At 46.7% G+C, this 142,389-nt stretch overlaps 4 protein-coding genes and 2 long non-coding RNA genes across 13 annotated transcripts in view; 4 read left to right on the plus strand and 2 right to left on the minus strand.

The window, feature by feature from the left end:
* The first annotated feature begins 4,155 nt into the window (after positions 1-4,155).
* On the plus strand, positions 4,156-5,876 carry LOC310698650. Its single transcript, XR_014521659.1, has 4 exons — positions 4,156-4,574; positions 5,221-5,276; positions 5,353-5,410; positions 5,504-5,876. It is a non-coding gene; the product is annotated as an uncharacterized lncRNA (long non-coding RNA).
* A 17,041-nt stretch (positions 5,877-22,917) lies between these two features.
* SH2D3C (SH2 domain containing 3C) lies at positions 22,918-97,930 on the plus strand. Of its 4 annotated transcripts, XM_083485779.1 has the most exons (12): positions 22,918-23,078; positions 27,957-29,199; positions 52,649-52,688; positions 83,411-83,539; positions 84,810-85,258; positions 88,519-88,643; positions 89,492-90,063; positions 92,217-92,332; positions 92,696-92,867; positions 93,528-93,639; positions 95,366-95,572; positions 96,547-97,930. In XM_083485779.1, the coding sequence occupies exons 1-12, from the start codon at positions 23,042-23,044 to the stop codon at positions 96,720-96,722; spliced, it is 3,378 nt and encodes a 1,125-aa protein (XP_083341905.1). In that variant the 5' UTR covers positions 22,918-23,041; the 3' UTR covers positions 96,723-97,930. The 4 variants fall into 4 exon arrangements, with proteins under 4 accessions (XP_083341905.1, XP_083341906.1, XP_083341907.1 ...); XM_083485780.1 differs by lacking the exons at positions 22,918-23,078; positions 27,957-29,199 and adding an exon at positions 33,022-33,479; XM_083485781.1 differs by lacking the exons at positions 22,918-23,078; positions 27,957-29,199; positions 52,649-52,688 and adding an exon at positions 68,739-68,928.
* An 8,386-nt stretch (positions 97,931-106,316) lies between these two features.
* Positions 106,317-109,983, minus strand: LOC310698688. Its single transcript, XR_014521702.1, has 2 exons — positions 109,657-109,983; positions 106,317-109,103 (listed from the first exon to the last, which is right to left on the minus strand). It is a non-coding gene; the product is annotated as an uncharacterized lncRNA (long non-coding RNA).
* A 63-nt stretch (positions 109,984-110,046) lies between these two features.
* On the plus strand, positions 110,047-116,069 carry TOR2A (torsin family 2 member A). The gene is made up of 5 exons (XM_083486014.1): positions 110,047-110,311; positions 110,914-111,179; positions 112,493-112,668; positions 114,157-114,284; positions 115,151-116,069. The coding sequence occupies exons 1-5, from the start codon at positions 110,149-110,151 to the stop codon at positions 115,393-115,395; spliced, it is 978 nt and encodes a 325-aa protein (XP_083342140.1). The 5' UTR covers positions 110,047-110,148; the 3' UTR covers positions 115,396-116,069.
* Positions 116,070-117,073: 1,004 nt separating this feature from the next.
* Positions 117,074-139,615, minus strand: TTC16 (tetratricopeptide repeat domain 16). 5 transcript variants are annotated; one of them, XM_083485859.1, is made up of 14 exons: positions 139,478-139,615; positions 137,540-137,629; positions 136,937-137,121; positions 135,851-135,941; positions 134,286-134,429; positions 130,894-130,994; positions 129,056-129,185; positions 127,176-127,390; positions 125,564-125,811; positions 124,014-124,155; positions 122,147-122,312; positions 121,574-121,716; positions 119,585-119,738; positions 117,074-118,150 (listed from the first exon to the last, which is right to left on the minus strand). In XM_083485859.1, the coding sequence occupies exons 2-14, from the start codon at positions 137,591-137,593 to the stop codon at positions 118,001-118,003; spliced, it is 1,923 nt and encodes a 640-aa protein (XP_083341985.1). In that variant the 5' UTR covers positions 137,594-137,629; positions 139,478-139,615; the 3' UTR covers positions 117,074-118,000. The 5 variants fall into 5 exon arrangements, with proteins under 5 accessions (XP_083341985.1, XP_083341984.1, XP_083341981.1 ...); XM_083485858.1 differs by lacking the exon at positions 139,478-139,615 and adding an exon at positions 139,361-139,423; XM_083485855.1 differs by lacking the exon at positions 139,478-139,615 and adding an exon at positions 139,348-139,377.
* Positions 139,594-142,389, plus strand: part of PTRH1 (peptidyl-tRNA hydrolase 1 homolog) — a 14,853-nt gene continuing 12,057 nt past the window's right edge. Inside the window, exons 1-2 of the mRNA XM_083486051.1 lie at positions 139,594-139,728; positions 140,771-140,990. Of these exons, the coding sequence (XP_083342177.1) occupies positions 139,639-139,728; positions 140,771-140,990 (310 nt within the window). The 5' untranslated portion in view covers positions 139,594-139,638. The remainder of the gene's footprint in view (positions 139,729-140,770; positions 140,991-142,389) is intronic.

Raw genomic sequence — 142,389 nt, forward strand, 5'->3', positions numbered from 1 at the left:
AGGGTGGCTGAACGTTCCACTAATGACCAGATGGGGCACACAAAATCATAACAACCCACATTTGTGAAACATTTTGGAATAGAGATCTGTACCCCTATATCCTGTAGATAAAGGAGGCATGTAGCTCCCAATTTTCTTTGCCTGGGGTGCAAATATTTGAAACTCTCTGGCCATTTTCACTCATACATAAGAGGGTGGCTGAACGTTCCACTAATGACCAGAGGGGTGTGGTGGGGCTCACAAGATAAGGCTGAATTGACTGAGAAGTTATTGAAAGCTTAGGAATCCTGACCGGCCGTTTTCACTCGTAAATAAGAGGGTGGCTGAACGTTCCACTAATGACCAGATGGGGCACGCAAAATCATAACAACCCACATTTGTGAAACATTTTGGAATAGAGATCTGTACCCCATATCCTGTAGATAAAGGAGGCATGTAGCTCCCAATTTTCTTTGCCTGGGGTGCAAATATTTGAAACTCTCTGGCCATTTTCACTCATACATAAGAGGGTGGCTGAACGTTCCACTAATGACCAGAGGGGTGTGGTGGGGCTCACAAGATAAGGCTGAATTGACTGAGAGGTTATTGAAAGCTTAGGAATCCTGACTGGCCGTTTTCACTCGTAAATAAGAGGGTGGCTGAACGTTCCACTAATGACCAGATGGGGCACGCAAAATCATAACAACCCACATTTGTGAAACATTTTGGAATAGAGATCTGTACCCCTATATCCTGTAGATAAAGGAGGCATGGAGCTACCAATTTTCTTTGCCTGGGGTGCAAATAGGGCTGTTTAATGCGGGAAACACGATCCATTAATGCTGAGACTTTATTAGAAATTTTATTTGACCAAAATTGTGTTACTGGCTTTTTGGTGAAAACTTGCATGATAGGGTAGATAGCTACTGGGTTTCTTATATTTCAGAGAGTTGGACTCGGTGACCCTAGGGTCCCTTCCAACCCTGCAAATCTGTGGCTGTATGGAAGGAAATGTGTCTGCAAGGATTGGAGTGGGTACTTAGGGGTTTCCACCATTTTGTCAGCTATTCCAGCAAACGTTTAAGCACCTACAAATTCATAATTAGTAGGAATGAGCCTTGACCATATTTTCCTGTACATAAAGGGCAGAAAACTTTGTCTGCTAATGGTAAGGCTGAAATATTTGAAACTCTCTGGCCATTTTCACTCATACATAAGAGGGTGGCTGAACGTTCCACTAATGACCAGAGGGGTGTGGTGGGGCTCACAAGATAAGGCTGAATTGACTGAGAGGTTATTGAAAGCTTAGGAATCCTGACTGGCCGTTTTCACTCGTAAATAAGAGGGTGGCTGAACGTTCCACTAATGACCAGATGGGGCACGCAAAATCATAACAACCCACATTTGTGAAACATTTTGGAATAGAGATCTGTACCCCTATATCCTGTAGATAAAGGAGGCATGTAGCTCCCAGTTTTCTTTGCCTAGGGTGCAAATATTTGAAACTCTCTGGCCATTTTCACTCATACATAAGAGGGTGGCTGAACGTTCCACTAATGACCAGAGGGGTGTGGTGGGGCTCACAAGATAAGGCTGAATTAACTGAGAGGTTATTGAAAGCTTAGGAATCCTGACTGGCCGTTTTCACTCGTTAATAAGAGGGTGGCTGAACGTTCCACTAATGACCAGATGGGGCACGCAAAATCATAACAACCCACATTTGTGAAACATTTTGGAATAGAGATCTGTACCCCATATCCTGTAGATAAAGGAGGCATGTAGCTCCCAATTTTCTTTGCCTGGGGTGCAAATAGGGCTGTTTAATGCGGGAAACACGATCCATTAACGTTGAGACTTTATTAGAAATTTAATTTGACCAAAATTGTGTTACTGGCTTTTTGGTGAAAACTTGCATGATAGGGTAGATAGCTACTGGGTTTCTTGTATTTCAGAGAGTTCCACTAATGCGAATCTGTGGCTGTATGGAAGGAAATGTGTCTGCAAGGATTGGAGTGGGTACTTAGGGGTTTCCACCATTTTGTCAGCTATTCCAGCAAACGTTTAAGCACCTACAAATTCATAATTAGTAGGAATGAGCCTTGACCATATTTTCCTGTACATAAAGGGCAGAAAACTTTGTCTGCTAATGGTAAGGCTGAAATATTTGAAACTCTCTGGCCATTTTCACTCATACATAAGAGGGTGGCTGAACGTTCCACTAATGACCAGAGGGGTGTGGTGGGGCTCACAAGATAAGGCTGAATTAACTGAGAGGTTATTGAAAGCTTAGGAATCCTGACTGGCCATTTTCACTCGTAAATAAGAGGGTGGCTGAATGTTCCACTAATGACCAGATGGGGCACGCAAAATCATAACAACCCACATTTGTGAAACATTTTGGAATAGAGATCTGTACCCCTATATCCTGTAGATAAAGGAGGCATGGAGCTCCCAGTTTTCTTTGCCTGGGGTGCAAATAGGGCTGTTTAATGCGGGAAACACGATCCATTAATGCTGAGACTTTATTAGAAATTTAATTTGACCAAAATTGTGTTACTGGCTTTTTGGTGAAAACTTGCATGATAGGGTAGATAGCTACTGGGTTTCTTATATTTCAGAGAGTTGGACTCGGTGACCCTAGGGTCCCTTCCAACCCTGCAAATCTGTGGCTGTATGGAAGGAAATGTGTCTGCAAGGATTGGAGTGGGTACTTAGGGGTTTCCACCATTTTGTCAGCTATTCCAGCAAACGTTTAAGCACCTACAAATTCATAATTAGTAGGAATGAGCCTTGACCATATTTTCCTGTACATAAAGGGCAGAAAACTTTGTCTGCTAATGGTAAGGCTGAAATATTTGAAACTCTCTGGCCATTTTCACTCATACATAAGAGGGTGGCTGAACGTTCCACTAATGACCAGAGGGGTGTGGTGGGGCTCACAAGATAAGGCTGAATTAACTGAGAGGTTATTGAAAGCTTAGGAATCCTGACTGGCCATTTTCACTCGTAAATAAGAGGGTGGCTGAATGTTCCACCAATGACCAGATGGGGCACGCAAAATCATAACAACCCACATTTGTGAAACATTTTGGAATAGAGATCTGTACCCCTATATCCTGTAGATAAAGGAGGCATGTAGCTCCCAATTTTCTTTGCCTGGGGTGCAAATAGGGCTGTTTAATGCGGGAAACACGATCCATTAACGCTGAGACTTTATTAGAAATTTAATTTGACCAAAATTGTGTTACTGGCTTTTTGGTGAAAACTTGCATGATAGGGTAGATAGCTACTGGGTTTCTTGTATTTCAGAGAGTTCCACTAATGCGAATCTGTGGCTGTATGGAAGGAAATGTGCCTGCAAGGATTGGAGTGGGTAATTAGGGGTTTTCACCATTTGGTCAGCAAATAGGGCTGTTTAACGCGGGAAACACCCACATTTGTGAAACTTTTTGGAATAGAGATCTGTACCCCTATATCCTGTAGATAAAGGAGGCATGTAGCTCCCAATTTTCTTTGCCTGGGGCGCAAACAGGTCTGTTTAATGTGGGAAACACAATCCATTAACGCTGAGACTTTATTAGAAATTTAATTTGTCCAAAATTGTATTACTGGTTTTTTGTGATAACTTGCATGATAGGGCTGATAGTTGTTGGGTCTCTGACAAATACTAAAACTTTGATTTTTGCCAGTAGGTCTGTTCCTAAGGTAATATATTAAAAAACCTGGAGTAGCAAACTTCTTCCTTTGTCTGTAACGTCTCACTTAGTTACCTTCAGCTGCAATACTTTTGTATTATCAGAGGCGGCGATAATAACTAACAAGTAATCTCTAACTGGGACGCAAGTGGCGCTGTGGGTAAACCACAGAGCCTAGGACTTGCCAATCAGAAGGTCGGTGGTTCAAATCCCCGTGACAGGGTGAGCTCCCATTGCTCGGTCCCTGCTCCTGCCAACCTAGCAGTTCGAAAGCACGTCAAAGTGCAAGTAGATAAATAGGTACCGCTCCGGTGGGAAGGTAAACGGCGTTTCAGTGCACTGCTCTGGTTCACCAGACGCGGCTTAGTCATGCTGGCCACATGACCCAGAAGCTGTACGCCAGCTCCCTCGGCCAATAAAGCGAGATGAGCACCGCAACCCCAGAGTCAGTCACGACTGGACCAAATGGTCAGGGGTCCCTTTACCTTTAATTTCTAACTGCTCTATTGTAATTATACCAGCAATACAGTTGTGTGTCTTCTGGCTAAAGGTCAACTAGGTGAGTATCTTGTTCTTGGCTGAGGAGAAAATATGTGTTGTGTTCTGCCTGCAACTCTTTGTACAAAGATACTTTCAGGTCGCAGTGAGGGGGATCATTCAAGCACCCTGAGCCCATTAGAGAAAAGGTAGGCTCCAAATGGAATCATACATCAAATATGCAAACTAAATATTCCAAAGAGCTTGTATTGAGCAATGTTGGTTATTCAATCACTTTTTCAGAAGAGCTGCAAACTTGAAAGCCTAATGCAGTCACTCTCCGTGCTTCTACCTGGAGGGACTTCTCTTGTCGGGACACCACTGCAAGGGAGGCCCTTTCCTGTGCCATCACCACACAATAAGGTACATCATTTGGTGGGACAGCCAACCTTGCTTTGTTCCAGCTCTTTTTTTTACAGACCTCACAGAGCTACCTGTGCCTGAAGCAGATTGCCTGCTCAATTGACAAGTACAGTGGTACCTCGGGTTACATATGCTTCAAGTTACAGACACTTCAGGTTACAGACTCCGCTAACCCAGAAATAGTACCTCGGGTTAAGAACTTTGCTTCAGGATGAGAACAGAAATCGTGCAGTGGCGGCGCGGCGGCCCCATTAACTAAAGTGGTGCTTCAGGTTAAGAACAGTTTCAGCTGAAGAACGGACCTCCAGAATGAATTAAGTACTTAACCCGAGGTATCACTGTAAGGCAGTGTCAGAGCTCTTGATACATCAAGTGAACATCTGCAGCATAGGATTGAGAGATACTTGCGTCTTGACTGCACTGCTTTAGGTAACCTGCTGTTTTTGCTCCTCTGTGTCTGGAGGGGAGGGCTGCTGAAGACCCTAGTCTCTTCCAGGTGCATCCCAGTGACGCAAGAAATGGAATTTTGCAAACCTTCAGGAAACTTAACGGCAAGTGAACTTCACACTCCACAATTCAGTGATCTTTTTCAGTACAATCCTTTTGTGCTGGCATCTCCATTTCCCCCCACTTGATCTCTTCACAGTTTTGTCCAAGAGCCCACCACACTCAGGTGAAGCCAGCTCCTCCTGCAGAAGTCAGGTTGGTAAGAACATTTCTCTGGAATTAGCGGGAATAGGCTGGGGACAAGCTAATGAGTCCAGATTGCTTTTCACAGACCAGCAGAAGGAACTTCCAGGCCCATGAATTCACACTTCAGAGGGACAAACAAAAAGGTGAGTTTTAAGACTGGAACCAGCCTCTCTCTCTGTTCTGCCCTGCAAATTAATGGCAGTCAAAATGACACTCTGTGACTTAAACACATCTAGGTGAATATCCCTTGCTTGGCCGGCAAGAATACTGCTAGCCCAAAAATGGAAACAAGAATAATTACCGTCGATGGAAGAATGGAGAATGAAGTTAATGGAATACGCAGAACTTGATAAATTAACAGGAAGGATCCGAGGCCTACGAGACCACAGATTCACTGAAGACTGGAGTAAATTTGTAGACTATTTGAAAAGTATTCGCAATGAACAATTAACGTTTGTAGGTTTGCAAGAGGCTCTGTGAAAATAATATTTGAAATATTGTAAAAAAGGGAATAAGAGGGAGGAGGCTTTTAATAAAAGGCAATAATAGATTAAGAAATGCGGAAGAAGGATTAAAACGGAGGATTTGCAGAGGAGCTGAGGGAACTCCAAAAAATGTATTTGTGAAAAATTGTGTTATGTGTTTTTATATCGATGTGTTGTAAAAAAAAATATTTTTTTTAAAAAAAAGAATATCCCTTGCTTGGCAAGGGATAAAACCTCGATTGTGTTCTGTCTGCAACTTCATAACTCTTAAGGGTTTTCTTTTTCCTGAGAGAACATTCAGTATTCAGAGTGTTCGCTCAGGTTTTGCTTTTCACCTTGCTGCATTGCCAAAAAAAGCAAAAGAAAAAAAAAAGCAAAAGGCGCTGGTGATTGGCACTCCTGGTTTCCAGGACGGGGTTCAAGTCCCTGCGGTGCCCTTGCTTACTTCCAATGCAACCTCTCTCTCTATCTATCTCTTTATCTATCTCTCCCCCCAAAAAAACTAAATCAAGCAAGGTGCTCCCCTGATATATCACTGGTGTGTGTCTAAGACAAGGTGGATTACATGGATTACATGGGTGCTTCTCATCCTAGCACTCCCAGGCACAGGGAACAAAATACTTACCATATATATATATATATATATATATGCAGGTTTTGGTGTCTTCGGGTGTCTTCCCGTGTAAGAGTTGGGGTGTCTAGGCGACGTTTCGACGAGGTCTCACTCGTCATCTTCAGGCTGGTGCTTTCGGCTTCTTGTTACTGGAACAGAGCAGGATCTCAGTGTTTGAGTTCCTATAAATACTGTTGAGGGGGTGTGGTGTATAGCCTCCAACGTTCTGGGCAGAGAGGAAGTTCCCAGGTTAGTGTGCCTTTTCTTCTTTTGTTCCTTAATTACTTGAGGGATATCTTGAGTGATTTCTTGAGTGATATTCTGAGTACCACTTAGGAGGGTCATTAAGTGTGGATTAGTTGCTAAAGCTTTCGTGTCTTGACCTCTTGAGCTTGTGAAGAGTTTTTCTGAGAAGATGGCTGTACTGCACTTAGTTGTGCTCTGGCTTGGCTTCGTGTATAGGGGCGAGCTGTGGTTTTGTGCCCTGTGCCAGCCAGATCTGTGTAGGGATTGCAGGGGGGTGCAGCATCCGGAGGTGCCACTATGGTTTGGCTACTGGATGGTGTCTGTAATTTATCTGTGGAGAGGGTCTGGGTTTGGGTCTGGTGTGGTTGATTGGTGATGGCGTTCTGTGTGCCTCTGGTTCTGGTGTCGGTTTTTGTGGGGAGGGCTAATTTCCAGATGTCTGGCAGGCGGGACGTGTCGTCACGCTTGTTCATGTTGTGAGGGTGTTTCTCTATCTCGATGGCTTCCATGATTATTCTCTTGTGGTGATGTTCCATGTTAAAGAGCAATTTGGAATCTGCAAAATTAATTTCGTGTCCTGTTTCTTTCATGTGTTGGAAAAGAGAGGAAGTTTTTTCTTCTTTTTTGACGGCATTCTTGTGTTCTGCGATACGTGCATTTATTCGTCTGTTTGTTTGTCCAATGTACGTGGCTGGGCAGACTTTGCAGGGTATTTCATAGACCCCTTGGTTTTCCAACTGGATTTTATCTTTGGGGTTTCTGAGGATATTGGCTATTTTTTGGTTGGTGCAAAAGGCTGTTTTGATATTGTGTTTATGGAGGATTTTGCTAATTTTATCTGTAGTGCCCTTGATATAAGGAAGGAGGGCCATGCCATTGTTTTCTTCTGTGTCTTGGTTTTTGGGGGGTGTTTCTTTTTGGATTAGCTTCGTAACCCTGTTTTGCTGGTATCCATTGGCGATTAACACATTTGAGAGATTCTGTAACTCAGTTGTCAAGTGGTCTTTGTCAGCCAGGCTTCCAACTTAAATTCCACTCTAAAACCCCAGCTACCGAAAGGATCCTGAAACGAACTGAACTATCCCTAATCAGAAACGAAATACATAAGAAAAGATACCTACTAAACCAAACCAACAAAGATCTGCTCACTCTTCACCTCAAACTCTGTAACAAAATCCACCCTGCACTCTGGGACAAATGCAAACAACTAGCCGTCTGGAGAGCTGAAACTGAGACCTCACATAAGACAGACAGACACACCAACAAACTCCACAAACTAGAGAAACGCCAGAAGCCCAGCCACCCTCCACAACAACCCATGAAACAAACAGTACATAACATATCAGACAGGATCCTCACCTCAACTGAAACCAAAGTACTCTCCAAAGGTTTCAACTTTGCAGTCGCCCCGAGACGCATCCCCACGGAAAACATCATATGCGGAGTCGAAGCTAGCCTAACCAAAATCAACCCAGATGAAGCCAATAAAATCAGACTTGAAGTCACCAACATCCTCTGCTCCAGCAAACCACCCAGAAGCAATTTACACAAAGAAGAACAGAAAGCACTCACCAACCTGAGGAAAGACAACAACATAATCATTCTCCCAGCAGACAAAGGTAATGCCACTGTTGTGATGAACACATCGGACTACCAAGCAAAACTATCAAATCTACTCCAAGACCCTACCTACCAACCTATAAAAACAGATCCCACCACCTATCTGGAAAAAACCACCAAATCCAAAATAAAAGCCTCTCCTATCAGTGAAGAAATCCAGCTAAGAATCATCCCCAGAGAAAAATCATCCAGATGCCCCAAACTCTACGGTCTCCCCAAGATACACAAAGAAGGAACACCACTCAGACCAATAGTCAGCTCCATAGGCTCACCTCTACAAAATCTCGCTAAATTTCTCGCTAAGCAACTTCAGCCCTATGCAGAATCCATCGCTTCACACGTTACTAACTCCTTCCAGTTCATAGAAACAATAAAGAAGCAAAACCTACATCCCGATGACCTACTTGTGAGCTTGGATGTTGTATCTCTCTTCACACAAGTGCCCATTAATGAAGCCTTGACAGCCATTCAAAACAAATACAATCCCCCCGAATACATCCTGGACCTGACCAACCACTGCCTAACCAACACGTACTTCATCCACAATGGACAAAGATACAAACAGATAGAAGGAGCACCTATGGGATCACCCCTCTCACCGGTCATCGCAAATTTGTACATGGAACACTTTGAAACCAATGCTTTAGACAAGTCAGAACACAAACCCAAACTTTGGCTCAGATATGTTGACGACACCTTTGTAATTTGGCCACACGGGAAAGAAAAACTAGATAGCTTCCTCACACATCTCAACAGCCTACACCCCAAAATACAATTCACTATGGAAATAGAAGCCAACAACCAACTTCCCTTCCTTGACGTCCTAATCTACAAAAAACCTGATGGCTCCCTAGGACACACTATCTACCGGAAAAAAACACACACCAACCGCTACTTACATGCACAATCACACCACCACCCTGCACAAATAAACTCCGTAGCCAAGACTCTCATCTCCAGAACCAAACGCCTGGCTGACAAAGACCACTTGACAACTGAGTTACAGAATCTCTCAAATGTGTTAATCGCCAATGGATACCAGCAAAACAGGGTTACGAAGCTAATCCAAAAAGAAACACCCCCCAAAAACCAAGACACAGAAGAAAACAATGGCATGGCCCTCCTTCCTTATATCAAGGGCACTACAGATAAAATTAGCAAAATCCTCCATAAACACAATATCAAAACAGCCTTTTGCACCAACCAAAAAATAGCCAATATCCTCAGAAACCCCAAAGATAAAATCCAGTTGGAAAACCAAGGGGTCTATGAAATACCCTGCAAAGTCTGCCCAGCCACGTACATTGGACAAACAAACAGACGAATAAATGCACGTATCGCAGAACACAAGAATGCCGTCAAAAAAGAAGAAAAAACTTCCTCTCTTTTCCAACACATGAAAGAAACAGGACACGAAATTAATTTTGCAGATTCCAAATTGCTCTTTAACATGGAACATCACCACAAGAGAATAATCATGGAAGCCATCGAGATAGAGAAACACCCTCACAACATGAACAAGCGTGACGACACGTCCCGCCTGCCAGACATCTGGAAATTAGCCCTCCCCACAAAAACCGACACCAGAACCAGAGGCACACAGAACGCCATCACCAATCAACCACACCAGACCCAAACCCAGACCCTCTCCACAGATAAATTACAGACACCATCCAGTAGCCAAACCATAGTGGCACCTCCGGATGCTGCACCCCCCTGCAATCCCTACACAGATCTGGCTGGCACAGGGCACAAAACCACAGCTCGCCCCTATACACGAAGCCAAGCCAGAGCACAACTAAGTGCAGTACAGCCATCTTCTCAGAAAAACTCTTCACAAGCTCAAGAGGTCAAGACACGAAAGCTTTAGCAACTAATCCACACTTAATGACCCTCCTAAGTGGTACTCAGAATATCACTCAAGAAATCACTCAAGATATCCCTCAAGTAATTAAGGAACAAAAGAAGAAAAGGCACACTAACCTGGGAACTTCCTCTCTGCCCAGAACGTTGGAGGCTATACACCACACCCCCTCAACAGTATTTATAGGAACTCAAACACTGAGATCCTGCTCTGTTCCAGTAACAAGAAGCCGAAAGCACCAGCCTGAAGATGACGAGTGAGACCTCGTCGAAACGTCGCCTAGACACCCCAACTCTTACACGGGAAGACACCCGAAGACACCAAAACCTGCATTCCTGTACCCGTGAAAATCTACGAAAGCAAATATCTCACCTCTACGGGGAGGAAACCTTCCAGCTGACAAGAACCTACGAGAAACTAGAAATCCGAAGAGCCACCATCTTATGTGATCTCTTGTTCCTACGCAACTGCCGAGACAACAACTTAATTCCCACATGCTTCCAACTTAAATTCCACTCTAAAACCCCAGCTACCGAAAGGATCCTGAAACGAACTGAACTATCCCTAATCAGAAACGAAATACATAAGAAAAGATACCTACTAAACCAAACCAACAAAGATCTGCTCACTCTTCACCTCAAACTCTGTAACAAAATCCACCCTGCACTCTGGGACAAATGCAAACAACTAGCCGTCTGGAGAGCTGAAACTGAGACCTCACATAAGACAGACAGACACACCAACAAACTCCACAAACTAGAGAAACGCCAGAAGCCCAGCCACCCTCCACAACAACCCATGAAACAAACAGTACATAACATATCAGACAGGATCCTCACCTCAACTGAAACCAAAGTACTCTCCAAAGGTTTCAACTTTGCAGTCGCCCCGAGACGCATCCCCACGGAAAACATCATATGCGGAGTCGAAGCTAGCCTAACCAAAATCAACCCAGATGAAGCCAATAAAATCAGACTTGAAGTCACCAACATCCTCTGCTCCAGCAAACCACCCAGAAGCAATTTACACAAAGAAGAACAGAAAGCACTCACCAACCTGAGGAAAGACAACAACATAATCATTCTCCCAGCAGACAAAGGTAATGCCACTGTTGTGATGAACACATCGGACTACCAAGCAAAACTATCAAATCTACTCCAAGACCCTACCTACCAACCTATAAAAACAGATCCCACCACCTATCTGGAAAAAACCACCAAATCCAAAATAAAAGCCTCTCCTATCAGTGAAGAAATCCAGCTAAGAATCATCCCCAGAGAAAAATCATCCAGATGCCCCAAACTCTACGGTCTCCCCAAGATACACAAAGAAGGAACACCACTCAGACCAATAGTCAGCTCCATAGGCTCACCTCTACAAAATCTCGCTAAATTTCTCGCTAAGCAACTTCAGCCCTATGCAGAATCCATCGCTTCACACGTTACTAACTCCTTCCAGTTCATAGAAACAATAAAGAAGCAAAACCTACATCCCGATGACCTACTTGTGAGCTTCGATGTTGTATCTCTCTTCACACAAGTGCCCATTAATGAAGCCTTGACAGCCATTCAAAACAAATACAATCCCCCCGAATACATCCTGGACCTGACCAACCACTGCCTAACCAACACGTACTTCATCCACAATGGACAAAGATACAAACAGATAGAAGGAGCACCTATGGGATCACCCCTCTCACCGGTCATCGCAAATTTGTACATGGAACACTTTGAAACCAATGCTTTAGACAAGTCAGAACACAAACCCAAACTTTGGCTCAGATATGTTGACGACACCTTTGTAATTTGGCCACACGGGAAAGAAAAACTAGATAGCTTCCTCACACATCTCAACAGCCTACACCCCAAAATACAATTCACTATGGAAATAGAAGCCAACAACCAACTTCCCTTCCTTGACGTCCTAATCTACAAAAAACCTGATGGCTCCCTAGGACACACTATCTACCGGAAAAAAACACACACCAACCGCTACTTACATGCACAATCACACCACCACCCTGCACAAATAAACTCCGTAGCCAAGACTCTCATCTCCAGAACCAAACGCCTGGCTGACAAAGACCACTTGACAACTGAGTTACAGAATCTCTCAAATGTGTTAATCGCCAATGGATACCAGCAAAACAGGGTTACGAAGCTAATCCAAAAAGAAACACCCCCCAAAAACCAAGACACAGAAGAAAACAATGGCATGGCCCTCCTTCCTTATATCAAGGGCACTACAGATAAAATTAGCAAAATCCTCCATAAACACAATATCAAAACAGCCTTTTGCACCAACCAAAAAATAGCCAATATCCTCAGAAACCCCAAAGATAAAATCCAGTTGGAAAACCAAGGGGTCTATGAAATACCCTGCAAAGTCTGCCCAGCCACGTACATTGGACAAACAAACAGACGAATAAATGCACGTATCGCAGAACACAAGAATGCCGTCAAAAAAGAAGAAAAAACTTCCTCTCTTTTCCAACACATGAAAGAAACAGGACACGAAATTAATTTTGCAGATTCCAAATTGCTCTTTAACATGGAACATCACCACAAGAGAATAATCATGGAAGCCATCGAGATAGAGAAACACCCTCACAACATGAACAAGCGTGACGACACGTCCCGCCTGCCAGACATCTGGAAATTAGCCCTCCCCACAAAAACCGACACCAGAACCAGAGGCACACAGAACGCCATCACCAATCAACCACACCAGACCCAAACCCAGACCCTCTCCACAGATAAATTACAGACACCATCCAGTAGCCAAACCATAGTGGCACCTCCGGATGCTGCACCCCCCTGCAATCCCTACACAGATCTGGCTGGCACAGGGCACAAAACCACAGCTCGCCCCTATACACGAAGCCAAGCCAGAGCACAACTAAGTGCAGTACAGCCATCTTCTCAGAAAAACTCTTCACAAGCTCAAGAGGTCAAGACACGAAAGCTTTAGCAACTAATCCACACTTAATGACCCTCCTAAGTGGTACTCAGAATATCACTCAAGAAATCACTCAAGATATCCCTCAAGTAATTAAGGAACAAAAGAAGAAAAGGCACACTAACCTGGGAACTTCCTCTCTGCCCAGAACGTTGGAGGCTATACACCACACCCCCTCAACAGTATTTATAGGAACTCAAACACTGAGATCCTGCTCTGTTCCAGTAACAAGAAGCCGAAAGCACCAGCCTGAAGATGACGAGTGAGACCTCGTCGAAACGTCGCCTAGACACCCCAACTCTTACACGGGAAGACACCCGAAGACACCAAAACCTGCATTCCTGTACCCGTGAAAATCTACGAAAGCAAATATCTCACCTCTACGGGGAGGAAACCTTCCAGCTGACAAGAACCTACGAGAAACTAGAAATCCGAAGAGCCACCATCTTATGTGATCTCTTGTTCCTACGCAACTGCCGAGACAACAACTTAATTCCCACATGCTTCCAACTTAAATTCCACTCTAAAACCCCAGCTACCGAAAGGATCCTGAAACGAACTGAACTATCCCTAATCAGAAACGAAATACATAAGAAAAGATACCTACTAAACCAAACCAACAAAGATCTGCTCACTCTTCACCTCAAACTCTGTAACAAAATCCACCCTGCACTCTGGGACAAATGCAAACAACTAGCCGTCTGGAGAGCTGAAACTGAGACCTCACATAAGACAGACAGACACACCAACAAACTCCACAAACTAGAGAAACGCCAGAAGCCCAGCCACCCTCCACAACAACCCATGAAACAAACAGTACATAACATATCAGACAGGATCCTCACCTCAACTGAAACCAAAGTACTCTCCAAAGGTTTCAACTTTGCAGTCGCCCCGAGACGCATCCCCACGGAAAACATCATATGCGGAGTCGAAGCTAGCCTAACCAAAATCAACCCAGATGAAGCCAATAAAATCAGACTTGAAGTCACCAACATCCTCTGCTCCAGCAAACCACCCAGAAGCAATTTACACAAAGAAGAACAGAAAGCACTCACCAACCTGAGGAAAGACAACAACATAATCATTCTCCCAGCAGACAAAGGTAATGCCACTGTTGTGATGAACACATCGGACTACCAAGCAAAACTATCAAATCTACTCCAAGACCCTACCTACCAACCTATAAAAACAGATCCCACCACCTATCTGGAAAAAACCACCAAATCCAAAATAAAAGCCTCTCCTATCAGTGAAGAAATCCAGCTAAGAATCATCCCCAGAGAAAAATCATCCAGATGCCCCAAACTCTACGGTCTCCCCAAGATACACAAAGAAGGAACACCACTCAGACCAATAGTCAGCTCCATAGGCTCACCTCTACAAAATCTCGCTAAATTTCTCGCTAAGCAACTTCAGCCCTATGCAGAATCCATCGCTTCACACGTTACTAACTCCTTCCAGTTCATAGAAACAATAAAGAAGCAAAACCTACATCCCGATGACCTACTTGTGAGCTTCGATGTTGTATCTCTCTTCACACAAGTGCCCATTAATGAAGCCTTGACAGCCATTCAAAACAAATACAATCCCCCCGAATACATCCTGGACCTGACCAACCACTGCCTAACCAACACGTACTTCATCCACAATGGACAAAGATACAAACAGATAGAAGGAGCACCTATGGGATCACCCCTCTCACCGGTCATCGCAAATTTGTACATGGAACACTTTGAAACCAATGCTTTAGACAAGTCAGAACACAAACCCAAACTTTGGCTCAGATATGTTGACGACACCTTTGTAATTTGGCCACACGGGAAAGAAAAACTAGATAGCTTCCTCACACATCTCAACAGCCTACACCCCAAAATACAATTCACTATGGAAATAGAAGCCAACAACCAACTTCCCTTCCTTGACGTCCTAATCTACAAAAAACCTGATGGCTCCCTAGGACACACTATCTACCGGAAAAAAACACACACCAACCGCTACTTACATGCACAATCACACCACCACCCTGCACAAATAAACTCCGTAGCCAAGACTCTCATCTCCAGAACCAAACGCCTGGCTGACAAAGACCACTTGACAACTGAGTTACAGAATCTCTCAAATGTGTTAATCGCCAATGGATACCAGCAAAACAGGGTTACGAAGCTAATCCAAAAAGAAACACCCCCCAAAAACCAAGACACAGAAGAAAACAATGGCATGGCCCTCCTTCCTTATATCAAGGGCACTACAGATAAAATTAGCAAAATCCTCCATAAACACAATATCAAAACAGCCTTTTGCACCAACCAAAAAATAGCCAATATCCTCAGAAACCCCAAAGATAAAATCCAGTTGGAAAACCAAGGGGTCTATGAAATACCCTGCAAAGTCTGCCCAGCCACGTACATTGGACAAACAAACAGACGAATAAATGCACGTATCGCAGAACACAAGAATGCCGTCAAAAAAGAAGAAAAAACTTCCTCTCTTTTCCAACACATGAAAGAAACAGGACACGAAATTAATTTTGCAGATTCCAAATTGCTCTTTAACATGGAACATCACCACAAGAGAATAATCATGGAAGCCATCGAGATAGAGAAACACCCTCACAACATGAACAAGCGTGACGACACGTCCCGCCTGCCAGACATCTGGAAATTAGCCCTCCCCACAAAAACCGACACCAGAACCAGAGGCACACAGAACGCCATCACCAATCAACCACACCAGACCCAAACCCAGACCCTCTCCACAGATAAATTACAGACACCATCCAGTAGCCAAACCATAGTGGCACCTCCGGATGCTGCACCCCCCTGCAATCCCTACACAGATCTGGCTGGCACAGGGCACAAAACCACAGCTCGCCCCTATACACGAAGCCAAGCCAGAGCACAACTAAGTGCAGTACAGCCATCTTCTCAGAAAAACTCTTCACAAGCTCAAGAGGTCAAGACACGAAAGCTTTAGCAACTAATCCACACTTAATGACCCTCCTAAGTGGTACTCAGAATATCACTCAAGAAATCACTCAAGATATCCCTCAAGTAATTAAGGAACAAAAGAAGAAAAGGCACACTAACCTGGGAACTTCCTCTCTGCCCAGAACGTTGGAGGCTATACACCACACCCCCTCAACAGTATTTATAGGAACTCAAACACTGAGATCCTGCTCTGTTCCAGTAACAAGAAGCCGAAAGCACCAGCCTGAAGATGACGAGTGAGACCTCGTCGAAACGTCGCCTAGACACCCCAACTCTTACACGGGAAGACACCCGAAGACACCAAAACCTGCATTCCTGTACCCGTGAAAATCTACGAAAGCAAATATATATATATATATATATATATATATATTTGCTTTCGTAGATTTTCACGGGTACAGGAATGCAGGTTTTGGTGTCTTCGGGTGTCTTCCCGTGTAAGAGTTGGGGTGTCTAGGCGACACCCCAACTCTTACACGGGAAGACACCCGAAGACACCAAAACCTGCATATATATATATATATATATATATATATATATATATATATATATAAAGACTGTCTCTTAATTTGCATTGTTTGTTTAGGAAGTAACCTAAATATACAAACAAATGGATCCTATTTAGATTATGCAGAATGTGGAAAAAGCTGGGATGAAAGAGAAATGGCATCACGTTCACTCATCAGCAGAAGAAGAGCAGCAAATATAAGATGCTCAGGTGTCCTATTTTACAGAAGACAGTTGTCAGTTTTCAGGGCTATCAGAGGCTTAAGAGGTGACCATTCTCTGTATGAAGGTGTCCTCTATTTGAATGGCTGTGCATTCCAGGTCTGGTTGATACAGAAGGAAGAGCAGGGGCACTGAAGTTGCCCATCAACAGATATCACCTTGGCAGCAGACTAAGCACAAACACACAGAGCAGTCTTCCCCACTACAGTGAGATGTACAGTGGTACCTCGGGTTACAGACGCTTCAGGTTACATACGCTTCAGGTTACAGACTCCCCTAACCCAGAAATAGTACCTCGGGTTAAGAACTTTGCTTCAGGATGAGAACAGAAATTGTGCTCCGGCAGCACGGTGGCAGCAGGAGGCCCCATTAGCTAAAGTGGTGCTTCAGGTTAAGAACGGTTTCAGGTTAAGAACGGACCTCTGGAACGAATTAAGTATGTAACCAGAGGTACCACTGTATAATATTCCCATGTAGAATTATAGGGTGAACTAACACTTCAGTCATACTCAAGGTAATATAATATATCCAGCTAAGTCAGGGGTCAGCAAACTTTTTCAGCAGGGGGCTGGTCCACTGTCCCTCAGACCTTGTGGGGGGCCAGACTATATTTTGAAAAAAACAAACAAAAAATGAATTCCTATGCCCCACAAATAACCCAGAGATGCATTTTAAATAAAAGGACACATTCTACTCATGTAAAAACACGCTCATTCCTGGACCGTCCGCAAGCCGGATTGAGAAGTCGATTGGGCCGGATCCAGCCCCTGGGCCTTAGTTTGCCTACCCATGAGTCATACATGGGGATATTACTCAAGGTAATATATATCCAGCTAAGTCTTTCAGGGAGGTTTTTTCTGGTTGCATGCTAGTACTTTGCTCAGGCTGGATATCTTCACTGCTGGCTCTTGTTGCTTCAATGGGTGGTTGATGCACAAAAGCAGTGATTGGTCTTCACCACCATAGCATTTTTGAGTCTCTGTCTCTTGCACTTGCTAGCACCACTTTCAAATCTTTTACTCTTGCTCAGGTTAGAATCTAAAAATTAAAAAAAAATCAACTGGATAAACTTGGTGGCTTTCTTGAGGGGCAGTGAGACCCTTCTGGCTGACTCTTGGGGTTTGGAGATGAAAACCCCATTGGGTTTCTCCTGGAGGGTTGGCACCTGCACATTTTTGGGCTTTCCCCCTCCCAGGACCCTTATTAAGGCACTGGTAGTGGACAGAGCGGGGGAGACTCCGTGGTCAGAGCACCAGACTAGGCTTTTAAACAAAGAATAAAGATTTTATTGACTATTTACAAGTAACAGGATTTTAAACACAAAAAGGCACTTTAAACCAAACACAGAAAGGAAAACACCACCGGGCACAAATAAAATAAGACAAAAACCACAGTTCCTCTGTCCCTGAACTGATCCCTATACTTATTTTCCCTCGGGATGAGGTTCAGTTACCAACCTGCAGCCTGGCCTCCTGCCTTCTACAGGTAGTTCTGGATCCCTCCGAGGATCCCTTCCCACTGCTGCCTTCCCTGATCCCCAAGGCCTCTCTCTGCCTGTGGGCAATCTGCAGTGCATGCTGCAGGCACCGACAGGGCTCTGTGCAGCGTGAAACATAGACTTCCTTGCCTGGGAGGAGTGAGGCCAGTGCCAGTCACATGTGCTTGCCTTGCTCTGTTCAAGACAAGGAGGAGGGAAGGAATGGAAGGGACTTGGCAGAGCTTGCTTGCCTGGTATATCTGCCCCAGCTGGCCCCCCACTCCGACTCTCCCACTGACCACTACAGACCTGACCCTTGAGGCTGTGCAGCTGGTTGTTGACTCTGGCCTGCTAGCTCTGGAGTCCTGGAGTTTGTACTCTGAATAGTGGCACCAGGGACCTAAAGGGGCAGGACTTGTCCGTCCAACTGCTGCACAGTCTCATCAGGGCTGGCCTGAAGGCAGTTGGAGCAATGGGGCCAAACTGGGCCCTGCAGGCCGCTCCTAAGGGCCCCCCTGCACCAGGGCAATCTAGATGGATTTTATTTATATCTCTAAGATTCTGCAGACTTGGGCTGTGAACTGGGGCCCCACAATTATTATTTTTTTAAGTTGGGCCCCAGAGTTCAAATTGGGCCCCACTGGCTGGCTCTGAGTCTTATAGTTGCTGGGCCTGAGTTGCCCTGCCCTTGCGTGAAGTCTTGGGTTTGCAATTTTGGGAGAGGGGAGGCTGCCTGCTGGGGGGCAGGTGGGCTAGGGAGGCCCCCTAGATTTAGAGGCCCTAGGCTTCAGCCTACTTAGCCTATACATAAATCCGGCACTGAAGAAGAAGAGAAGAGTTTGGATTTGATATCCCGCTTTATCACTATCCTAAGGAGTCTCAAAGTGGCTCACATTCTCCTTTCCCTTCCTCCCCCACAACAAACACTCTGTGAGGCGACTGGGGCTGAGAGACTTCAGAGAAGTGTGACTAGCCCAAGGTCACCCAGCAGCTGCATGTAGAGGAGCAGGGAAGCAAACCCGGTTCACCAGATTACGAGACTACTGCTCTTAACCACTACACCACACTGGCTCTCCTTATTGCTTACAGTCCTTTAAGGTGCAACCCATGCCAGTGGCTCCGGCTGCCTTGTTCCTGAGCAGTCCCTCCCCACACAAGCATCCTCTCTGCCCCCACCCACCCACCTCCACAGCTGGTCAGATCCGGGAGCATCCAGTCCAGGAAGAGAGGCCATCTCCTGCCATGATGGAGCCTGAGTCTTGAAAGCAGTCAGAATCCCCATAGGAGGGGACTTGATGGAGTTACCCTCTTGCCTCAGGGGCAGTTGTAGTTTTGCTCTGCTTCCACAGTTGGAGGCAGCAGCGCTTCTGAATACCAGTTGCTGGAGACTACAAGAGGGAAGAGAGAGGGCACTTGCACTCAAATCCTTCTTGCTGGTTTCCCACAGGCAACTGTTCAGCCACTGTGAGAACAGAATGCTGGACTAGGTGGACCACTGGCCTGATCCAACAGGTACTTCTGATGTTATTTTGAAACCTTTGAGAGCTGCTGCCAGTCAGAGTGGACAATATTGAGGTACATGCACCAGCGTTCTGGTGTTGGCATAAGGCAGTTTCCTTTATAACTCCTGCCATGCAGTTGTCCTCTCACAGTTGGAATCATCACAAAGATAAATGCTATAATCCTGTAATGTTGGGATTCCATCCATGTTTGGGTCTAGTTCCTTTTACATCTACCAGCGCTGAAGGAAAGAAGCAGAAATGCTGTCACATGGAGGACGGAGCAAGCTTGCTTTCTCCTCCAGAGGGGAGAACCCAAACCAATGGATTCAAATGACAAGAGGGGAGATTCTGACTAAACATTAGGAAGAATTTTCTGACAGTAACAGCTGTTGGGCAGTGGAATGGACTATCTCAGAAGGTGGTGGGCTCTTCCTCATTTTAGGTTTTTTTTTTGCTAGCTGTTATTCCTGCATTGTAGGGGCATAGAAAAGATGACCCTATGGATCTCTTCCAACTCAACAGTGTTGATTCTAAGTTCTCTGGCCTGGACCTTCTGTACACTGACTGGCAGCAGCTATACAGGATATCAGAATGCGGCAGCTAGACTGGTGACTGGGAGTGGCCGCCAAGACCATATAACACTGGTCCTGAAAGATATTCATTGACTCCCAGTATATTTCTGGGCACAATTCAAAGGGTTGGTGCTGTCCTTTAAAGCCCTAAATGGCCTCAGTCCAGTATACCTGGACTGAGCTCAGGCTTGCTAGAGAGGTTAAAAGCAACAAAAAAGGCTTTTATGGGTATGTTCGTAGCAAAAGGAAGAACAAAGAAACAGTGGGGTCACTCAGAGGAGAAGATGGTGAAATGCAAACAGGGGACACAGAAAGGGCTGAACTCCTCAATGCCTTCTTTGCCTCAGCCTTCTCCGATAATGCCCGACCTGAAGAATTTGGAGCAAATGATTCAGCAGAGGAAACACAGCCCAGAATAACTAAGGAGATAGTACAAGAATACTTGGCTAGTTTAGATGTATTCAAGTCTCCAGGGCCAGATGAACTGCATCCAAGAGTATTAAAAGAACTGGCAGAGGTGATCTCAGAACCACTGGCAGTCATCTTTGAGGATTCCTGGAGAACAGGTGAAGTCCCGGCAGACTGGAGGAGGGCAAATGTTGTCCCTATTTTCAAAAAGGGGGAAAGAGAGGACCCAAATAATTACCGCCCAGTCAGTCTGACATCAATACCAGGGAAGATTCTGGAGCAGATCATTAAGCAAACAGTCTGTGAGCACCTAGAAAGGAATGCTGTGATCACCAATAGTCAGCATGGATTTCTGAAAAATAAGTCATGTCAGACTAACCTGATCTCGTTTTTTGACAGAATTACAAGCCTGGTAGATGAAGGGAACGCAGTGGATGTAGCCTGCCTTGATTTCAGCAAGGCATTTGACAAGGTGCCCCATGATATTCTTGTAAAGAAGCTGGTAAAATGCGGTCTTGACTATGCTACCACTCAGTGGATTTGTAACTGGCTGACTGACCGAACCCAAAGGGTGCTCATCAATGGTTCCTCTTCATCCTGGAGAAGAGTGACTAGTGGGGTGCCACAGGGTTCTGTCTTGGGCCCGGTCTTATTCAACATCTTTATCAACGACTTGGATGATGGACTCAAGGGCATCCTGATCAAATTCGCAGATGACACCAAACTGGGAGGGGTGGCTAACACCCCAGAGGACAGGATCACACTTCAAAACGACCTTGACAGATTAGAGAACTGGGCCAAAACAAACAAGATGAATTTTAACAGGGAGAAATGTAAAGTATTGCACTTGGGCAAAAAAAAAATGAGAGGCACAAATACAAGATGGGTGACACCTGGCTTGAGAGCAGTACATGTGAAAAGGATCTAGGAGTCTTGGTTGACCACAAACTTGACATGAGCCAACAGTGTGACGCGGCAGCTAAAAAAGCCAATGCAATTCTGGGCCTCATCAATAGGAGTATAGCATCTAGATCAAGGGAAGTAATAGTGCCACTGTATTCTGCTCTGGTCAGACCTCACCTGGAGTACTGTGTCCAGTTCTGGGCACCTCAGTTCAAGAAGGACACTGACAAACTGGAACGTGTCCAGAGGAGGGCAACCAAAATGGTCAAAGGCCTGGAAACGATGCCTTATGAGGAACAGCTAAGGGAGCTGCGCATGTTTAGCCTGGAGAAGAGGAGGTTAAGGGGTGATATGATAGCCATGTTCAAATATATAAAAGGATGTCACATAGAGGAGGGAGAAAGGTTGTTTTCTGCTGCTCCAGAGAAGCGGACACGGAGCAATGGATCCAAACTACAAGAAAGAAGATTCCACCTAAACATGAGGAAGAACTTCCTGACAGTAAGAGCTGTTTGACAGTGGAATTTGCTGCCAAGGCGTGTGGTGGAGTCTCCTCCTTTGGAGGTCTTTAAGCAGAGGCTTGACAACCATATGTCAGGAGTGCTCTGATGGTGTTTCCTGCTTGGCAGGGGGTTGGACTCGATGGCCCTTGTGGTCTCTTCCAACTCTATGATTCTATGATTCTACCTGAAAGAGCGTCTCTACCCCTATCGTTCAGCCTGGACACTGAGGTCCAGCGCCGAGGGCCTTCAGGCAGTTCCTTCACTGCAAGAAGCCAAGTTACAGGGAACCAGGCAGAGGGCCTTCTTGGTAGTGGCATCGGCCCTGTGGAACGCCCTCCCATCAGATGTCAAAGAGAAAAACAACTACCAGACTTTAAGAAGACATCTGAAGGCAGCCCTATTTAGGGAAGCTTTTAATGCTTGATGCATTATTATATTATAATATTTTGTTGGAAGCCGCCCAGAGTAGCTGGGGAAGCCCAGCCAGATGGGTGGGGTATAAATAAATCATCATCATCATCATCATCATCATCATCATCATCATCAGGCAGGGTCTCTGCAACCCTGCCTGGAGATACTGAGGACTGAGTATGAGACCTTTGCATGTGAAACAAATGCTTTTGAAAGTCACAAGTGCAGGGTTTTGTTCTGTGCAGCTGAAAAAAAGGAGGTGAGGAAAAGATGCTGAATAGGCCCCTCTGTGTGTGTGTGTTTCTGTGTGTCTGTGTAGGCGGGTGTTGTGCAATGACAGAGGAAATGTGAGCAAAATAGAAAGCAAGAGAAGTAGGGGAGGGTGTGGGAAAGGAAGGGAGGCTCAGTGCGGAAGGGAAAGCTTGATGAACGTTTACAACTTTTTGCACACTTCTCCTTCTAGCAGAACCCTGCCAGAAGAAGAACCTGAAAGATGGCTGAAAGCCAGAAGAAAGGAGGAGGCTTTAAAAGTAAGTAGCCGGCAGAGCAGCACAGATTTGGACTCTGATGCTTGCTTAAATCTGAGTGCCTTGGAGGCTGAGCCTGCAAAAGACATCAGGAAAGAGGGGTTGTGCAGGAGGTGTGTAAGGGTCGCTTCTCCCCAAACCTGTGTGGTGGCTAAGTTGCCAACTTTCCCCCCACCCACCAATAGGGCTCCTGTGCTTTTGAAAACCAGTGCATAGCATGTGGAAATCAACAAGAGAAGTTTTCACCCATCCTGGAAACACTTGCTGCACCTGTTGCATTTCCACCTGTTTAAAGGCACAGGACTCCTGAAAAGCGGCTCAGAAACAAGAAAAGGCTGCATGAATGTAGGAATCTGCTTTATACGAAGCCTGGCCACTGGCCCACCTAGTTCAGCCTTGCCTACACCATGAGTGTCCTGTGTGGTACCTTCTAAATTCTGTTGCTTATGGCTCCCATCACCCCTTTGCTACTGGGGGTGATAAGGTCTGGAGTCCAGGAACATCTGGACAGCACCTGGTCTACACTGACTAGCGGAGGCTCTCCAGGTTTTCAGATGAGGCTCAGGGGCTGAACCTCGCAATTTCTGCTGACAACACAGGTGCTCTGTCACTGAGTTGCACTCATTAAGGTTCCAGTCCTCATCAAGGCTGATGTAAATATGAACAAAGGAAGGCTGCTTTATACCAAATCAAACCAGAGCCAATCTAGTAGACTAGTGTTGTCTTCCCTGACTGGCAGTGGCTGCCCAGGGTTTTAGACAGAGAAGGAGATTTATCGGCTCCACCTGAAAATGCTGGAGATTCAATCAATCAATCAATTTCCTTTATTCGACCGATAGTCAGAATTAATGCTGGAGATTGAAAGGGGGACCTTTTGCATGCAACACTTTTGCTCTGCCGCTGAGCTGCAGTCCTTCTGTGAGAGGCGAGCCCATACTGTTTTGTGGCGATTGCAAATGTAACTCGAGCGAACTCATTGTATTTGACATGAGCAGGTGTCAGCTGCTAGCTCAAGAGACCATGCACAGGGGTCTGATGCCTTCATCTAGGAAGTGGGTAGATAATATATGAGCTGTCACTTGTTTTCCTACAGTGGTCTAGATGCACCACCACACACAGCTGACAGTCTCCACATTACGTCTGGTGGGGCGGGGCGGACAATGCATCCATGTCACTGTTAGACAGCAGCATACGCTACAGCTCAGATATTATCTACCCATGCCCTGGATGAAGGCATCTCACTCCACTGGACCTCATTGAGACAAAACTCCACAGCAGATTCCTGTGTGCCTTATGCTACTTTCAGTGCCTTTTATTTATTTATTTTTGAGTGGGATCTACTTTGTGTGATCTACTTTTTGGAGTTAAAGTTTTTTGAACTCCATCAGAGCAAACAGCAGGTCTACTTTGTGTGATCTACTTTTTGGAGTTAAAGTTTTTTGAACTCCATCAGAGCAATCAGCAGATATAGTGCTGTGCAGATTTTGCAATAAACAGACAACAAATCCCTAAAGCTTCTTTGCCCAGGCAACCCACATTCTGCAACTAATAAAAGCAGACCCTCCAAGTGCTCCTATTTTCCCGGGACAGTCCTGGGTTTACAGAAGCCGTCCGAGTTTCTGATTTGACCCAGGATGTCCCGCTTTTCCTTAGGACACTCCTATTTTCATTGGAGAAATGTTGGGGTGTATGGAATAATGCAACCCCAAAACCAAATAAATAAGTAACTATACAACCTTTTATAAGACATCTGATGGCAGTCCTGTGTAGGGATTTGTGTCATATAAATGATAAAATTATTATAATGGAATAGGACACTGCTATTTTCATTGGAGAAATGTTGGAGGGCATTTAAAAGTTGGCATGTACTGTGCCGGCAAGGGCAGAATTATGTGCACTTGCACAAGGCGTAAGAGCAAAGAAGTATGTTGCAGCCCAGCCTCAGCCTTCAAAAATTGATCCACCTCCTCTCCCTTTCAGTTTTTACCAGGTTTTATTGCTCTGCTCTTTCAAGGCTGTCTTGAGGTTCTTGAGGACTAGAAACTAAATAATGGGGCTAATCAGAGCAGAAGCTTTAAAGACACTGAATTGTGGTCCCAAGGGCACCTGTTTCTGCAGAAATGCTGATCCCCTTAGCACAGATTGCACCCAGCAGCTGGTAGGAGGTGGAAGATGTTAACATGCAATTACCGAATAGCTAGCATGGAAAGAGACAGGGGTGCAGTTAATGGTTTATGGGGAAGGACGGGAGTCCCTTTTTAGAAGACAGTATGCATCTCTTCATGGCCTGCTGCACCTGGGGGGCTCCTCCTGCTCCTCCTGCTGACCCCCCTACCAAAGACCTGCCCTGAGGCACAGCAGCTGCACTCGATGCCTCTGAACATCACTGCGGAGATTGAAGGAGTCACTCCTCGTGACTATATCGGCATGTAATCAGTTGTTCTCTGCAGCTGGGCCAAGAACCACACTTTTCCTTCGCAGCTGTTTGTGTTTTGCTGTGAGAAGAGGGAGGGCAGCGACAGCAGGTGTCCCTTTGCATAGATTTCTGAGGCTGGTTGGCCTGGAAATTTCTTCCCAGCCTTCCCTGAGGGATTGTTTATGCCTGTGTCTCCACCCGACACAAACCAGTTTAACAGCCCCCCACCCCACCCGATCTCTCATCTCTTGCCAGTTTGGTCTCCCTTCTTAAGCTTCTTGACTCTGGTATCTCTCTTGCCCAGCTGAGTTCAGAGTGGAATGAAGCAAGCACTTCATGCCAGCAAGAGAATCACATTTATTTTACCATTTCTGTACAAACAACCCCAAAACACACATCCCCATAAGTAGAAAACTAGCACTGGAATGAACAGTGTGTTTAATTATTTACTTGCAGGGAGGTTTTTGAAATGTAGGGGATCAGTGGCGGAGGGACCCCCCTGTGGTGCAATTGTTCAGTGTGCCTGGCTGCTGGTTCAAGTCCACCCAGGGATGGCACTGGGCAGGATTCCTGTATTGCAAGGGGTTGAAATAGATGACCCTCGGAGTCCCTTCCAACTCTGTCATTCTATGATTCCCTTCCTGCAGTCAGAAACAACACAAGTCATTCTACCGCTTTAGGAGTCTAATTCACTAGGAGGAATGAACAGACTGTCCCTGGTAAATAGGGAGAGTTAGTATATGAAATTGTGTTGTGGTCTTGTATATCCCCAAACATTGGTTTATTGCATTTCATATCCTACCTTTCTTCCCAAGAGCTCAGAGTGGCATGTAAACTTCTCCCGCCTTTCCCCATGTTTCATTCGTTCAGCCCGGACACTGAGGTCTAGCTCTGAAGCCTTCTGGCAGTTCCCTCGCTGTGAGAAGCCAAGGTACAGGGAACCAGGCAGAGGGCCTTCTTGGTAGTGGCACCCGCCCTGTGGAATGCCCTCCCACCAGATGTCAAAGAGAAAAACAACTACCAGACTTTTAGAAGACATCTGAAGGCAGCCCTGTTTAGGGAAGCTTTTAGTGTTTAATAGGTTATTGTATTTTAGTGTTCTGTTGGAAGCCGCCCAGAGTGGCTGGGGAAACCCAGCCAGATGGGCGGGGTATAAATAATAAATTATAATTATAATCCTCACAACAACCCTGTGATGTAAGTTAGGCTGAACGATAACAAGTGGTCCAAGTTCACCCAATATTCCACGCTGCGTTAAAACAATACAAGTGTTAGTATTTTTTTCATTAAAATGTTAACAAATGTTATGGGGAGGATCCTATTGGTCTCAAGAGCAGATGTGCTGAAATCAATGGCCATGGCTATGGTAACTTAACTGATATCGGTAGGCCTACTCTGAGTGGGGCTTACTTGGATACAACTCAGAGCGGTGGGGCCCGTTTCACTGCTTGAGGCGAAACAGGAAGTGCTGTCTTGCCCAGCCACTGCTACCACCCTGTGCCCTGCTGGGCGGCACCAAATTCAGGCAAGATCGCACCCAAATCTCACCCAAAATAGGAGCCAGTGGCAGTGGTGCTTCCCTGCCAGTGATGGCGGTGGTGGGGCAGGCCACAGGAATGCCACCTGGGGGCATGGGCATAGCCAGGAGGGCAACTGCCTTCCTAAATCAAGTACAGTGGTGCCGCGCAAGACGAATGCCTCGCAAGACGGAAAACTCGCTAGACGAAAGAGTTTTCCGTTTTGGAGGTGCTTCGCAAAACGAATCTCCTATGGGCTTGCTTCGCAAGACGAAAATGTCTTGCGAGTTCCTGCAGGTTTTTTCCCCTCCCCCCCTTTTTCTAAGCCGCTAAGCCGCTTATCAGCTGATCCGATAAGCTGATAAACCGCTAAAAGCTGCTAATAGCGCTAATAGCGCTAATCTGCTAATCCGTCAATGGGCTTGCTTCGCAAGATGAAAAAACCACTAGACGAAGAGAATCACAGAACGGATTCTTTTCGTCTTGCGAGGCACCACTGTAAATAAATAAAAATACTTATTTCAGTAAAAAATAAATTGGCTCTGCCCCCCTAACATAAAGCCTGCTTCCCTAATACCCCCCTAATCCTGGCTATGCCCGTGTCTGGGAGGCTGCCTCACCCTGCCCAATGGCTGGGCCATCTCTGCCCTTTCCTTAAACCCTGGGGAGCTGCTGACAGTCAGTGTAGACAATACTGACCTAGACAAACCCCAATGCTCTGACTCAGTATAAGGCTGTTTCCTATGTCATTTGCTTCCTATGTTGCTGTGACATGGACCCTGGTCTCCCAGATTCTAATCTGGTCAAAGGTGACCTAGGGAACTTTGCATGTGGGTCATCCAAACCTCAATCCTAGTTTGATATTCTCATTGGCACTAACTAATACAGAATCTTCTGGAATGTGCCCTCTCAAAACCACCAACCGTCTCCTTGTTTTGCTTTCTCCAGAATTATTTAGGTTTAAAGGATTTGGGAGCTTGAGTAGCATTCCACGGACGTTCACCTTGCGACGTGTCTCTGTTGCTCCCAGCACTCCACAGGCCCCTGGAGGGGGGCTCCTGTCCTCAAATGGCTTCTTGGCAACCACCATTGAAAGCACGCAGGACGACTTGAATACTGTTCCCAAAAGTCCGTCCCCATATGCTCGGTCATGCGACATGTACAGCCACATGGGGACTATGCCAAGGGGCAGCTCCAGGAAGTCGAAGGCTAAGGCCAAAGACAAAGGCACACCCAAGGAGAACGATCAAGATGCAGGGTCACAAATTGGCCTGGCACCTGTTCCCCACAAAAACTCTCCTTTCGTAGCTAAGGAAGCAAAGCAGAAGCAAAAATTGCCTCCATCCAAAGCCGACCACAGTCAGGCCCACACCCAATATGTGAGGCCCACCACCATGGTCAACTCCTCAAACTCTTTTCCAGAGCACAGGCAAGCTTCTGCTGCAGGACTCCCAAAGGAAACAGTGAGGAGAAAGGAGGACTTTCTTCAAGTGCCTGGGAAGTCCTCCTCCAAGAGAACGCAGGACGACTTGAATACTGCACCCAAAAGCCCATCACCACATGCCCGCTCATGCGATATGTCCAGCCACGTGGGGACCATTCCACGAAGCAGTTCTGGAAAGTTGAGGGAAAAGGCCAAAGGCAAAGGGGCCCCTCAGGAGGCTGAGCCAACCACCACCCCAGAGCCCAGCTTGATAGCTGTGGCACCTTCTCCCAGAAATGATGCTCCTATGATAGCTGTGGACACAGAGCAGAAAGCAAAAATGCCCCCATCTGAATCCAAACACAGCCAGGCCCACTCCCAAACCATGAGGCAGGCTGTTGTGGTCAACACCTCAGACTCTCTTCCTGAGCCCAGGCAGACTCCTGAGGGACCCAAAGAGAAGACGAAAAGGAACAAGCAGGGCTCTCCCCATGCGCCCAGGAAGCTCAGCTCTGAAACTGTGCAGGACGACTCGAATACTGTGCCAAAGAGCCCGTCCCCGTATGCTTGCTCAGGTGATATGGGGACCTTGCCAAGAGCCAACTCTGGGTGGTCAAAGAGGCAGTCCAAAGAGGAATCAGTGAGGTGTGAGCAGGATTCTGTTCAGGTCCCTCGAAAAGCTGCCAATATGGAAGCTCCCAAAGAACCTATCCTGTCTGGAGGGCGAGCGCCTGGAGAGGAAGCCCTTCAAAAACACTCGGACAAGAGGTAAGGCAAGAGAAATAATCTGTGGCTGAAGAACTGCATTCAAGGAACAGCGTTGGTGTGGACGCTACAGCACTCAGGTTGTATTTCTCTTGGATACAGGCTGCCAAAGTGGCTCCTTCTAGATGCAACTGGCTTCTGTCTCTCATCAGCCCCAGCCAGCATGGCCAATAACAGGATTGTGGGAGTTATAGCCCAAAAACACCTAGGGGGCACTACCTTGGCTAGCCCTGTTGTTGGGCAAAACAGAGGCAGGTAACCTCCAAAGGCAGAAAGTGCTGTTTGAAAGCTCATCGTACACTCAGATAATAGGGAAGGGGCCTAGTTTTTGCAGATCTTTTTCCTGGCTTTTGAAGTGGGCACTGTTACAATATCAGGGTGCAGTAGATTAGATCTTAGCGTGTGTGTCCACAATGGCACACCTTCATTGCACGCTGTGTTTTTGAATGCTGTAGTTCAGTTCTTGTAGGTCTGTGGTGCATTCAGTTCACTCCTTTGCTGTTCTCAGGGACAGAATATTACTTAAGATGGGAGCTGCCATGTTTGTTGATACAGTTTTTGTCCTGTACAGTGGTACCTCTGGTTGCAAACAGGATCCGTTCCGGAGGCCCGTTCACAACATGAAAGGAACGCAACCCACAGCAGTGCGTCTGCACATGCGTGGGTTGCGATTCGGCGCTTCTGCACATGTGAGTGATGGCATTTTGCATGTCTGCGCATGCGCGAGCGGCGAAACCCGGAAGTAACCCTTTCCGGTACTTCCGGGTCGCCACGGGATGCAACCTGAAAAAACATAAAATGAAGCAAACGTAACATGAGGTATGACTGTACATGTTTAAAGCATGGGGTGGCTGTAATTTTTTCTTCTCAAAAGTGGGCACAGGTGAGGAAAGCTGAACCTCTTCCCCACCTTCCTTCCCTTCCCATCCATCACCTCAGACGTTTTCCTTTCAGGCCAGCTCTCATAGTGGAAAACTGCCTCAGGGGTCGGGAGGTGATTGGGGAGGAGACACCCAAACCTCTTTTATTATAAAAAACCCAGGGAATGGGTCCCCTGCCCATACATGCACATCTGTCACTGGTGGAGAAGCGGCACAGTGGCACCAATTTTCGGCAAGATCTCACCAAAATTGCAAGAAATCCTGAGCATTCTGAAATGTTTCAACCAATACTGGAGCCACTTCTGCACCGGTGTTGGTGCATGGGGGGTGGGGGGCCGCCGCCATGGGGGTTTCAGCTGCCTGTGGCAGCCCCCTCAATCCGTTTAATGGCTTAGCTTGCTCTGGAACTAAGTGTCATGAAACTGGAAGTAGAATATAAAACTGGGGGAAAGGTACTGATTAGGAGCCAATCACTCCAGATACCAATGGTATATATTTGAAGGAACTGTGTGAGAATTGGCTGGTATAGACAGGGCAGTCTTAAGCATATCCAGTGCCATGGTGCTCTCCTCCTGTGGAGGCTTAGGAAGTAAGCTGCACGCCTGCCAGCCATATAGTTGGCGGGGCGCAGCTGGCGGGTGTGCAGGGGAAAGGGAGGCTGCTGGCAAAGCCGCGCAGCTCCCCCACTCGCTAGGGTGCCCCAAGAGGCTGGTGCCCTGGCGCAATGAACCACTAACACCAATGGGGAAGACGGCTCTGGGTATAGATGAATATGTTCATAAACATAGAACATAGCTCAGTAGCAGAGAACATGCTTTGCTTGCAAAAGCTGTCAGGTTCAATCCCTGACGCAGGGCTGGGAGACGCCCCAGCTGAAACCCTGGATTACTGCTGGCAATCAGGGTTGACAGTGCTAAGCTGGGCAGACCAATGCTGTGACTTGGTATACTTGACTTGGTCCCTACATGATGGAAACAGAGTTAACATCAGGGTTGGCTTTTCTTTATTTCAAACTGCCCTTCATCAAAACAGATTCTGTGGTGGTGTGTAAAACAACAGAGATAATATATTTCGTAGTGTGTAGAATGTGGATTTCTTATCATTCATGCCCAGATGTCAGATTATGAGACAAATATGGACCGTGCATCCTGAAGCCAGAGTTGTGAGTGCTTCTGTAATACTTATCATGAGCCGGGAATCGCAAATGTTGTTCACTGCAGATTCAGGGGCCAAGCTTATTCTGTGTGATTTCTGGATGGTTCTTATTTTCAACATAACTGACTGTAAGAGGCAGGAGTGTGACAATGGTGTGTCCAGACTCCTTCGTGGTATGTGCTTTGTGCGTATTCATTTTGCACAAGGTTTGTGCAGAGGTCACACGATATCTGCTCCTCATCAAGCATTCTGTGCTCCATGCTTTAGTAACTTTCAGATTGGATTGTTGCAGTGCACTCTGCATGGGGCTGTTCTTGAGGACAACTCAGAAAATTCAACTGGATTAAAATGCAGTGGCTAGATCAGGGGTCCCCAAACTAAGGCCCGCGGGCCGGATAAGGCCCAAGGGACTCGTTTAACTGGCCCACGGCGACCCTCGCCACCTGCTGCCCCCGCCCTCTCTTACTGGCACTGCGCTGCGTGGCTGCCCACTTCCGGATATGAGGAGCACCAGAAATAGCTTGTGCACATGCGCAAGCGTTATTTGCGCATGCGCAGGTGTTATTTCTGGTGCACATCTGGGTTGGAGGAGGCCCATGCACCGGCCCGAGGCGCAGTAAGTTTGCTGACCTCTAGGCTAGATTATTGGCTTGAGCTGCCTTTAGAACCCATAGAACCCTGTTCTAAGACAGCAGCATTGACTACCAGTTGAGTTCCGTGCCTATCTTAAGGTGCTCCTGTTAGTGCTTAAAGCCCTAAATTACTACGGCCCCAAATACCTAAAAGACTGCCTCCTTCCCTGCAGTTTCTCCCTGGTTTTAAGATCAACAGAGGGAACCCTCTTGGTCGGTCCACCTCCCATGGAAGTCTGGGGCTAGATGGAATTCCCGGTGTGAGAGATATATCTGTCTTCTTCACAATACAGCTTCCCTTGAATACTGAACACGCAGCTCTTTACCCTGGTGTTTGGAACTGAGATGTGCATTTTCAGGGACTGCCCTGTTCCTGTAATTGTAATTATGTTTTAATTGTTTTTAATTTTGAATTTTAAGTTGTTGTAACCTTCCCTGGGACCAGCAGATAAAGGGAGGTAATAAATTTGATGAGGAGGAAGATTATGGTAATTTTTCCTGATTTGTTTGCATGAATGTTTGTATGCCTCCCCACCAATCAGTTATTATCCAGCATCTTGAGTTCATTTCCCCATCCCATTAATAACCAGAAAAAGTTTTGGTTTTTTCTGTGTTGTTTTTTTTAAAGATTGATTTATCATGGATAGGGTCGTCAGGGGATTTTGACAGAAAAAGGAGCCGGCATTGTTGGTGTTTGCTTATTTGTCCCATGTCTGGAAGGAAAGTAGTCCAGTGAATATGATCCATAGTCACTGTTTTCTGTCATCATAATGATATGCCCGTTAATTACTCCCCCATTTGCATTATGTTTCCTTTGCAGTGAAATGAATAGTGTGGAATAATGTAGTTATGACATAGTTAATTATGCAATCAATTACATAAAATTTCACCATAGTGAACAGAGAGACGAATAACGTAGTTTTTTGTTGTCAGAAGTCAAACTGCAGCAGAAACAGAAAGAATGGCATGTGCAGCAAATATGAATGGAAGTTTATGCCTTCTTGCATCCCTAGTTATGCCAGAGTGCTTTGATATATTTTAATTGCACAAGCTTAAATTTAACTGTGCAAATTGTGTGTGTGTGTGTGTGTGTGTGTGTGTGTGTAAAAAGGGTAGGAAGGGGCAGGAGATGCAGGGACCCCTGCTCACCCCCTAACAACACCCATTACTTTTTAATATGCTCCTGTCCTGCAGCAAACTATCATAACATGCCCCTTCCTAACAGCTCTCTCAGATACACATACAGAGAGACAGACAGTTTGAGGTTTGTTTTCTCAGGCGGTTCATGTTATGGAAAAGCCTCCACGCAGGCAGCAGATGCCAGAAGTGTGCTAATGAAGAGGAATTTCTCTCAGTTCTCAGGCCTCTGCTTGGCTCTGCATTCCAGGGAGGGAGGGAGGAAGGAAGGACATGGGCTTTGGGGAGGAGAGACAGAGACCAAGAGGGAGGGACTCCTGTTCACACTTCCACAAGTTCACTACCGGCAGAGCGAGAGACCGGAGCGGCTGAGAAACCTGCGCGGTCAAGACAGTGAGGGAGAAAAGCATATTTTCCTCTTGAGGTTCAACAGCACAGGACAGATGATGACAGAAGTGGGCAGGCGATATCACACCAGGTAAGCAAGACCAGCCATCCTGAGAAGGAAGAGGGAGTTGGTCAGACTTGGAATATAGGAACATGGGAAGCTGCCTTATGGACCTCTTCCACTTGTCATTGTCCACACGGACCGGCAAAATCCTTCCAGCATTTCTAGCGGAAAAGGGCCTTTCCTAGTCCTACCCAGAGATGCTGGGGATTCAAGGGGTATTGGGCATGTAAAGGATGTGGTCTGGCTGCCACCGAGCTACGTAGCACCCCCACTTAGTGACCTAGGCAACTGCGTTCCTGTTTGCCCTGCATCCAATGCGCTCCCACCGTTGGCTCAAGAAGATGTATATATACAATGTTAGTTGCAGCCCATATCTATCCTGTTTTCGTGGTTTTTTTTTTTAAATGAATTACAGCATTTTGATGCATTTCCCCACGATTCAGTTTCACTCTGAACTGGACAAAAGAACAACTTAGCTGTGTTTAAAGCCAGGGATATAACCCGAGTCAGACCACTGTCCCACCTAGCTCAGTATCGTCTTCTGTTCTACTCTGGGTTGCAACAGCTCTCTAAAGTTTCCAACAGGGGTCTCTTCTACAGAGGCCACAGACTGAACTTGCAAAGTATGTGGGCTGCTGTACCGGTGAGCTTCCGCCTGTCCCCATTTATATAGACTGCCTCCGCTTTTCATCTGTATCAGGAAGGACAATAAAGTTTTCTGGCATATTCGAGACTGATCTGTGGTGGCATAAACATTACCAGGCAAAAGTCTACTTTGTCAGAGGTGTTTGTAGAATATTAATGCCCACACTTAACTTCGCTCTCAGGGTAGAAAAGTGGCAATGGTTGAGAGAAAGAGGAGTTGCAAAGGAATTTGGTGTTGGTATACTTCTCAGTCTGAAGGTCAAAGGTCTTGGTTTGGCAAAACTGGCAGAGTGGGAACATGTCCGCCCTAAATGAAGGCACCACATTGTGCGAGAGAGTTGAAGGTTTCTCTTCCTTCCTTAATCTTGGGATATGTGTGGATAATGTTTTTCTTACAACGTTTGGATGGGACGGATGTCTAATAGCTGGATAAGGTGCAAATCTAGATTCTTGGAAAAGTGATGTGTAGATACGCATAAAGATGGGTAGATACAGCTCTACCTATTATGGAGGAATGGTTGATAAAACTATTGGACTTACTGTAGCTGAAATGGTAAAGTTAACATGTCTAATTAGATAAAAATCATTATTGACATTTATTAAGAAATTTCTTTTGGACTTTTCATATGAAAGAGAAATAGAACTTGGATCTGAAGATTGAAAAAATATTGGCTTATAAAAAATAGAATAGCTGAATGCTAATGGGTGAATACTGTATTTATCTGACAGCCAGAATTGGAAATATTTTTTTATCTTTTCCCATTTCCTTCTCTCTCTCTCTCTCTCTCTCTTTCTCTCTCTCTTTCTCTCTCTGTCTGTCTTTTCTCCCCACCCCCCTTCTCTTTGTTCCTGTTCCCTTTTATATTATATTTTTAAAGTATTTATTTTATTCTGGTGTATTATAAAAAGATACTTTGTATTGGGTATAAACTTTTGTATATCTTTTGATAAGTGTCACTGAAAATAGACCTTAAAAAGTGATGTTGTAGACATGTTGTTGGTCCTTTTGTGCGTCCCAAATTGGTCTTTGGTCGTAATCTGGGGACTCAGCTGGATTGGTAAAGAAAAAGCCATTTAAAAAACAATAACATAATTTTATTAATCTAGATTTCCAAGGCAGCCTACAAAAGAGAACCATAAAACAAATATAAAACAGATCAAAAACATCAGAAACAAAAGCAGTTATCGTAGTGATTTATATGTGTTGTATATACGATAGAATACTGTGCCACCAGATGGCACTGTGGAGTCCCATCTTTCCCTACCAGATTTCCCTGTTTATATTTACAATGTGTTTAACTGAAATGCTTCTTTCATGTGTCTAGATCAGGGGTCAGCAAACTTTTTCAGCAGGGGGCTGGTCCACCGTCCCTCAGACCTTGTGGGGGGCTGGACTATATTTGGGGGGGGGAATGAATTAATTTCTGTGCACCACAAATAACCCAGAGATGCATTTTAAATAAAAGGACACATTCTACTCATGTAAAAACACACTGATTCCTGGACCATCGGTGGGCCGGATTGAAAAGGCGATTGGGCCGCATCCAGCCCACGGGCCTTAGGTTGCCCACCCCTGGTCTAGATCCAGCCTGGGTCATGCCTAAATGTAACTGTTAAATATGTAGCATTAAGTGACTTATGTGTGGGCGGAGTCATTGTGGATCATTCACCACAGGTAGAATTCTCATGCAATCCAGATGAAATTCGCCACTTCTAAGTCCCATGAAAAGCAGTGGGACCTGAGCTAGCAGCCACTAACTTCATCCACCCACTCCAACAGGACTCCTGTCATGCAGCTAACATTTCACTGGCTCACAGCCATTTCTTTTTCCAGCGGAGACAGTTTGTACACTGGGGTCATCAAGCTGCTGAGTAATAAAGCAGTGAAAGATGGAGTGAGGTGCATTTGTGAGTCAGCTAATCTTTTGCACACCGGTTTTAGCTGCATGTTGGGCTGATGTTAATGAGCAGCGTGCACAGCCGAGCAATGTTCCCATGTAGGATTTTGCACACTAATACCAAATAGCTGAGTTTTCCTCCCAAAGATCTATTACAACCTATGGGCTGAGGAAGCTGTTAGATCTGTAGTTGTTATTGGATTCTCAGTTCATGCTGGGCCAGGTGGGAGTGGCTCTTGGTTTTTTTGTGGCCCCTTAAGGACATCCAAACTCACCCTGCTAAATAAGGTTGAGTAGCAGAGGGTATTGCCTAGTTTCTGTGGTATCCAGGAGTGCCAACTTGCCCCCCCCCCCGGTTTAGATTCTCTACTAAGTTTTTGAGGAAGTACAGACTTCCTAGAAACAGGGGCAGAAAGTCACTAAGTTAAACTAAGCTCCTGCCCTGAAGGGAGGTATACTGTTTCCTCCTTAGCCAGCTTATCTTCACACCATCATCAGATAAGATCTGTGCGAAGCAGCAGTGTCACCATAAAGTGCAATACTGTACATTTAAAATTTACATGGGGATGAATCAATAATTGTAGAGTTGGAAGGAACCACAAGGGTCTAGTTCAGGGGTCTGCAACCTTTAAGACAAAAAGAGCCACTTGGACCCGTTTCCGAAGAAAAAACAACAACTGGGAGCCGCAAAACCATTGCGACATTTAAAACAAATATATCTCCGGAGCCATGATCTGACAGCGGGCGGGAAGGTGACGTCGGGACGGTGCGTGACTAACGCATGCACCGCCCCCATGCGACGTCACAGCCAGTACAGCGCCCGCCACAGTGAGGAGTGTCAGGGCGCACAATGCGCCTCCTCCCCTCGCTAGTATCCGCCCTGGAGCCGCGGCAAAGATGTAAGGGAGCCACATGCGGCTCCGGAGCCGCGGGTTGCAGACCCCTGGTCTAGTTCAATGCTGGAATCTTTTGCCCAATGTGGGGTTCAAACCCACAACTCTGAGATTAAGGGTCTCATGCTGTACTGACTGAGCTACTCTCACTCCTATCTAAGACCTATTCATTATTACCTTAAATCCCATTGGTTTCAGTGGATCTGTGCTAAGTACAACTTTGCCCTGTATCCAATACATGCTATGTGCATTAACTTCTGTGGATCTACTCTGAATAGGGTTGACATTTGCTACAACCCTAAACCTGGAGGCAACTCATGGTATATTTCTCCCCAGTGACCCAATAACTTTGTCTTTATCTTGTCTCAGTATTAATCTTTACAACAGCCCTCTCTGTAAAGTAGGCCAGTATTGTTATGTATTTCCATATTGAATATGAAGAGCTGGCGCTTAGCTCGTGGTTTACCGTAACTGAGAACTGAACTACATGAATAATTGCAAATACAACATCTGGAACCCTGTGAAGGTAAACACAGGTATTGTACTTCAGTGTGGGGGAGGGGGAATTGCAGCAGGAAGATGGCAGAAAGGAAAAGCATTAAGCAAAAGGGTTAAGCACTCATTCTTCCCACGCCAGCAGCTCTTCTCAGTTCTAAGTCAGCTGTTCCTTGAAGGAAGGGGACTGTGGGAGTTTTGCTGCGCACACTTGTGTGTAATGAGTAGCTTTCTTTAGCTACTCAATGGTTTTTCTCCCCCCCCCCCAAAAAATTATTCATTTTATAACACAAATAAAAAACACAGACAGAAAAGACAAACAATACGCACAAATTCTTGTCATATCCTTATTTTCCTAAACATTGTTAGGTGGGCTTCCCCAAGTCCCACCTATCTGATTTGCATTTTACTTCATCTTTAGCAGTTTACATATATCATAATTTACATATATCATAATTTCTAACCATCTTTTTTATCATATTTAAAATAACTTCACATTTTATCACTTACAAATAATACTATTTTAAAATACCCTATCTTCTACTTCTAACGCTACAGCCTATATCCACTTCCAAAGCTATTCTAAGGTTTAGATATTAACATATTTTTTCAAATATTCCTTAAACTTCTTCCAGTCTTCTTCCACCATCTCTTCTCTCTGGTCTTGGAGTCTCCCGGTCAGTTCAGCAAGTTCCATATAGTCCATCAATGGCTTTTCAGCCACATCACATGAGGGAAGCTGTAGCAGGAGCAGGGCATCAGAATGTTTCTGAAGATGGTTGGTACAAAGGCGAAAGAGGGTTTTACTAAACGCTCTCAATTTAATGGAACCTCCAGGTGTCCTTCTGTTGTGCATTTGTGATGGTTTGTGCTCATCATGATAGTATTGCGCTAGATTGATCCGACTTTTGTGCTTGCACACGCAGAGGTTTGGGGGTTGATAGACTGCTTCATTTCCAATCAGTGCATGCCCTGTCATTTCCTACCAAAATCCTGTAACTTTTCATACCACAAATGTTCTAGGTTGTTGCTGTTGTTCTGTCACAAGTTTTTTGGGGGCTATGGCACAAGGGTGCCCCTCCAGATGGAAAAACCAGAAAAAACAGTCCTGGGAACTGTAGTTTGTTAAGGGTGCTGCGAGTTGTTAGGGGACCCTTCACAGAGCCACAGTTCACAGCATTCTTAACGATCTACCATTTCCAGGATTCTTTTGGTGAAGCCATGGCTGCATCATAGTGTTATGAGAGTGTTTTAAAGGCATGGTCAGGTGGAATTCAAGGCCACTTTTAATTGCCCATGCAAGGGGATAGGTGCACATCTCTATAGTTTGCAAAACTATCTGGGAAGGGCGGGATATAAATGTCAATTAATACAGTGGTGCCCCGCAAGACGAATGCCTCGCAAGACGGAAAACTCGCTAGACGAAAGAGTTTTCTGTTTTGGAGGTGCTTCGCAAAACGAATCTCCTATGGGCTTGCTTCGCAAGACGACAATGTCTTGCGAGTTCCTGCCGGGTTTTTTTCCTTTCCCCCCCTTTTTCTAAGCCGCTAAGCCGCTAATCAGCTGATCCAATCAGCAGATAAGCCGCTAATAGCGCTAATCCGCTAATCCGTCAATGGGCTTGCTTCGCAAGACGAAAAAACCGCTAGACGAAGAGAATCACAGAACGGATTCTTTTCGTCTTGCGAGGCACCACTGTAAATAAACTTCTGAGGTTAAAGGCTGAACTAGATTTGATTATGTTCCAGTACAGTGGTACCTCGGGTTACATACGCTTCAGGTTACGTACGCTTCAGGTTATAGACTCCGCTAACCCAGAGATATTACCTCAGGTTAAGAACTTTGCTTCAGGATGAGAATAAAAATCGTGCTCCGGTGGCCCAGTGGCAGCGGGAGGCCCCATTAGCTAAAGTGGTGCTTCAGGTTAAGAACTGTTTCAGGTTAGGAACAGACCTCCAGAACAAATTAAGTTCTTAACCCAAGGTACCACTGTATCTAGCCCTTATGGGCAATATCTTTTTAAGCTGGTTCTGGGGACTCTGAACCAGATCAGGGCTATCTCAGGGATATTTTTATCCACAGCAGATAGCAGGTATTTGGCAGTTGGTTCCAGTTAAAGCTCGCTGACTCACCCAGTTCCCTAGTGCCAGAGTCCCAATTCACCTCCCTCCCCAGTGCTGGTAATTTGATTTTGAAAAACCACTCACAAGAACGTTAACCTTTTCCTTTCCCTGCTCCTCTTTCTCTGCCTTGTCCTCCTCCTTGCAGCCCAACCGCCCGTCCTTTCCCAGCCGTCTAGGGGGATATATTTGTGCTTTTCCTTTGACGGTTTGTGCTGCTGGCACCCTTAAGGGCAGCTTTCTCTCTCTCTCTCTCTCTCCCTTTCCCTCTCCCATAACCTTAAGGCTTGATAAAGAAATGTGCTGATGTTGGGCTGGGGAACTGACCCACCTTTTCATCTCAAGACCGTTTGGGGTTTCCCTTCCACCAACGGCTGAGTGGCTGAAGAATCTGTATGTGTGTGTCTGTGTGCTTCAAACTTTTTTAAAAAAATACACGAGTCTGAGTCAGAGAAAGAAAGAGATCGGTTGTGAAGGGCAAGAGAGAGCTAAGAGTCTGTAGGTTGCTATTTGAAAGATGCAGGAGGGAGAGTGAAACTTGAAAGTTAAACCTCCACGTGGCTAAATCCAGTTTACCCTCTGTAATCAAAAGACACGCACATTGGGTTTGGTTTTTTTTAAAGTTAGTCCCCTTCATGAGTGGCACTGAACACTGCCTTTTTTGTCTGAAATGTGCTAACCTGATTTACAGCGTTGTCGTGAGGATTGCACGAATGCCCCCAGCCAGCATGGCCAGTGGTCAGAGCTTATAGGCGTTGTGGAAGGCCATGGGTACCCCATCCCTGAGCGAAATGTTTGCAAAACAAAAGGCTGTTCTCCAGGAACAACACTGAGATATGTTCTTGGAATATGGGGAATCTTTTGGACATAGGCACTTTCTCTTAATCTTGGCATCTCTTATTCTTGAAGACAAGACTAAACACAGTGATGTTATCAGTTAGCAGCTACATACAACCCTCTCACCCGGACTCTCTAGGGTTCGTCTCAAAACTCCCATCCCAATGCTTCCTGTAAGGAAATGTCTCTAAATTACTGCAATCGCTACACAGCCTTTCTCACAAAACTTTCTCACAAGAGGTTTCTTCCATTTTTGCCAAGTCATTATGGCAGATAATTTCTCTAGGAACTTTCTAGCATGGCAAAATTGCTCTATGATTCTCAGCTACAGTTCATCCCTTGTTTTCTGTAAGATTCATTAAGCATTAGTTGTGCAGTGCTTTGTAAAAGTGTGAGTGCTTGAATATGGATCTGCCACCAGGGTTTAAAGGTGGAGTCTTTCCTCAGCTGGGACCTCGATCACACTCCTGCCTGATGGAGAGGTCTCCATTCCAAGGGAGGGACAGAAGCCCCTGACAAGTTATTAGGTATGAGAAGGAAGAGGTCTAAGCTTCAAACAGTATCCTGGGGCAAGTGGTTTATTCCACTTGCAGTTGTAATCTACACCTCCAACCAGAAAATGGCTTTCAGAGATGGATCATGCACAACTTCTTAAAATGCAGGTTTATTTTTATTTATTTACTTTTAATTTATATACACAATAATAGGCTGCTTTTTTGTGGCATAGTCAACCCAAGGCAGCTTATAGCAGTACAGAAAAAATATGCACCCATCTCCCTGATTTTTCCAATGAAACAGCTTCATTTAGGCCGTCTCATTGCAGCTGAAAAATGCCTTCCACGTTTCGCTGTCATGCATCACACATCCAAATTTACCTTTGCTCTGTGCTTTCTAGGCACAGGTCTGGGCTTTCCATGTCTGAGCTGCTGCTTTTTTTTTTTTTAACCACTGAATCGTAGCAAATGGCAGTCTGCGGGAAACCCAATTGCTATTTGCTCCGAATTAGCAGTAAAACAATTTTTTCCCTATCCTGGAGCAAAAAACCCCTGCTTGGATGCAGACCTGAAAGGCTCAGACCTGTGCTTAGAAACATGGTACAAAAAGAAGCATGGACGAGCCTTTATTCATGCCCATTCATTTCAGTGGGACTACTCTGAGCAAGCTTAACATTAGGTTCACCCCCCCCCACCCCCCAGCTTTCACTTGTTGCATTCGTTTTGGAAGGAAGGGAAACAAAGGAGTCCCAGTCAGCTTCTCTTTTCACTCCCCCCCCCAACCAACACACTCCCTCCTAACCAGGTGTTCTCACACTTAAAACCGATGGCTCTCCCCCAATCCCTGCCACTTCAGTTCAAATATGGAAGAGCTCTCAGAAAACTGCACAGGCTTTCACATCCTTGCCCAGCTCCACACCTGAGCTTCCAAAAGGGCCCAGGCAGGGCCATAACAACTTGGCCAACTGGTGCTCCCCGGCTGTAGAGCCTCCTTCCAAACAGAGTACTGGAATTTATCCCAGGCACTTTGACCGGCTGGGGGGGGGGGGAAAGAGAGAGAAAGTTTAGTTTCATTCAAGAATCCCACGGGCCATTCATTCGCATGACTCCCTGAACATTGCCACAAGCCGGCCTCATCTCAGGATGAAGTCACAGCCAAAGACATCTGCTTACAGTTAGGAGACGGAAAGGGTTATTTATAGTATTTTCATTCTTCCCTTGTGGCAACTGAGTGGAAGTCCAAGTTGGGGGGGGCTCACTGGTACTTAAGATGTAACTGTTGCATTTCACAAGCTGAGGGGCCTTGTGCCTTTACAGGGAGTTCCTTAAGACCGTCTTAAATTCTGTTCCCCAGTTGCTCTCATGCTCCCAATTTCCTGCCTGGAGCCCTCACTCCCTCCTGCCCTGGAATTTTTCTCATGGTTCTCCCCAGTTGTTGTCCTTGCAGCGTGTGAAACAAATTCCCCCCACCAGACAGCTGGCAGGCTCTGAAAGAGGAGGCTCCAAATTAAATGGTGCTTCAGAAAGCCCATATCTGAGAGTCAATCCTGTGAAAATCACCCCGTTTGAAGCTGGCAATCACAGCCACCTCCAGTATGTTTTTCCCAGCCCCGTCATGAGCTTGTGTTGTGCATTCAACGCTCTGAAACTACAGTGTACTGGGCAGCCCACCATGCCATTCTCACATTAATTCTGTGCGAGAAGTTTGCAAATAGGTGCACTGTCAAGAATACACAGGGAGGATCTTGCCCGGAAGCAGTGACTTGGCAAGGTGGCAATCTGCCCTCGGTATCTGCTCACAGAGGAGGTAGCTAGATTAGAAGCTATAATGTGCATATGGTAATGTATAGGAAGTTTAAATAGGAATACAACACATCTCACCCTGGTGGGGAAGACTGTGACCAGGTGAGCTGAGTACCTGCTGAATGTGCTGTCCCTCAGATGCCAATGGTTGATGGGCAAATCTCCTCCTCGGTTTTTTAGCCTTAAAATTGATTTTGATTCAACAGCCTTTCCTAGGACTGTCCTTTGCAAAATAGGACACATGGCTACCCTAGACTAAAGTAAAAGGTAAAGGACCCCTGGATGGTTAGGTCCAGTCAAAGGTGACTGGGTGGAGCGCTCATCTTGCTTTCAGGCCAAGGAAGCCAGTGTTTGTGCTTTCCGGGTCATGTGGTCAGCATGACTAAACTGCTTCTGGCGCAACAGGACACCATGATGGAAACCAGAGCACACGGAAACACCTTCCTGCCGCAGCGGTACCTATTTATCTACTTGCACTGGTATGCTTTTGAACTGCTAGGTTGGCAGGAGCTGGGACAGAGCAACGGCAGCTCACCCCATCGCAGGGATTCAAACCGTCGACCCTCTGAGGCTCAGTGGTTTAGACCACAGTGCCACCTGCATCCTAGACTATAACCCTGTGCTCAAATATTTGATTTGAATTTTTTTGTTTTTTAGACATGGACATGTATATTTTAAGAATCCCAAAGTCAAAAGATATGCTCTGGGTGTTATTGCTGTAGTATAGTGGTACCTCAGGTTAAGTACTTAATTCGTTCCGGAGGTCCGTACTTAACCTGAAACTGTTCTTAACCTGAAGCATCACTTTAGCTAATGGGGCCTCCTGCTGCTGCCGCGTCGCTGGAGCACGATTTCTGTTTTCATCCTGAAGCAAAGTTCTTAACCTGAAGCACTATTTTTGGGTTAGCGGAGTCTGTAACCTGAAGTGTATGTAACCCGAGGTACCACTGTAATCATAAAAACTGACCGGTATATTTATCTTCTAAGAAAGATAAGATGGTGCAATCTTTAATATTTAAACATCAGGTGCATTTGTGCCTGACAAACTGTCCGTGTCCACTTGGCTTTCTGATGGGCAGGGATCTCTCCAATTTCAACCTCATTTCAAAAGTTGCTTTTGCAGCTTTAGTGCCTAGTGTTTCCCTGTTCCCTGGAAGCAGACGTCCCTTGCTTCCACCTGAGTGTTCAGCTCCATTCAAAGCAAAAAGTGGCATTGGGCGTGAAGATTAATGCTCATCCACACTTGTGCTTGTTCCATGCCTGTAAAGCATGGGGTCCAGAGGCTCTGGATCAAGGATGCAATGGTTGCTATTTTTAAAAGGCACAACCTTTGTTGCCGGACGTAAACAAATCACCTCTTGTTCTCATAGTATAGTCTTTATATATAATCATAGGATGGGGAGGGGCCTTGGAAGTACTGCAGTCTAACCCACCCCCTGATGAAAACCAGGGATCTTGCAACCACAGCGCCCCAGTAAAAGAAACCTCTCAACCACCCATGTTCCCCAGCTGAGCAGCTTTTACTGTGGAGGAAGCTCTTCCTGATGTTTAGCCGTAACCTGCTTCCCTGCGAAGAAATTAGCCCGTGATGAGGTGTAGTGGGGCTGAGAGCAGCCACCCTTTGGCCCCAGCAAGCGTGAATGGAGGCCTTGTCTGGCTCCTGACCCCAGGATCCGGTGAGTTATTTTCAGTCATCTTCACCAACCACCCTTTTCCGCACTGCAAGGTGTTCCTTCATGTTCCCGCCATTCGGGAACATTTCAGGGAAACAGATGGGAGGAGGGCCGAGCAGGACAGGAAGGGCCAGCGGAAACATGTGCATCTAGATCCGTGTGCTCCAAGCTTCCTCCCCATTCCCAAGGGAAGCTGGGAAAAACAAAAAAACACCCAATGCTGAGTCAAAATATGCGTCACCCGGGGACCAGTAACGCTAAACGTTGCTTCAGTGCAACTGTTTATGAGCAGTTTAGGCCAACGGGATGGAAGAACCCGTCACTTTCAGTTGCTCACTATCTCTAAGTGCCCAAGTCTTAAACTGAGACCGTCATATTTCTGCATCAGTTTGTGATTTGTTTGTTTTTAAGCTCTCATAGAAACTCAGCAGCGTCTTAGTGCACGTTTCTTGTAGTATACACGATTTTGTTGTTGTTGGAGGAGTTCTTCACAAAATTTGGAAATGTGTAGATTTAAAGGACAGATTGTTTTGGGTAAATTATAGTCATAACTTGGGATAAATATGCTTCAGGATAAGTATTTTCGGGTTGCGCTCTGCGACAACCCAGAAGTAACGGAGCGTGTTACTTCCGGGTTTTGCTGCTCGCGCATGCGCAGACGCTCAAAATGACATCACGCGCATGCGCAGAAGCAGCGAAACGCGACCTTACGTTCTATTCAGGATGTGAACAGGGCTCCGGAATGAATCCCGTTCTCATCCCGAGGTACCACTGTAAAAGTAAAATGTGAAAGGAACAGGATTTGTCCTCTGTTCATGGAGAAGGAGCAGGCTTTAGGGGAAGAGCAGTGACAAAACATCTGCTATGCACACAGACGGTCACAGCTTCAGTCCCCAGCAGCACCTCCAGGGAGGGCTGGGAAAGATTCCCTGTCTGGAACCCCAGGGAGCTGCTGCCAGTCAGTGCAGACAGTACTGAGCGTGGTGTCTGACTGAGTGTAAGGCAATTTCCTACATCACATGCTTCCTGTGATTTGAACCCTGGAGTCCCCTCAAAGTATCTGCTTTATATACATTATTTACACAATGGGCTGCACGTGATTGGTTAATTCCAGAATTCTCCTGTAGGCCAATCAGGTTGTGGATTCACTTCCATCTGGAGCTGGATTGGGTGGCTCCTGCAGACCAATCATACTGCTGCATTGTTCTAGGACCAATCAGACTGCTGTATTCTGGATCCTATTCAATACATAACACCCATGTTCTAGTCTTGTTAGTCTAGCCTTATAAACAAGTCAGACAATTGCGCCATCTAGCTCAATATTGTCTGCACTGACTGCTAGTAGCTGGACCCGGGTGATACATCACTCAGGACTGTTATGATGGCTGTTTCACCTGGCACTATATTGCGAGTGAAACTGCCATTGCTCCTGAGTCCCCTCTGCCACCAGAGCCCAGTGCGCTGAGGGAAAAACAAGCTGCAACTGGGTGCTGGAGGCAGAGGGACTCAGGAGCAATATAGTGCTGTGTGAAACCACCATCACGCCCTGGTCATCATACAACTGAGGGAGGAACAAGGTATATTGGGGCCAGGGCCTGTGTAGCTTGTTCCCAGGAGGAAGAGGCAGCCTGTCTGCCCATGCCAAGGTGGCAGTGGCCCAAGGCCACTGAAATATACTCAGAGTCGAGAGTGGATTTCATGCTCTTTATTCAGCTCATAGTAGTGAGGAGGAATGGAAGTTTCCCCAAAATATCTGCTTTATATACATTATTTACACAATGGGCTGTACGTGATTGGCTAATTCCGGGATTCTTCTGTAGGCCAATCAGGTTGTGGATTCACTTCCACCTGGAGCTGGATTGGGTGGCTCCTGTGGACCAATCAGACTGCTGCATTGTTCTAGGACCAGTCAGACTGCTGCATTTTGGATCCTATTCAACTCAGTACATAACAGCCACTGTGCGAACAGCTGCCTCAGCTGCCGTCATATCACAGGTGGGGCACCTCTTCCTCTGCCCTTGTGAAGGCAGAGGCAACCTTGTGAACGGAGCTCTTGGCTACTGCTGTGTGGCTGCCTTCGCCTGGGAGGGTGAAGCTCCCAGTGGGAGGATCAAGCTGCATCGGTCCCGGCCTTGCGAGGCGCCAGGATGAAGCCACCTTAGTTTGCTCAGTGGGAACAGTGGTGATTTCAACCCAGCGTCTTGTAGGGCTGGGACCAATGTAGCTTGTTTCTTCCTCCCTTTCAACATCACAGTGTATCACCAGATTGCCAGATTGCGATGTTTGGCTGGTGATACGCTGTTGGCTGTTGGAAAGCTGACATCGCCCAGGCCTAGTAGTAGCTCTCCAGGATTTCAGAGAAACCCTCTCTCCCACCCTATCTGGAGATGCGTATCTTCTTTCCACCTGTTCCTAGTCTGCTAACATTCAGCCGTCTTTTGAGGTCCCCATGTGCTTCTAGCGTTATCAGGATGGAAAACCTTTCTCTATCCACTTCTTTCAAACCTATGCATAATCTTAGAAACCTCTACCATACCCACATTTTCTTCCAAACAAACTCTGAACATCATAAGCGTTCCTCATAGGAAAGTTGCTCCCTTTTTGTTCTGCCCTTTTCCACGCCTTTCTCAGCTCTACAATATCGTTTTGGAGATGAGCTGAGGATGGCCTTCTCATTTGTCACCGCACAACAGCAGCACTGGTCCCATTAAATCCCTGAAGTTTTCTCCTTGGGGTATTTCATGCAGGAGAGGGAACCGTTTGACTGCCCATTTCCCCTGCTGGAGGGAGGGCTCACAAGCAGCTGTTGTGGCCTCAGCTGAACTCACCAAGGCCAGGATGTGTAGGCATTAATCCCGCTCCCTTTTGATTCCAAGTTGCATTTGACGCAAGTTCTTGCAAGAAACAGCCTTAAATTCCAGGGAGCTGAGGCTGGGTGATGGCCGTTCTTGCTCCACTAAGCCAAGTGACCTCTGTGGGTCTGTGGATTCTGGAGTACTGGGTTCAAGTGCTAAGCATAAGAACACAAGAAGAACCTGCTGGATCAGGCCAATGGCTCATCTGTTCCAGCATCCTGTTCTCAGGACCTGAGCACAAATGCCTTCAGTTTTGATCTTGGCTTGGTTCCAGAGGAAAACACAGATACAACAACAGCAGCAGCAACAACAACAACAACAACAATTTATTATTTATACCCCACCCATCTGGCTGGGCCTCCCCAGCCACTCTGGGCGGCTTCCAACAAAAATATTAAAAATGCCGTAATACATCAAACATTAAAAGCTTCCCTAAAGAGGGCTGCCTTCAGATGTCTTCTAAAAGTCTGGTAGTTGTTCTTCTCTTTGACATCTGGTGGGAGGGCATTCCACAGGGCGGGTGCCACCACCAAGAAGGCCCTCTGTCTGGTTCCCTGTAGCTTTGCTTCTCGCAGTGAGGGAAGCGCCAGAAGGCCCTCAGCACTGGACCTCAGCGTCCGGGCAGAACTATGAGGGTGGAGATGCTCCTTCAGACATACTGGGCCTTTGAGGCCGTTTAGGGCTTTAAAGGTCAGCACCAATACTTTGAATTGTGCTCAGAAACGTACTGGGAGCCAATGCAGGTCTTTCAAGACCAGTGTTATGTGGTCTCAGCGGCAGGGGGGCAGCTATTTAGTGAAAAGGCAAGCAAATAGATCCTGTCCTTGCTGTGCCTGACATGAATGGTCCTTGCAGGGCTGGATCAATACATTTTGCTGCCTGAAGCAAAGTATGAAATGGCACCCTCCCATTCCACATATAGAAGTAGTGCAGACTGGCAGTTTCATCAACACTGTGGTGGGATAGCCTTCTTTACCAGACCCAAGGGCAGCAGCCTGTCTTTGTGAGTTCAGGGCAGGTCACATAGCACATTCAGCTTTGTCCTACAAAATCTTGTTGCTGTTCCTTGTCCTCCCAGCATCTGCCACTTGAGGTGGCTGCCACACTGCCTGGTTCCTGGAACAAGGATGACCAGGTCCAGCTCTAGTTTTCAGAGGGCCCTTGCGCTAGGCACCCCTCATGGGCCACCTCCCCTCAGGGAGCTCGTCTCTTCCCCAGCGGTTGCTTTTCCTGCTCACTGCCAGTCAGAGAGCCAACGAAGCAAGCAGGCCATGTCTTCTGTTTATTCTTTCAGTGTACTTATGTCCTGTTTTTCTCCCAAGCTGGGATTCAAGACGGCTCCCAACATTTTGAAATGTAATTATAAAATACAATGTAATGATAACAAGCTAGTTAAAAAGAATATATCAAACACATTTAGAACCATGTGGTTAATGTATGGTTTGTTCTAACAGCTGCCCAGTGGCCATTATCACCTGCACCTTCATCTCCAAAGGCCTGTCTGAAAAGGAAGCTCTTAGCCTGCCAGCAGAAGGATAACAAGGAGGGAGCCAGCCTAACCTCTGATGGGAGGGAATTCCTCTATCTGGGAGCAGCCACAGAAAAGCCCCTCTCTCATGTCACCACCACAACATGGCTCTGATGTTGATGGCACCAAGGAAAGGTGTTCACCCAAGGATCTTAGCATCTGGGCAGATTTGGGCAGGGAGAGATGATTGTTCAAGTGGCCTGGTCCCAAGCCTCATAGGGCTTTAAAGGTCATAACCAGCACTTTGAATGGCGCCCAGAAATGGACAGTAGCCAGTGAAGTTGTTTTAACAGAGGAGTAACATCTTCCCTGTACCTGGCCCCAGTCAGCAGTATGGCTGCAGCATACTTGACTAGCAGAACCTGCCAAACCCTTTGCAAAGGCAACCCCACATAGCTCATGTCACAGTTGTCCTACAAGGGCATGTAACAAGGGCATGCGTCACCCTGGCCAGATCAGGCATTCTGCTGGTCCCACCCCATGGAAAAGGGGAATAGATGCAGTGGGCTATGGGCCCTCATCAGATGCCTGCCATGGTGTCTCTTGGCACCAGCCATCAGGGAAACAGCAGTCCACAGGGCACAGCTGCCGGGGGTAGAATTTACTACAGCCAATCCTGCTCTGGGACCTTTCAGCTTTGGTGTTCTGTCCTTTCAGCCTTAATTCCTCTCCCCAATCCTCTTAGTGATGTTAAGACCAGTTTCTGGAAAGATCGGGCACTTGGATAGAGTCAGGTAGCTCTGGGAGGTTCACACAACTATGTTGTCGTTCTAGCTGTATTTAAGAAGCGGCTTAACTGAGCTTTGCCCTGCATTGAGACAATCCTCTAACAAAGCCAGTCCCTTCATCCGCTTCTTCCCTCTCCAGAACTTGAAAAGTGCAGAGGTAATTAAAGGCAACTAAACACAGGACTTTTTAGTGGAATTGGCCAGGATATGGACTCCTGATCCAAACCTAATTTGCAAATGAAGTTTGGTGATCCAGACCACTTCTAGTCCCACCTTCTCTCGGTTTTCCTTCTCAGAGCTCCCAACAGCTCCCAACTTGCCAATGCCATCATCATGGTTTTAAACACAGGGTGATAGAGGTTTAACAAGCATGCACAAAATTTTAAGGTGTGGTATTGCTAGGGGATAGCCAAGGATACCTAAGACCAGATCTTTTGCACAAGTAGCAAGATCTATTGATCTTTCCCTGCTTTCTTTAATCTTAAATTTAAAAAAGAAGCTTTGCTTAAAAGTCAGCTTTCCCTCTGAAAGTCAGCCTAAGTTTGCATCATGCATAGGAATTAACACCTGCAAATATAGGGTTGCCATACATCTGGAATATGGCAGTCAAAAGCAGTGTCTGGGCGGAAATCGCTAAAAATGTCTGGGAAAATGTGGATTATGACAACTCACGTTGGAAGTCTAGATTTTGCTCAAAAAATAGCTAAATAACTTCATTTTTCTTTTTTGCTCAACAACCTTGGGCAAAATTAAGAAAAGCTCAACAACTTTTGTGTCCTGACTTTCATTTTTTGAAATATGGCAACCCTAGCAAAATGTGTCATGGACTTCTTTGAAGCACCTGGCCCTGGTGTTAAGCCAAAAAGGCCCCTTAAGTGGCTTACAAAAAACAGTATTAAGACAGCCCATGAAATCAGGCTCACAATTTTAAAAGATATAACACATGAAGAAGAAGGAAATAGGAGGGAGGAGGGGAAAGCAAGTTCAAGCAGAAGTTCTTCAAGTTACAGTTGATTCATTTGTGAAATGTTGAAGGGCATGCTACCTTGATAAGAAGCTGCCATTATTATTATTATTATTATTATTATTATTATTATTATTATTACATTTATATAATGGTTTTCAGCCAACCAGAGGCCCTTCACTGCGACACAATCCCATGCCAATGAGACTCACCCACTTCAAAATGTACCACCCACAGTGCACTTGATATGGTGGCGCTAAGAAAATGGTAGAAGGAGGAAATGTGCAATGGTAGGATCTGGGAACACCAGGATCAGCAGATTTGATGCTGAGGGCAGCCAGTCACACCCGCCCATAGCTGTCAACTTACAGATTTGAAAATAAGGGACCAGCAGCCTCGAAAATAAGGCATCAGCAGCCAGAATAAGGGATTTTAGTCAACCACCTGAAATACGAAGTTAAAAGGGACCAGATAATTTGGGAGAGCAGCGCTGGTTTTTAGCCCTTCGTTTCCAGAGGTTGCTGCTCAATACACCAGCTGACGAAACACTGCAATTAAATAACTACAAGCAGCAACCACTTTTCGCGCAAAACGAAGTCCAAGCTATGAAGATGCTGCTGCAATTCTGTATCTTTTCTCTCGTGCTCCATCTGCAGCTCTCAGTTCCATCAGGAGGAAGAAAGGGGGGAGGAAATAGCACCCAAAGTAAACCCACAGATCAGACCACCTATGCTAGTCTACCACTACAATCTATGGGAGAAGCACTTGTGGTCCTTCCTCCGCTTTCCCCCTCTATGGTTAGCCCTTGGAACACCTGCCCGCACCTCCGCCTCCACCGCCTCCTTCTCCTCCTCCTCTCTCTGAACCTCTTTCTCTATGGTTGCCCTTGCTCTCCTCTCAAGGCTTCTCAGCAATTCATAGGCCGTGCCAGGCTGCCCATCTTATCCAAGTCCTTTGGCGGCGCAGCCGCAGTATGGCCTAGCAGGAGTGGCGGTGGGCATAGGGGAGGCCCCAGGCAGAGACGTTCAGTTTGATGGCCACGAGGAGGATGGCGGCAGAAGGGCCCAAGGCTCCCGCCAGTCCCGGCGGGGAGGGGGCCCCGGGGGCCAAGGCTGGTGAGAGGAGGCTGGAGGGGGGCAGGCCGTGCAGCCAAGCAACACAGTTGGAGCCTCCCTCCTCCCTGGCCGGCAGGGAGGGAAGGAGGGAGGGAGAGGAGCTGCTTCCTTTGAAACCCGGGAAATTTAAGGGACATCATCAATAAGGGACAGCAGCAGGACCACGGCGCTGGGATAAGGGAGTTTCCCGCCAAATAAGGGACGGTTGACAGCTATGCTTCCTTCATCCAGTTTGCCTCTCTGGCAGTGTAATGAGCATCAAAAATGGCAAATGCCTACAAACCACAATTTGAGCACAGAGTTTTTAAATTCATTTTCTAGCTAACTGACAAAAAGCGAGGCCTCAGTAGCACCAAAGAGCAGTAGCGTGGAAGCAAGGGTCTGCTTCAAGACTGGCAATGCACAGCCTCCAGAGAAAGAAAAATATGACCTAGTGTTCAAAATGGTCCCCGAAGCAGCCAGTTAAATCTTCATGCAATAACCACATTTCCTTCAGCAGGAATCCTAGCTGCTTCAAAACTGGAAACTGTAAGACAACCAAGATCAGTGTAACAGCCTGATAAAAGTCGGGATGTGGCAAAGTAGTTATACATGACCATGCAAAACTATTAAGGGGTGATTTTTATTTTAATACGTAAAGCTTGCTCTTTTGTTAGATTTGGGATGGCTCAATATAACTTAATAGTTTTTAATGGTTTATATTTATTTTCATTATTTCTATACAATTCTTTATCACACTAAACCCAAGGCATCTCTTGGCATGGAAACAGTAAATTGCAACCAATAAATACGGAAAATCTCTGTGTGTGTGTGTGTGTGTGTGTGTGTGTGTGTTTGTGTTTAGATAACAATAAGATAAAAATATAGTCTCACGTCATATAGCAATAATCACAGTCATAGTGACTTTACTATTAGACATCCATTAAGTCTAAAAAGGAGTTCTTATAAGCCCAACACATCCTGAAGGAGTCAGGCTTCAACCCTAACAGTATGGTGTCCATGGTATAGTGTGAATGCAGTTCCCGGCCTGCAATCTCGTTGCTGCTCCCCTGCCCTGGAATAGCCATCAGTGATGATACCTCTGTTTTGGCATTTTCTTTCACCCACTTTTTAATGAGGCTCACTTTTGATTTCTCTCTCTCCTCTAGGCACCAGGATGGACTGGGGTCCGGCAGTGAATACGTTAAGGTAGGAAACCAATTGCCACCTCCCTCCATTTCTTGCATTCCTAAATTAGGGCCATCTCTAAACCAAATAACACTCCAGGTGAGAAGCATCTTTGACTCCCATCTCCATCTGCACCAACACTTAAACAACCTTTTTAAAAAATAATCATCAAAAGTTTGTTGAACAATGCGCATGCATGATTATTGGCATTTATATCATTTGCATATGTGGGTCTGATCATAATCACTCCTGCACATAGGGAGTAAACCCATCAAAATGAAGCACCTCAGTTAGTCATGCCCATCAACCTCATTGGGCCTCTTTTAAATATAACATGGTTGGGAAAGACCATTACTGCTTGTGTGAGCACAGATGTAAATGTCATCATCATGATCTCTACAGTTGCATAGTATGAGGCCTGAGTTATTGGCTTTTCATGTTTATTTGATTGTGTCCCATAATTTTTCTAGCTGTTGCTTTATTTGTTAATTGCTCAGAAAATTATTACCCAGAAGGTGGTGCTGGGGGACCCCTATTTGATGCCTTGGCTAAATCGCGCTTCGCACATGAGCGCAAATGCCAAATCGCGCGCACCTGCGCTGATATGGCGCTTCAGGTTGCACTCTTTTCATGTTGCGAATGGGCCTCTGGAACGGATCCCGTTCACAACCAGAGGTACCCCTGTACAAGGGCCATCTAGCCCACCTCCTGCAATGTGCAGCTTGAACCCATGATCCTGAAGTTAAGAGTCTCATGCTCTACTGACTGAGCTACATGAAGCTGCTGAGACTGGTTGTCCAGAGTTTTGGAGTTCAGTGTCAACAGTATGCTGATGACACCCAGCACGCTATTTGTCTGTTCCACCTAAATCCAGGGAAGCTGTCTCAGTTTTAAATCAATGTCTGTCACCTGCAATGGACTGGATGAGGGTGAACAAACTGAAACTTAATCCAGACAAGACAGGTGATTTTGGTCAGTTGGAAAGCAGATCAGGGAATAAGAATTCAGTCTGTGCTGGATGGGCTCAGGTCTGCAGTTTGGACATGCTCCTGGACTAATAATAATGCTAACTATTATTAATACTAATAGCAAATTAAGTTCTCTCATTCCTAATCCATAAACAACTGAAACAACACCACCCACAAAAAGGGGGGATGTATCACCAGACTTGGGACCAGAAGGTTTGCGGGGGGAATTAACAGTGGGAACCCTTAAGGAGGGAGAACCCCTGAACAGCCTGATGAGGACTGAGCATTTCCAGTAGCAACAAAATACAGTGGTGCCTCACAAGACGAAATTAATCCGTTCTGTGATTCTCTTCGTCTAGCGGTTTTTTCATCTTACGAAGCAACCCTATTAGCGGCTTAACACTATTAGCGGTTTAGCGGCCATTAAAGGCTTAGCGGCTTAGTGGCTAAAAGGCTATTAGCGGCTTAGCAGCTTAGAAAAAGGGGGGTGAAGCGAAAAAAAATCTCAAGACTCGCAAGACATTTTCGTCTTGCGAAGCAAGCCCATGGCGAAATTCGTCCTGCGAAGCCCATCGAAAAACGGAAAACCCTTTCGTCTAGCGGGTTTTTCGTCTTGCGAGGCATTCGTCTTGCGGGGCACCGCTGTATGTCAGTGCCGGATTTCGGGCTCTCAAATGTCAATGGTGCCCTGTGTGATGCTAAAATTTGTTGCCCCCCAATGCCTCTTGTGCTCCATTCTACAGCACTGTCGTGCTACCCTAAAACTGTCTCTGAATAGGCTGACTGTGACTGACTGTTGGGTAGGGTGGCAAGAGCAGAAAATAGGGAAGGGAAGGGAGAAAGTGGAAGAGGGCTGGAGTAAAACAACTGAGGCAGGGGTCTCTAGTCCTTGGGCGCGGATGTCCAGACCACTGGGAGAGTGGAGATCCAGAGGGCTCTGCCTTCCTGTGCTGCTCGTACAAGGCAGCATCAGCTTCCAGGCTTGGCAGGGCTGGGCCCAGAAAGTAGCCGCACCAAGCTGTTGCTGGACTCCCACCTGTAAAGCACAGTTGGCATGACTAGTGGTCAGGGGTGATGGGAACCAAAGCCAAACAACAGAGGTAAAGGTAAAAGTAAAGGACCCCTGGACTGTTAAGTCCAGCCAAAGGCGACGATGGGGTGTGGTGCTCATCTCGCTTTCAGGCTGAGGGAGCCGGCGTTTGTCCACAGACAGATTTCCAGGTCATGTGGCCAGCATGATGAAATCGCTTCCGGTGCATGGAGGACCATGACAGAAGCCAGAGAGCACGGAAACGCCATTTACCTTCCCAACGCAGTGGTACCAATTTTTCTGCTCGCGCTGGTGTGCTTTTGAATTGCTAGGATTGGCAGAAGCTGGGACAGAGCAACAGCGATTCGAACCTCTGACCTTCCAATCAGCAAGCCCAAGAGGCTTAGTGGTTTAGACCACAGTGCCACCCGCTCTCTTCATAAGCAACAGAATGGGGCACAGGCTACCCATTCCTGTCTAGAGGGATGAGAAACCCTGCAAGCTGTTTCATACAGGGGAAATCATTGATCCACCAGGCCCTGGTCCCTCTGCTCCAGCCTCCGCTTCTGCCTCCAATTCCGGACTGCCCTCTGCCGCAGCCTCTTCCTGCTCACTAAAACTTGTTACCTCTTCAGCTTCTGACAGCTCCTCCTCCCAGTCTGCTCCCTCTTGTCCCTCCAACCACTCATCACCATCGCACTCTTGGGCTCTGAGCCTTCATCCTCTTGGGGGTTCCCCAGCTAATGCCTCCCACCACTCCCCATCATCCAGACAGTCCATGACATTTGCATTTGTTCACCTGAGGTGGCGGTGAAGGCCTAGCTGTGGTTGTGCTTACCCTTTTCTGTTGTGAATCACCCTGGGATCTTTGGATGAAGGGTAGTGCACAAATTTAATAAATAATAATAATAATTTGTTCATGGCAACTTTTCCTAAGCTAGTGGCTTCTAGATCTTTTGGACTATAACTCCTGTTGGCCTCAGCTGGCATACCTGTGTTGTGCTGGCGGGGAATGTTGGGAATTTTAGTACAAAATGTCTAGAGAGCACCAGCTTGGGAAAGGTTGGTGTACAACAGGGTGTCAATGGAGATGACCCCTGGGGATTTTGTAAGGGCCCTGTTTGCTGAAGGCAAGCTTCAGCCCTTTCTCCAGCTGTCACATGGAAAGGAATGCAGATCTCCTCAAATCTATCATGAAGTTGCTGCTTATCCGCCAGCAAACTATTAACATTCCTGAGGGTTGGTTAGGAGCCCACAATGGCACTGGCTAAACTTTGATCCTGCAGTTTGCCTGTGCTGCTAAGTTTATTGCAGGTCAACGTCACTGAGCGCTGTTTCTTGCATCCGAACTTCCAGTGTGATATCTCAGGAATTGCTTGAAAATCCATCCAGGGGCTCAAAACATGTAGTCAGCTAGAAGAATCCCTTAGAAAATATGCCTTCCCTCTGATGTAAACACCCCCTCCCACACCATTTACAGGTCTTTTTAAAACTTAAAACGTTCCAGCAAATAAATATTCAAACATCTTTTGGGTTACAGGTAGGGAGCAAGGTGACCTATTTATTGAATGTTTCTGCAGGGAGCTTTGAAGATGTTGTGCCGCAAAGCAAATGTTATCACACACTTTCCGGTGCCCTTTACCATTACTTTCCTCATTGTCAAGTCCCAGACTCCAGACAGGTATTGCCTCAGAGGCAAAATATTAGCAACAGACCAGCACCGCCACCGCTCCAATAACCAGATGCCAGCCTTACAGCAATATTAACAAAGCCAGAGAACAATTTCAGCTACATTTTTTATTTGTATCTTGTTTTTCTCACGTTGGGACGCGGGTGGCGCTGTGGGTAAAAGCCTCAGCGCCTAGGACTTGCCGATCGAAAGGTCAGCGGTTCGAATCCCCGCGGCGGGGTGCGCTCCCATCGCTCGGTCCCAGCGCCTGCCAACCTAGCAGTTCGAAAGCACCCCTGGGTGCAAGTAGATAAATAGGGACCGCTTACTAGCAGGAAGGTAAACGGCGTTTCCGTGTGCTGCGTTGGCTCGCCAGATGCAGCTTGTCACGCTGGCCACGTGACCCGGAAGTGTCTGCGCATAGCGCTGGCTCCCGGCCTCTTGAGTGAGATGGGCGCACAACCCTAGAGTCTGTCAAGACTGGCCCGTACGGGCAGGGGTACCTTTACCTTTACCTTTACCTTTACCTCTCACGTTATCATCACAAACAACTCTCTGCAGTAGTTAGGCTAAGATGGCCCCATTGGCACAGAACAATAATGTAAGGTTACTGGCTTATCGAGGGACGCGGGTGGCACTGTGGGTTAAACCACAGAGCCTAGGACTTGCCGATCAGAAGGTCAGCGGTTCGAATCTCCATGACGGGGTGAGCTCCCGTTGCTTGGTCCCTGCTCCTGCCAACCTAGCAATTCAAAAGCACGTCAAAGTGCAAGTAGATAAATAGGTACTGCTCCGGCGGGAAGGTAAACAGCGTTTCCATGTGCTGCTCTGGTTCGCCAGAAGCGGCTTAGTCATGCTGGGCACATGACTTGGAAGCTGTACGCCTGCTCCCTCGGCCAGTAAAGTGAGATGAGCGCCGCAACCCCAGAGTCGGCCACAACTGGACCTAATGGTCAGGGGTCCCTTTACCTTACTGGCTTATCATGGCTTACCACAAACCAAGCACATGCAAGCAGAGTCCTTGTCCAGTTGCTCTTCCGTGGGCTCCTGTTACACCTGAAGCAGATTGTGGTTTGTTGCTTCCTAACAAGCCATGGCAATGACTTTACTGCACCACTGCTTAAAGTGTCAAGCCGTATATAAATTGTTGGAATAAATAACAAACAAATGAACAATTGTTTAAGGCTGGCTAGCAGTTGTGGCTTCTCGGGGAGAAACTAACCCAGGACTCCTGGTTCAGATGTAAAGGGAGCCAAAAGATCTGCTTCCTCCTAGCCCGTTTTCTGCTGCTCCCCAAGGCCTATGTAGTTTAGCAGTGGAGATGGCAGCAGCAATGGCACCTTTAATTTAATTTAATTTAATTTTCGTCTTTACCGCTTTGATTCTTTGCTGTTTCCTCATTGTGGAGCTTTTTCTGCAGTGTTCAGTGATTGCTTCCTGGAGGGCTTGCTCCCTTCCTCTGCTCACAAGATACAGATCTACAATATCCGTAAAATAGTTACCACACATGGGACCTGCAGCAAAATGTTCTGCTGCCAGCCAGCCAGCCATGCAATACAGTCATACCTTGGGTTACAGACGCTTCAGGTTGCGTTTTTTTCGGGTTGCAGACCGCCAAAACCCTGAAGTACTGGAACGGGTTACTTCTGGGGTTCAGCCGTCTCTGTGTTTTGAGGGAGAAGTGGAACCCGTGCCTTTTGAGGTCCCTCTAAATTATGCATGTGCTTAGGTTATGTCCATTATCTCCAGCTAGCCCATAGACCTTCCCTTTGCTCTCCCTTGTGCAGTTATATGTGATATTCACATCTCCTGACTCGTATGTTGGGGTGCTTCTTTCATTAAAGCACAATCCATGTGGCTCAATGCTGCCTCTTCTCCCTCCCTCCCTCCCTCCCTCCCTCCCTCGCTCCCTCCTTCTTTCTTTGTGCTTTCTTACCTTTTGTTCTTAAAGTCCAGATTCTCAAGCATGGCAGAGACAGCACAGGCTGCTCCCAGGTCCTGTCATGTTAAATAACAGACCAGTTGGTGGGTCCCAGGAGGGCAGGGGTACGGGGGGGAGGATTAGGAAGAGAGGAAGTGAGGAAAGCTGACATTTCTGAGGGCTGTACACATGGGGAAATCTTATTCTGTGCCCAGAAAAACCCGGGCACTGTTCTGTAGCCTGAGTGAAACCAGACACAGCCTTTGACGGACAGGCGGGTTAATGGGGTGGGGCATGGGTGGGCCTGTCCAACATTGGAATGTGCCTTTCCCCACAGGAACTGCCTCCACCTCTCCCCAGAAGTTCTGTATCTGTCTAGGGAAGGAGTACCCCACTCCCTACCAACTACCTACGACAAGAGAGCGGTGGAGTGCTTTTCAAACAGTTAATAAATAATAATAATAATAATAATAATAATAATAATAATAATAATAATTTATTATTTGTACCCCACCCATCTGGCTGGGTTTCCCCAGCCACTCTGGGCGGCTTCCAACAAAGATTAAAGATACATTAAAATGTCACACATTAAAAAATTCCCTGAACAGGGCTGCCTTCAGATGTCTTCTAAATGATTATTATTATAAATGTCAGGTAGTTATTTATCTCTTTGACATCTGGTGGGAGGGCATTCCACAGGGCGGATGCCACTACCAAGAAGGCCCTTTTCCCTGGTTCCCTGTAACTTGGCTTATCGCAGTGAGGGAACCGCCAGAAAGCCCTCAGCACTGGACCTCGGCGTCCGGGCAGAATGATGGGGGTGGAGACGCTCCTTCAGATATACTGGACCAAGGCCGTTTAGGGCTTTAAAGGTCAGCACCAACACTTTGAATTGTGCTCAGAAACATACTGGGAGCCAATGTAGGTCTTTCAAGACCGGTGTTATGTGGTCTCAGCGGCCACTCCCAGTCACCAGTCTGGCTGCCGCATTCTGGATTAATTGCAGTTTCCGGGTAACCTTCAAAGGTAGCCCCACATAGAGTGCATTGCAGTAGTCTAAGCGAGAGATAACCAGAGCGTGCACCACTCTGGCAAGACAGTCCGCGGGTAGGTAGGGTCTCAGCCTGCATAGCAGGTGGAGCTGGTAGGTAGCTGCCATGGATAAAGAATTGACCTGCGCCTTCATGGACAGCATCACAATCAGATTCTTCCAATCCAACATCTCTCCCCATCTTTCAACCATCATCTGTTCAGCCATCTCTCTGTCCCCATTAATAGATGGAAAGAAGAGTTTGTGTTTGGAACTCCCTAACGGAGCACACAGGCAATGAGGTTCCCCATTGTTTGTCCCAGCATCCCTGTATTTACTATATTCCACCCCCACTGCCACCTTGCCTCCAAACAGCTCAGGTTAGTGCACCTGGTTCCTCTCCTGCCCCTCTGTCTTATTCTTACTACCCTGTGAAGTATTTTAGGCTGAAACTGAGCATGGGAGCTGCTGTTGCAGAAGGTTTAGAGGAGGGATGGGAAATTTGTGGCCTTCCGGCTGTTGCTGGACTCCAGCTCCCATCAGCACCAACCAGAATGGCCAGTGCTTTGGGAAGATGGGAGTTATAGTCCAACAACATCTGTGGGACTTTCCCATCCCTCATTTATTTATTTATTTTAATAATTTTTTTTTGTTTTTTTAACATATAATTTCCAACAATCATACAACATAACTTCTTATCTTATACAATGTTTTAGACTTCCATCAACACCTCTGATGATTTTTTGTTCTTTATCACTTATTCTGCATTTCTTAATTTCTCTCTTTTTTATATATGATATTTATTAAGTTTTCAAAGGAAAAAAAATTACATAAGTAAAAAGAATAGACAAAAAGACAAAAAGAAAAAGAAAAATACAAAATACAGAAAAAAGATAAAAAACATTTAAAAAGAAAACACATCAATCTTTCCATGTCATATATTCATATCCTTGTTTCCCTGACATCCTCACACCTCCCTTTTTTGTATTCCAATTTAGTTAGTTGATTCAGCAATTTCTTTCCCTCTTTGTTTTTATCTTAATCCTTTAACTTAATATAATATAACTTTAAGTTCTCACCTGTTAGTAATCCATTTTTCATACACCTTTAAAACATTACTGCTTTAAGTTCTCACCTGTTAGTAATCCATTTTTCATACACCTTTAAAACATTACTGCTTAAACCACTTAACTTCATTCTGACATCATTCTAACATTCATTAATTTTACAATATTTCTGTAAATAGTCTTTAAATTTCTTCCAATCTTCTTCCTCCGACTCTTCTCCCTGGTCTCGGATTCTGCCAGTCATTTCCGCCAGTTCCATGTAGTGCATCCCCTTCATCTGCCATTCTTCCAGGGTGGGTAGATCTTGCGTCTTCCAATACTTTGCAATAAGTATTCTTGCTGCTGTTGTGGCATACATAAAGAAAGTTCTGTCCTTCTTTAGCACCATTTGGACGACCATGCCCAGAAGAAAGGCCTCTGGTTTCTTCAGAAAGGTACCGTATTTTTCGCCCCATAAGACGCACTTTTTCCCCTCCAAAAATGAAGGGGAAATCGGGGTGCGTCTTATGGGGCGAATGCCTGCAAGCCTCGCGCGCCCGGCAGGAGGTCCCACCGGGTGCGCGAGGCTTGGGGCGGCAGCGGACTGCTTGCGCGCACCTAGAAGCTTGGGGCGCGCTGAGCTCAGCACGCCCCAAGCTCCTGGTATAGCGCAGCGATCCGCTAGCCCTGGGAGAGCCCCGCGGCTCTCCCAAGGCTAGCGGACTGCTTGCGCGCACCTAGAAGCTTGGGGCGCGCTGAGCTCAGCACGCCCCAAGCTTCTAGGTGCGCGCAAGCAGTCCGCTGCCGCCCCAAGCCTCGCGCACCCGGTGGGACCTCCTGCCGGGTGCGTGGGGCTTGGGGCGGCAGCGGACTGCTGGCGCGCACCTAGAAGCTTGGGGCGCGCTGAGCTCAGCACGCCCCAAGCTCCTGGTATAGCGCAGCGATCTGCTAGCCCTGGGAGAGCCCCGCGGCTCTCCCAAGGCTAGCGGACTGCTTGCGCGCACCTAGAAGCTTGGGGCACGCTGAGCTCCGCACGCCCCAAGCTCCTGGTGTAGCGCAGCGCACCTGGGGGGGAAATAAAATTTTTTCCTTTATTTCCCCCCCAAAAATCTAGGTGCGTCTTATGGGCCGGTGCGTCTTATGGGGCGAAAAATACGGTATATTTAAATACCCTTTTCAGTTCATTATAAATCATCTCCCAGAAAGCCTTAATCCTTGGGCATGTCCACCAAAGGTGAAAGAATGTACCTTCAGTTTCCTTACATTTCCAACATTTATTATCGGGGAAATGATAGATTTTTGCAAGCTTGACTGGTGTCATGTACCACCTGTATATCATTTTCATAATATTCTCTCTTAAGGCATTACATGCCGTAAACTTCATACCTGTGGTCCATAACTGTTCCCAGTCAGCCATCATTATGTTATGTCCAACATCTTGTGCCCATTTAATCATAGCAGATTTCACTGTTTCATCCTGTGTATTCCATTTCAACAGCAAGTTATACATTTTTGACAAAATCTTAGTTTTGGGTTCTAACAGTTCTGTTTCTAATTTTGATTTTTCCACCTGGAAGCCAATTTTCTTGTCCAAATTGTATGCCTCCATTATCTGATAATAATGAAGCCAGTCTCACACTTTGTTTTTTAATTTCTCAAAACTCTGCAATTTCAGTCTATCTCCCTCTTGTTCCAGAATTTCCCAATATTTCAGCCATTTGACCTCCATATTGAGCTTTTTCTGAGCCTTCGCTTCCGTCGCTGACAGCCATAGGTCCTTATATCTTATCCAAACATTAAATAATGCTTTCCTGACAATATGGTTTTTAAATGCTTTATGTGCTTTGACCTTATCATACCACAAATATGCATGCCATCCAAATACATTATTAAAACCTTCTAAATCCAAAATGTCTGCGTTTTCCAGAAGTAGCCATTCTTTCAACCAGCAAAAAGCTGCTGATTCATAGTAAAGTTTAAGGTCTGGCAGGGCAAATCCACCTCTTTCCTTTGCATTTCTTAATTTCTCTGTTACTTTTAATTATCATTAACTAATAATTCTCATAATCATTCTTGCAATATTTCAAATAGTCCTCCTTACAAAACTTCTTGCAGTCCTACTAGTGTAATCTGTTCATTACAGTTTTCAAGTAGTTCATATATTTACTCCAGTCTTCTAAGAATCTCTGGTCCTGCAGGTTTCAAATCTTTCCTGTTAATTTATATAATTCTGCATAGTCCATCAATTTCATTTGCCATTCTTTTTCGTCGGTAATTCTTCTTGCTTCCATTTTTGTGCCAATAATATTCTTTCCATCCCTCATTTAAAGGACACTCCGGTCAGGATGAAAGAGGAGCAGCAAGAGGCAGTAACTCTCCAGCTTTCTGAATACCAGTTGCCAGGAAATAAGAACTGGCGAGAGAGTTGCCATTGCACTCATGTCCTGCCAGAGGCATCTGGATGGTCACTGTGAGAACAGGGTGCTGGACTAGATGCAAAGCCCTGTGGTGGCCAAGCTCAACCCAGTGCCGCTCACCCTTCTCACACAAGGCCAGTGGCTCTCAAACTTTTTTTCTGGGTCACACTTTCAGGATAAAAATTTACTCATGCCACACCATTTTTTTTATTGATAAGAAATACATAGGAAAACAAAAAGAAACAACTCTTAGTGCTTGATTTATAACATAGAACACAGCGGGTGGCGCTGTGATCTAAACCACAGAGCCTAGGGCTTGCTGATCAGAAGGTTGGCGGTTCAAATCCCCGCGACGGGGTGAGCTCCCGTTGCTCGGTCCCTGCTCCTGCAAACCTAGCAGTTCGAAAGCATGCCAAGTGCAAGTAGATAAATAGGTACCGCTCTGGCGGGAAGGTAAACGGTGTTTCTGTGCGCTGCTCTGGTTCGCCAGAAGCGGCTTAGTCATGCTGGCCACATGACCTGGAGGCTGTACGCCGGCTCCCTCGGCCAATAAAGCGAGATGAGCACCGCAAGCCCAGAGTCGGTCACAACTGGACCTAATGGTCAGGGGTCCCTTTACCTTTACTTTATAACACGATCATGGGACATCCAGAAAGTTTGAAACAATGCAGCTGAATAAGAACATGAATCCTTTCCAAAATATAGTTATAAATGAGCCTCTTACATATGTACATTAAGTATATCTACAAACTCATTAAGAGGTGTGAGCTTGCTTTTGCTGAGTAATCTCATTTATATTAATTTACAGATAGGTAGCCGTGTTGGTCTGCCATAGTCAAAATAAAAAAATTCCTTCCAGTAGCACCTTAAAGACCAACTAAGTTAGTTCTTGGTATGAGCTTTCGTGTGCATGCACACTTCTTCAGATACACTGTGTATCTGAAGAAGTGTGCATGCACACGAAAGCTCATACCAAGAACTAACTTAGTTGGTCTTTAAGGTGCTACTGGAAGGAATTTTCTCATTTATATTAGTATCACTTGATGCTCTTGCTCTCATTTTGAAAATATATTTATCCATATTCTGCAAACTGGAAATAATTAATTTCATACTATACTATACTATACTATACTATACTATACTATACTATACTATACTGAAATGTATAAATGTTTCTCCAATTGTCCTTGAATCTTCTTGCCACACTTTCCATCTTCTCCTATCACAGCAGTGTGGCACATGACACACCCTTTGAGAAGTGAGAACCATTGTGCTTGGCCGATTGGATTTATATAAAAAACCATGGATCCCAATCATGGCAAGAAGTAAAAAAGAAAATGCCCCATCCTAGCAAAAAGCAGAAGACTTTGCTCAGTCACCATCACCTGAAACACACCATTCAAAAGACATGAGGTGGTGTCCATAATGGCAGCAACAGTAGTGACAATAAGCTCATTTGCATAAAATTAGTACAGACTGTGGAACTCTACTTTCCTTAAGTTATTCACAAGAGTTGGTGGCAGCCACCAGCTTACCTAACTTTCAGAGGGAAGAGGGGAGGTCTGCCAACAGGTATTAGCTATAAAACTAAATAGAACCTCCATGTTAAAAATATATATATATACCTGTGAAGACTGCCCTCCCTCCGACAACAGCAAAGTTGTTTTCAGCCAAGTCCTATTCAGGGTAGACCTGCTGAAATTAATGAACCTAAGTTAGCCAAGTCCACTAAGGGTCTACTCACGAGAAGGACTAACATTGAATAACAGCCTGTCAGAGCGCTGTTGACCACCCCGTTTGTGGGCTTCCCAGAAGCATCTCTTTGATAATGGTGGGAAACAGGTTTCTGGACCAAGTGGGCCTTCATTTGTTCTGCAAATAATTTTTTGTTCTGCAAAGACTATCTTCTATTTTTAGCACAGACGACCCAGCACTGACTATAATAGGCTCCATTCCCTACAGCTGTCTGAATATTAATATTCCTTTCTGAACCCCTTGGGCATCTGGCTGGTCCCTTGTGAAAACCATACTGGTCTTCTGGGTGCTGAACATAAAAAAGTATACAAATCAGACATACTCTGCTTCCATCTCTCTCTCAGGTGTGTTTGCAGTGTCCTTTCCCCTGAGGAATTGCACTTGACTTGTTTGAATTAATTACATAAGGGAATGAGCAGTACTATTCAAATATTAACTGTGCCGTACATGGCCCATGGAATTTGTGGGTGCCTGGCCCTTTCATGGGCAATTTTGTGGGTGCTCAGGGCCCCAAGGAGCTGGCATCTATGGGGGTGGGGGTGGTGAAACAGCTCCTGGAAAGGGGGAAGGCAAGACAGAGCAGCCCCATCTCCGGCCACCTAAGGTGCTTTGCCCCAAACAAATAGCATAAGGTTGTGAGGCTGATTTGGTTTCTCTCATCATCAACAACAACACATTTGTACTTTGCCTTTCCATAGTAAACTACACTCAAAGCTACTCACAACATGAAGAAAATGTAAATCTCCCGCTATGTTTCATTACCTGTGTTGTGTTCTGATCCAGGTATATTACACACTTTTTCTTTGCCAGATTTAGGTAGGTAGCCGTGTTGGTCTGACGAAATTGTCCAGTAGCAACTTAAAGACCAACTAAGTTTGTTCTTGGTGTAAGCTTTCGTGTGTATCTGAAGAAGTGTGCATGCACACAAAAGCTTATACCAAGAACAAACTTAGTTGGTCTCTAAGGTGCTATGGACTTTTTTTTAATATATTCTTTCTATGCTAATAAAGGAGACTGATTGACCAGGAACAAGACTAAGATAGCACCACTGGTTAGAGTGTGGTACTGATAATGCCAAGATTGCAAGTTTGACCCCCGTAAGGGACAGCTGCACATCCGTCCATTGCAGGGGGTTGAACTAGAAGGTTCTCAGGGTCCCTGTCATAGTGGATAGTTCAGTGAAGGTGTCAACTGAGTGTGTGGCTACTGTGAAAGGGGCAAATTCCACATTAGAGATAGTTAGGAAAAGAACTGAAAATCAAATGGCCAGTATTGTAATGCCATTATACAAATCTATGGTGTGACTGCATTAGGAATGTAAGTTTTTCTAAAAAGGGAACAAAGAGAAAAGATATCAGAGCCTGGTGCAAAACCCCAGGGACTCAGCGTCCCCCCCCCCCAGACACCCCCTAACAATGTCCATGGCCCCTATCAAGATAGGCTGCCATTTGTAGAGAGCAGCAAAATAAGGAACAGGCAGACCTGATTCCCTTTGGCTCAGTCAACCAGGAAAGCCCCACCGAAATCAACGAGGACAGTGACCTTGAAATTCATTGTTCAGAAAATGTTATTTTCCCACAAAGAAACCTCAGTTAGGGAATAGAGGCTACAAACACACACGCACCTTACTTGAGCTTATTGGAAGCTCGCAGCAGAATCAAGAGATGACGGAATTGGCAGTATGTGCAAGAGATTGGAAAACTAAAGAAGTACATTGATGCGTGCGCATGATGTATTATGCAGCATCGACAGAAGCTACTCAAGGGCAAACCTAGGATAACCCCTGCATTAAGTTTAATGCCTGACATTATGCATGGAATTTTAAGATTGCAATCTTCATCCAGCTTGGAGTCACAGAAGTTTTTGCATCTGCTGCCAAGAAGCAGGCGATGATGTGCTTACTAGAAGATTGGCACCCCCAGTGAATCTGGCAGGATACGTGGGATTGGCAGGGGACAAGCCTCATAGTTAAGACGAGAGCTCAAAGCTGTGAAAGCGGGGTGGTAAGAGTTTATCCTTCCCTGTACACCGTGGCCTTCTGCCCAGCAGGATAAATAAGATGGGGAGTGTTGATGGCAAGTTTTTTGGGATGCTTCCAGACTCTCGCCATATTTCAGGTGGGGTTCAACCACATTTGGCACGTGCAATTAAAGTGGATTTGGCACTCCTGTGCAGCAAACTAGAAAACTCGCCCAAAGTAAAGGGGGAAAAGGGGGGAAGGATGAAACTGAGAGGACCAGGATGTCACGAGTTGTTTAAAGCAGAAAAGTCTCTCAACCTGGCGCCGAAAGGGTGGCAAAGGTGGTGCAAGGTAAGCGTCCCTGGGAAGGTGGCTCCATAACGAAGGAGCCACGATCGAAAAGGTCTTCTGGTTAGCTGCCACACTTTGTTTGGCAGGGGCACCTACACCTATGAAGGAGATCTTAAGGTTTGGCTAATCCCCTTTTAAAGCTGTTAAGCTAATGGCCCTCACAAACAGTGGTGCAGTGTGGTAATTTTAGACTCTGGAAATCTGTTTTGAATGCAGGCTCCAGGTTCAGTCCCTGCCATCGCCTGGTAGATGGGCCAATGATCTGACTCAGTACAAAGCAGCTTCCTGTGTTTTAAAGATGGTCATGGGTTCATTTGCTTGCCAATGTGACAGCTCTGCTGATTTAATTTTTTTTTGTGGGCGGGGGAAGGCCTCCTGCTCATTCTGCTGAGTGGGGCTGTGGACACCTGCCTCCAAATCCTTTCCATAGGCTTATCCATACTTACCTTTTCCAGCCACAGGTCTGTACTTAAAAGTTCGTTGTGGATGGGTTTTGGGTTTTTTTTGCTCCAGAGCTTTCCCCATGAAAACCTGTTCTTTAGTACTCAATTGGAGCAAATGCCAATTTGGGTTTTCTGAACTTTAAATAGTGGGGCTTTTTGTTTTTGTGAGGAAAGGTAAGTGTGGATAAAGCCTCACTTCACAACACGCTGGGATACTGTATTCCATGTTGGCAAGGAAGCTCCCTCAGTTGCTGCACCCCAAAATGTGAGAGCCATGTTGTCTCTCCCAAATCAATTGCAACATTGCTAAAAAGATGCCAGAAAAAGGAGATACACTGAGATTCAGTAAACTGGAAGATCCATTTAGGTATCTGAGAGACCTCTCCTCTGTGGATATGCCATTTGTTAAGACAGTGCTGAGCTTGAGGAATCCAAAGTCTGACTTGGTCAATTCCAGCTGCTCCAGTTTAACTCAGCCCTTTGTTCATAACTCTGAGGATCATGTCTTCTTGTCCAGGACATCTTGCTGCTCAAGGCAAAGTGCAAGATGGTGCCACCTCCCCTTCCACACATAGAAGCTGACCGGACTGGCAGTCAAAACGGGGGCTTAGTCACATCTGATTTTTAGCACTACATCAGAACAAATGGCAATTGGGTTTTCTGTGGATTGCAGTTTGTTCTGATCTATAGGTAAAGAATGGGTTTTCCGGGGGGGGGGGGAGCAGTTAGAGCAAAGGCAAAACGGCTCAGACATGTGGATGACCCCTTGCTTCCACATTCTCATATTCAATGTCCCCAATGACATCTGAGGACAGGAGCCTAGTTTAGGGGGTGCAGGACAAGGCAGGTGGCAGTCACAGCTCCACCCATGACACCTTACTCTCCAGTATCCGCTGCCAGAGGCAACTGCTTTCCTCTGCCTAATGAGAAGGCTGGTCCTGAGGAGGACTGTGATCTTACTTTATTGGGAAACAGCTGTGGCTCAGTTGCGGAGCACCTGCTTTTCTTGCACAGGCCCCAGGTTCAATCCCAGACATCTCCAGGTGGGGCCAGAAGCATCCTCTACCTGAAACCCTGCCTGCTTGGCTTACGGTGTTTTAAAAACCTGCCTCTAGGTCCTCGACCCATTGAAATGAATGACCCTAAATTAGCCATGTTCATAAACTTCAGGTGCGTGTGTGCTCTTGTTCTGTGTTGCTCTTGTTGCTCATATACACAGCCCTGCAATCTAGGCATTTGTGAAGCAGGTTTAAAACCGCAAATTAATAAAAGTTGGGCTGGAGATCAGTGACAGCAGGGAAAATGCAGTCTCGAATTAAAGGGCGAGGGGGACCCTTTGAACTGCTTTGGAGGGTCTGCCCCATCCTTCATCCCTGCACCCCTGTCCTCCAGGAGAGGAAGGCGCTGGGCTGGGGGGCTGGGCTCCCTCCCCTCCCTCTTCCCAGCCCCGCCCCCACGACAAGGGATGAGGTAATCTGGGAAGCCGCCGCGGCTGAAGTTAAAGCCCAGCCGCGGGAGCGATTGGAGCATCAGCCGGTTGCGCCGAAGCTGCGGCTCGTCTTGGTGCTTCGGATCTCCGGCGGAGGAGCCATGACGGACCGCTGCAGCCTCTGGAGCGCCCTTTCCGCAGCCGCCTGCTGCTTCTACCGGGGGTCTTTCATGCAAGTGCAGGTGAGCGGAGCCCCACAACCGCCCGCCCGCCCCCAGACCACCCGGAGGGTAGGTGAGAGGGCGTGGGCGCGCAAGCAGAGGGTGTGCGCGAGAAGGGGATCCCCCTCTTTGGCTCGCTCTCGTTCTGCTTTGGGGAGTACAGTGGGGGGGGGGACGGACGCCCTCTCCAGCACCGGTTAGGGGGTGTAGACAAAGCGGGGTCTTCTATCCAGGGCCATTCTGTGGGAATGAGGACCCAGCCCCCACGCTCAGAGCCGGGGTGCTTCTGCTTTCAGGGGTGCGGAGGAGAATTTCTTTCGATGGGAGCTCCTTTCATTCTTTGTGTTTTCCAGAAGGAGTGGCATGTGAGGGGAGTCTCCTGGCCACCACCTGGCTACCAATATCTCGGCTGAGGGTGTGTGTGGCAGGAACCCTCTCCGCAAGGAGGGTCCAGGTGGGGGGTCTCTGCCTGGTGTGTGTTTTCTATTCATTCTTTCTAGGTGCAGAGGGGGGGGTCCCTACCCCACCCCAGTTTCTGATCTCTTTGCCTTACACATGTCAAAATGAATAACCACATCCAGAACTACTACTTGGCGTGGTAGGAAGTATGAGGTGCCCTTTCACCATGACTCTCCCCCCCCCCAGTAGAGTTCAGACAGAAAACTTTCAAGACCTCTCAGATCCAGAGGATTGGGGACCCTCTTTAGAGAGGTTCATTGTACATAGACCCCCAAGTGCCACCACCAGCAGCAGCAGCACTGGTGGGGGCAGCTGGCTGCAGAACTTTTCCATGCTGAAGAAATTAACTTTGCTTTAGCTGATCTCTCCATTCATGAGCATCTCTGAATATTTTCTAGGTGACACGTGTGTGTGTGTGTGTGTGTGTGTAAACGTTGCTTCTGCATTCTTTCCCCATTCATTCTGTGAGACAGAAATCTGTGCAAAGTATGGGGAGGGACAGGATTCTGCCTTTGCTCCAAGCTTGCAATTTGTCATGACTTGCAAGGAGGTCCAGCCTTCTTGATCTGACCTGGACTTTGGGGACCCAGAAGCAGGGAATTCCCTGCTCCCCCCCCCCAGTCTCCTGGTCCCAATCAGCTGTGAAGAGTGGGGGTGCCTTCTGTGGAAGAGGCCCAACTCTTGGCACTGCCAAAACTAAGGGCGTGTTGAGGGGATACACCTGCTGGAGAATGGGGGGGGGGCTCTTGCCGCAAGGTGAGCGAAAGTAGGTCAGAATCACCCCCACAGGTATCTCTCTTTCTGCTCTGTGCCAAATAAAGGAGAGTGTGAGGATTGCACCCATCTCCACTTAAGTTCACTAGGGGACACCCATTTTTTGACTTTTTGTCTCTCCCCCCTGCCACCCCAAAATTGCTTCCAGGGAGCATCCCTTTTCTCTCGTGGGCTATCATGCCTGCCTCAGTAGTACTTGTGGTTGTGGAGAGACTCTCTGATCCACAATTCCTGATTGCAGCTGGCAGGGCAGCTCCCCTGGGGTGCCCACAACCAGGTTGCCCAGCCCAGGACCAGCTGGGGTCTGCCAAGGTAGCTTGCTTTCTGATGCAGGGAAGGCACTTGGGTGGGAGTAATGCCCCGCGACCACAGTCAACTTTCCTATGCACTTGCTGCCTGGGTGCAAGGACTGGGGTGGGAGGGAAATATTTTGCAACCTCCTGGCTTTGGAGATATTCAGAGTACCTTTGATTCCTCCACTTTGCAGCAGGAGGAAGAGTGTTTGGATCATGGATCAGGGAGGTAGAGGTGGAGAAGCAGACGAAGGTCTTGGAGAAAAGTCTTTTCTTCTCCAGACTGGGGTGGTGTGCTTGTGTACCTGCCTAGGATTCAGACCTTTTTATAAAAGGTCCCCAGGCCCCACCTATTTGTACAACCCCCCCTTCATTTGATTTTATTTGGATTTCTGACAACAACCTCTTCACTTGATTTTCTGACTTAAAATGTATTTTAAATATTGCAGCATTCCCCTCCGCCTCTCTCTCTGAGGGGGGAAATTGATTATTTGAGCATGATGTCATCCTAAGACCAGAAAGCAACAGCACTAGATTTGCTTACGGTATTTGCCTCGCTCCAATCCAAGTCCTACTAGATGACGTGTGTGTCCATCGTTCTTTTTCTACACCCACCCACCCCCCTTGTCCTGGTGTGGTGGGTGGTCTTTCTATATCCTACTCCAATGCACCCCACCAGTCATCTCTAAACATTTTCATCTTAAAATGACTTATACCCCTAAATAAATATTTTGCCTTGTTAAGGCAGATAACACTGCCCACCCTGGCCCCAGATCAGTTCCTCGCCCCTAATTACACTTTGGGCACTTAGAAAATGATTCACGCCCAGTGCACCTTGGGTGACTGGTAACAGTTGTTAAACAGAACCTCAAGATTCAGAGGCAGTCTACCTCTAGGTAGCAGTTTCTGGAATGGAGCTGTTGTCTTCATGTCCTGCTTGGCTGGGAGGTGGGGTGTGCTTGCCAGAAGTATCTGATTGGACTCTGTGGGAAGCAGACTGTTGGTGCAATCCTACTGAGCTCTTATTGCTTTCCAAAAGGAGAAGTAGACAAAGGCAGCTGGCTGAGAGGCAGATTTTGTAGAATTTGCTTGGGTCTCTTACCCTGAGAATACTGAAGGGGTGTAGCTCAGAGGCAGACCACCTGCTTTGCATGCAGAAGGTCACAGGTTCAATCCCCAGCATCTCCAGGTAGGAAAGGAAACAATTCCCTGTCTGAAACCTTGGAGAGCTGTTGCCAAGCTACATAGACAATACTGAGCAAAATGGACCAGTATTGGTCCGACTCACTATAAGCCACCTTCCTTTGTCACTGTGACCTTGTCGAAAGTGTCATTCTTTTATTGAGCTAGCTGGAGAGGCCAGGCTATCACATACAAATGGAGCCTCCACTTTCAGTCTGCTTCTGAATGCAAAGTGCTTTTGTGTCTTGCTTGTGGGCTTCCTGGAGGTATCCCATTGGCTGCAGTGGTAAATACCATACTGGACTATGTGGATCCAGCAAGGCTCCTATTATGTCCTTTGCATTTCAGTTCTGGAAGTGCAGAGACAATCTTGTGTGTGCTAAAACAGAAAATGAAAAAACCAGATGTCCTGTGTTTGAGCCTCCACCTTATTCCAAGAGACTTTGACCAAAAGTTAGTGACATGGCTCCAAGGCATTTTGAGGCATAAAAGGCCAAATTGCTGCCTGCCCCCCAAAAATGATTGACCGCTTGCTGCCCTGGAAGTTACCCTGCTTCACTTTGCCCAATGGTAGGGCTGGCTCTAGATGTACCTTGTGACTGCACCTCAGGCCAGTACCTGGGCAAAATCTTTATCATGCATTGGCTCCCTTGGATCCTCAGTTACTAGCACACAGGTGCTAGTATTTTCCCTATTTTGATTTTTTGGAGAAGGCCTTCTTAAAATCTGGTTGGTCTTGGGGCCTGTCATACTATAAGGCAGAGTGAGTCAGCTGCCTCAAGCAGCAAATGTGGGGAGCTGGGCAGCCATGGTGAGGTGCTGGAGAACAGAGCTGTGTGTGCCTTACACAACTGCCTTACACAACTAAAGCTAGCCTATAGCCTTCAGGTTTGCTGGAGAGTGCTGTTCCATCAACAATGCCTCTGGATTTGGTACATGGAGGTGTGGTGGCACCATTCTTCTTGCTCCAGGAAGCAGCATTCCTTGGGCTGGCCCTGATTGCTACAGTAGTCTCCTCTTAGGTGTCCAAACATATTTCCCAAGACCTTTGACTGGCAGCAACTCCTCTAGGTCTGGGATGGAAGGTCCCCTGCTGCCACCCCGGCTCCTCTAGATCTTTTGAAGGTAGAGACTGCAAGGACTGAAGCTGGGACCTTCTGCATGCAAAGCAGTTGCTGTACTACTGAATGGCCCCTCCCACTATTGCCCAGAATGCAGCAGAATTACGTACATGTGAGACAATTGATTTTTTTTGTTTGGGTATAAGGGTAACACCTCACCCATTTGGGGTGCCTTGAATGCAAAAGTGCATCTCTCCAACCAACAAAGCTCATGTTACTATGGCTGCAGGTGTGCTTGGGCGGTGCTTGGGCGAGCTGCACATTCTTTTCCTCTTACGACCCTCCGGCCAAACCTGTCAAGAAATATATCCTTGTGTATCCTTCATTGTGATCAAGAGGCTGGTCCTGGAAGCCTGTCACAACAACCAGGGCAAAGGTGCCCAAAGCATTACATGCCAGGGCCTGTTTTTAAAATATTGGTCTCTTTTGATTTTGATCAAGGTTTCGGAGTTGAATGGGGTATTGCAGAGCTCCATCCTGGCAATGTAAAGGTTAAGAAAGGTGTGATAAGTGTTCAGTGTGTGTGTGTGTGTGTGTGTGTGTGTGTGTGTGTGTGTGTGCGCCCTTATGTGTGCAGGCTTCCCTGCTCCCGCACAGCACAAGAGCTTGAGAAAGCCACACCCCACCCACTGTCCCCTCCTCAGACATTCAATCTGCTCCTAGGCTGGCTGGCTTATGTGTGCAGATTTTGTGCCCAAACTGGCATGCTGAACTCTGCATGAATGACTGGGGGCTTTCAAGCTGACAGCAGCATCTCTGCCTCTTTCTACCAATGGCAGCGCACCCGGCGCTTGAAGCAATTACATCATTGCTAGCCAATAGCAGACCAGGAAAGGGATGCAGCATTTGGAGTGAGATAAGGGATGGATAGATAGATGTACGTTATATTCAGCATACACCCACCCACACACCCATCCTGCACTGAGGTAGCTGAGTGGGGGGATTGCACCAGCATCAAAGCAGGCATTGCTTTATCCCCTGCTGCAGTTTAGTAGACCCCTCTGGAACATCTTGGGGGGGTGAGCTGTCAGCATTTATTTATATGCAAATAAGAAAAAGGCATTTAAGTAAGGAGTACATTCCAAGGACATTCACTCATATCTGTCTTCCCCACCCACGGCTGTTTGGTGCCTTCCCACCCCCACCCAATTTTCTCTTGGACCTTGAGCATTCAACATTGTATAAAGCAGCTGCTGTAGCCAAACTGGCTGGCTTCTAGGCCTCTTCAGCACTTCTCAGCCCACCCCTAGCAGGTTCAAAAAGAAGATGTAAAGCCCTTTGCCTTTGTTCACTTGCATATTCCAAAAGTTGACTCTGGCCTCTTCATCATGCCATTTCTGCTCCCTGGACCTCTCTGAAACCTGGCTGAATGAGAGGAGGAGCCACTTGTTTATTCCTCATCACACAGAGAATAAGACGGGCCAGGTTGAGCTCCCACACCTCCCACAGATGTGCAACTCTGCTCCCTGCATGTTACAAACCTTCTGTAACGCATACCAGATGCACAGAGCTCTTAAACAAGCACAGACCGTATCATGAAATAAAACTCCATGCTTTTAAATCCTGAGTGGTTGTTTGGCCCATTGTAAGAATCTTCCCCTCATGACCTGTGTGTGTGTTGCCATTTCTTACCAATTTCAGAAGAGATGCTATAGGCATGTACCGCACCCATATCACAGTGTTCCACAGTGTCAGGAGTGTCTATGGACCAGTGGTACCAAACTGTACAGGAAACTGCCCTACCAGAAAAGCTATATTCTGTTGCTGGTGTCCTCGGACTCTGTTCATCCCCTCCTCCCTCCTTTTCTTTTCTTTTCTTTTCTTTTCTTCTTGGCCTTTACTACGCCAAGGTCATCCTGTTCCTTGCCTTGCCCTCAGTCGCAGTTGCCCTCCAGACTCCCTTATTATTCTCTGCAGGAGGTCCATCAGTGAGGCGGAGGGGAGGAGTGGTAGCAGGGAATAGAGCAGGCAAGAAAAAATCCAGAGAGACAGCTGAGCTGAATGAGGGGGGGGGGGCGCGCAAATGGAACAACATGCATTCTGGCAGTCTGAATGTTTGATAAATCAGCGTCCCCCTGTTGTGCCTTTTGGGAGTTGCCTTGTTCAAACCTGACTAGGACAAATGGCCACAGAGTTGTCATTTTTTTTCCAGGGTCCAGGGATCAACCCCCCCCCCATGACTTTTAGAAGTCAAATCTGGCTTGGCCAGAGAGACACACATGCTTCTTACAATCCATCACTATTTAGTATGGTAAATGCATGCCCATGATCACTAAAGGCTGGTGTAGCACCTACCATTTTGCTTTATTGTGAACTGTTGATAATGCAATGCAGGGCAACTATGCCTCTCCTCCGCCGCCACCCCGCTGCCCTCATGTGAATATATTGAACCAAAAGCAAACTCGTCCTCTTTGCTCTTAGATGTAGTGTCAGGCAGGCAGCTGCAGTGAAAATGAGGGGACGGCAAAGAAAACCATTCATCCATGTGGGGCTCAAACCCTGATCCCTTTATCAGAGTACACTGTTTTCATATGCGAAATGCTATAGGGCAGAATTTGACTTGAGCCCTCCAGATGTTTTCAAGCATCAACAACCATCATCCCCAGCCAGTGCAGGTTTTGTGGCCCAAAACATCTGGAGAAGGCACCAGGTTGGCAAAGGCTGTATGTTACTTGTTGCCCTCTTCTCATCTTGTCTCCTCTCCCTACACAAAACTCCATCCTCTCCCCAATGCTGCCTGAATGGGCAGGTCTGGACAATCTAGGCCCAAAATGATTCCTTCCCCCCACCCTGCAATTCTCATAACCACAGAGAAAAGTTAGCCTTGAAGGGGTCCTCCCTCCACCTTCCTTTGGAGTGTTTGTTCCAGGGGAGGAAGTTGTAGCAGAGGAAATATGGGGCTGCAGCAGCAGCAGTCGCTATGGTGATAGCATCAGTGGCCCATGGTCACCATGGGGGTTGCCATGGTGACAGCATCTGCTCTGGCCTAGACACCCCCTGGGAGTGCCGAAGGGGAAGAGAGCGGGACCTGGGGTTACTATTTATTTTTAATAAGGGTTCAAGCACACTGGAGGACGTTGGGGTGGGAGGGGGGTGAAGGGTGAGCAATGAACCAGAGTTATGTGCACCTTGCAGAGGCCCCAGTATCCAGTACTGATTTTCAGGATGCATCTCTGAGGCAAATCCCCACCCCATTCTGTTAAGCTCTTGTATCACTTAAAATGGGGGGGGGGGGGACGGCTTGCTTTAGAGTCCCTGAGAATTTAACTCAGTGGAGAGACTGCCAGACCCAAACCTATTACAGAGTACCCTTCCACCTGCAGAAATATATGTTTGGGGACACCTGGCTTATTAGCTGTACACGTGAAAAGTAGGGCTAGGGAATGTACCATGATATAACACCAGCTACACATCGCAGTATATCTGTGTCCAGTTCTGGGCACCAGAACTTAAGAAGGTTATTGACAAGCTGGAAGGTGTACAGAGGAAGGTGACCAAGATGATCAAAGGTCTGGAAACCAAGCCTCACAAGGAACAGTGGAGGGAGTTGAGTATTTTTAGCTTGGAAAAGAGGAGAGGAGATATGATATCCATCTTTAAATATCTAAAGGGCTGTCACATGGAGTATAGAGCAAGCTTGTCTTCTCTAGCTCCTGAGGGTAGGACCAATGGATTCCAGTTACAAGGAGGGAGATTCAGACTAAACATCAGGAAGAGCTTTCTGATGATAAGAGCTGTTTGGCAGTGGAACGGACTCCCACAAAAGGTGGTGGTCTCCCCTTCCTTGGAGGTTTTAAAGCAGAGGTCAGATGGCCACCTGTCATGTATGATCTAGTTGAGATTTTTGCTTGGGTCCCTTCCAACTCTACAGTTCTATGATTCTTTGATTCCCAGCGCGACCCACCGGAGGAGCTCTTAGGAGAGACTCCTCACTATTAATTATTTATATTTTTAAGGCTGGATTTTTAGGGTTAGCTGCTATACAAAATTATGCTTAGGCTTTCATAACTGCTCTTAACACTTTTAACTCTCTGTCGTGCACTGGTTTTATTGAGTGTTTTAATGTGTTCTGGATGCTATTTTTGAAAGATGGCAAAAGCACTTTGTGATACGGTAGTATAGAAAATCAATTGAACAACAACAAACCAATCAACCTTGTAAGGTATGTGGCTACTTTATTTTCATTTTAGCCCAGCGTGATTTACTTCTTTTTAACCCCAGAATCCCAGGTGTCAGTCTGTCTTAAACTCAACAAAGCATAAGGCTGTCCAGTTTTAGTGATCCTTGCGTTTAAGTTCAGGAGAAATCTGTTGCTGAGTCAAGGTCTCACCTAGTCCAGCATTCTTAAAACGGGGATCCTAGCATCTGGAAGGTGTTAGAAAACCTGAAAACATCTCTGCGAAAGACATGGGAAGCTGCCTTATACTGAGGCAGACCCCTTGATCCCGCTCACTCAGTATTGTCCTCACAGACTAGCAGCTATCTTCCAAGATTTCAGGTAGGGGTCCCTCCCAGCCCCTCCTGGAGATGCAGGTGATGGAACCTGGAGCCTTCTGCACGCAAGGCAGGTGCTCTGCCAACAAGCTTCTCTTTCATTCTGCCACACCTGCCCAGAGCATCGCCCTGCTACATCTCACCCACCAAAGTCCCTGATTCAGCGATGCTGAGACATTACATCATTGCCTCTCCTCTCCTCCAGGGAGAGGAAACCAGCGATGGGGAGGAGAGCAGGGGAAATGGGGAGGGTGGGATTGTATGTTTAAGGCTCAGGTGCACAAGGGCATTAGCGAAATGGGGCATTAGCGGAAAGCTCATCTTTATGCAGAAGATTCCCTTTTTAAATCTGTCATTATTATTCATTAAACCAGCCGGCATGACATGCAGCAGGGCCAACCCTTTGTGGGGTTTGTTTATGCCTCTCTGCACAATCTGTCAGAAATATTTTGGGACTGCATGGGTGGGGAGGGGGGGTGGAAGGACTAGCAATTTCCTACTAGCGCATTATTTCAGTTCAGATTTGCCAGCTGCTTCTTGTTGGTTATTGTTCTCTCTCTCTCTCTCTCTCTCTCTCTCTCACACACACACACACACACACACACCCCTACACCCCTCTGTAGAATCCGTCTCTTAGCTTATCTGTGCTAGAAAGTGGCAACCTTGCTAATACACACACACACACAGAGAGAGAGAGAGAGAGAGAGAGAGAGAGAAGCTTTCATTAAATCCCTACAGGGAGCTAAGGATTTGGAGGGCAAAGAACAAGGAAAACTAATAGGTAGGCTAGATCAGGCGCGATTAGTCCAGGCCTGGCACCTTAATCCCATCTGCGCTGTAGTGATTTGGGACTGTGCCTGACAGAAATTCCAGGGCTCGTTCACCAAAGTTTGGATCCCGTCAGTTCTGTATGGAAGGTATAAGGTTCCTTGAAAATTAAGCACGGGGCCAGACTGAGGATGGGGAGGGATGCCATTTTGTTGTCAATGTTCAGGGCCACCAGGAAAAGGGCCATGATGGGCGTGGCAGGTAAGAGATGGTGCCCCACTGAATACCACATCTTTCGCATTGGAGGCAATGTTGATCAGGAAACAAAGTGTGGCTCGGGGCTGGCTTAAACTCAGCCACAATTTCTTTCTTTTTCCTTTTGCCATTGAGAAAGCCACTATCTTTGAGCCTTAATATTCTATCTTTAAAGCACATTGCAAGCAGGAACCCTTTGGAAAATGTTGAGGACATTTTCTGTGAAAGGAATTGGTAGTACTGTATCTTAATACTGTAGTATCTCCTCTTTCCAGATGTCCTAGAGCAGGTATCCCCAAACTCGGCCCTCCAGATGTTTTGGGACTACAACTTCCATCATCCCTAGTTAACAGGACCAGTGGTCAGGGATGATGGAAACCATAGTCCCAAAACAGCTGGAGGGCCGAGTTTGGGGATGCCTGTCCTAGAGGCAGCTGAAATATTCACACAGCCACATATTTGAGGGGAAATGGAGATAAAACAGAGTTTTATCTAACTGGTATACAGATAATGGTCAGGGGGTATTCTGCTACCTTAATACAATAGTTGGTGCATAAATGAGGCATAAGGAATTAATTCATTGTTAATAATACTGTTGATTGTGCCCATTGGGATTAATATACATAGCTTAGCCATGCCATTGAGTTCATGGGTCTGCTCAGAATATGGCTAATGTTGGATACAAGCAACCTTTCGCCTGCAATTCCAACCATGTCTACTCAGAAGTAAGTCCCACTGAATTCCATGCTGAAGTCAACACCTTCCTGCACTTCATCTTACTTACTGCAGACTGAAGCAATGCCTTTTTCTCACGTCCTATGCCCCATTTTATTGCGTAACAACCCAGCCTGAAGAAGACCTTTGTTCAAAAACCTGCTCGCGGTGTTTTCATTTACCCCAATAAGAGGCTACTCTTGCTTTGTTGTTGTTGTTGTTGTTTAGTCATGTCCGACTCTTTGTGACCCCATGGACCAGAGCACACCAGGCACTCCTGTCTTCCACTGCCTCCCGCAGTTTGGTCAGACTCATGTTTGTAGCTTCGAGAACACTGTCCAACCATCTGGTCCTCTGTCGTCCCCTTCTCCTTGTGCCCTCCATCTTTCCCAACATCAGGGTCTTTTCCAGGGAGTCTTCTCTTCTCATGAGGTGGCCAAAGTATTGGAGCCTCAGCTTCAGGATTTGTCCTTCCAGTGAGCACTCAGGGCTGATTTCCTGAAGAATGGATAGGTTTGATCTTCTTGCAGTCCAAGAGTCTGCTCCAGCGCCATAATTCAAAAGCATCATTTCTTCGGTGATCAGCCTTCTTTATGGTCCAGCTCTCACTTCCATACTCTTGCTTTAGGTATATCCAAATGGGTGTTACTTATGGGAGTGTTGTGGTTAGAACAGGCTTCTGCTTCCCATTAATTTGAACCAAAGGCATGTTAAGTTGCCCCACTCTCCCAGTGCTGCAAAACCAGCATGGTTTCTTTACAAGTGGTAGTGGCTTTGCTGAACTGAGTTGCCTAATGAGAGAGATCAGGAAAGCAGGGGTGGGGAGAACCACCTGCCGCTTGGTTGAACAGGGCAGAAGACTCTGTGGCAGCCACCTGAGCCCTTCCGCTGACGAGATCTTTGTTTCCAACTCTCCCTGCCACCCCATTGAATGACTATTGCTGAGCTTGCATCACCAATTCCCTAACCTGCTGAAAATCTTCAGGCAGACTGAAATAGCCTAATGTCAGGCACTGTGTGTTTGGTTGCAGTGATGGGAGAGGCAGAAGGAAGATTCTTTCCCCAAAGGGTAGCTTAATGCAAATGTCCCTCTTGGGACAATGAGTAGGGCGAGGGGAAGGCAAGAGGTGTGCCTGAGGTTCCTGGTCTTCCCATCAGTAGTGCAAGCAGGGACTGACTTTGGGGCAGAGGCAAGGGTCACAATCAGCAGAACTGGAGGGTGATGCGTAGAGAAATGCAGCAGGCTGTGAAATAATACACATTTCCCTCTAAAGAAGGTGCTCCTCACCCCTGAATAAGTCTAAAATTACCTAACTCCACCACTGGGTCCTTTGTGCACTCAAGCACACCAATCAAGCTGCATCGCCTCAGAGTTGGCTAGCCAAGCTGATCTGTCAACTGACTCTTCTCTGCCGACAGGCCTTTCACAGCAGAAACCACTTCACAGCTCATGTTAGCTGACGAGTCTGTTTACACTTGGCCTGGTTCCCAGCCAGTGGCAATGCCGGCAGCCACGTGTGAGTGACTGAGGCATAGCTCCCGGTGGCTGGTTAACCCGGGTCAGGACGCCTGCCGATAAAGAGGCTTTGCCAGCAAAGGAGGCTTTGCCATCCTGGACCACCACCCCTCCTTCAGGGAAGCTTCCACCCTTCGTTTTGCTTGCACGTTTTATTCATTTTTAATAAATCATTCCCTTGGGCCTTGCTACAAGCACTCCAGGGAGCTGGGAAATCATTCCACAATAAACATTGTAAGTGAGGGCCTACATTACAGCTTCTTTCCCCACCCTTACCACATATATCAATATGCTGATTACACCCAGCTTTATCTGTTGATGGACGGCCGCCCTGACTCGGCCCCAGACACACTGACCAGATGCTTGGAAGCTGTGGCTGGATGGCTGCGTGGGAGCTGGTTGAAGTTAAATCTTTCGAAGACAGAGGTCCTCTGGCTGGGTCGGGACAACATGGGGTTGGGGGGCCAGCGCCTTCTGTCAAGAGCTTCGACGCCTCCCTTTCCAAGGAGGTGCAGGTTGCAGCCACAGCAAAGATGGCATTTTTCCATCTCCGCCATATCAAGCCGTTGGTCCCTTACCTTTCTCGCCCTGATCTGGCCATAGTGACCCATGCGACGGTCACCTCCAGGCTTGATTATTGTAACTCGCTATATGCAGGGCTGCGCTTGAAGCTGACCCAGAAACTCCAGTGGGTGCAAAATGCTTCAGCGAGGCTTCTTATGGGGTCCTTGCCATGGGCTCACATTCATCCAGTGCTTTACCAGCTGCACTGGCTCCTGGTGGAGGACAGGGTCAGGTTTAAGGTGCTGGCTTTTGACCTTTAAAGCCCTATACGGCCTAGGACCCACGTACCTACGGGACCGCCTCTCCTGGTCTGCCCTGCGGAGGACCTTAAGGTCCACAAATAACAACACTTTGGAGGTCCCGAGCCGCAAGGAGGTTAGATTGGTCTCAACTAGGGCCAGGCCCTTTTCAGTACTGGCCCTGACTTGGTGGAACGCTCTGTCACAAGAGACTAGGGCCCTGCGGGACTTGACATCTTTCCGCAGGGCCTGCAAGACAGAGCTGTTCCGCCTGGCCTTTGCTTTGGACTCAGTCTGACCCTTATGTTTCCCTCCCCTTATTGTTTTGATCTATGGGCAACTACTAAAATGAAGCTGCATTTTAAATTGTATTTTAACCTGTATTTTAATTAACTGGTTTTTTTCCCTATTACGTAATTTTATTGTATTTTATTGTAATTTTATTGGTGTTAGCCACCCTGAGCCCGGTTCTGGCTGGGGAGGGCAGAGTATAAATAAAAGGTTTATTATTATTATTATTATTATTATTACCGTATTTTTCGCACCATAGGGCGCACCCAGTTTTTAGGGGGGGAAATCAAGGAAAAAAATATTTTTCACCCCCCAGCCCCAAACAGCAGCGTACAGGCTGCACACAACCTCTCCCTGCCCGAGGGGTTGTGCGCAGCTATGGAAGAAGGCAAGGCAGTGAGTGGGATGGATCCCGCTCGCTGTTTTGGCTTCCCCTTTAGCCCCGCGCAGCCTCTACCTCCTGGGAGAGGCTGCGTGAGGATAAAGAATCCATAGCCCCGCGCAGCCTCTCCCTGCCCGAGGGGTTGCGCGCAGCTATGGAAGAAGGCAAGGCAGCGAGCAGGATCCACCCCGCTCGCTGTTTTGGCTTCCCCTTTAGCCCCGTGCAGCCTCTCCTTGCTGGAGGGGTTGCGCAGGGCTAAAGAAGCCATAGCCCTGTGCAGCCTCTCCCTGCCGGAGGGGTTGCGCGCGGCTATGGCACAAGCCTGCATTCGCTCTATAGGACGCACACACATTTCCCCTCAGTTTTTGGAGGGGGAAAACTGCGTCCAATAGAGCGAAAAATACGGTATTATTATTATTACTACTACATGAGGGAGACAGAAGAACATAAGGAGAGGCTAATGGCCCATCAGGTCCAGCGCTGTGTTCTCACAATGGCCAGCCAGATGCACAAACAGGACCTCTCCCCTCTTTTATAGCAACCAGGATTCAGAAGCATTGCTGCCTCTGACTATGGAGGCAGAGCAGAGCAGTCATGGCTGTTAGTCATTGATAGCCCTGTCCTCTGTGGATTTGCCCAATTCTCATTTAATGCCATCCAAGTTGATGGCCACCATTGCCTCTTGGGGGAGCGACTTCCCTAGTTTGACTCTTTGCTGCATGAAAAAAGCGCTTTCCTAAATATTCCAACATTTAGCTTCATGGGATGCCCACGAGTTCTGGTGTTAGGAGAGAGGTAAATTCTTGTGGGATTCCAATTCATTTTTACATCATTTGTCAAAGTTTTATGGGGATGTGAGTGGGCGGGACTGTGACTTGGTCTCCTGGGCAATTGGATGAATTGCTTTCTTGCCTCTACTGTTCTCCTCTCGCGTGTAAACAACACTGATTAGAGATTCAGGGGATCATTCAGATATTGGATCACTTGACAGATGAAGCAGCAGATTAAAGGGTGCAGAAAGAGAGCCAGTGTCCCAGTGGTGCCTCAGCCATAAAGGCTCCCTCTTTCCACTACTCAGAAGAGAGGAGGGTCTTTTTGGTAGTGACATCCACCATGTGGAACAGCCTTTCTTCAGAAATACACCATGTGCTCACTGTGCTATGCTCTGAGTGCTTGCTTAAAAACGACTTGTCCACTCATGCATTCCAGGACTATCAGAATTGAAATGGTTCGGATATGTCTGCTTCAGTAAATATTGCCTTTCTTTGGATATTGTAGTATTCTGATTTTTTTTTTATTGTTGTCGTTGATTTTATTACCTACCACCCAGAGTCAGGATAACACCTGGCACAGCTTGGCTCTGGCATACTGATTGTGTCTACCACTGAAGCCTGACTTGGTGGCACCTCATTTAAAGCTCTCTCTCTCTTTCTCCCCCCTCCCCCCCCCAGTTCTCCAAGGAGAAATATATCCTTGACTCATCACCAGAGAAGCTTCACAAAGAGTTGGAAGAGGAGCTCAAACTCAGCAGCACGGACCTCCGCAGCCATGCCTGGTATCATGGGCGTATCCCCCGAGAGGTGAGGGGCAGCTGGAAGATCTCTGGCTATAGGAAGCCCTGTGGGTCCGTGAGCTGTGTCTGCGCAACAGTGAAGAAGGGTGTGGGGTGGTCTATGAGCCCCCTTGACTTTAGCTGGATGCTATCATGGCTGCCTGGGTCTCCTCATTCTCCTTGGTTTGGAGCAGGAGTGTCACAAAGCTCCTTCCTTTATACATGGGATTCCCCAACTGCACCTGTGCCCCTCCCTTGCTTTCTTCACAAGCAAGCTTCACCCTTTGGCAGGAGTGTCTCGTTCCCACCAACCTGTGGGAACCTGGCCTCCACAGCAGGATTGTTGCTATGGCTGTGGCTCGTGGAGTAGATCTGGTAGACCATTTACTCAAATCCCCTGCTTGATGCAAAACATCCAGAGAACTAGCACAGGGGAGGAGAACCTGTGGCCTTCCAGTAGTTGTTGGCAAACATCTCCCATCAGCCCAATGAGGGACAATGGGAGTTGTAGTCCCAACATTTGGAGGCTCACAGGTTTTCCCCACCCCAGACATTTGTGGGGAGATATCACCCCCTTAGAGTGGAAAAGGCTGTAAACCAGATGCCACAGATGTGCTGTTGCCCACAGAGCAACCACAGCGCCGCAGGAATTATTGGGAGCAATGGCAACGCCCACCCTACAGGTGGAGCACACCTGGGAATTTACAAGCACACTGTGTGCTCACTCTCCAACAGGGAGAATTAGGATCCTGACTCTAAGACTGGACAAGATACGAATCCAAGAGAGATTAAATAAACAGCCAATTATAGGAAACAAGACTGCTTTTGTTGTTCTTCAGGCTTAGCATCACTAATCTGAGGCACTTGCTGTAAAAAGATAGGACTTTCAGTTAACAGTATAATTGTGTTTGGAAGAGGGCAGCACTCCCAATAGATGGGAATAGATGTGGGATACATGAGAATGATCATGCCATTGGGGAATCCCTCACCCCCGCCCCAAAGGCTCAAGTTTCTCCACCCTTTAGCCCAATAGTCCTCAACCTTTTGAGACCAAGGACCCATCATTAGTCCAAACATGGTACCCTAGGAATCTGTGTTCCTGAACTTTAGTTAGTGGTGAGAGGACAGTGTTCTCTGCACATGATCAGAGACACAGTTCTTCCCAACTTACCTTCAGAATGGAATCCCGCTCTCTTTCCAAGACAAGAAGTTGTTTTTTTAAAAAAGCCAGTCATCTGAGCACTTTCTTTCAGGGCATTGCAAATTTGCTTAAACAAACCTTCCATCTGGCCTTTCAGGTGTCTGAGAGCCTGATTCAGAGGAACGGGGACTTCCTGATACGCGACTCACTCACCAGCCTTGGGGATTATGTGCTGACCTGCCGTTGGCGGAATGAGCCCCTCCACTTCAAGATCAACAAGGTGATGGTGAAGTCCAGCGAAGGCCGCACTCACATCCAGTACCTCTTCGAGCAGGAGAGCTTTGACAATGTGCCAGCCTTGGTGCGCTTCTACGTGGGCAACCGCAAGCCAATCTCTGAGCAAAGCGGGGCCATCTTCTACTGCCCCATCAACCGCACTTTCCCGTTGCGCTACCTGGAGGCCAGCTATGGACTTGCCAATGGGAAGCACAGCGGCTCGCACAGCCACTCCAGCCAGAAAGGGGGGCACATCAAACGGAGGAGCATTACCATGACTGACGGATTGACGGCTGACAAGATCACAAGGGGTGATGGGTGCCCAACCAGGTAAGCCTGTACAATGGCAAACTTGTTCTCCAACAGCCAGTCTGCATGTAGCCAGAATGGCACCGTCCACATACAAGGAGGCAGCATAAGCAGGCTTGGGGGAACTCCCAAGAGTTACAGAAAGACAAAACCAGGTGGAGAGGGATCCCTAGGGAGGGGACTGCCAAACACAGCAGTGAGGTCTGAGCAAGTTCAATAGACATGGAATGCTAACTGTTGCAGGGCAGGGTAGGCAGAAAGCCAGTGGGAGAGGAAATGGAATGGAGCATCCTGCAAGAGGGTGTGGTTGGCTGGATGGCACCCCGAACAAAAATATTGCATCCCGCAACAGGTTGTTGCAAAGCCCTCTTGTGCATCCAGCTTTCTATGTTAAGGGAGACCAGCTATGAGTGTTAGAGAACCACCTTTGCACTTGTGCAATTTCTACTGTGGACTCCACTCTCAGTGGTGGACTGCCTCTGGTTGTCTCAGCGGCCATGCCTATTTCTCTCAGCCCCTCTAGTTGCCGTTGTCTTCTCTGCTCTGGGTTGCATTCAGCCTCAGAGGAGACATGTAGAAAATGATGCACGTGGGTAACTTAGGCCCATTAGTTTTAATTGGTCTGTTCTGAGTAGAACTTAGTTAGCCACAACCCTCTGGCTCCAAGGGAGACAAGTGATCATGAGCTTGTATTCTTTAACACCTGCTCATAGACATACAACTTCAGGGTTCTTTTCTGGAGACAACTGCATCGAGGTTACTGCAACAGGCACAGTTACTTAAGAAATGCCAGTATAGCTTTTCTCACATGTGGGAACTGGGAAGAACCAACAAATTACCAATATAAATGAATATAATTTCATTTCCACAAAGATGGCAGGCAGTGAGTGAAACGGCTTTGCGGCTTGAACTGCAAGTACAGAAATATAAAATAGCAAGAGATTTCGCAATTGCAAATCCCATCAAGTACCCGGGCCCACATTGCCTGGGCCATAAACTGAAATGGTTCCTATTGGGGGCAGGGGGCTAGGAGATTGCTCCTAATGGAGTGTGTCTTGAGAAGTTGCAGTATGGACCACAGTGCACCAGGCATTGGGGCCAACATGAAGGTTCAGAGACAGGGAGGGAGAGGAAAGTGGAGAGAGACTCTGTTAATTACCTGTCCTGAGGAAGAGAAGGCAAAAAGAAGCAATATCCTGAGTTTCCTAGTAGAGTCCAGAGTTGCTGCATAGGCAAGCATGGGCTCGTAGGAGGACAGTGCCTGGATATCTTGGAGAGCAGCCAAGACAAGAAACATCCAGGAAAAGGGTTCAGAATCAAGCAAAGATGAGGTCAAATATGGTTCGTTCATTAAATTTATATCCTACCCCCACCCCTACCTCCTGAATTTAATGAGCTCTAGCTCCGAGTCCTACAAATCAGTTCACATTTCCTGTCACAGAGTAGTGGGGAGGTCAGACAAAGGTGTGGGGGAATCAGAACCTACAGCTAGGTGACTGAGGTGCCCCTCATGGGGAAAAGATGGAGGCATTTCCCTGGAAATTTCCCAAGTGAGGGCTTTTCTACACTTACCTTTCCTCTGCTTATTTCCAGGCATGGTCCACACTTTAAAGCTCTGTGTCCAAGCGCAACCTCCCTTTTCTTCTTTTTGCTCCAGAGCTTTCTGAACCAAAAATCTGCTCTTTAAAGCCGAATTGGAGCAAATGTCAACCTGCAGAAAACCCAAATTGATGTTTGCTCCGATTGAGCGCTGAAGAGTAGGTTTTTGTGGGAAATACTCCAGGGCAATAACAATGCTCTTATACGGAGCGTTAAAGTGTGGGCCTGTACCTGGAAATAGCATTGCAAAAGGTAAGTGTGGATAAGTCCTTGGGCTTAACTACCAGGGGAAGATGCTTGTTGGGGAAAGCCTCTTAATTTCTTTCTCAGAATTAATTAACAGCTTGCTTATTATTTATTTATATACAGTGGTGCCCCGCAAGACGAATGCCTCGCAAGACGAAAAACCCGCTAGATGAAAGGGTTTTCCGTTTTTCGATGCGCTTCGCAAGATGAATTTCCCTATGGGCTTGCTTCGCAAGATGAAAACGTCTTGCAAGTCTTGCGATTTTTTTCGCTCCCCCCCCCTTTTTCTAAGCCGCTAATAGCCTTTTAGCCGCTAAGCCTTTAATAGCCGCTAAACCGCTAATAGCGCTAAGCCGCTAATAGGGTTGTTTCGCAAGACGAAAAAACCGCTAGACGAAGAGACTAGCGGAACGGATTATTTTCGTCTTGCGAGGCACCACTGTAAACTATTTCCAGCCAGAAGGTAATCCTAGAGCAGCTTGCAATCATGAAACTTTAAAACCTCATATGTAGTAAAACAACAAACAAAATAGACATCAATAAAAATAATAAAATATCAGATACACTTGCATTAGGTATACCAAAAGTGGGCTTGCAGTGGGCTTATTTTACTCATCATTGTTTACATTGTGGGTAGGTGGGAAGACATGAAACTATGGAGAAGGTCCTATTAAAACCACTGTAGCTTCCTCTGGTTCCTTGGCAATGGCACCACACTCATTTGTTTGGCTATGTGCAAAATAAACAAAGGGCAGCATTCAGCTGTGTGTAGACTCTTTGAAATGAATGAGCAGGACTAAGTTAGGTCCATTGAACTTCAGTAGGTCTGCTTTGAGTGGAACCTAGTTGAATACCACCCACGGTTCTCAGGTTTGTGTGGAGCTCCAGCTGAACCAAGCTTCTCGATAGCAAGAGGTTTGCTACTCTGGGTCTGAAGCAACTCAAGTCATCTCTATATCCCCGGGGCTCGTAAGTCCCCCTGTGTGAAATAGAACTCCTGCTTTTGAATAATACTTTACTTTTACGGTAGTGTGGCCTTCAATTAGAACCGACTCCCTTGCTGGCTTATGCAATTTGGTAATCCATCCCCCATGATGAGGACTGTGGCTGGGTGATGCCACCACACATCTCATACGGAAAAAGTGTCCCAGCTGATGGAGACTTTAGCATCCTGGACCCAGACTAGGGCACCTCACAGGACAGGCCCATGTCATTGGCAAAGTGAGGTGACTAAGATTGAGGGAAGATAAAGCAGGTCCACTTGATGTGGGCATTGTGCTTTTCTGCAAACAGACAAGAGTCCCTAGCCGCTGCACTTTTTGCCTTAATCAAAGCAACAATGCCCACTTATTCCATGGGTCTGGCCCCTTAGTCTGGCCCTGCTTGGTCCTCTTGGAAGGATTTTGTGCCAACACCTTCTTTTATCCTTTGCCTAGCGTCTCCTTGCCACATCACCGAGACATCATCCGGAATTGTGCGGTCAGTGTGGATCAAATCCAAGATCTCCACTCTTCAATGTCTCCCATCTCTGAGAGCCCTGCAACTGCAGCTTACAGCACAGGTAGGAACGGTTTTCAAAGAGCAAATAAAAATAAAATGGAGGGTGAGAGAAATATTCAACGTATAATAAAGAGTAATCACAATGGCATGTGAGAACTTCTCCCTACTGTTTATAAAGCATTTTTGTCCTGCTCTTTAGCCCAAAACTTTCTGGTCCTTTCCAGATTATCTTTTATTAAGTCCTCCTACAAAAATGGGCTGCGTAATTGTTTAGGGGACTTTTTTTGGCAGAGGTTGCTGCTGTTGTTGCTGTTAATTTTTATCTTTATTTTGGATCTTTTGATTTATGTGGAAATTGTTCAGTTTGGCTGTGTACTTTCTGTTGCTTTGTTTATTGTTTATGACTACTTTTTGTTATGTTTATAGTTATGTTGGAAACGGCATTGAGCATAGTTTTAACTTTGGAAAGGCAGCATACAAATAAATGATAATTTGCCTGCACAAAACTTGCAGGGAGGTCATATGATGTCAACTATTGAACGTTCATTCTGATTTGATTGTGGGGGGTGGGGTTATACTATGCTGTGTTAAGTAATTATTATCCCGCACTTCACAATGCTTTTTCTGCAGGTTAAGTAGTCGAGGGCTGATTTCTTGGCCTATGATAAAAACCCTTCTGTTTCTACCGCCAAACCTTTCAGAAGAGAATTTGCAACAGTTTGGCACCATTTTTGAGTGAATTGGATAATGTCAGTTTTTTGGTGAAATTGTTATAAAGCGGCAACATGGGCACACACAGATGATTGCGTGGACCTCATAACATGTTACCGTTGCAAACCAAATACTTGTTTTGCTGCCTGTGTCCACTCTTACAATTAAAAAAACCCCTTTCTCTACCTCTGTTTGCAGTTACTCGGCTAAAACCACAGACTGGCCAAGCGGGCAGTGGCATAACCCCGTCATCCCCTGTCATAAGACGCTCCAGTGAACCACAGCTGTGCCAAGGAAATGGTAGCAAGGCTGACCAGTCCGACAGCCCCCACTCGACCCCTTCCCATGGCTACTCAAGGGCCTCCCCTTCTCCCTCGGTCAGCAGCTATAGCGATCCGGACACAGGACATTACTGCCAGCTCCACCCTCCTTCCCCAGTTCACTGGGACAGGCCATCTGCAGAGGGCAAACAGATGCCAGCCAAGAGCTACGTTGAGAGGCTAAAAGGGGACGAGGGCCAGAGAGGGCTTGCTCTGAATGGTTCTGACGTGGAGGTGGGGCCCAGGAAGAGGCTGGATCTGAACAGTGTGGGCTTTGTTGTCCCTGTTGTGGAAAGGACCTCCTCCTTCAACCCAGCTATCTTCCAGTCGCTCCTTATCCCTCTGGAAAACAAGCCCCTGGAGATGGCAGTGCTCAAGAAGGTCAAGGAACTCCTGGCAGAAGTGGACGCCAAGACTCTGGCCAAACATATCACCCAAGTGGATTGCCTGGTATGGGATTTTGGGTTCCTGGTGGCCTCTTTGGGCTGCCTCTCGTTCAGGATAGGGCCAGTTAGTACCAGCTGTGCTGGTGGCATTGCTATAATAATAATAATAATAATAATAATAATAATAATAATAATAATAATAATAATTAATAATATATTATTTATACCCCGCCCATCTGGCTGGGTTTCCCCAGCCACTCTGGGTGGCTTCCAACAGAATATTAAAATACCATGGTCTATTAAACATTAAAAGCTTCCCTAAAGAGGGCTGCCTTCAGATGTCTTCTAAAAGTCTGGTAGTTGATTGTCTCTTTGACATCTGGTGGGAGGGTGTTCCACAGGGCGGGTGCCACTACCAAGAAGGCCCTCTGCCTGGTTCCCTGTATCTTGGCTTCTCGCTGCAAGGGAACCGCCAGAAGGCCCTCGGCATTGGACCTCAGTGACCAGGTAGAATGATGGAGGTGGAGACGCTCCTTCAGATATACTGGACCGAGGCTGTTTAGGGCTTTAAAGGTCAACAGCAACACTTTGAATTGTGCTCGGAAGCGTACTGGGAGCCAAGACCAGTGTTATGTGGTCTCAGCAGCCACTCCCAGTCACCAGTCTAGTTGCCGCTTTCTGGATTACTTGTAGTTTCTGGGTCACCTTCAAAGGTAGCCCCACATAGAGTGCATTGCATTTGGACACTGGGAATTCTGTTTGGGTGATCAGCTCTGGGCTGACCTGCACATTCAGAGAAAGCACATGTAGGTTGGTCACCAGTCTTATATTCCACATTGATATGATGTGACGATATGCCTGGGGCCTTGTAGGGAATTAAAGTGGAAATTAAGGTGGAGCCAAAAGGAGGATTACCTCCACTGGACAATCCTGCTGGGAAGGAGGCGCTAACTTATGAGAGGGCATACCAGAGAGCACCATGCCAAGGGCTCCCAGGGGCTTGTGCCCCCAGCCCCAATTTTCCCTGCCCCTCCGTATTTCAATCACAGGTTCATGGAAAATTAATGGCTGCTAATTTATTTTAAGTCTCATTACGCAGGATGGCACTCTCTGGGCTTTAAGTGTTTGCACTGTGATGCCCATCTCTCTTGTCAGCGCCAAGTGTTTATTCACTGGCTTGGCAAGCAGACCTACCAAAATTGCCCCAGGAGTAAGCCTGTCCTTGGCTGGTCCGGAACAGACGCTTATCTGTTCTTCCCAGCCTGAAGCCGACAGCCTGTCACAAGAGAATTTTGCTGAGCCCGTCCCCAAATGTTTTGCACAGCAGCTGAAGTTGCCAGAGTGAGGCAACCTGCAGGAGGACAGCCTTTCTGCATCTTGCCTTCCTCCTGCTCAGAGACACCCCTTGCTCCAGAGGACACAGACCCAGCTCTGTGACCTGTTTAATTATTGCCTGTTATACAGGCATGAAAGGGACGTGGGTCGCGCTGTGGGTTAAACCACAGAGCCTAGGACTTGCTGATCGAAAGGTTGGCGGTTCGAATCCCCGCGACGGGGTGAGCTCCCGTCGTTCGGCCCCAGCTCCTGCCCACCTAGCAGTTCGAAAGCACCCCTAAGTGCAAGTAGATAAATAGGGACTACTTTCAAGCGGCAAGGTAAACGGCATTTCCGTGTGCGGCACTGGTGCTGGCTCGCCAGAGCAGCTTCGTCACGCTGGCCACGTGACCCGGAAGTGTCTTCGGACGGCGCCGGCTCCAGGCCTCTTGAGCGAGATGAGTGCGCAACCCTAGAGTCGGTCACGACTGGCCCGTACGGGCAAGGGTACCTTTACATTATACAGGCATGAAGGACTCTGGGAAAGGGAAAAATCTGCACTGTCCAAGCCGTTCTGTATGCTGTACACAGCTAGTCCTAGGAATTGTGAAGGGGAGGGTCAAGGCTCTGCGTTAGGCCCACTGCTGCTGTTTTTTTACAAAATTATTTTTAGTTTGTGCAAAAATGCAGATAAGTGGGATATAAAGCTGAAATAGCATCAATTCAGAACAATGATTTGTGGTTGCAGAGATTCTAACAAATAACAATTGTTTCTTCAGTGACTTTTTTAGTAACTAAAAATATCACCATCATCATTATCACCATCATCAATCCTTTGCATTGTGAAGATTCCCTTCTGCATCCAAGGATGGAAATCAAACCACTTTCCCCTCTTTGTCGCAGGTTGCTAGGATACTGGGCGTTACCAAGGAGATGCAGAGGCTCATGGGAGTGAGCTCAGGGATGGAGCTACTCACCCTGCCCCACGGACATCAACTTCGACTTGATTTGTTGGAAAGGTAGAGTTTGAGGGGCAGGCAGACAAAAGAGATGCTTTGGGCTGGGTGGGCAGGTCCCTCGTTGCTAAGCACAGTCCTGCAATGTCTGTCTCTCCCGCAGAGATAATGACTGCTGCCTTTTAGGCAGCACTGTGGAGATTCAAGGGCAGGAAATGCGAAACTAGGTGCAGAGTTTAGCATTCTGGCACTCTGAGCTTTTGCTTTAAAAAAAAATCTAGCCCTTAAGAAACCCATTGCCCGAAGGTTCTGAATGCCCAAATTGCTGGCTGGAGAAGTGGAAATCTGGAAGCACTTCTTCTACACCCCTTTCTTTGCTTCCAGCTGGCTTCCTCACTTCCTTCCTTCCCTCTTCTCCTTCCTTAGGTTCCATACCATGACCATAATGATTGCTGTGGATATTCTGGGCTGCACAGGAAGCATGGAAGAGAGGGCTTCCCTTCTTCACAAGACCATCCAGCTGGCTGCTGAGCTGAAGAGTACCATGGGCAACATGTTCAGTTTTGCTGCTGTGATGGATGCCCTTGAAATGACCCAGGTACTTGTTTGGCCCCTGCCCTGCCCCTGCCCACAGCTTGCATTTTTGCTGATCTCTGGAATCCCCTGCAGTCCATAAGCAAATTGGGCTGCTAGCATCCTCGTAGAAGGAGTTTGGGCTTTGGATACTACCAGAAGCTCCATTAAACAGGTGTGCAAGACACCCTCTCTGGCTTTTTGAGTGTTTCCATAGTCAGGCCTGAAGAACTGAAGCAGGACAGATGTGCAGTTTTGGCCCAGCATGAGCCCCAGGCAGACATCGCAGTGGATGTTCAAAGAAATAAAGAAAGTGGAGTTTCCAGGCTGTTACGCTTATTTGCATTTCCGGATGATATCCAAAGCCCCTTTTAGAAACCATGAGAAGGAGCCCAAGGGAACCAGAGAGACACCCCAAATCACCATAAATCACCCCAGCAAACCTCTCAGTACAGGGGCTTTGTGAGCCAGGCCAGGTTTTATCCACTATCCCTTCCAGGCATAGGTTGCTCACCTGCAGCCCCCACAATGTGTTTTCTGTTCTCTTTTTGCATTTTTATGTTGTGAACTGCCCCATGATCTTTGTGTGAAAGGAGGTATACAAATTTAATAAATAAATAAATAAATAAATAGCTCTGCTTCAGTGCCCCTCCCCTTACGTTTCCCTTTCCCGCTTGGCTTTCAGATCTCACGTCTGGAGCAGACCTGGATGGTTCTACGCCAGCGTCACACGGAGGGAGCTATTCTCTATGAGAAGAAGCTGAAGCCTTTCCTCAAAAGCCTGAACGAAGGCAAAGGTAAGCTTTGGAAGTAAGCTAGCCACCTCCCATCTTGGTGAGCCTGTCCTCAGGTTTCACTCCCTATTAGGTTACGCAGAGTCTGCTGTTCTGCTGCATCATCTAGTTTCACATGTTGTGTTTGTTACTTAATGGACATGGCCGGCTCTATGATGACATGGCCGGCTCTATGATGAGGCAAAGTGTCTCAGGCAGCAGTTGCTCAGGGGTGGGGAGTAGACTGAGCTGGCAGTACAATGCAGCCTGCCCTGGAAGGCACAGTCCTTTCAGCAGTACTGGAGTAAGGTTCAGCTATCAGTCCAGTTGGCTTCTGTATACGCCCTGGAGTAGAGTGCCATCATGTCTTTTGCCTCAGACAGCAAAATGAAAGAAATGCTTAAGTTTTGAAAATAATACCTTTATTGTCAGTGTACAACCTGTGTACAATGAAATTAACCGAGACTCCCTCCCCCCCAACACTCAGTCTCATTGCACTCTGTGTGCTTGTCGCACAACACACCAACCTCGAAAGTCAGTTGCACTACATTATTTTCCGTTCAGCAGCCTAACAGCCCACGGATAGAAACTGTTTTAGCCTGTTGGTACGACTGATTATACTTCTATATCTCCTACCCGAGGGTAGAAGATTAAAGAGGTACTGGCCGGGGTGTGAGTCATCCCTGAGAATTTTTCTCACTCTCCTAAGGCAACGATCCCTTGCAACAATCCCTAGCAGGCTCAGGGGACAGCCCATGATATCATGTGCTGTGTTCACCACCCTCTGTCTGTGGCTGTCAAGCCAACGTACCACACTGTGATACAATATGAGAGGACACTGTCTGTTGTGGACCGGTAGAAGGAGGTCATCAATTGTTGTTTAACGTTGTTCCTTCGCAAGACCCTGAGGAAATGGAGTCTCTGTTGGGCTTTCCTAACCACCTGAGTTATTTTCCAAGTGAGGTCTTCACTAAGGCAAACTCCCAGAAATTTAAAGGAAGAGACTCTCTCCACACAACCCCCCCCCCGATATACAACAGGGCTAGTTCCCCTCTCTTCCTCCGAAAGTCCAACACCATCTCCTTTGTCTTGCTAATATTTAGGTGCAAGTTATTCTCTAGGCACCATGTAAAAACTAGCCTTGTATATTTATCTGTCTAGTGTTGTTTGTGTGAGCATTGGCAAATATTTCATAGAACTATAGAATTGGAAGGGACCCCAAGGGTCACCTATTCCAACCCCCTGCAATGAAGAAATCTCAGCAAAAGGATCCATGACAGATGGGCAGCCAACCTCTGCCTAAAAACCTCCAGTGAAGGTTTTGCTTTTAATTCTATGCTGTGGTCCAGGGTGCATAGCAAAGAACTTGCATGCGGGAGACGGGAAACTGCTTTATGCCAGCCCATGTTGTCCAGCATTATCTGCTCTGATGAGCAGCACCTTTCTAGAATCTAGGCCATCATCACTATTCTCCTCTAAACCACTTTTACATTTTTCTTTAAGCACAGTGCCCAGAACTGGCCATAGTACTCCAGGTGAAGTCTGACTAATGCAGTGCAATTTCTTTAATATTGCCAGGGAAGGGTTGGTGGGCATAGCCGGATTAGTATAGTGCAGACCAGGAACTCAAACTTGTAAACAGAGTAATTTTGAAGGGCTGCAGCTAGTCAAAAGGAAATGGTGCAAGGCAAGATATGCAGTGACAGCTCAGCTCCTCATATAAATAAATCCTTTTGCTTTCTTCTTCCAGAAGGCCCCCCATTGTCCAACACTACCTTCCCACACATAGTGCCCCTCATCACACTTCTGGAACGGGACGCAGCAGTTCCAGAAAACCCCGAGCCCTGGGAAAACTTGGACAATGGTGTGGAGGTAGTCATGGCCCACCTGGAAGCAGCACGAATGGTGGCTCATCATGGCGGACTATACCACACCAACGCAGAGATGAAGCTGCAGGGTAAGGAAGGCCATGTGGAACAAAGCTCAGCTAAGAGCATGTTGGGAAGACAGAGCAGTGTGTGCCCCGTGGCCTGTTCTGCACTCCCTAAACTAGTCTGCAAGCATCCTAATGCCAATGCTGAACTAAGATTGATCTGCCTGTCAACTTGGCTTCTGCATGTGGAATGTAGCAGGGGACGGTGGCATCTTCTCCTTTGCCTTGAGTAGCAATATGTTTGGGGTCCTCCTGGATCACCACTGTCAGTGCTGGAGTTAGGGTGGTACAGGCGGCTCCACCCTACAGGTGTCAAAAGGGGGTGCAAAACAACAACAACAATCCCCATATTTATATGGGTACCAACCAGAAGGAAATGGTTGTCAAAATAAGAAATATTTGTGCACTCAGACCCTTAAGCATTCCCATGTGGTTTCTCTCTTTGAATTAGAAATAATAATAATAATAAATTTATTATTTATACCCCACCCATCTGGCTGGGTTTCCCCAGCCACTCTGGGTGGCTTCCAACAGAATATTAAAATACAATAACCTATTAAACATTAAAGCTTTCCTAAACAGGGCTGCCTTCAGATGTCTCCTAAAAGTCTGGTAGTTGTTCTTCTTTTTGACATCTGGTGGGAGGGCGTTCCACAGGGCGGGTGCCAGTACCGAGAAGGCCCTCTGCTTGCTCCCTGTAACTTGGCTTCTCGCAGGGAGGGAACTGCCAGAAGGCCCTTGGCGCTGGACCTCAGTGTCCGGGCAGAAAGATGAGGGTGGAGATGCTCCTTCAGGTATACTGGACTGAGGCTGTTTAGGGCTTTAAAGGTCAGCACCAACACTTTGAACTGTGCTTGGAAACGTACTGGGAGCCAATGCAGGTCTTTTAAGACCGATGTTATGTGGTCTCCACGGCCACTCCCATATAATCATAGGATTTGTCTATCAAGGCATTATCCAACAGTTTCTCTACAAGCACGCTTGTTCTTTCATTACAGGCTTCCAGCCTCAGCCAGAGCTGCTTGAGATCTTCAGCACAGAGTTCCAGCTGCGCCTCCTGTGGGGCAGCCGAGGGGCCGAGAGCAGCCAGAGTGAGCGCTACGAGAAGTTCAACAAGGTTCTAACAGCATTGTCCCACAAACTGGAACCGGCAGTGCGATCTAGTGAGCTGTAGCCCAACTATGTGAGCTCTGGGCACGAACAGCAAGGGAAGAGCAGGGTGCAGAGAGCTGCTAGCACATTCCTCTCTACATCAGCCTTGGTAGGATGTTGCCATTGTGGGAAATACATCTCAGGCTGGGCATGGGGAAGCCCCGTGGCTAGTTTCTGCCCATAAAAGCATCTTAAGAACAAAGGAGCCAAGCCGGAAGTTGGCTGTAGTAAAATGGGCCTTTTCCTGCATGAGTTACTGACAATCAACATACGATCTGTACAGGGCTGGCTTCCTCCTTTTAAAGGCTGGCAGTGACACGGCTCCTCTGGCGGCTCCTCTACCACAGGCGCCTTTTCAAGCAATGTATGAAGGATGCTTTGCTCAGATTGGTCTAATAGCCAGAGTAAATAGCATTTAAGGCCTATAGCGCAGTTCATGGTTGGTTCAAAAACTCATCAGTATGAGGTAGAACCTTGCATCAACTTGCACCTGGTCAAAACGGACCTTTACACCTCACAATTGTATTTGAGTCCAGAGCAGAAATCTGGTCGCCTTGCTACCTTGCTGTTGAAGTATAATCTAGAATGGCCAGTCTCTCGTCAGCTCTTTGTTTTGTCCTCCATCAAAATTAATGAAGGCAAAAAGGCTCCTGGCCTATCCAGTCAGTGCTGACTCCCTGTTTTGAATGTTCACAGCTGTTCCTGGGTCCAGTAAGTTAAGCACGGGGTTTCTTCAAGGCCACAACTCCAGGTATTTAGCAAATAAGGGCCTTAGGGGTTTTTAATTACACATAATGAGGAACACATGGCTGCTGCTGACCATCTTCCCGCCCACCACTCTCCAACATTTGGTAAAAGCAACTAGTGATACGTCCTTACATTCAGCATTCCTCATAATGTGTAGACAGACCCTCACATATGCCTCTCTCCCCTGAAGCTTATAATATGCCTGAGTCCCCATTTCCACCTTTTAACATCTTAAAATTTTGTTTTATTTGGCTTTGCTTCAGGGTTGGTTTGTTTTGGGGCCTTTTTCTGCTTGTAAATAAAAAGATCCACGTTGGGAGTGTGAGTGTGTGTATGTGTGTATTTGTACTCAAAAGGGACATCTTGTAAATAATTACTTGCCTCTTTATTTTTTTTTCTTGTAAATTAATGTACATATACCATGGAGTGTCTTCTCTTGATTTTTGCATACAATAAACTTTTATGCTTTTTTTCTTCAAGAAATGTTCTTTGGTAGATTTTGTTCAAATTATTTTATTTCTTTATTGTTTTTAAATTGCACTTCTGTACTCAAGTGCCCATAAGCGACTTACACAGTAAAATATTAAAAAGACATTTTAAAAATACAGTGGTGCCTCGCAAGACGAAATTAATCCGTTCCGCGAGTCTCTTCGTCTTGCGGTTTTTTTCGTCTTGCAAAGCACGGCCATTAGCGGCTTAGCGGCTATTAACGGCTTAGCGGCTTTTAAAAAAAGGAAACAAACTCGCAAGACGTTTCGTCTTGCGAAGCAAGCCCATAGGGAAATTCGTCTTGTGGAACGACTCAAAAAACGGAAAACTCTTTCGTCTTGTGCGTTTTTCGTCTTGCGAGGTACCACTGTAACAGCAACACACAAATATTTCTCATCTGACAATGTATTTAATTCAAACAAGTCCAACTCATACTGCTTAAAAGATGAGTATAACTAAGTCCACTGACATATCTAACCACCCTCCCAATTAAAAAACACACATCTGAGTAAATAGGAAATGTTTTGCCTGGTGCCTTAAAACACACACCTGTGTGGTGGCACCAGGTGTGCTTCCCTGGTGAGAGAGCGTTCCGCAAAAGGGGAACCTGGACTGAAAAGGTGGTGCAGCATTTTGTATTAGGAACAAGTTCTTAACACTGCTCAACCACAATGTTCAGTTAGTGAACTGGGGTCAGTTGCTATTCTCTCAGCTTAACCTACTTCACGAGACCATTGTGTGGACAAGCAGATATCTGCCACTTCATAAAGTCTGGAGGGAATAAGGTTAGAATTTCTCCCTGATATTTCTACATGTGCATTTGATCTCAAACCCTTGGTGAATTAGGGACTTTCCCTTCATGTGAAGACAGGCTCTGGTGGATTGAGTGGATGAGACCAAAAGTGTGTCCAACGGTCAAGAGAGCGGTTTCTGCATGTGCTGTAGAGGGAAGTGAGGGGCAAATGGGACTCATCAACCTGGGAAGGTAGCCCATATGGGAGAGGGAGGAAAACTCTGACCCTAAGCCTCCCTTGTGGGATATCTTCGGGAGAAGAAAAGCCTAAGGAGTAAACTCTACATATATCTAGTGTGAAATCTGTAAGATAGTTGAATGGTGCCTTGTATGCCTCCTTCCCTCAACTGCTGCAGCCAAGCTGGTGCCAAACATTGCTCTGCTTTCCTTTGGACCACATCAGCAAGGCCAAGGGGGTGGTCTTGTCGTATCGACAGCCCACGGCCTCCATACATACTGCCCAGGATTGCACCATAAGGAGGTTATTTTGGTGCTGCTAACAGCAGTTTGACCACCCCCAGAAGAGAGGGCTTCTCAGCACTGCAATTCAAATTATTGGCCAATTGGTGGCAGTGTTCTCTTAGTCCCGTCCCCGTCCCCCCCCCCCCCCCAGTTTTCAAACGCAGATTTTTGAGGAGAATGATTTATTATTTATTTTAGGATGGAAATGTAAAAGAGGAACGATTTTCCAGATTGTCCATCCTGATACAAATTTCATGCAGAGTAATAGGATGCTTAAAATAGTGTTAGACATGAAGTAACAGAATGTATTGAGCTAAGATATGAAAACAGAAGAACAAAATAGCAATATTAGTTTTTGTACAAAATATTTTCCCAGAAGCATCTATGATTTTGGAAGGTGACTTTAATGCCAGACTATACTGGCTGTTTGCAGTAATAAATACTGATTGATTGATTGATTAATGCCAGACTGGGCCCCAATGATTAAGTGATTTATAAACATTTTGGTGAATGTCTCATCTATAAATGGTAATCAGATTTGGTGATATTGAATGTGGGAGGGGGGAGAATTGAGGGAGATAAATATGGTGAATTCACATATACATCTGGCATGGGGGCATCAACAATCGACCACATAATGGTATCTCTAAATCTGGTGCCAAGTTTTAAGAAGGCTGTAAGTACTGAAAGTGATCACTTTCCTTTAATTGTAATCTTAAATCTTAATGTGCAAGGTTTATATGCTGACTGTGAATCAGGGTCAAGATTGGAGGCTGATTTAAGATTTGCTTGTGTCAATGGGACTGCTAAATTAGAGCAGGCCTCATTTCACCTGGTATACTTGGAAATCTGCCTCATTTTAAGAGACTCTCTGCTATCTGTAAGATCACCAGAATATGTTTTACATTCCTATCAGAACCTAATTACATATCTGCAAAATTCTTATGCAATAACCACTAAACACTCCCACCCCCACATGTCTAAACCTTAGTTTGACAAAGGGTGTTTAGATATGAAGAAATCTTTTGTTGGGAAAGCTAGATATGTCATCTTTACCTATGGAATGGTTGTCCCTAAAGAAGGAATATGAAAATTAAATTAAGGGGAAAAAAGAAACAGGCGTTGAGATTGTTAACGGAGAAATCCGAGGGCTCCCTTGGACAAAAAAACAAGGGCACCAGCCAGGAATACCAGAGCAAAACAGCAGCCAGTAGGCTTGGACTTTATTGAAGACTGTTGCGACAGGACTCCCACCTGCCACCAGGTGAAACAAAATGGAAGCCCATAAGAACTTGTATTAGTTACTAATCCCCCAAGCTACACCCCTAGAACTACATCACAATTATATCACGACTACATCATTGACACATCACAAAAAGGAGGGGTTGAGGGAGGAGTTGTGGAGGTAACCTGAGTATCTTGCCACCTGGCTGGTTTCTCCTTTCCCCCTCCCCATGAGTCATTTCCAGAGGACAAAGGGGAGTTGGCATTTTCCTGCCCCCAGAGGGAAGAGCTGATCATTGTCCTTTGTTCCAGTCCATGTTGAATCCACTCCCATATGCAAGTCCATTGTGACCTTGATGGTCTTCTGTCTAGGACCATCAGGGTTGGCATAGCAACTGGGCAGGGCTCCTGTGTATGTGCTGGTATGCTCAAGAGATTATGGCTGCCCTGTATCAAACCGTCCCCATTTTGTAGTCCTTTCTTCATGGAGTAAAATAAAAGTGGATCGGTGCAGATCCGATGTATGGTTGATTTTCTATGAATTTATAACAGAAGCGTAGCGTATGTCATGTATGAGTGTGTGTCAGAGTTTGTACAAACTGAATGATTGGGGGGGGGGGTTCCTGCAACAAGATTGAACTGGCAGAAGTTAATTGCTGCATCATAGACTCATAACTCAGCTACTTTCTGGAAAATAGATCCAGAGGTTGACAAAGTAGCACACATGGATTAGATTCCCATATCCCTGTGAAGTCTTGGGAATTGTTGTTTTTTAGTCGTTTAGTTGTGCCCGACTCTTCGTGACCCCCCTGGACCAGAGCACGCCAGGCACTTCTGACTTCCACTGCCTCCCGCAGTTTGGTCAAACCCATGCTAATAGCTTCGAGAACACGGTCCAACCATCTCATCCTCTGTCGTCCCCTTCTCCTTGTGCCCTCCATCTTTCCCAACATCAGGGTCTTTTCCAGGGAGTCTTCTCTTCCCATGAGGTGGACAAAGTATTGGAGCCTCAGCTTCATGATCGGTCCTTCCAGTGAGCACTCAGGGCTGATTTCCTTAAGAATGGATACGTTTGATCTTCTTGCAGTCCATGGGACTCTCAAGAGTCTCCTCCAGCACCATAATTCAAAAGCATCCATTCTTCGGCGATCAGCCTTCTTTGTGGTCCAGCTCTCACTTCCATACATCACTACTGGGAAAACCATAGCTTTAACTATACGGACCTTTGTTGTAGCAACAGTAAAACAGCAATTGTTGTAGCAACAGTAAAACTACAAAAACAGTAAATATAAAATCAGTTAAAATTCTGGGAAATATATACTGGTATATATATTTAAATGTCTAAAACATGTCTCTCTGGGCAACCCAGTCATGTGGCAGCTTATAAATAATAGTAATTTTTATTAAGCCTATATTTTATTAAGCCTATTCGGAGAAGGACCTCTGGTGCCAGACTTAACAAACAGGTAGGCTTTTTTGAAAAAGAAACGACAAAAACTTAACATTTTCAGTGAATATATCCCCTCCACAGACACTTCTCTAATGAAGGAATTAAAATATCCTGTTCCTCTTCAATAAAAGTGAAAAAGGGAGACCAGATTGTATCAAAGGTATTTTTTTGGCAGATGCCTTTGATTAGTCGCCAATGGTACGTGAGGTGTTCTGATAAAGCAGGCCTGTCCAACTTCAAGTAGCCTGTGATCTACAATCCAATATCAAAAACAGTCAGTGATCTACCACCCAGGGATGGGTGCAGGGTGGGTGGGCGCTGGCTACTTCCCCCGAAGGGGCAAGGATGGGTGCAATTCCACTAAATAATTGGTCCATTGTGGTGGGAGGGCTGGGGGCAACTTGACCAAGCAAAAATTAAGGCAATTTTGCCAGCAAGAATGGCCCCTTTATGACCTCAGTGAACTTGTTGTTTGGCCTGAATTCGGAATGATAGATCGCGGCATTATTTTGAAATTGTTGGAATTCCTTGGGAACACTGGGAAATGGGATGAACATGACTATAGAGAATTGTTTCATGATTTGATGTTGAAACCTGCTTTGACGAAGCCTTGTAAGTTTCTGTCAGCCTTAGAAAAGGCTCCTCTGCATAAACCCTGTGTCCCTGCCCCCGGTACTTTCTGATCCTGAAGAATATGACCCTCCCCCTTATGTGTCTCACCCCAATCCTGTCCCTGTTGATGACACTCTTGTTCACCCTGACCTGGCACCATCCCCAATTCAAGATGCACCCTCAGGCAGAACGTCCCCATATCAGACTCACTCATTGGTTTGGTCTCAGCATCCTGAGGACGCTGGGAACGGGGGGAGGACAACCCAACATGGCTCCTTTGGGTGTCCCCTGGACAAGCTGAGGCAATTTGGTGCTGTAGGTGGAGAAACCGAGCCAGGGGAGGCCAACGAGGCTGAAATCTTCCTGTTGGATTGTGGTATAGAGGATTTGAGGTATAGAGGCCTTGCTAATCTGGCTTGCATCCACATGGGTGGGCACCCCCCCCCCTCACCATTCCATCTGCAAAGGAGGAGCAGAGCTCACCTTGAGCACTGCCTCTAATGGATATTCTAACTTTTAAGCTTTAAGCCAGGGCAAGAGGCAGCAACAGCAGTTCCCACCTCTCCGCTGCAGACTGACACCAGAGCATCAGGGCACACTCGCTGCAAGTGGGGGCCTAACTTGCAGGCAGGCAAGTCTTAGAGACACTCATTCAGGGGCCTGCATCTCTACCTGGTGCTGGTGGTGCAGCAGCAGCAGCCTGGCCTTAGAAGAGTCTCATTCAGTAAAATTGCATAGGCTGTCCCCACCAAAGGCTGTCCCGCTGACCAGCCTCTCTCTGCCTGGACACTATCGCTAGCTTGTAGGGTGCCTGCCTGGCCTTTTAAACAGCCCCTGAATGAGGAGCTCACAATGCCTCTCTTAGCTACTCACTGAGGTCACAGAGCCTGTTCTGCTGACCAGCATCCACCTCTCTGCCTGGACACCAGAGCACAGCTAGGTCAGGGAGGGAGCCAGCCAGCCTTTATAGACAGGTGAGAAAGGGGCTCCTTCTATAGGAGGGGAAGACAGCCCAGTGTGTAGCCGCTCTTGCAGACCTTGTGATTTCTTCTTAGGATATGATACATTCTGCATTCTTGTACAATAGACATGGAGAGCAGTGCAGGTAACGTGAAGATGAGTAGCTGTTTGGAAGCTATCTTTTTTATCTTCTGTTTAGTTTTAGGTGTGATTTTAGGAGGGCCACGGAGTCATAAGTTACTTCTAACTTCTTCATATTCTTTTGGCATCCAGGATAACTTGACATTTCTTATCTCGCTAGGGATGACAATTTTATAATCCCAGTAGTACTCATGGGATAAACACCTTGGTTGGTTAGTTGAGGAGCTATTATTTGTTCAGGTTGCTTTTGTCATGCCACACTGCCTCAAAGTTGTGTTCCTTTTCCTCCTTGATGCCTTTATAGCATTGGTGAGTGGGGTTCGGGACACACAGTTGGTGCCTCACAACACAGCCCCTCTCTCTTCCTGGGCCACGACCTTCAACAGGAAGGAGTGATGAAAAGACCACCTGTGCCCCAAGGCTCTTCAGCTCCATGCGCAGACTCCCATAGTCCCTTGCTATACGTTAAAGGCTGTTCGTGGCAGTATCATTTGTACCCACATGAATCTGAAGGAAGGGGTAGTGCTCAGTGGGCTTGATAACACTTGGCAACTTCTCCGCCACATTGTCAATCTTTGCACCTGGAAGACAGCACACCTCCCGGGACATCCTGTTTCCTCTGCACACTGCTGCCTCTCTTCCCCTCAGTTGGGAGACACCTATCACCACCACTCGTCTCCTCCTCCTCTGGGGAGGGCAGGAATCATTCGATGTGCTGTGCCTTCCAAAGCCTGCTTGGAGTGCTCTAAGTCTGCCCCTGCTGCTCTTGAGTCTTCCCCTCTTGTCCACTGGAGCTTACTTTGATATCATGGGGATCAGTTACAAAGGCAGGAACCGTATGGTCTGAGACTTCCTACAACTTCCTCTCAGCTGGCCATCTCCAGAGTGCAATTCTCTTTTTCCAACATCATCTCCATGGAAGATAGTAACAAACTCCAAAGGAAAATTCAGGTGACTATGTTTAAAAATGTGTAGGGAGCATATGTGAAGATGAATGGTCAACCAGGAAGGGTGAACTGATCACCCTTTTCTCATCCCTGGGCTGCTCTTCCACCTTCCATGATGATATAATCTGATTCTAATATTCTCCTCGCCCCTTCCTCACATTCTGCAGGGTTACCGTAGAGACAGCAGGAAACAACTTTGCACCATCACTATTCCGTTGCCCACTTCTTACCAGACATCGTTCAGTAAGCAGTGTGAGGCGTGCTCTCAGATTAGATAATTGTGCTTTTTGTGTCAGCATTCCTATCAAGATGGCAGGTAGGAAATTGTGCTATCTAGATGCTCTCCTGATCTGCTTCATTGTCCCATGAAGCAGACAGAGAAGCCAGCTGAGAAAGTAAGGATTTATAGCCGGGGAATGGATGAAATCTTTGGACACCTTAGAGACAGTAACATACATGCAAGTGGATGCTGCGATAGACAGCAAGAGAGAAGGGAGAAAGGCAGATTCTCTGAAAAAGCCACCCCAGTTAGTCAAGGTCCCAGCACCCCCCATGGGGCTTAGATAAGCCATGACTAAGGCCCATTCAATGGCCTACTCTTGAATATATATTTCACAAGATGTGCCGATAAAGTCTGAGGCTCCTTCAAAATCACATATTTATTTTCAGTACTACTGTCCATCTACATTGCGTTTTGTAGAACAATGTACATTGCAATGTCATTGCAAATGACAACATTTTGGAGGTCCCAGGTCGCAAAGTGGTTAGATTGGTCTCAACTAGGGCCAGGGCCTTTTCAGTACTGGCCCCGACTTGGTGGAACGCTCTGCCACAAGAGACCAGGGCCCTGCAGGACTTGACATCTTTCTGCAGGGCCTGCAAGACAGAGCTGTTCTGCCTGGCCTTTGGTTTGAACTCAGTCTGACCCTTATGTTTCCCTCCCCTTATGGTTTTGGTCTATGGGCTACTATTAAAATGAGGCTGCATTTTAAATTGCATTTTAACCTGTATTTTAAATTGGGGTTTTTTCTCTCCCCCCCCCATTGTTTTTACTGTGATTTTATTGGTATTAGCCGCCCTGAGCCCAGCTCTGGCCGGGGTATAAATAGAAATTATTATTATTATTAGTCCAAAGCAGCTTACGAACAAAGAGTTTATAGGGAGCAACAACACAAAACATCAGTTTGGGAGGAAAAGCAGTAGATAAATACGCAAATATCCATAAAGATCCACATTGATCCAGAACCGAAAAGCAGTTTGGTTAGATTCCGTTCTCGTGTGAGAGCCTGAAATAGCAATTGTTCTTTAGATGAATGATGATCTTTGTTGCTGTTGTAACCCCTATCTCACCGAATTGTAGAAACAGGTGAGCTTAACAGGTATAAGATTTAGCCGGTGCCTCTGTCCAGATTGGGAGCTCTGTCCCTATGCTATTAGCCACAAACAAGGAAATGCTTCTGGTCCTCCAGAAGGTAGAACCCCAAACCCCCCTGGGACCTACTCGTACGGGAGTGGTTGCAAACAGAAATGAACAAAATTCAGGCCTCTTTGCAGAGGATATAATTTTATGCACCTCTGACCCTATCACAGCAGGAAAAATCTATGTACAGAGTTGGAACAGTTCTCCAGGGTCTCAGGATTGCAAGATACTTTTAAGAAAGCAGAGGTCATGCTTTTTCATACACCACCCCATTCACATGCAGTAGACTTTTACAGCAATGTTGAAGATTCCAATAGCTAGGGAAAGTTTAAGATATCTGGGGGTGCAAATTACCCAAAACTTGAACAAACAAGTTGTATCAGTTTAATTATAGTACAGTTTGGAAAGCTCTAAATATGGATATAAAACATTGGAATAAATGAAGACTCTCCATTATAGACAAACTAGTTGCATTGAAAACAATGATTGTGCCTCCATTTCTTTTCTTCCAGACTTGGGTGAACGCCTGAGATGGATGAAGACCCTGGAACCTATCCCTAAAGGAATCCAGAAATTCCACCCACCCGTGGGAAGCAAGATAGGGGAGACCTGGCCATAAAAGGGATAGGCATACCTAACCCCCCAAAAGAGAACCCCCAAAGAAGCCCCAAAAGGAAGCCCCAAAAGTGGAGAAAGGGGGCATCCAAGGCATCTGAGGGAACAAAATAACCCTCGGGGAAAGGCCTAAAAAACACTCCAAAAGCTTCTTTCGGCTGATGCCCCCTCCCCAGCTGAAGCCAGCAGCCCAATTTGGGCAGAGGCTGGCACCCCTCTCCCTGCTCACCCATGTGGATTACCCCAGCTGTTAGCAGGACCATCTGGCTCACATCCACATGGGTGGGCACCCCTCCTCACCATTCCCTCATCTGCAAAGGAGGAGCAGAAGAAGCAGAGTTCACCTTGATCACTGCCTCTAATGGGTATTCTAACTTTTAAGCTTTAAGCCAGGGCAAGAGGCAGCAACAGCAGTTCCCACCTCTCCGCTGCAGACTGACACCAGAGCATCAGGGCACACTCGCTGCAAGTGGGGGCCTAACTTGCAGGCAGGCAAGTCTTAGAGACACTCATTCAGGGGCCTGCATCTCTACCTGGTGCTGGTGGTGCAGCAGCAGCAGCCTGGTCTTAGGAGAGTCTCATTCAGTAAAATTGCATAGGATGTCCCCACCAAAGGCTGTCCCGCTGACCAGCCTCTCTCTGCCTGGACACTATCGCTAGCTTGTAGGGTGCCTGCCTGGCCTTTTAAACAGCCCCTGAATGAGGAGCTCACAATGCCTCCCTTAGCTACTCACTGAGGTCACAGAGCCTGTTCTGCTGACCAGCATCCACCCTCTGCCTGGATACCAGAGCAGAGTTAGGTCAGGGAGGTAGCCAGCCAGCCTTTATAGACAGGTGAGAAAGGAGGGGAAGGCAGCCCAGTGTGTAGCCTCTCTTGAAGACCTTGTGATTTCTATGATACATTCTGCATTCTTGTACAATAGACATAGAGAGGGGTGCAGGTAACGTGAAGATGAGTAGCTGTTTGGAAGCTATCCTTTTTATCTCCAGTTTAGTTTTACTCATATGAAGGCTAATGCTGTGTAGTGTAATGCTGTAGTCCAGGCATGTCCAACTCCAAGTAGCCTGTGATCTATGATCACAGCTGTCCCTCTCCTCCCCCCACCCCCAAACCAGTGTGCAATCTCTCCCCCCCCCCCAATCAAAGGGAGCCTTGCAGCTGATGTGGATCTCAAGGTTGCAGAAAAAGACCTTGAGACCAACCAGAAACAACCCCGCGGTCAACTGGAAGCTTGCGATCGATGTGTTGTACATGCCTGATAGAGCAATGTTCCAGATATTATTACCCAACCTCAGCTGGTATATTAGAGGTTTCCTTCCATCGCTGGGCAATAACTGTTGTGAACAGGAAGGAAATTAATTCTTTAGATTTAAGAGTGTAGTTTGGGGTCAAATCTAGGGATAAGAAAGCAAGTGCCAAATCAGGAAGGATATATTGTTGGCAATTTTGGAGGTCAGATTAAAAGCTTTTTGCCAAAAGGCGTCGACCACTTTCACATTTCTGGGAGCGTAGTGTGGCCCCATTTCATTATCTGAAATTGACAGGTTCACCTCTGGACTTAAATTGGGCAAAGCCCCATGTAGTAATTACATACCTGCACCCACCCCTCAAATTACTAAAGTCAAACTTGGAGTGGTGGGCACCAGTTTTTGCTGTCCTGTTCACATGTATTGATCATACTACATGTGCTCCACCAGACTGGGGACTTGCAATCATTATCCCAATTTACAAAAAAGCGAATTCTAAACCAATCAGTCTCTTAAGTATCATCAGTAAATTGTATGCTAGCCATCTTTTGGGAAACTTTCTAGTTAGATGGAGGAAGAAAATTTCCTGGAGGAAGAGCAAGGATGTTTTAGGTCTGGCTGCTCATCCATTGACCAGGGATTGGTTTTACAGCATCAGAAAAATATTCTCCTGATGGTGGGGCACTTTACACAGCTTTTATAAACTTCAAGTCTGCTTTTGACATGATAGCAAGAAACAGACTACAGGAGCTGATCTGCAACACCTGTGCCATGTTTGTCTTTTTGCTGCAGAACATGCAAAAGTACATCTGTAGCAAGCGCAAAGAATGGAGAGCAGCTCCAAGCAAAGATGGAGCTTCTCAGTGGAGCTGAGCAGACTGTGGAGGAACGGCAACACAGACAGGTGGGGAGCCCCTGGGCATAGCTGTCAACCTTCCCTTTTTTTGTGGGTTATTCCAGCGCCGTTCCCCACTGTTATCCCGGATTGTTAGATATCCCGTACACTGTCCCCAGGACAGGTGAGGCTGCTGATCCCTTATTTTCAAATCTGAAACCTGACAGCTATGCCCCTGGGGAGGAGAAAGATGGCAAAGGGGAGGAAGGTGAGTCTCAGAAGCAGGACAGTCGTGAGCTGCAAATCGCTCCCACACGTGGGACACCAATTCTGGCCCAGAGGAGCAAGGACAGCAGCTGCCAACCTCAGAAGACACCAAGGGGACAATGAAAGGCACAGTGCACAGAAGGATCCCTGCCACCCCACAGAGGACAAAGGGGGGGAAATCCTGCTTAAAAACCTTTGAAAACCACACCTTGCCAACAAAGGTCTGTATAGTAAAAGCTATGGTTTTCCCAGTAGTGATGTATGGAAGTGAGAGCTGGGAAGCAGAAGCCTGTTCTTACCACAACTCTCCCATAAGTAACACCCATTTGGACATACCTAAAGCAAGAGTATGGAAATGAAGAGCTGGACCATAAAGAAGGCTGATTGCCGAAGAATTGATGCTTTTGAATTCTGGTGCTGGAGGAGACCCTTGAGAGTCCCATGGACTGCAAGAAGATCAAAGCTATCCATTCTGAAGGAAATCAGCCCTGAGTGCTCACTGGAAGGACAGATCGTGAAGCTGAGGCTCCAATACTTTGGCCACCTCATGAGAAGAGAAGACTCCCTGGAAAAGACCCTGATGTTGGGAAAGATGGAGGGCACAAGGAGAAGGAGATGACAGAGGACAAGATGGTGGGACAGTGTTCTTGAAGCTACGAACATGAGTTTGACCCAACTGTGGGAGGCAGTGGAAGACAGAAATGCCTGGCCTGCTCTGCTCCATGGGGTCACGAAGCGTCTGACACGACTAAACAACAAAACCAGTGAGAGGACCAATGGTCTGACTTTGCATAAGGCCTTTTGTATGAGGCACTGTTTCCTTTTTTATTCTTTAAGAAAAAAAATTATAGAGTTTTCCAGTTACACTTCCCACTTCATACATTTTTTTCTTTCATTAGTCCCATACACGCTTCCCAACGTATCCTTTACCGGCATTCTAGGTTTTAAAATTAAAAATTATCCCCAAAATCCGCAACCGTCAATAAAGCGCCGTTTTCCCCCTCAGCGCCTTTCCCGCCTAAACCCTGCCTTGAGGTAAGCTCTCCCATCCTAAACCAACAGCCACCCAAGCCCCGCCCTCCCCACCAGGCCCCACCCCTTCCTTAGCGTCAGAAGCGCGAACTTTTGCCCAGTTACGAAGCTGCGCCCTCCCCCTCCCGCTTGGGCCCCGAGGCAGGCTGGGAGCCAGATCGGCGGCGGCGGCGGCAGCGGCAGGCACGCGACTCTCGGCAGGCGCAATGGATTGGGAAGGGGGGCGCTTGCTGCTGCCCTTCTTGCAGGTCGTCTTCCACCTCTACCCTCCGCTGGGGTTGGTGAGCTCGAGCGGCCCCTTGGATCTGAGCTCCTGGCACTGCAGCTTCTCGGGCAATTGCGAGTGCGACTTCCGGCCCGACCTGGCAGGTGAGAGGGGAGAGGAGGGGGGAAGGGGCTGGAGAGAGAGGCAGAATGCGCAGGCGCGAGCACGTGCACCTCAACGGTTCGAAACTCAGCTGGGAGCGTCGCCGGGGTGGCAGAAGTTCTCGTCCCCACTGCGCCACTCCTTTTTTTTTAAAAAAAAAAAATTAACAATTTTAACATATCGAAATCTCAAAATATATCATATTCATTATCTCCCCCCCCTTTCCACCGCACCTCCCCATCAGGCCCTTCCCCCCCCCGGACTTCCCTCAGCTCCTCTCTCTGATTTTTCAACACATATTATTCTCTGCATACTGTAAAATTGTATAAATCCTTATATTATCCATCTACTGTGTTTACATCCACTTCACCACTCCTAATCCTGTATCATATGCGACTTCCTCCAAGGGTGGTTGTGAGGGCAGATCTTGGCCCCAGGGTCAGGAATGGTTGGGGGTTGGAGCCCCCAACAATATGTATCCCCATATTACCCCCCCACCCCTCAGGTGCGGTTCTTGGGGTGTGTGTGTGAGATGTGTGCGTTTTTTAAAAGCAGTGCAAAAAGAAGAATCCCCGCCCCCACTAAGCCTCTTGATTCATCCCAGGTCTAGAATGCAACTTGGCCGTGAACCTGGTCGGCCAGCAATTGGCAAGGGAGCTTGTCATGAAAGGCCTGAAGGGGTTTGTGCACAACCCCAGCCCTGAGAAGCCTCTGGTGATGTCCTTCCACGGATCGAGCGGCACGGGGAAAACCTTCGTTGGATCTCTGCTAGTCCCCCACCTCTTTCGCTCTGGGCTTCGAAGCCCATATGTCCACCACTTCTCCCCAGTAGTTCACTTCCCCCATGCAGAACACATCGAGCAGTACAAGGTAAGGAAACTGCCTTTTAGCACCAAGTTGCAGGCTTTGTTTTTCTGCGGCAATTCGCCACACGGGTCCCTGTTTTAAAATGCAGTAGGACACATGTAGTCTGGAGGCTTCAGTGTAGCCTGACCTAATCTGTTGCTTTGTCACCTTTTGTGACCTGATTCATGTGCTAAACCAAACTGTGTCCTGCTGCAAACTCTTGTGTTGGCTCCTGGGGGTGGGGGTGGGGAGGCAGCAAACAAATTTGCTCATTCTGTAATTTTTCTGCTGTCATGCTGCACTGAGCTAAGCCATGGTTTGGTTTAGTGTGTCATACAAACCAGGGCTTGTGGTTCAGCTCTCCTGAACAAACTGTGAGCAGTATCATAGGACAAAGCTTAGTTTATGGCTCATAATTACTCTGGAGAGAACTAAACTGCAAGCCCTGGTTTGGGCATTATACGTAGCCAAGCCTTGGTTTAGGACAGCACAGGACAATTGGGGGTGAACAAACAGGTCACTATGTGTGACTTAATGTAATGTGCAAACCTGGTCACCATAATTAGAGATGCAATAAATGCCACTGAGCAGATGAATTCTGCATTCCAACAGTTGGCCAAGGGCTTGGAGAAATAAATTTTTATTGGTATTTAGAAGCCATTGGGGAGGGGGAAACCAAACTTCCACACGCATGGCACCACCACACTGCGCACCAATCCCTCTTGCTCTCCTGGTTTCAGTAAAAGCAACGCAAAGCCTCCTGAGCACAGTGGGAGGCTCCTGCTGCGCTCAGGAGGCTTCAGGCGGCTATCCCTGAAGCCAGGAGAGCAAGAGGGAACACTGCGCAGCCTGCATTCACTGCATAAGACGCACACACATTTCCCCTTTTTAGGAGGGGAAATGTGTGTCTTATAGAGCAAAAAATGCGGTGTATTCTATATTGGGGATCAGCATCCTCTGGTTCTTCAGATGATGTTGGCCTCCAATTATCACCAGCCCCAGCCAGCATGGACTATGGTCAGGGATAGAAGCGGGTTATGAGTCCAACACCATCTGGAAAGCTGCAGGTTCTGCTACTTGGGTCTATAGAAATACTCAGCCTGGTCTGTGCAGTTGGGACAAAGGGTGCTGGGATCTCCTGACCTTCCACCACACCGCACTGCTACTGCGTGGTTAATTATGGGCCTTGTGGTAGTCAAATAATAACATCCTTCAACCTGTAAACTTTTCTGAAAAGTATGTGTAAAAGGCCTTGCAGTTTGCAGTGGTCTTTTTTTCCTTACATGCTTGTGCTGTTTGTGTATTGAATGAGTATTCTTTTCTCTATCTTCTCCCAGAACGATCTGAAGAACTGGATCCAGGGGAATCTGACACGCTGCGGCCGATCACTGTTTATCTTTGACGATATGGACAGGATGCACCCAGGCTTGGTCGATGTGATTATCCCATTCTTGGGACCTTCCTGGGTTGTGTTTGGAACAAACTACAGGAAAGCCATCTTCATTTTTATTAGGTAGACACTGATTAAATAGCAGATATGAAAGGCAGGAGGTTGCCTTATACCAGGGGTCAGCAACCTTTTTCAGCAGGGGGCCAGTGCACTGTCCCTCAGACCTTGTGGGGGCCGGACTGTATTTTGGGGGGATAATTGAACGAATTCCTATGCCCCACAAGTAACCCAGAGATGCATTTTAAATAAAAGGACACATTCTACTCATGTAAAAATATGCTGATTCCCGGGTTTAGAAAGCGATTGGGCCAGATCCAGCCCATGGACCTTAGTTTGCCGACCCATGCCTTATACTGAGCCAGGCCATTGACCCATTTCACTCAGTAATGCCTACACTGACTGGCAGCAGCTATCTAGGTTTCCACTGAGGAGCTCTTTCCCAGCTCTTGCTGGGGATTGGTCTGCATGCAAGGCTGATGCTCTGCTACTGAAATACAGCCCTTCCATATTGGACTTTGTGGGAAATTATCTAGTAAGGAATTGCTTACCATCTGAAACCGATTCCTCCTCTCCCGTCTGCAAATTATATTTTCTGCATGAAAGTCATGAAAGAAAGACCCCAGCTGTAGTGCAGTAAGAGAATATTTGACTTAATGATCCCATAGTGTGTACAGCACCTTCTTTGGATGCTAAGTGTTTTCAAAATGTGGTAAACCTAGCTCTCTTGTCTTTTTCTGCCTTCCTGCTCATTCAGCTAGGCCTGACCCCAAAGTCCTGCCCTGATAGCACCATTGCCTGTGCATAAACTTCAGTTGATTTTGCTTTCTTTAAAATATGATTCTAAATGAAAACAGCCAGCTCTTACAGCATAATCCTATACTTGCCCATTGTGAAGTAGGTCTGTTTGAGTTCAGTGGAGCTTATTTTCAGGTAAACAGGTTCAGAATTGTAATCTACGGGACTGATAAGTGCATATTTTATATTTATTTATTAGAAGAGTTCTGTGTTTTCTGTACACTACTCAGAGCACCTTAGCACAAATAACAAAAAATCAGTTTCATGAAAACTTTGTTTACCTATCCAATTAAGCCCGCCGTTATAAAAATGTCTTCAGTAACCAGCAAAAATGAAAAGTAAGGGAGGTGCCAACCAGACTTCACAGGGGACGAGATGTTCCGTGATCTGGGTGCAGCCACTGAAAAGGTCTCTTGTCCCACCCAGGTGTGCTTCCAACGTAGGCAGGGCAGAGAAAGGCCTCTCCTCCTGATCTTGGGGAAGTGGCAAGATGGTGTAGGGACAAAGATTGGGAACCTGAGCCCCCACCCCGGATTGCTGGACTACAATTCCCCCCATCCCTTTTGCCCATGCTGTATGAGATTGATAGGAGTTGGAGTCCAGGAACATCTGGAGAGCCACAGTTCCCCAAACCTGATATAGGAGCAGGTGATCCATACAGTATTGTTGTTAAAGCACTGAAGCACATCCTTATGAGTGAAGTGTGTGTTCTCACAAGCCATCTTTTCTCTTGCATCCTGTCTTGTTCTCTGATAGCAATGCTGGTGGGGAGCAGATAAACCAAATTACTTTGGACTTCTGGCGGGCCCATAAAGACCGTGAGGAGATCAGCCTCAAGGATCTGGAAGCATCAGTTTACAAAGCTGCTTTTGAAAACCCCCAAAGTGAGTATCATTTGAGAAACAGGAAACATAAAAACAGCCCTGCTGGATCAGGTCAGAGACCCATCTGATCTACCATTCTGTTTTCGCCATGGTCAGCCAGCTGCCACAGTGGGAAGCCCGCAAACAGGACCTTAGTGCAACTCTCCCCATACATAATTCACAGTAACTGATATTCAAACAGTAGAGGCAGAACAGTAGCCATAGGGGCCAATAGCCTTATCCTCTATGAATTCGTCTTGCCCTCTTTTAAAGCCATCTAAGTTGGTGGCCATTACTATATTTTTGTGGGAGTGAATTCCATAGTTTAACATTATGAAAAGGGAGAGAAGTACTAAACTTTTCCTCCCACACTTCTCCCCTCAACATACCTGTTTCCCCACAAACTGAGTTTACTTGTAACCTCCAAGCCCCACCGGGAATTTGTGGAGGCAAACACAGGCAGAGAAGTGCTTGACCACCTGCCCACATGGCATTTTTAAAACTACTGTCATTTTATAGTGGTAACCCTTTTGTGGGTGAAATACCCTTTGCCTCCTTCAGTGGCCTTGGGTGAGAGAACCATGCCCACAGCAAAGGGAACATTGAGCTTTTCACACAAAATGTGGGCAGTAAAACTCTTGCTGAGGAAGAAGGAGCCACACAAAGGCACTGTGGCCCATATTACCTGGAAGGAAATAAAATTATCAGCCAGAGATTTATTTTGCAAAAATCTTATCTTTCCTCCCCCAGGGGTGGGATTCAGTGGTCCAGTTCAAACATATGTGGTCCACTACTGGCCTCTTCAAGAGTACAGGCCTTTCCCCTTCAAGAGTACTTAATTCCCTACTTAATTCCCTACTTAGAAACTTGATCTCTCTCTCCTGCAGATGGATTTTGGAAGTCTGGGATAATCGATCAGCACCTTATTGACTTCCTCGTGCCTTTCTTGCCTTTGAAGCAGCACCATGTGAAACAGTGTGTGGCCAGTGAGCTCACCAGCCGAGACCTAGAGCCACAGCCAGATGTCATCCAGGCAGTTGCTGACAACATCCCTTACTTTCCAGCAGAGTTGAAAGTGTTCTCAGCCACAGGCTGCAAAACAGTGGCTTCACGGGTCTCTTTCTTCCTTTGATCTCTCCGGATTTTGGTCACTTGCCTGCAAAGACTTCGCTGGTGACAATTTTGGAGTTTTAAAGGCTCAGCACAAAGACTGCCTGACCAATTATCCTGATTGGCTTTAGGATCAAGGAAGAGACTTTCCAGAGCATAGACTCAAACAGCAATGCTGACTTGACCAACCAGGAAACCAAAAAGCACTTTATACTTTGCCCTGAGCCTTGTGCTGTGGACTCTTGAGAACAAAGGAGTAGAGTCTGTGATGTATTGGAAGGGAATCTTGGCTGCTCTCATAACACTGTCTTATATAGACTTTTTCTTAAAAGAAAAAGAGGCAATGACCACAATTTTAGATTCCCTAACACAGCACAATTTGATCAGTTGATCTAAAAATCTTACCTCTCGTACCATTTTTAAAGACATACTGTGATTGTATCAATGTGCCAGAAGCCACAGTCCTAGGCTAAAATGTTGTAGCAAGATCCATCTCATCTGAACTGATCCATACAGGATTGATTTGCCTTACTGTGATTACGTGCTGATGGTGGCAATATAAGTGACACCAGGCACTGTTGGCAATGGGGCTGTGGGGAGAGATGGTCTTCCGGTGCCTCCTTTTGTACACAAGAACTGGATTTTCCCTCAAAAGTGCCTGAGAAGCCGACAGGTAAATAAAACAGCTGTTTTGCAGTGTTGTGTAATGCACTAGGGAAGACCTTAACCAGGTGGCAGACTGGATTCTTGGGTGGGTGGGAGCTGCCCAACCTGACATCCCCATGGTACCAGTTTTTCCCTTGGCAATGCATTTTGAAATCAAGCCACATGGGAAATTACACAGGGCTTTGAAGCTGTTGGTACTCAGCTGCTGGGCAATGCTAGGAAACGGAGTCACATCTTGACCTGTTGTTATACAGTACAGTCATACCTTGGGATAAATATGCTTCAGGTTGAGCTTTCAGGTTGCGCTCCGCGGCGACCCAGAAGTAACGGAGCATGTTACTTCCGGGTTTCACTGCTCACGCATGAGAGCATGCACAGAAGTGGTAAAACGTGACACGTGCTGTCGCACCTTATGTTCTGTTCGGGATGCGAACAGGGCTCCGGAACAGATCCCATTTGCATCCTGAGGTACCACTGTATATGGCAAAAGGTGAGCAAGTGGGTGTGGCTTGAGGAAAACTGCTAATTTAGCCCACAAGCTTCCCACCACTATGCTAGCACTACTAATCTAAATGGTTCCAAGTTGCTGAGCTGTGTGCGCTAGTCACTATCCTGCAAGAATAGTGCATTAGAATTACATAAATGCGAGTTATCAGATGACAATATATTCTACCATCCCATTTAGGGTGATTCTCTCTTCCCAAATCCAGCCCCATTACAACACAAGACATATTTTTAGTGGGTCCCTGCTCCAACTCTCTGGCAAGGCTTTTCAGAGACACCATGGGGCAGGAGGAGATGGGAAAGATTCCTTGTGCAATCCTAGATCCAAACCAGAATACATTCAGTCTCCCAATTTATTGCCACTTAGTAATTGGCAAAAAGCCTGTGCAACTTTCTCTCTGAAAGGCTTGTGGTACAGACAAGCCTTTTCTGTATATTCAGAGGAAGAGGAAACCCAATGACAGAAGCTCCTATCATGACCCCTTACACGTTTTTAAAATCTTATGTTAAGAACCTCCTTAAAATGAGACTTTCACAATGGTTTTTTATTTCAAATTAAGAATAGACAATTTGCATCTTTTCAAGATGGAGGTCTATGAATAGGCATAGCAGTTAAGAGTGTTTACCAGTAAATCAGCCCAAACCTATATTTTTGTCTTGCCATAGGCTCCTGTATAAATTTCCCTTTTTAAAGTTATTGTTCCTGCAATAATCTGCAGACAAGCAATGTGGGTGTCTGGGACCCTTACATGCAGGACCTATTTTGTTCCAAAACTGGGCTTGAGCTACTCAGAAGGTATTGATTTACCTTTAGTGCACAGGGACTACAAGACACAGTTGCAGCTGTCAAGGCACAAACAGCCATTCTGCGTTAGTATGTTTTTTTGTAATGGCCTTGGCTACATAAAAAATAATACTCGTATGTGCTTGCAGTGAACGCGATAGCTCCTAGACTAGACTAAACATGGTAATGGCAGAATAAGTTTTGTTTTCAAGAGGGCTCGCTCAACTGATACCACACCAGACAAAAAGTGCTGCTGTGTGCAATCCATATATGCAGAACAAGGCAGGGCTAAGTGTTCACGTATTTATCTGAGAGGGGGAAAACAGATTGGCCCACAACTGCTAAGTTGCTCCCGATTCCTCCATGAGTAGGTATGTGGAGCTGTGCAATAACTACTGCTGTACCTGAGAAAAAGTGTTCATTGTAGAATTGAAGTAGCCCCATGGTAAGTTTTGCACCAGCAGCTGGCGGAGGTCTTGTGGAGTGGGATCCTATCAACGGAACGGAATGGAAGACACACTACTTTGGTGATTAATACCACGCCACCCTGTGCTTGCCAGAACTGGTGGCTGTAGTCTTTAAGTAAGTAAATGCATTGGAGCTTCAGCCAGCCTGGTTCATGTCTACCTCTTTATGATGAGACTGCAAAAAAATGCAATGGTTGTAATATGAGCTAAAAGTGGCCAATGCCTTGGCTGAACTTGCGCCACTTGTAAGGTTCTTCTGAGTGCTCCTTTTCAGGCAGGTGAGGGCAAGGGTCCAGGCGGACAGTGGTAGACTCCAGGGACGTGTTCTCTCGTGCTGCCTTAAGCTCTTTGTTTACCTGCCAGAGAGATGCAGCACCATTTTACATGAAATGTCAGTGTAGATCTGGCTGCCTTCTGCAGCTTTGCAAAAAGCGCAAGATACCACAACAGTTAAATCATAGTGTTGGAATGGACCTTGGAGTCACCCAGCAGCTGCTCTTCAGAATCCAGCTCTGTACCACGGGTTACTTCCAGCTCTGTACCATGGGTTTCGGGGGTCGTGCATGTACAGAAGCACTAAATCATGCTTTGCACATGCGCAGAAGCGCCGAATCACAACCCGCACATGCACAGACGCGCCGCTGTGGGTTGCGAATGTGCATCCCGCACAGATCACGTTCGCAACCCGAGCATCCACTGTTTAAATATCTACTCGCAGTGCTCTGTTTAAATATCTACTCTGTTTAAATATCTACTCCCAGTGCTCACCAAACTCACTCAGTTTTTAGCTGAATTCTGCTTCCTTGCCATTTCCTTCTTAGTTCTAACCCTCTAGAGCAATAGGGGGTGAGTCTGCTCCAGCTTCCACTTGACAGCTTTCTGATATTTGAGGACCACTGTTTCATTTCCTCTGAAACTTCTCTTTTTCCAGGCTAAATGGAGAAGCTTCTCCACTATCACCACTTGCCTGTCCACCAGACCAAGCAGAAAAGCCTGGCAGGATTATATTAATAATAGGCAGGTGCCTCAGTTGTACTGTGTTGCCTGCCCAGGCATTTTATTTATTAAATTTCTATGTCATACTTCATCCAAGGATCATAGCCAGCCCTGGTCTTTTGAAGGCTGCATTCAGCTTGGCAAGTATGTGTCCCGTTCTGGGCACTACAGTTTAAGGATGTTGACAAGCTGGAACGTCTGCAGAGAAGGGCAACCAAGATGATCAGTGGTCTGGAAACCAAAGCCTTATGAGGAGCAGTTGAAGGAGCTGGGTATGTTTAGCCCAGAAAAGAGGAGAGTGAGAAGTGATATGATAGCCATTCTTAAATATCTGAAGGACTGTCACATGGAGGATGGGGCAGTTTTGTTTTCTCCAGATGCAGAGGGCAGGACCCAAACCTATGGATTCAAGTCACAAGAAAGGATATTCCAACTAAATATGAAGAGCTTTCAGAAAGTTGGAGTTAATTCAATAGTGGAGCAGACTCCCACAAATCTAGACTGCCAACCAAGTCAGAGTAAAAATCTACATCTCCGTAATGTGAACCAAATGAATTATCTCAGCTGCACCAGAAAAGGTACTACCCACTGCCCTCGTAGGTAATGATTGCTGAGACACAGGAACACAGGGAGCAAAGCTACCTTACACTAAGTCAAACCACTGATACACCTAACTCAATATTGCTTATGCTGCTGGGTATGACTCCCCAAGGGTCTCGGACAGAGCTGTCTCCCAGCCCTAACTGGGGATGCTGGTGGTTGAACCTGCATTGCTGCTGAGCTACAGCCCTCACCATGTTAGACTTCTTCAGACAGATAGCCATCTTCTCATTCAGCATTTTCTCTTCAGCAGCCGTTTCCTGCTTCCTCTTTTCCTCCTCTGGTGCTTCTAGCTCATCATTTTGAATGTAGAAATCTTTGGGAGAACTACTTCCTTCTAACTCTGAACTGTGGGAGGGTGGAAAAGGGCAGATAGCAGAACATAAGCTTTGTGGAGGAGGACATGTCAAACAAGGCAATAGCAAGGAAATGCAAAAATATTAGCACTGGAGGTTTCAGGCCTACAGGCTACATGCTACCCCATGCAGGCTGCACTTTGCAGCCACCAACACTTACGACCTTTGAGAGCTAAAGGTTGTCTCCCAGTTGTTTAAAACGTCAGATCCTCAAGGATATAATCTTTCTTGAACATCCATTGCTTTTCTGTCCTGTGCTTCATTCATGCATCTTTGGTACCATTAAGCCATTCCCCTCTCCTGGTGAGAGAGGCATAGACTAGACTAGAGGCCTTCTCGAAATCATAATCATAATATCATTTTTACTATGCTTTCATGTGTTTTAATCACTTCACAAGCATATAGGTGCAATCTTTAAAACCACCCTCTAGGGCAGGTGTAGCCAGTGAAGCCCTCTGAATGTTGTTGGAATCCCATCATCCCTGACAACTGACTCATACTTGTAAGAGTTCATGGGAGTTGTAGTCCAACAACATTTGGCTGGGTAGAGCTTCTCTATCCCTGTAAAAGCACATATGGTAGTTGCCCCAAGGTGGATGAATTTTGGAATAAAGTGTTGCGGAGATATCTTTGATAACTGAACAAACCATAGCTCCATCTTTCCACCTGGCACCTTTGAGCCTGGTCAGTGGGTCTCAAATATTTTGGGGCCACTGCCTCCTTGGCTCTATAATCTTATCTCTAGTGCTCCCTATCCCATAAATAATATTATCCAAAAGATTAGAACACAGTAAGATTCAAAACAGTAACAATCAATTGCACATTTATTTGAATAAATGCATGTTTACTTGAATAAATCCAATTAAAACTATGTAGTTTAATTAATTCAACATAATTTATTCACTTGATTCAGTGATGCCAGCTTTTCAAGGTCTGATAGTCATTTATACCTCCAGCACTCCTTGCCACCCCCTTACCTTTTAGCACCCCCCACCCTCACCCCAGTAATCCCCACCCAAGGGGAGACACCTCCCACTTTGGGAACCACTGCTGTAGATGGAAACAGAATGGGCTAGAAAAGTAAAAAAAAACCTCTCATCTCTTAGCAGCAGCCATGAGCTCCATTGCCAAATCCTGGAAGATAACAATTTCAATTGCTGGCATATTAGGGTTGGCAAACTGCCCTTCTTGAAAAGATATCTCATAAACCAAAATAAACTAAAGGACAGAACTTGAATGACAGATTTTTTTTTTACTATTGCACAAATACTGTGTGGCACTCAGTTACACAATGTCACCAATATATGTAAACAACTGGTTTGTCTGAGACTTTTTAGAACCTTTATTCACAATAATGGATCTCACAGGTGGAGACTACTTTCATTTTTACACATCTTTGTTATTTGTAAAGGGAATCTTTGTATGAGTCAAAGCTTTATTAACCCCCTGGAGCTGTGCTACATCTTTGTACATTTGTCCTTCCAGGCTGTGACGCTCCACGGTTTGCATTTTTTATTATTTGTTTTATTTCTTTCCGTTATTTTTTGCACTTCTTAACAAAATGAATAAAATGTGGGGGGAGGGGTTTAAGGGCACCAGGTTGGCTACCCCCACTGTAAGGTTTCATGCCCCTCCCATATTGGCAGATGGAGGGACTAAGGACAAGGGGACTGCACACAACGTGATCATACTGCAATCAGGAAAGAATCCTTTTTCTAGCAACAATGGCTCCTTTTGAGGTGGTCACTTGCACAGGGTGAAAATCACCCAAAGACACCAGTGGAGGAGCCTGGTTTTATGGCACCATGTTTGTGCTCACTGCAGTACCTTTTGTGGTTGGCTGAGGCCTCGAATATTGGGCAAGCATTTAGCTTCCGTTCCAGAAGAGCTTTAGCAAGCTCTCCAATTTTACTGTCAAGGGCAGACTGTATGGGCTCTCCTGGAAACAAACTATTGGCCAGACTGTGGATCTGAAAAAGAAAAAAAAGGGGGAAAGAAGAGAAGTGATTTCAACTGAATGGAATTTTTTCTTTTACTACTACTACTACTACTACTACTACTATTATTATTATTATTATTAAATGCAGTGCTCAGGTAGAGGAAAGATTCCCTTCTCTATAGGCATATGGATGCAGAAAGCATTCTGAAATGGTAGAAGACTGCTCAGGAACCCTAAGTACGTTTCATGGAGTTCCGTGATTAAAAGCAACAGCCATCAATTTTCCTTGCCTCCCCCTTGCTTTACACTTTTCTGCTCACCTGCCCTTCTGTTTCCCCCTTCCCCCAGTTTCCAGAGGCCTGTCCGAGGGCAGTGTCAGGTTGCCCCTGATTACAGGACTGGGTGAGGGGAGGCTTTGCATTAAGGCGTAATGAAAGATGGCGCTGTTATGCAGCAGTTACCTCCTCCCTTGTGGGGTCCAGCAGGAAGGCTGTAATAAGGTCCTCCTTGGCTCCCATTGTCTCCTGCAGAAATAGGCGGGTCTTGGCTCGGTGCATGTAATACTTCGGCTCACGTGGGTTATTCTCAATAGCCTGGGAGAAATATGCTTCGGCCTGTGGGTATCGACTGAAAGCAGGGAGAAAACACCTGTTGGCATATTGGCTTACTTTATTATAATTATTAAAGGCCTGGTTATAGAGGAACATTTTTGCCTGGTGCCTAAATATATGTAATGAAGACGTCAGGTGAGCCTCCCAGGGGAGAGCATTCCACAAATGGGAAGCCACTGCAGAAAAGGTGTGTTCTTGTGTTGCCACCCTTCAGACCTCTTGTTGAGCAGGGCACATGAAGAAGGGCCTCAGATCTCAGGGTCCAGGTCAGTTCATATGGGGAGAGTTCGTCCTTGAGGTACAGTGGTACCTCTGGTTGCGAACGGGATCCGTTCTGGAAAAGCCCACAACCTGAAGCGCAGTATCTGTGCAGGTGCACGGTGCACTTTGGTGCTTGTGCGAAAGCGAGATTTAGCACTTCTGCACATGTGAGAGTGGCGAAACCCAGAAGTAACCCTTTCCAGTACAGTCACAAAGAAAAGGTAAAGGGACCCCTGACCATTAGGTCCAGTCGTGGCCGACTGGGGTTGTGGTGCTCATCTCGCTTTACTGGCTGAGGGAGCCGGCGTACAGCTTCCGGGTCATGTGGCCAGCATGACTAAGCCGCTTCTGGCAAACCAGAGCAGTGCACGGAAATGCCTGTTTACCTTCCCGCCGGAGCGGTACCTATTTATCTACTTGCACTTTGACGTGCTTTCAAACTGCTAGGTGGGCAGGAGCAGGGACCGAGCAACGGGAGCTCACCCAGTCGCGGAGATTCAAACCGCTGACATTCTGATTGGCAAGTCCTAGGCTTAACCCACAGCACCACCCGCGTCCCTAGTACAGTCATACCTCAGGTTGAATATGCTTCAGGTTGAGCTTTTCCAGGTTATGCTCCATGGCGACCCAGAAGTAACGGAATGCGTTACTTCTGGGTTTCGCCGCTCACGCATGCGCAGATGCTCAAAATGACATCATGTGCAGAAGCGCCGAATCACGACCTGCGCATGTGCAGATGCGCAGACACAGGTTATGTTCGCTTCAGGATGCGAACGGGGCTCTGGAATGGATCCCATTCGCATCCAGAGGTACCACTGTACTTTCGGGTCACTGCAGGACGCAACCAGAAAAAACGTAACATGAAGCAAACGTAACATGAGGCATGACTGTATTGTGGTCCTGAGCTGTCTAAGGCTTTATAGGTCAAAACCAGCACCTAAGAGGGCTGCTGTAAGAACAACTGAGATGTAACATGCTTTGGGCATTTAGGACTGCCTCCTCCAGACATCATTGAGACTCCAACTCCCATCAACCCTACCCATTGGCCATGCTGGCTGGGACTGAAGGAAATTGGGCGTCTAGCAACACCTGGGGGACCACAGCTCTGCTATTATCGTGGTGGTTGCTCATTTATTTTCTCTGTTTATGCTCCCAGTGCATAGCATGAAGGCATTCCTAAATAAGGGGTGTATAAAATGTCAAACCACACATAAGCAAAAGCCTGTCTTTCCCCCCAGGAGCTTTCTGGTAAATGTGCCGTTTGCAGGGGCACTGCAAGGTTACTTAAAGGATTCAGGGCACAGGCCCATGATAGAGATTTGCATAGCATATGTATGTGTTATATATTAGATGTTGTCTGAGCAACCAGTGCTGTGCTTTTCAGGGAAGAGGATCCTGGGTCCACCACCAAAGACCCTGGGTTGCCCCCCGCCCCATCCCGCCACCCTCAGCATACCTCTCCCTGAATTCCTGCAGCCCCATCTCATCGTACAACCAAGCTGCGCGTTTCTGGAGGCTGGGGTCGAAAGGCTGTAAATCCAGGGCTTGCTGATAATCCGCCATTGCAAAATTCAGCTCACCCAGTTTAAGGAAGCAGTCTGAAGGAGAACAGCCAAGAATTCACTGGCAGCAAGCACAGGTTGTTTTCCTCTGTTATTTTAATTATTGGTTCAAAAGGCACTTTCAGCACACACACACACATACGCTGAGCTGTGGCTCAGTGGCAGAGAACCTGCTTTGCATGCAGAAAGCCACAGGTTCAATCCCCCGCAGAGATGGTGAAGCCTGGACAACTGCTGCACGTTTCTGCCTGCCACCCCAAGCCAAGAAAAAGAGGACAGCTCCCTGCCCCAAAGATCTTACAGTCCACAAATTCAATCCAGAAGAGCTGAGCCTCTTGTTCAAATGGGGCTCTATAGGGGGGGGCAGAATATTATAGAGGCGTACGTGTGGTGTAGAGCTCATTCAGTCAGAAGTAGAGCCTCTGATGAATGCCAGCTGCTGGGCAGGAGGGGGGGCATTTTTGATGCCCTGCTTGTGGGCTTTCTGGAAGCCCCCACCTAGCCACTTCGATGAGATGGACCTTTGGCCTGATGCAGCAGGACGATTCTCTTTAGATCAAGGGTCTGCAACCTTTATGACAAAAAGAGCCACTTGGACCCGTTTCCAAAGGAAAAAAAAAAACTGGGAGCCGCAAAACCATTGCAACATTTAAAACAAATATATCTCCAGAGCCACGATCTGACGGCGGGCGGGAAGGTGATGTTGGGACGGTGTGTGACTAACGCATGCACCGCCCCCATGCGACGTCACAGCCAGTACAGCGCCCGCCACAGTGGGGAGTGTTGGGGTGCACAATGCGCCTCCTCCCCTTGTTAGTATCCGCCCCGGAGCCACAGCAAAGGTGTAAAAGAGCCACATGCGGCTCCGGAGCCGCAGGTTGCAGACCCCTGCTTTAGATTCTTAGCTACTAAGCATGAGGAGAACTCAGAGATGTGCCTGCTGTCCTTTTATTTTATTTTATTTTATTTTATTTTATTTAATAACCAATCAAATTCTGTCTCACAGTAACTGTGCTCCAAGGACTACATAATCCTACAAGCTGCATACACATATTGTGCCAATGAAGCCTATCTGCACGATTTATTTTACTTCTGCTTCCCCTGGAGTTGGAAGGCTCACTCCCCGGCTGCTGGGAATCTCATTTAGCTGAGGGCCCTGTCTGGCATCTGGCCTAACTCACAGAGTTGTTGTATTGAAATGGGGTGGAAGGGTGGGAAAGCATAGGTGCCTCCTTGAGCTCTTTGAAGGAAGGGTGATATAAAATGAATAACAACAATAATAAACCATTTCACACAATTTCAATGAAGTCTTTGCAGCCCTAACTTGCTCCATCAAAATTAAAAGCTGAGTTACTCAGTGAGATATAGCGCCCACAAAAACACCACATTTTGGTGCTCCCACCCACATCTACACAGAACTAGAAAATATACACGAGCCCCTCACCTCCTCTGTTGACATAGAGCCCCTTCTCATTTTTCTCGCCCGTGATGGCTTTATTCAGGAGGAGCACCGCCTCTTCGTAGAAGCCTTTGTCATAGCAGTGTACCGCAAAGTCGTTATAGGTGAGGAGCACCTGCTTCTGGGCCTCCACGCAAACCTCGCTGCCATCCTCCTCTCTGCTGAGCTCCACGGCTCTGAGGTAATCGCCAATGGCTGCATCAAAGTCTCTCAGCCTTCTCAAGATGTTTCCCCTGCCAAAGGGATCACAATAATATATTTCCTTGGGAGAAGGGGCTGTGGCTCAGAGGCAGACCAACTGCTTTGCATGCAGAAGGTCCCAGGTTCAATCCCTGGCGTCTCCAAGTAGGATTCGGAAAGACTTGCTTTCTGAAAGCATGGAGAGCCTCTGCCAGTCAGTGAAGACAGTGCTGAGCTTTGTGAATCAAAAGTCTGTCTTGGTATACAGTCATACCTCATGTTACGTCCGCTTCATTTTACGTTCTTTCAGGTTATGTCCCGCGGTAACTCGGAAGTACTGTAAAGGGTTACTTTTGGGTTTCGCCGCTTGCGTATGCGCAGGCGTGCAAAATGACACCACGCGCATGCGCAGAAGTGGCAAATCACATTCCGTGCGTGCACAGACGTGCACTTGTGTTCTTTTCATGTTGCGAACGGGCCTCCGGAACGGATCCCGTTCGCAACCAGAGGTACCACTGTATAAGGCAAGTAAAAGGTGACATGACAGAAGATTATGCATGGCGTGGGGAAGGTGGATAGAGAAAAGTTTTTTATCCCTCTCTCATAACATCAGAACTCATGGGAACCCAGAGAAGCTGAATGTTGGAAGACTTGGAACAGAGAAAAGATGCAGCACATAGCTGTGGAACTCACTCCCACAGGATGCAGTGATTAAACAAATTCATGGAGGAGGACTGATAGCCAGATGGCTCTGCTCTGCCTTCACAGTTAGAGGGAGCCATAGTTCTGAACCCATTGCTGTGCTCTTGTGCTCAGGTCCTGCTTGTAGGTTTCCCGCAGGCATCTGGTTGAGAACAGGGGCTGGACTAGGTGGGTCATTTGCCTAATCCTTCCAGGCTCTTGTGTTCCCAAGAATGGGGAAGGGAGGGTGCTGGTGGCTAGCAGTGAGCTGGGAGCGGGAAAGAGGGCAAAGCAGAAGGACCAAGGAAGCTGCCTTATTCCAGGTGAATAACTCAGTGCCACTTACTCTGACTGGCAGCAGCAATCCAGGGTTTCAGACGGGTATTTCCCACTTCTGAAAAATCTACAGGGAGGTTAGGTATCAAGCTTTGTGTGAGCTGTTCCACCATATGGATCACTAGCGAGCCTACATTAAGCCACCAGAAAATGGCTATGGTTTCCTCAGCTACACAAATAAAACAAAAACTGTTAAGGCTTTTGGGGGGTGGGGTGGGGCATGACACACAACAGGGGTGCACAAAATTATGCACGGTGCTGAGAAAATGGCGGAAGAAAGGCTTCTTCTTGCACCATGGTTGGCTGCCTCTAATAATTTCAAGCCACAAAATGGAAGAGGCTCCTGGCAGGGAAACCCTGGGAGGTCCAGGCCTTCAAACCGTGCTGAGATGGTGGGTACCTGAAGAGGAAGTAGTCTGCCTGCAAGGGGTTGTGGTCAATGGCCCTGTTGATTTTCAGCAGGGCTGCCTTCAGGTTTCCCTTCACTGCCTTGCTCACAGCTTGCTCCTTGAACTTCTGAGCCTCTTTCCTCAAGCGCTCCAGCATCAGCAGAGCTTCGCTGTGCTCTGGGTCCAACTCAAGGGCATCTTGGAGGTTGTGGAAACAGAAGGTGACCTATGGAGAAGGCAGCATCTATCTGGAACCTGGGCTCATCCAATAAAGAGGGCTTCTTCGCCAAACTCCATGGGGGGGGCAGGTCATAGAATTGTAGTGTTGGAAGGTATCTCAAAGGTCATCTAGCCCAAACCCCTGCAATGCAGGAATCTTAACTGACAAGGTGTCTTGACAAATAGACATCCAACCTCTGCTTTAAAAGCTCCAAAGAAGGAGAGTCCCACCCACCTTCCGAGAGAGTCCGTTTCATCATAGATTTAAAGCATAGCTAACAGACATCATTTCTCCCAAAGAATCCTGGGAACTGTAGTTTCCTCCCCTCATGGAGCAACAATCCCCTGTACCCTCAACAAACCACAGTTCCCAGGATTCCTTGAGAGAAGTCATGTGCTTTAAATGTGTGTGGGATGTGCTTCAAATCTATGGTGCAGATCTACCCCGTAGCTAAGACTACAGAATTCGCAGCCACAGGAGGTGGTGATAGCCACCAACTTAGAAGCTTCTAAATAAATTTATAAAACATGACTTAAGACCAATTTATGGAGGACAAGCCTATCCACAGCGACTAGTCACAAAATGGCACCTCCAAGATCATGGAGCCTCTAAATACCAGCTCTTGGCAGCGGGATAATGTGGCAGTGGGGAACCACAGCAGGAGAGGGACTGTTGCATTCGTGTCCCGCTTGGCTGCAGTGGAAAACAGAAACCTGGACAAGGGAGGCCTCTGGGCTGATCCAGCTGACTCTTCTTATGTTCTTCCCTGTTACTTACAGAGCCATAGAGAAGCAAGCAGAAATGGCACAGAGACTTAAAAAGTGGCCTTAGACCTGGTCAGTAATTGTCCTTGCAGCTCAGGGGTGGGGAACCTCAGGAACCTCTATTTCTCTGGCCCTCAGAACTCCCCCAAGGCCTTTACACTCTTTGCTTGGCTGTAAAGTGTCCCTGTACTCTAATAAAGTCCTTGGCTGGGTGGAGGATAGAGTGTGGGGCAGGGGTGAGCGTGTGTAGTGAATGAGTATTAACAGCTCTATTCACTTTTGCCACCCACCGGTATTGCATGGACCTCAAAAGGCTCCCCACAAAAGAATGTGGCCCTCAGGCTTGAAGGGATACCCCAACCATTCTATCACCCATTATCATCTAATCCAGGGGTTCCCAAAGTGGACTCTGTGGACAACTAACGACCCGCGATCATCATGCAGGTAGGCAGTGGAAGAGCGTGGCCAGGTGCGCATGCAAAGAACAGCGGGTGCACCAGCTTCTCAGGGCAACAGGTTGACAGAACACTTGAAAGGAGCAGAGCCAATACATGGGAGCAAAGCAAGCAGAGAAAGGGGAAGAAGTAGTGTGGGAATCGTTGGTTCACGCTGATTTTAATTGCTTTTTTTTTTTTGCTTTTATTTCCTATTATATTAACATTCAAATTATGTTTTTTAAAAACATGCTTGCATTTAACACAGTGCATTTTAATTGGTAAACATAAGGCAGAAAAATAGTTAAGTGATCTGTCAAGACCTGGGGTGGGGGTGGGGATGGGAGATCCCTGGTCTAAGCTCTCAGTTTGAGAATCCCTAGTCCAACCAGAACTGGCAGCAGCTCTTCCATCACCTGCTCCTCCACCTGGTCATCGCTTGCAAATGAAAACCAATCCAGCCAGCTCTTTACCTTTCCAAAGCACTGATAGAGTCGAGCCCTCAGGACAAAGAGATCTGGATTCTTTCTCTCCTGAGCAACTTCTTCATTGACCATCTGAAGGCAATCATTGTATTTCTTCAGGGCAGCGAGGCAGGCAATGCTAGCGAAACAGAAAAGAAGAGCAAAAGCCATGAATCGGAACCTGTGTGCTCACAGGTTTTGCAAAGGTCACCTGGCCTGCTGAGAAAGAATGGAAGGAGGTGGGGGGACACAGACCCTGAAGGCATGGACCTCGTTAGAGGAACCACACCTATAAATTGGAGCTTTCCTGTTTGTATATGCGGGGGAGGGGGGAGATCCAGATCAGAGCTGCAATGGTGGGAGGTAATGGTTTTTATAAAATCCCCTCCACTACCCCTTACAGGAAGACGCGGGTGGCGCTGTGGGTTAAACCACAGAGGCTAGGACTTGCCGATCAGAAGGTCGGCGGTTCAAATCCCCTTGACGGGGTGAGGTCCCTGCTCCTGCCAACCTAGCAGTTTGAAAGCATGTCAAAGTGCAAGTAGATCAATAGGTCTACTCTACCTTCTCTGGCGGGAAGGTAAACGGCGTTTCCATGCACTGCTCTGCTTCGCCAGAAGCGGCTTAGTCCTGCTGGCCACATGACCCAGAAGCTGTACACCGGCTCTCTCGGCCAATAAAGCGAGATGAGCGCTGCAACCCCAGAGTCAGCCACGACTGGACCTAATTGTCAGGGGTCCCTTTACCTTTACCTTTACCCCTTACAGGAGCCCCACCCAGATCACTGGGCCCATCTCAGTTGTTTTCTTTTTTAAAGCACAATTGCCTCTTGGTTAGATTACTTGGTTAGATTACCTGCTTTATATTTGGGGATGCCCCTGGAGATGATTCAGAAACTTCAGCTGGTACAGAATTCAGTGGCCAGGTTACTCCCCAGCGCAAGATGTTTTAAGCATATAATGCCAATCCTGGCCCAACTGCTCTGGCTGCAGTGGCTCCCCATTTGTGGAACGCTTTCCCCAGGGAGCCTCACCCGGCGCCTTCATTTCATATCTTTAGGCACCAGGCAAAAAAGTCTCTCTTTAACCTGGCTAATTAAGCAATCTATGGCCTTTTAAACTGTGGAGGGGGGAGTATTGTTTTGTTTGTTATTATGCTTTTGTTTGTTTGTTTTGTTTTTTATACTGTAAACAGCCCTGTGCTCTTGGGCGAAGGGCAGTATAGAAATTTAATAAATAATAAATAATTGCACGAATAGGTGCCGTGCCTAGATGGGGCCCTGAAAAGTAGGCCTCAGTTACTATGGTAACAAAAATGCTCCTTTGCCCCTGGCATGGCAACAGGTCCCCTTGAGGTGATAAAAATGTGGCTCTCAAGAGGGAGCTCTTGCACTCTTGCACTCTAATTTACTGTTTCCTCTCTGGAGGAAGAAAGACTTTGAAAGCGGATTTGTTTTTTGTTTGCAATAAACCAGGGATAGCTAACATAGCAATCTCCTAGGTTGAGGGGAGTTGGGAGTCCACAACATCTAGAAGACACCAGGTTGGCTCACCCTGTGACGATCTGTTAAAATCCCAGACTAATAAAATACTTTAAAAAGAAAAAAGAAAAGCCTTTGTTGTTCAATCACCCTAAATTTAGTGCACACTTGCCTTTGCCAATCTGGTGCCCTCCAGGGACTGATGGGACTTATAGTCCAAAACATCTGGAGGGCACCAGGTTGGCAAAGGCTAGTACTATACAGTGTGCAGTGTTGTGCCAGATGAGACTGAGACCCACCAACGTTCTTGAAACTCTTCTGCTTCCAAAGGTGTATATCTTTTTTTCTGTTGCCAACCCAGTGTTACCTCCTCATGCGATAAAGCTTATTCTGAGGCTGAAGTTCCGAGGCACGAGTGAAGGATTCGAGAGCATCCAGGTAGGCGCTCTGCTCATACAGACACTGGCCCTGAAAATAACAACAACAACAACAATAATAAATTTTATTTATACCCTGCCCTCCCCAGCCAAGACTGGGCTCAGGGTGGCTAACAACCAATAATAAAAACAAGTTGATTGAAATACAACTTAAAAACAAGATTAAAATAAAATATTAAAACAATTAAAACATTAAAATGCAGCCTCATCACAGGAGGAGAAAGGGGGGGGAATTGGGGGGGGGGAATCAAATTGATTCTAAGCCAAAGGCCAGGTGGAACAACTCTGTCTTACAGGCCCTGTGGAAAAAAAATCAGATCCCGCGAAAAAACGGAACCATCATAAAATTCTGGAATAAGTAGCCGACACAGCCCAGGACGTTCAGCTCCCTGAAGTAGGGTGGCATATTTTACAAGGTAGGCCTCTTGCCCCCAAGTGTGGGTACATCGTACACGTTAATATGGCACTTGAGGCAAAAAACCCAACAAATAAGTCCCCTGATGTCTGACCCCATCCTTGACAGTAACAATACATTAATAATAAATTAAATAACAAAACAACCCGCTGCCCTTTCAGTTCAGGCAGAATCAGCTGCCTGAGGAGGCTGCCTCACTCCACCTAATGGTAGGGTGAAAGGAAGAGGAATCGCACCATAGTCATTAACTTTTCATAGGAGCAGAGAATCTTAGAGTTGGAAGGGGCCACAAAGGTCATGTAGTCCAACTCCCTGCAATGCGCGACTCTTTTGCCCAACATGGGAAGCAAACCCACGACCGTGAGATTAAAAGTCCCATCTCTGCTTAAACCTATACCCTCCCTTGGTTCCACCTACTAGGTGCCCAAAGCTGTTAATGAAAACAATAAATAAATACAACCTAACAAATAACACAATGTGGCGAGGTGTAGTGGTTAGAGCACTGGGCTATGATGGGCAGAATCAGGTTCAAATCCCCACTAGGCCCTGAAGCAGGCAGGGTAATCTTGGACCAGTAGCCATCCATCAACCCAATCTACCTCACAAGGTTGTTTTGAGGAGATTTTTGGCTTTTCATAGACTTTTACTATGAAATTAACAGGAATTGTGAGATAGAGTCAGCATAGTCAAAAGAAAGTTGATTCTTCACACAGCACACACTTAAAACCGTGAACTTCACAGCCATGAGATGTGGTGGCAGCCACCAACTTGTTGTTTGTTGTTTAGTCGTTTCCGACTCTTCGTGACTCCCTGGACCAGAGCACGCCAGGCCCTCCTGTCTTCCACTGCCTCCCGCAGTTTACTCAAACTCATGTTCGTAGTTTCGAAAACACTGTCCAACCATCTTGTACTCTGCTGCCCCCTTCTCCTTGTGCCCTCCATCTTTCCCAGCATCAGGGTCTTTTCCAGGGAGTCTTCTCTTCTCATGAGGGGGCCAAAGTATTGGAGACTCAGCTTCAGGATCTGTCCTTCCAGGGAGCACTCAGGGCTGATTTCCTTCAGAATTGAGAGGTTTGATCTTCTTGCAGTCTATGGGACTCTCAAGAGTCTCCTCCAGCACCAGAATTCAAAAGCATCAATTCTTTGGCGATCAGCCTTCTTTATGGTCCAGCTCTCACTTCCATACATCACTACTGGGAAAACCAAAGCTTTAATTATACGGACCTTTGTCGGCAAGGTAAAGCCACCAACTTAGATGGCTTTAAAAGAGAAATGGGCAGGTTCATGGAGGAGAATAAAGCTTTTCAACGCTACTAATCACAATGGCTAAAAGCTACCTCCAGAATCAGAATTCACTGCAGGCTTCTGAATATCAAATACTAGGGAATAAGAGCAGGCGAGGCCTACAAAATGTCCTATTTTTTTTGTTTCCCAACCTAGCCATTTGAAAGCATATAAGTGCGAGTAGATAAATGGGTATCGCTGTGGCGGGAAGGTAAACAGTGTTTCTGCATGCTCTGGCACTCATCACGGTCCTCAATGCACCAAAAGCGGTTTAGACATGTTGGCCACATAACCCGGAAAAGCTGGCTTCCTTGCCAAAAAGTGAAAATCTGGACACAAAAACTTTCCTATTAGGGATATTACAACGAGAGATAAAAAAGGAGGATTGTAGACTGGTATACTATGCGGTTACGGCAGCAAGGACCCTAATAGCTCAGAGATGGAAACAGCAGGAAACCCCAACAGTGGAGGAGTGGAGATCTAAATTATCGGAATATGCAGAGCTCGATAAATTAACGGGAAAAATTAGATATATAAAAGACCAAGTGTTCATCAAGGATTGGGGAAAATACGTAAATTATCTGGAAGGCATTAGTGATGGACAAATAACGCTAAAGGGATTTAGAGATGTACTGTGACAGACTAAGGTTATTGTGTAAGGAAAATAGAGAACAAAATCGGATACAACGACAATATAAACGATGAAACGTGCAACTTTATTTACTTGCTTCGTATGATTTGTGGCCAAGCTGAAGGAAGTCCTAAAAGAAATAGTTATGTTATGGGAGAACTATGAAAATAAGAATTTTGTGTATTTTTCTATTTTGTTGGTAAGCTTTCCTTTTTATGTTTTGTTTCTTTTGTCTGTGTGTTGGTCTTTATTTTCTCTATGGAATAAACAATAAACAGAATTTAAAAAAAAGAAAAAAAGAAAATCTGGACACAAAAATCTACACTTCCGACATAGGTTGCCATACGCCTGGGCGCTGTTACAGATGACAGAATCCTGGGTATGACCAGGAAATTCCGGATGCATGACAACCCTAAATTAGAGTTTACCTTACTGTGGCATATGTAGCTTCAACACTGAAGCTGAGTTCCAGCATGGAAGAAAGGCAGGATGCAAATATCAGAAAATAGGTAGTATTACACAATATTACAGCCCCCAGAAATAAATAATATTACTGCCCCCAGAAATGAAAAGCACGGTATCAAAAACTCTGTGGATTCTCTATCGATTATATTAATATACAAAATCAAACACAGGATCCACACACACACAAGCACACACACACACCCCACAATTTAAACCTCACAATGACCCGGCAAGGAAGATGTAAATGATGAACACCAGCCAGAACAATGTCACCCAGTTAGCTTCATGTCTGAAGCCAGGATTTGAAATCACATTTCCCCGGTTCACTGTGCAGCTCTGGCTCTGCTTTTGCATGTGAAACAGAATCATCTAACAGGCCCTTTGTCAAACCACAATTGTGTGATTCCCTCAGTGGGTGGGGGAAACCAATACTGTGATGCTGGCATACATTTGTAGGAGGGGACGCAGAGATGTGGCAGGGAAGCACTGAGTGAACTGGGGAGGGATGCTGATCTTTATCTGTTTACCTGGAGGTGAAAAACAAAAGCAAAGCGGCATCCGATGTCCTCCTGATGTGATGACACTATATAGGCCTTCTGGAGGTGTAATGCAGCAGACTGGAAGTCACAGAGCTGGAGAAGAGCTTCTGCCTTCTTCTCATACAGTTCTACCTGCAGAAAAGGACTGTGGGCGTCAAAAACCCCTACACTTCCAGATGCAACACACAAACCAAGGGTAGCCACATCCAGATCTGTCCTGCTTTTCCCAGCTCCTCCCCAATGCCAGACTGGAAGGAACACAAGGCTCAGCCTCTTACCTGGCAGGTGCTTCTCCCTCCCAGAAAGGGAAGGCTGCCTAGGAGCTCTTGTCTTAGAGACTTCTCGGGAGCAACCTCTCTTTTCAGCAACTGGGAGTAGGGCTGCATGCCAATTTGGTCCGGGCAAGGCCAAATTTAGGGCAGTGCAGGTGGTTCACCCATGCACAGGGTGCCAGGCTGAGGGGGTGCAAAATTGAAAAGATCCATAATTGAGAAGATCTATTTGGGGGCGCCAAATTTTGGCTCTGAACATGGCACAATATTATGAAAGATTACAAAAGTCCACTCCTGGTCTGGGCAACCTGGGACAGATTCAGCTTCAGGTTTTGAATCAAGGGTGGAGAGCTTCAGGCCACGTCCACCTAGCTCAGAATTATCTACTGTGGATGGCTCCCTTGACACAAGAGGTGGTAGCCTTATCAAGGAGAAGAAGGCTACCAGTGGCTACTAGCTACAATGCATGTATATTAGAGGCACAAGACCTCCAAATGTCAGCTGCTGGAACTCACAAGTGAAGAGACTGATGTTGTGATCATGTTATGCACATGGACTTCTAAGATAGGGTTACCAGACGTCCCCGGTTCCCGCAGACAGTCCCCGGATTTGCAAATCTGTCCCCGGACAAATTCAGTCCCTGGAATGTCCCCAGATTTGCAAATCTGTCCCCAGGAAACGTGGCAGCAGCAGCCTCAGCAGCCTGGAGCCAGCTGCTCGCTGCCATGGTGCCCACCATTTTTCCTGTGCCACAGCAGTGAGCAGAGAGCATCTCCTGAAGCCAGCCAGAGCCAACTGCACTACCAGGCTGGCCCCTCCTGGGTAACGGCCGCCCACCCATGACTCCCAAGCCTCCCCTGATCTTTCAAAACAAAGGAAGAAGGGGGAAGGAGATCGGGGAAGGCTCGGGAGTCATGGGTGGGCAGCACGCCATTGCCCAAATTTTCAAAAACTCTGCGCATTTATGTTTCGAAAGGGTGCGAAAGAAGAGCTTTGCACCTTTATACAATATGCATGTGTGCTTGGGCCCAGGGTCTTTTGCCTCACCATCCCCACTATAGACTCCCTGTTGCTACTCAGCTTCAAAACAAAAACGGGGGGGGGGGGGGGTCCTCGGATTCATTGAAAAAAATCTGGTAACCATATTCTAAGAGGAACCCCATTCAATGCTGTGGGGAGGAGGATGTGGGACAAGATGGACCTCTGGTCTGATCCAGCACGGTTCTTATGTTCAGTAGACGGTCTTGTGAGCCTGAACAATTCTCAACTCTACCTTATTACCTTGTTAGGGTCCAGGTTAAGGGCTTTGGTATAGCATGTGACAGCGTTTTCCCACTCCCTCTGAGAGAAGTATTCTTCGCCTTTATTGCAACTGTACATGCAAAAAAGAGAGAAAGCCACAGTTGTCAGCACCAGCAAAACAGCAGCAGCAACACACCACCCACTTCTTGACTAGAAGCCATCTTGAAGAGCCTGAAAAGAACTATAGTCTGCTTCAGCCATAAGGCTATTCAGTAATTTCTGTGACTCAGTCTATATCAGAGGTGAGGAACATATAGCCCTCTAGATCAGGGGTTGTCAACCTGGTCCCTACTGCCCACTAGTGGGCGTTTCAGGATTCTAGGTGGGCGGGAGGGGGTTCTACGGCACAAGCTGAATCCTCCTTCCATCGAGCACCGGTGGGCGGTAAAGAAATTTTACATCAAGAAAGTTGCATTAGTGGGTTGTAGGTATAAAAAGATTGACTACCCCTGCTCTAGATGTTGCTGGAATATAACTCTCATCATCTCTGGCCAGTGGCCATGTTGGCTGTGGCTGATGGAATGCAGAGTCCAACGACATGGTTCCAGCTCCTACAGTAGCCCTCTGGGTATTTTTGGACTATGAACTCCCATCTTCCCAGCCTTCTGGCTGCGCTAGCTAAAGCTGACGGGAGTCCAGCATCATCTAGAGGGCACCAGGTTGGGGACAGCTGGATCAGACTGTCCAGTGTTAGCACTGGGAAGGCTGAGTGACCTGGGACTAGTCACCACCTTTCTGCCTAGTCTACTTCACAGGGATTTTGCAAGGCAAAAGCAGAGGAATGGTGAAAGGAAACCATGTAAGCTACCTTGAACAACCTGGAAGAAAGATGTAATTAATTAAATAAAATCGCACCAATCCATAGTCAACATAAACCATGGTTTAGAAACCGACTGCAAACAATTGTTTCTGATTCTAGTTTGCCTGCTGACTGCAAACTATAATTTGGTGTTGTGCCTAAACTGAACCACATATCTTCTATCTGCTTGGGTAAAACTTGGGAGTAATTTAGTTTAAACGTGAGAACATCACGTGCTATTACAGAGAATGGGCAACAGCACTCACTGCTCATCTATTTTGTTCTGCAGGATCCCTTCAAACGTCCCCACTTTGTTGGGGTTCTTAACATGTTGCAAGGTCTTAGCAGCCCCAAAAATGCGACTGATCTTTCTCTGTCGGGCTTCCTCAAGCTTCTCTTCAGTGACTGCAGTAGGGAAGAACTCCAGGTAGACTGTTGACATCTTCACTTCCTGTAGGAGAAAGAACCACCACAAAATGAATGAAGCCTTGCAACCTGGGAGGCTGCCTTACACCCAGGCAGCCCGTGGTCCATCTAGTGCAGTAATGTCTACACTGACTGGCAGCAGCTCTCCAGGGATCTGGATAAGGGTCACTCCCAGCCATTTGCGTAGCCAGGGGGGCAATCAAGTAAACAAACAAAAATACATAACTAACTGACCAATTGCATCACAGATAACTCAGTTCTGCCCCACCCTAACATAAATCCTGGCTATGCCCATGCTCCCAAACCCACCTGGAGATGCCAAAGATTGAATCTGGGACCTTTCTGCATGACTGCAGGATGGAACACCATTCTTTTGGGTCTCTCATCTACTCCAGTGCCTCCCCAGCTGCCCTCTGCTAGATTGCTGTTTGCTTCTGTCTCACCTTCACCTCCTGGGCCTCTTTCTCGTTCTCCTCCTCCTCCTCATCCCACTCCATCTTGCCTGCCTCCTGGATCTCCAAGTCCTCCGGTTGCTAAGCAAACATAAAAGCAAACAACCCTTCAGGTGCCGCTGTTCCTAGAACTGCCACTAGGGGGAGCCAGATAAGAATCCGAGCATCCTCAAGTTTTTATTGGTGATCTGAGGTTGTGTGAATATGCTTTGCTACAAATGCACAAAGACCGTTGACCCGCTTTCTTTCTTTCTTTCTTTCTTTTTCTTTGTTTTCTCTTTCTCTCTGTCACACCCACCCACACCCACACGTTAGAAAGTCCCTGATCTCCCAAACATTAGGTCTTGTGCGTGTCCTGACTCGATTTGCAGTATGAGACGGTGGTAATTATAATCATTTGTTTTGTTTGCTAATTTTTGGGCTGGGGGGGGATCTGCCCAGCCTTTTTGTAACACCGAAAAACGGTTTTCCAGTTGTCCTGTGCTTTCTAGGCGTGGGCCCAAGTGGTTTTGCGTTGCCCCTGGAAAACCTGCATTTGACCATTGAATTGGACCAAATAGCAATCTGTGGAAGACCCAATTGCTGTAAAATGCAGGTTTTCCTGGGGAAAGCGCTGGGACTAAAAACAAAACAAAACCACTTGGATGTGGAGTTTTAAAGCATGGGTCTGTACCTAGAAGCACGGCACAAAAGGAAGTCTGAATGAGCCTCAGGTTTGTCTCTAGCATTTTCAGACAGGGGGCTTAGTAACTGTTGATAGTCTTATCATTTCATGGATTTGTCCAGGCCCCTTTAAAAGGTTTGATTTTTAGCCATCACACCTTGCCTTGGTGAGTTCCACAGTGCCTTGGCTGTACGGCGCAGCTTGATTTTTTCTGGAGGTACTCAAGAATATGCAGTGGCACCCTTTTTTCTATTAAAAAAAAGCACTGTTTATCATTAACATTTACATGCCACAAATCCTACATAATTTAAAAAGGTGGTTAGATTTGCCACATAGCTTTTTGTTGCTTTTAATTATCTTGCAATCAACAGAGACAAGGTCTCATCTCCCACCAGCACTTCGTGGCTGCATCTCTCAGTTTTGCACCTGGAAACTGCTTTGCCCCTCCAGATGTTATTGGGCCCTAAAAGCATCACATCCACACCATACATTGAAAGCACTCTCATTCCACAGCGGCTAGGATACTGCTAGCCCCAAAGTGGAAAAGCAGCAAGATACCAACTAAAGAAGAATGGCAAGACAAATGTATGGGCCACGCTGAAACAGCCAAATTAACTGAGAGATTAAAGAGAAAGATAATAGATACTTCAAAAAGGAGTGGGAACCAATTACCATGTATTTACAGAAATAAAAAGGGGGGAGGAGGCGAAAAAATAATGTATTTGATTACTTGGATTGATAATTGATATTGTTTAATAAAAAATATTTTAAAAAGAAAAAAAGAAATAAGCTCATTAGCTGGATTTGACTAAACATTTACAATTACCAAACAGAATAAAGAAAGGATCTAATTTAGAGAATACAATATTAAGATATAACAAAAAAGCAGGGGAAATTATTATGCAACAAACCAGAAGAGGAAGTTGAGGGAAGTCGTAGCGGGGAGGGAGCTACTTGGGTTTGGGTTTATATTTGAGATGATGCTATTGTGATGAAGATAAAAATGTAAAAATCAATAAAAACTATTTTTTAAAAAAGAAAGAAAGCACTCTCATTCCACTTTTAACAGTTGTGGCGTCCCACAAAGGATCCTGGGAAGCGCGGTCTGTTAAGGGTACTGACCTTGCAGACATACAGCTTCTAACAACATTTAAAAAAACTTCAGTTCCAAAGATTCTGCATGTCTGTTAAAAGCGGTGGCATAAAGGTCGCTTGTGGGAGTTTTCGCCCACAAGAAAGATGGTGTAGCGCTCTTCAAAGCCCACCTAGTGACGTATTCACGCCCGGACTTCTGCGATAGGTCGCAGGTGTGGGTGACGTCACACTGACAAATGAAGGCGGTGAGCCGGCGTTCTCCTCAGAGTGAGGCGAGGACCGGAAGTGTGACACCAGGGGCGTCTCCGGCAAGGAGGTGGGGGGGAGGCTGATGTTGCTTTTCCGGCCCCTTCAGAAACTCCTTAGTTGGACTATGAATCGCCATGAAGAGGAACTGCGAGCCGTTGGGAAGCGGGTGCTGGTAAGGGGGACGGGGAGCGGGGGGAGAAGACGACGTATTTGGGGGATCTTCCTTCCTGTTCAGGGCAACTGCTTCCGGGTTATAAGTGGGGGTCTCAAGCAGTCATAGGGATACAGTCGAATGAAGAGACGGGAGAGCGTCCGGTTCACACATCACTTCCGACTTTGCGTAGGACAGCCCTCCATATGCGGGGTAAGGGTGGCGGAAGTATCGAGAGGCGAATGAAATAAAAGCAAATTGGGCATAGCAGGGGATTGCTACTCAGCAGTATGAGGCAGCGTGTGTCTGCCTGTTTGTGTCACATACACAGGTGTACTTACGTTTATTACAGTGGTAAAAAAAAAAAAGATACCAAAGTCCTCCTGTTTGCTGCCCCGGTGCCATAGCTGTCAACTTTTCCCTTTTCTTGCGAGGAATCCTATTCGGAATAAGGGAATTTTCCTTAAAAAAAGGAAAACGTTGACAGCTATGCCTGGCGCATATCAAGGGCTGCTGTAGAAGCCGAGGTAGAGGTTATAGAATATTCAGAAAAGCAGCATCTTCAGCAGCTGAAGGATGTTACATATGAATATTCTCCATGCTGACCCACTTGATGTTCATGTAAAGCTTATATATAGGTTTTCTTATTCTCTGTTCTCGAACTGGACTGCCATCTCTGCTGCAATAAATCACTGAGGTGGTGCTTCTCAGATACCTGTGGCCCTAGATATGCAGTTGGACTGTCATAAGCCCCAAAGGTAGATGATTGTGGCTGTGCACATGCCATACACTTAAAACCTCTCACCCCCCCAAAGGATTATGGGAATTGTAGTTTGTTTAAAAGGTGCTGGGAATTGTAGAACTGTGAGGTGCAAACTACAACTTGAGGGAAAGGATGTATGCTTTAAATGTATGGTGTGTATGAGCCATAGCCTGATAACCGTTGCAGGACCACAGCTTCCCCATTCCTGGCAAGTTGCCTTTGGCTATTCACCACCTTACCTTTTCCCTGCACACTGAGCCAGCTTTCCTGCTTACTGTCCTTGACGGGTCTCACTTGCAGGTGGCAGGACTGGGCAATCACGGCCTGTGTGGCACCCGCCATAGTGTGGGCATGGCTGTCCTTAATCACCTGGCTACCAAGCTGAGCGTGGCTGACCAGTGGAGAAAGGACAAGCGCTGTTGTGCAGATGTGGCATTCACCAGCCTGGGAGAGGTGGAGTTGGTGCTGATGAAACCTCGTAGCTTCATGAACATCAACGGCCGTTGCATAGTCAGCGCTGGTAAGAAACAACCTTTTTATTTTCCTTAACCTGTGCAGCAGAGCTCGTCTTGCCCTCCCTCAGTAAAGCACACACGCCTACATGGCAGACAGGTAGAAACTGACATGAGGGAGGCAGCAAGTTCACTTCTCCTGCTTGTTCACTTGTCAAGGTTAGGTCCAGCTAGAAGAATGGAAAGCATGTTTGTGCGATTCCCCTGCCCCCGTGTGTGAGTCTAACTGCAAGGGCCATTCTGCTCCAGGCTGGCGTGCATCTGTTAAGAGGAAGAACAGCACTTCCCACTACCCACCTAAAATTTTCTCAATTTCTCGTCAACATGAAACTACCGGACACCTTTTATTTATTTCTATTGATCTTCCCTCCAGCACTGATGGCGCTACTCTGTTTTATCCTCCCAACAACCTCGTGGGGTAAAGTAGACGGGGGCTCAATGCAAAGCCACTTCTTCAGCCTCATAGCTGAGCTGGGATTTGAACCGCACTTCAACACTTATTATTATTATTATTATTATTATTATTATTATTATTATTATTAATATTATTACCCTGTCCATCTGGTTGGGTTTCCCCAGCCACTCTGGGTGGCTTCCAGCAGAATATTAAAATGCAATGATTCATCAAATATTAAAAGCTTCCCTAAACAGGGCTGCCTTCAGATGTCTTCTAAAATTCAAATAGTTGTTAATTTCTGTTATGTACAGAGTTGAATAGGATCCAAACTGAAGCAGTCTGATTGGTCCTAGAACAATAGGATCCAAATTGCAGCAGTCTGATTGGTCCTAGAACAATAGGATTCAGAATGCAGCAGTCTGATTGGTCCAAGAACAATGCAGCAGTATGATTGGTTGGCAGGAACCACCCAATCATGCTCCAGATAGAAGTGAATCCACAACCTGATTGGCTTACAGTAGAATTCCGGAATTAGCCAATCATGTGCAGCCCATTGTGTAAATAATGTATATAAAGCAGATACTGTGAGGGGACTTTCATTCATTCCTCCTCACCACTATGAGCTGAATAAAGAGCATGAAATCACTTTGCGACTCTGAGTATATTTCAATTTCTTTGACATCTGATGGGAGGCTGTTCCACAGTGCGGGCGCCACTGCTGAGAAGCCCCTCTGTCTGGTTCCCTGTAACTTCGCTTTTTACAGTGCAGGGACTGCCAGAAGGCCCTCGGAGCTGGACCTCAGTGTCTGGGTTGGACGATGGGGGTGGAGACACTCCTTCAGGTATACTGGACCAAGGCTGTTTAGGGACTTAAAGGTCAGCACCAACACTTTGAATTGTGCCCGGAAACGTAAACTCTAGTAGAGTCCAACACATCAAGGATGGCCGCTCTGTTGCCCTCCAGATGTTGCTGGACCACATTTCCTATCATCACTGATCATTGGCTGTAC

This window comes from Podarcis liolepis, assembly GCF_965112155.1.
Source record: "Podarcis liolepis genome assembly, chromosome: Z".
NCBI classification, from domain to species: domain Eukaryota; kingdom Metazoa; phylum Chordata; class Lepidosauria; order Squamata; family Lacertidae; genus Podarcis; species Podarcis liolepis.

What these genes read in the sequence shown, in the direction of transcription:
- SH2D3C (XM_083485779.1), top strand. Translation starts at nt 23,042, where the DNA reads ATGGCTGAAAGCCAGAAGAAAGGAGGAGGCTTTAAAA. An exon ending in GGTGATGGGTGCCCAACCAG is followed by an intron (nt 85,259 to 88,518) that starts GTAAGCCTGTAC and finishes TCCTTTGCCTAG; the next exon opens with CGTCTCCTTGCCACATCACC. An exon ending in CGACTTGATTTGTTGGAAAG is followed by an intron (nt 92,333 to 92,695) that starts GTAGAGTTTGAG and finishes CTCCTTCCTTAG; the next exon opens with GTTCCATACCATGACCATAA.
- TOR2A (XM_083486014.1), top strand. Translation starts at nt 110,149, where the DNA reads ATGGATTGGGAAGGGGGGCGCTTGCTGCTGCCCTTCTTGCAGGTCGTC. An exon ending in GCCATCTTCATTTTTATTAG is followed by an intron (nt 112,669 to 114,156) that starts GTAGACACTGAT and finishes GTTCTCTGATAG; the next exon opens with CAATGCTGGTGGGGAGCAGA. An exon ending in TGCTTTTGAAAACCCCCAAA is followed by an intron (nt 114,285 to 115,150) that starts GTGAGTATCATT and finishes TCTCTCCTGCAG; the next exon opens with ATGGATTTTGGAAGTCTGGG.
- TTC16 (XM_083485855.1), bottom strand. An exon ending in AAGCTTTATCGCATGAGGAG is followed by an intron (nt 129,186 to 130,893) that starts GTAACACTGGGT and finishes CTGTTTCGCTAG; the next exon opens with CATTGCCTGCCTCGCTGCCC. An exon ending in CTGCAGGAATTCAGGGAGAG is followed by an intron (nt 122,313 to 124,013) that starts GTATGCTGAGGG and finishes CCCTGCTTTCAG; the next exon opens with TCGATACCCACAGGCCGAAG.